The sequence below is a fragment of the Numida meleagris genome, chromosome 4, assembly GCF_002078875.1.
Source record: "Numida meleagris isolate 19003 breed g44 Domestic line chromosome 4, NumMel1.0, whole genome shotgun sequence".
NCBI classification, from domain to species: domain Eukaryota; kingdom Metazoa; phylum Chordata; class Aves; order Galliformes; family Numididae; genus Numida; species Numida meleagris.
Genome location: NC_034412.1, coordinates 26,249,340 through 26,393,518, shown reverse-complemented (window position 1 = coordinate 26,393,518; position 144,179 = coordinate 26,249,340). Strand labels below are relative to the sequence as shown.

Here is a 144,179-nt window from a genome sequence, read left to right as displayed (position 1 = left end):
TAATTTCTTCTCGCTTATCCACATGACTAACAATGGCTTAAGTACATTTTCTCACTTGGGTCCGTGACAGAACTCGAGATTACATATCAGAATAGAGTCTACACATTATTACTTATTACCCAATTACTTTTACTATATTCTAGCCAAGATTTGGCCATTTTATTTAGATTATTACATGTTTATAAAATCCCGAAATGTCATTTAACATTTGCCAAGCATTCTACATCATTGTGGCACGGCAGATACTATAATGTAGAATCACATTCATCCACAGATACTATGTAGATGCCAGTGAGAATACAGGAAAACACTGCTCCTTTATTTCAGAGAATAAAGCCAGAATAATAATACCTCTAAGAACTCCATATTTTTTAGCATGAAATGTCCTTTTCAGCAAAGGTCCAACCCAGTATGTGACACATGCAGAACTGCAAGTTTCATAATGTAATTTGCGAAAATTTAGTCCAGTCCACATAACAGCTTAGTGGATATTGCTATCAATAGTTCAATAGAGATGTCAATTAAAAGTGTGAAGAAGAAACAGAGAAAGATAGGTGCATCTTAAGGTGTCAATGTGCAATTTATTTGGAGCCAGCAGGCAAAGCTGGCATAAAAATAGAACAAACAACATTAATCAAGTCAATACGTCTATTGAAAGTTTGCATAGAAGCAGAACTTACCATGTTAGGAACTCTGAAGATCCCAACTTACTAACTAACAGGAAGTCTATTTTCCCTTGTATAAGTCTTAAGTATAAACCTTTTGGTATGACATTACAGTGAAAGTATTATATGAATAAGTGTTTGCTAAGTTAGAGCTTGGGACTTCAAAGGAGTGGTTCCTCTCCCTGGAATCAGTCAGCAGACCTGTTTTGTTTTTTAACAGGAAAGCTCAGGAGTGTAGCAGTTGTTCCAAAGATGAATTAGTAGCAATGTTCAGACCAGTTCATTTTTCTCTTTCCTCTTCTGAAATTGTTCTCAAGACTGAAGGAAGTCCAAGCAATTGAGTGGTACTTATTTCAGTGGCTGTATGAGTTTTTTAAAAATTTTGTTTTGTTTTTCCTCCCCATTTTGGGAGATGCTATTTGCAGAGTAGTTAGTTGCTTATTAAACTGGCAAGGCAATTTTTAGTTGAACACTGCACTAATAATGGGCAACCGGTTTGAAAAACTTCTATACAGATAAAAGAGCTATTTTATTTACATTTCTGCACATATTTTATAAATGCTTAGTGAATGTAGAGGATATTGTGGGCTCCCATTCTCCTGTTCTCTTGGTGCACTACTGTTAACTCAGTTCAGAATCAGTGGTATTTCCTTGGGACACAGAAATATAAAGCACCTCATATTGAAGAAACAAGTAACACTTTTCTGTTGTGCGTTCATTTTTTAGGTTCCAATGCATTTATAGCTTAAAGGTCAGAAAATTTCAGAGTATATAAATGCACTTTTTTATACTTCCATATATTGGGAAGTGGAAAAGTTGGATAGAATTCTGTTAGTAATTACCTTTCTTTCTATTTCATAGAATCACAGAATGGCCTGGGTTGAAATGATCATCTAGTTTCAAACCCCCTGCCATGGGCAGGGTCGCCAACCACCAGACCAGGCTGCCCAGAGCCACATCCAGCCTTGGATTTATTGAAAGGAGGCAGAAATCTACTACTTTGTCAAAACACTGTATTAAACGAATAAGCAGTTTCAAATGATCAATGCAAGCCAATTAAATGTGACTCCATGCTTCTAAACTAACAACCAGAGTGTTAGATTTATAGTGGGATTTTATTCTCCAAAGACATAAGCTGCTTTTCAGTGTAGTCTATAAATTTAAGCAGTTATAATATATCCTGCTCAGATTAGCAGGTCCCTCCCTGTAGGAGCATCGCAAAGACATTCAGCAGACACTTTAAAGCTCTGAAGGATATTAGTACAATGTTCAAAATCAGCAAAATGACATGTGACATAGTAGCTGATCATTCCGAAACTCCCTGCATGGCACGGACAGCTGCATCTCTCATTTCCTTTGCCACCCTGAGACATTAAAGCCTGTGTTATTATATCAGATGCAGGTTTCCCAGGCTCACGTACTATGAGGAGATGAACACTGTGAAAGATGCAGCATGCCACAGATACTGAAGACATTTGCCACTACTCATATGCTAGTTTTCCTCAGTCTCTGCTGTCATATACTGTTCAGTGACTTTCATGAGAGTGAAGAGAATATTCCAGATGGCTGGAGAGTGTTGTCCAAATGCTGCTTGAACTCCACCAGCTTGGGGTCATGCCCATTGCACTGGGGAGCCTGTTCCATGCCCACAGCCCTCTGCTGAGGAACCTTTTCCTCACACCCCACTTGACCCTCCCCTGACACAACTTTGTGCTGCTGCTCCCTGGGGTCCTATCGCTTTCTACATTCTAACACCCCTATACCCAAGTAAAGTAAAAAACAGAAGCCAATTTTTTTTTGCTGACATATCAGTAGCTCCTTCTGTCAAAAGATAATGCAAATTAATGCAACCAAGAATGGCGATTCACATCTAATTTAGACCTAATATAGCTGTTTGTAAAGGAAATCTCATGAACCTGTGTATCCAGTGGCACTGACAGGGACTATTCAAAGATTCTTGGACTCCTTAACTGTCTATGGGGAGCTGTAAGAGCTTACTTAAAGGTCAGCTTCTATATATGCCCTCCCTGAAGCCTTAGCCATTACAAAGTGCCAGAAACTGCTGAACAGTGTGAAGTAAAATTCAACAGTGTTTACATTTTTACTCATACTAACCAAATACTGCTGGTAACATTGCACATCCAAGTCTGCCAGGCTGCTTTCAGCGTGGCTCAAGTTAATCTTCTTGATGAAAACAACCACCTTGGCACTCCTATGATTATGATTCTCCCTTTTTGATTCTCTCCACCTATGGCCTCTGTTCTCACTCACCAGATGTATTTTCCTGAAAAGAAATTGTCCTTAGGAAATAGGATACATTACAGTCTCCTTCTGTTGGAAACAATACAAGCTCTTGCCTAAAACTACCTTTAAATTAAGCATATTGCTTAAAAAAATAATCAACTGAGTTATTTTTAAAGTTCAAATGGTACAAACAGTATAACATTCAAATTGGAGTGTTAAAATATCTGGGTAGGTGCAGTTATTTTAACAGCAAGTAATAACAATGTAAGAATAACAATGCTTTCTTTTATATTTTGTCTTTAAGAATAATTGGCTGCTGGGGTATACAACTTTCTCTGCTTTTGTGCTTTCATCCCTCAACGAGATGGCCTTCAGTCAGTACAATTAAAAAAAAGCACAATAAATAATATTCAGGCTTATATACTTCATTTAATTCTATACACTTTGATAAAAGAAGCATGTACTTTTTATTTAATGCTGTTCCTCAAATGTTTGTATTTAAAATATTACTTTGACTCAATTAGATTCAGAGAGAAGGTAGCATTAAAGAGTTAGCAAAACACATGCTTGGTTACCCTGAAGTCTGCAGCTTTAGAGGAGACTGTAAGCAATCATACTTTAATGTTGTATAGGCACTTTTCATACTGTTTCTAGCTGTCTCTCACAGTAGCTACACTGCAAGTCAAAAATGATAGTTGAATTCTCACACGCATGCAATATAACTCACAGAGGCAAAAAGCTATCCTCAGAATACAGGTGAACATAAAGTTTAGTTCAATACCAAGCTATCACTTGCCAATGAAGGTATGGTAGTATCACATGTATATTACCCTGGGGGATGTCAAGATGAATTTTTGAAGTGATTGCGTTGTGCTCCAATTTATTTCTTAGGCATGTTATGTGCACAAATATTTATTGGCACTGTTGATGACTGATTACACATACACTTTAAGGGTGAAAATTTGTGTTTTTTTTTTTTTTTTTGCGGGGGGGGGAAGCCCACAAAGGAAGAAGAAAATAAAAAGGAAAACTGTCCCCATTGTCTTCTGGGAAGAGAAGCAGCAGAGTCTCCCAGTCCCTTTTCGGATGTCCTCTGCAGTCCAACATGTGTTCCCCCATGACACTTATCCCACAGTATCCATATAGTCTCTACCATACCCATTCAAACACCACTTCCACCTGGTGCAGGTATTTTATTCTTTGCTGTTCAGCTCCTCATTGGTTCCCCCAATGTAAATTAGGGATTGGAAAAAGCAGAAGGGAGGTAAGTGTGACTCTCACATTAGTGTCAATTGCATCCCATGAGAATGTGCCATGGCAACATTATTACATTCTGTTAAAACAGTATTGGGGTCTGCAGGTGACAAAGGCCATGAGACACTGACTTAAATAAGGAATTTTTTAGCTTAAAAAGCTGCAGCAAGTTCTCTGGAGATTCTGGAAATCTTAAACCTAAGGGACAGCAGAATGAAGAAGATTACATCTTGTGCGGTGCTTTTCCTGTGAAGAAAGTTAAACAATTGTGACTTTGATCCTGCAATCAGATTTGGCAGCATGAAATTCTAGCTAGCACATAGATGGGCAATAATACGAAACTGTAGAACAGGAAAATAGATTTTTTTTTCCTCTTCTTTAAAAAGCCCAGCACTCCCCCGGGTAGACATTTTCCTCAGTCAATTGATTAGAAAACTGAAGAAAAGCTATCAAGAAAAATCGTTATGTTGTCTCTCTTTAGGTATGCTGGCTAGTGAGCACCAAGAGAGGCAATCAGTGTCTATGGATTTCTTCGTCACTTTTCCAGGCTTCATGTACTAAGACTTTAATAGCTAAATTTCCTCTGGTTCTGGCAGAAATTTGAAATAAAGTTTGATTTGGTTTTGCTGCCTTTCTGGAATTATAATATTATAGTATTACAACAAGGAATTTATGAATTTCTTTTAAGCTTAACTTTTCAGATGTAAAAAAAAGATTATTCCCATCGTTCTGTTACCATCTCAAGAAATAGATGTTGCTGGTATTTTTTTCCTTTACTGTTACAGACGTCTGTGTTTTCTACAGAGTCTTCTTCTTAGCACACTCTACTCTTGCCTCTGCACATACTATGGAATTTCTGTTGGATCCAAAATCAGCTTATTGTGATTCTGTCCTGAGGCCTGTCATTAAAATCCTTATGTGTTAACCAGCTGGAGAGGGCAGTGGAAGCAGCTCCAGCTGGTCTACCTGATTTCACTGTTCATTCTGCAGAAAGTGAGTTAAAAAAAAGATACATACAGATTGTTTCAGAACTTTAGCATTGACTGCTTTTAAAAATTCTCCATGAACTTGTGCTGTATTTTTAATAGGGAATGACAGAATATTTAGTTGTTTCATAAATACAGAATACCACTTGTCTGAGCATGTTAGTACAACAATAACACTGAAAATATTGTTTATGAAAAATTTTACTGAGCCTCAAATAAAATATTAACTGTAGGAGTACAAAAAATTCAGCATCTGATATTACCTACCAGTCACTTAAAAATGTTAGCAAATTAAATTTCACATGATCACTGATATAAACATCTACCTCTTACCAATTAAAAATATTCAGAAAAATATTATTTTAATGCAATTTACCTTCTGAATTAATGTAAAAGTTTCCTTTTTTTAAGCTTTAGCTGCATTTCTCAGATCATCCTATTCTTTCTCCATGTCTACATTTTTTTATATAGTTGTTGTAAAGTCAGATTAAAGCTTCTGTTTCTTCTTTTTATTATAGTTTTAAGTAACAGTCTGTCATTAAGCTAACTGAGCATTTCTTTAGTCTGGACAGCAAGGTCAGTGTCTAGAAAGAGGAAACCTGCACTAAGACTTATTTACATATTTTTAGTATTACAGAGATCTAAAATAAATAAAGAATTCTTGTGCTTAGTTAAAACTGTGTGTTAAATAACAGTAAGATATGCTTGATATATAAGTAACAAAATTATCTCAGACCGCAGAGAAAGCATGAAGCAGGATGTGAAATGCTAAACCCATGAAAGACATGAATGCAAAATTAGAGCATTCATTTGCATAATTAATTTTTAAAACCAAGGCACTTTTTCTGTGTACACTGACATGTAAACAGACCCACTGGGGAAGAATAATTACACTGGTAATTCTTGGACAGGAAAAGGACATGGTTTCCTGATCAGTATTTCTTTCAGTGCATTTCTTTCCAGCATTCCTTGCAATAAAATTTATTGGAGTATCTCCTATTGTATTGTCTGGATGACTGCTACTTAATGCAATGAACAAAGCCCATATATATGTTTTAGTGACTATCTTCCACTTTCAGACCTCTAATACCTGTTTAATGCACAATGCCTGACCACTAAACAGAATATCTTCTGGTAACAGAAACAAATTATAATGTAAGATTCATAATGGGGAATTTTGAGCATCTGAAAACTGCACTTTTCTTCTTTGTCTTAATATTAAATCAAAAATCATTATGTTTCCTTAAAGCACTATCTGAATGAAAGTTGTTGCTTTGGAAAGTGCAACTGATTCCTCCCCATACTTCACTGGAGAATAGCATTGCCGACTGCTTTTTTCAGAAGATGTCATCTTGACTCACTGAAGCCATGGCCACAATTTGTATTATTTATTTGTACAGCAACAATATGTGTGTTCTTCGAAGACATTTCAATTTATTTTGCTTGCAGCTGATAGGGCTTTGCAGAATAGGAAGAACTGGTCATGAGAAAGGGCTAGTAACCCACTGCCTAATACTGACATAGATCCCAGCTGAAGATTGGGCCAGGTTGCATATAGGCCTCACACGATCAAAGCCTGTTATAACAGATGAACAGGAAGAATTCTGGATTGAATTTCAAACCACTCACCTACAAGTTAGCCCTTGGTTTTGCCAGATTTCAAAGTATATTCTGTTTATGTGATAACTTACCTTATATAAAGGCAAAGGAGATGAGGGTCATTGATTTATGCAGTAATGTTCATTTCAGATATTCCCCAAAATCATTCCCTGAGGTAGCATACAAAAATTATACAGATCTCACAGCACTATAGAATGTTTTAATATATCATTGAAAGCAAAGAGAACAAAAATAAAAATGATTTGAGCAGTCAGGCTTGCAGACCCTTCTTGAATGGGTGGTTTTCTTTCCATCGTAACCTTTTCATTAAATCATTCATTGATTTTCAGTCCCCAAAGTTTTACTTATAATTACCATGAAGTTTGGCCAGTAACAGTAAAGCTCCTTCCACCTGCTCTTCCAAGAAATTGTGTTTAATGCCTTTGAGCCTTTTCTGACTAAGTAAGGGTACTGAAATCAGGTGAGATGAGAAACCTGTCATTTCCGTTTCTGAATTTCTAACCACCTGCTTGCAGTTTCTGGCACTCAAGAGCCTCATTTTATATTGCTCATATGTCTTGCCATTTTTCACTTCTGGACACAGCATCCCTTTCAGTGCATATTAACATCTTTCAATTAGTGCAAACTTCCCTTCAAACAACAAAAACTCTAACTTACTAACCATCATGCTTGGTAGAATTAACCTAAACTCATTGCTTTTATATTTTTTACAGCTTGTTCCACCTTTAACTTTCCATATTATTTCCACTGTTAACAGATTTGTTATCTGTTTTCCCTGTCACGTACACAGACCCTAGAAGCTTGCCAGTCTTTAGCCGAACAGGATTCATCTTTGTTTCAGTGACAACTCTCTACTCCACCAGCCGTATAAAAGGATATTTTTCCATTCATAATAAGCCTTAATTTTTTTTTAAATTTTCAAACCTTATTTCCCCTTCATTGTTTGTACACCCAGAAGAAAAATAGTATATATATATATATATAGTATCAATTTCTTGCATATCACCCAAGCACCTGAACCTTGTAGTGAACGAAGTGTCTTCTTCTGCACTAAAATGACAGTCTCCATTACCGTAATTGATTATAATGACAGTCAGATGTCTGTGTGAGCCTGTGATGTGATCCAAGAAATCCTAGTGTGAGCTTCATGCTACTGGCACTGTCAGATGTACTGATAATAATCTGAATGTCCTTTAGCACTTTCACCTATTTCATTTTTCAGTGGAATAGAGACAGTTGTTATAGGTGATGAAGACTTCTGATTTATGCAGGCTTTATGATTATGTTACTTTCGTGTGACAGCGAACAGAATACCAAGAACCCCAGTCAAAAATATTCAGGCACTTTAAAGGCATCTGTGGAAAGAAACGCTCATCTGAATGAACTTAACAGACTCCAGAGAAATGGCATAATCATATTTCGAACAATTATATTATTACCTTACTGATTGCTATATTATAGCAATATTAATAAATAAAACTTTTTTCTCTCTCTCAGCATTCACTTTCATACAGCTTCTGAATATAGCCAGCCTGCACTCCATAGCATGTCTCTGCTATGAAAAATGGAGGGCCTCAACAAATACTTACCTGAAAACACTTTTGCATAATGCATATTCTAAAGCTTATTTTGTTCATTACATCTTGAATTCTTCAAATATTATAGCACTATCTACATGCTTATATTTAGGCATATGCTCAAACCCTTTTCCTGCTGGGGCTCTACATAATGAACACTACAATTTCAGGTCATAAAACTACTGCTATGACTACACATATATTACGCCATTTGTCCACATACCATACACTCACATTATATTTATTTGCATATATTTCCTTATGTATTTTTTTTCTAATTTAAGAAACAGATACTAAGCAATTTATGTTATTTGTATTCAGCAGCTCACCCCGGGTAGGTTGCAGGTCACATATCGGCTCAGTGCAAGGTGTACTTTGAAGATAACTTTTTAATTTGCTCTTTCTTTTCTCTTAGTTCCACTGAAAATATGGAATAACTTAGCATTAAAAAAAATGTGTACACCAGCAACTGCATTTCACACAACTTGAAGTATGAGGTAACGGCAATGCAAAAAGTACAAAGTATTTAAATTTGTTGTCCCCCACTAGTACAGAATTTCAGAAGTTGGTCATGTGTGTGTAAAAGAAAAATAAACGATATTAACTCAAAAATTCACTCTAGTTCCCAAGGTAAATTATAAAGCCCAGCCTAACTGACTCTCTTGATCTCTGTTAGATGACTGGCAGTGGGTCCACAATAGTACTGAACTATTACAAGGTATTGAATTTCTGCAGGACCCCCCCGGACCCTCTCAGGAGTGAAAACCAATTAGGTGGTACAAAAAAAATTGTGGCCTCTGTAATCAAACCCTTCTGCTGCGTCTGTTTGCCGTGTGGTTGCTAACCTTAAGAAGAAGGGGAGAGGGGAGGGAGGAAGTAAAAAGACAAGGCACAGCTGCTGTTTGGCCAGCTTGCAATATATAATGTCAGCAAGCAAGCTTTAAACAGACTATTGGCACCAGCATGGTGGACAAGTTATCTCCTATTCCCTTTTAATAATACTTCTCAGTATCTAACAGAGTCACAAGTTAATAACTGGCTAACAAAATGGTTTATAGATATGGAGGATGTGAGACATGTACAAGATATCTAGTGAGCTATAATTAATTAAACCATTACAATTCTGTGCTTTGAATTAAAAAAAAAAAGTTTATTTCATGAGTTTCCCTTTTTTCAGCTCCCTCTCACTCCCCTACAGCAGGGCACAGAGGGTTCTTGTAGCTCTCCTACAGTTCTCAGGTCATTTATAGAAATACTACTCTACCATAGAAATCTGTATTTCCTCTTTTTCTCATTCTATTCCCTTCCTTTTTAAGCCATTTTGCTACTTCACATAACTCTCTTCCACATTTTTACCACTAACTATTCTCTGCTGCTTCCCCTTCCTTCTTTCCTACCAGCTTGTCCTTCAAAACGACATTCTGTTGTAACAACTGTTGGTGATAGGTTTACTCTATCTTTGAAACCTTTGGCTAAATTCCTCCTTGGTTGCATTTTCATCTGTTGTGTTTAAACCTTGAATACCCTAAATGATTTGTCTGTGACTTATGTCTACCATATCTAACTCTCACTACCTGCTCTTAGTCCATTACCTCACTACTCCTCTGTCTCCCTAGATCCTACATTCCATGACTTTACTGACAGTAATTCACACTTTGAACAATTCCGCATTTTCTGTTAAGCTTTCTTTTACCCAGAGGGTGGTGACGCACTGGAACAGATTGCCCGAGGAGGTTGTGGATGCCCCATCCCTGGAGGCATTCAAGGCCAGGCTGGATGTGGCTCTGGGCAGCCTGGTCTAGTTGTTGGCAACCCTGCACTCATCTTTGAGGTCCTTTTCAACCCAGGTCATTCTATGATTCTATAATTCTACACCTTCTGCCAAAAATACCCCCCAGCATCATCGATGCTACGTCCAACTACACCAAGGTTCAGCTGTCTGCTAAGATCTCCAGCGAGGAGTTGTCACAGACTGCAAAGCCCTGCTGAGGGACAGCAAGCCCTGAGGTACTACTTCAGTAATTATTGATTTACTCACAGTCATCCACTTGGCCAGGCATTAGTCAAGCTAAAAGAGAATGCCCATACAGGGGAGTAACCAGTTTCACTTAATTTTGTTTTAGAGACAATGTGTTCTGCTACACCATGCTACATCTAGTACAGAAAACAGAATAACTCTGTGTCTCTGGAGTTGCTTGTGAGGCCACTGGGCAATTTATAGGTGGATAAAATCTGCATTTGAAAAGTATGAAGAAGATAGTAAATAAAAAGAAGACTATCTGGAAGTTTCCAAAGCAACTTAGATTTTAAGAGAAAGTGAACTGCACTTTCAGGAGTGAACAAAACAGATTTTTTTTCTTATTCTTTTTATTTTCTTAAATACGACTGCTAACTTCTGTAGTACCAAGACTTTAGATGACAAAAGTCACATTAGACTGCCACTCTCATCAGCTTCCCTGCTCTGCCATCTTTTCTGCCAACAATTTCAGCATTCTCATACAAATTAATTAGTTCCTTTGACCATTCTTGGAATTAACCTGCGACCATTTTCAGGCATGCTATAAGCTACAGCTGCTAAAATCATATTCAACTTAGCTGACATGAAGGTCATCCTACCCAAAAACAATACAATGAAGTTCTTTGGTTGGTAGATTGAAATGAAGGATTTTGGTAATGAAGTATCTTTTTTTGCCCAAACTTTAGCAGCATGGCTTTAGAGAATGTTTAAAATCTGTTCAAAAAGGTGATCAGAAAAATATAATTGCTGTTAAGTTTAGTTTGTGTATGCTTTGAGCATTTTAAATCAAAATGGGAACATGGTTTTCCTATTACCATTGAACAGTGCAGCCTCGACAAAATGAATTAAATTATCTCTTTTTTCTTCATTTCTTTTAAAAACAAACAAACAAACAGAAAACAAACAAACAAACACTTTCAGAGATATTCAGATTCAGGTTCACAGAAAAGAAACTGCTAGGACGATCAGGAAAAAGGCAAGAGGAGCCTACTTATTAGCCTAATAAATGAAAGGAAGAACTTGTGGTTGCCTTCTGAAAATACTTGGCAGATGAGCAGAGGATGGAAGTCCCCATAAAAGATTGAGAAGAACAGATCCTGCCAGCACGAAAATACATGTCTTACAAGAAGTACAGAAAGACACAAAACGAAATAACGCAGTGTGATTCTTTGGAGGGTACCAAACCATTACCACAAGGAGTTGGGGGTGGGGGATGTGACTAATAAGTAGGAATATGGGAACTGATTCGTATGGAATGGATTTTGCTGAGTTGGTTTTTGCATCAAAAGAAACAGTGGCCAGATAACCAAAAAGCTTCCTTCCAGATCTTTGAGAAATCAGTAGGAGATAATGAAGACTTAAGAAACATTTAGTGAATATTTTTTTTCAGGGCTTTCGTCTAAGTTTTCTTTTGAGCTCTAGTATTTTATCAGTATTTCAAAATAAAATGAATAATAAAAAACTACACACACATAAGGCTTGAGACTTAAGGGGACACAGAGATTTTGGCAGTCTCTCTTTTGGATATTACTACTTAATAATAAACCCTTTGGATTGTTCATTTAGTATGACAATTTATTATTGAGAATTTAATGGAGGGAAATGGTATGCAAATAGTCTTACTATAATATAAATTATAAAAAGTGATGCAGGAACAGTTGATAATAGCTACATTCAAACATTAAGGACTATAAGCTATTTTTATTATTGTCAGAAGGAACACAATAGTACAGTATTTAAAACAGTAGAAAAGTAAAGGTTTTTTTTTAATATTTAATGAGGTTTTCAGCTATGAAACATGATTCTTTATTTTCCTTAAAAAGTCCTATTTACTTTGGTGACTGTTTAAGACTGTGAACAGAGACTGACTGAAGTTAACTTACTTATGGAATTCCCTACTTCTGAATTTTAAAAATTTCCCTGTCTTAAGAAATTTCATGAAAATCTGAAAGCGAAGGGGAGGCTGCCCTTCCTACTCATTGTCCTAACCAGCTGTGATGTTCCAGGCACTACTGAAATAGGCACGTACTCATAATTCTGTAGACGTGTACTGTTAGGGAGCTTCCTCATCCAGAGTAGGAAAATACTTCTCTGACTCAAATACATGACACACCATTTTGCCTCAGACTACAAAATGAAAAGGATTTATAGCAGAACAAAAGACGACCTTGGCAACAGCAAAAAAATTAAGCTATTAGTTCCCTATTATACCAAAGCTCTTAAAAGGCACCTGTGCTAAGCAGATGAATTTATTACTCTCAGGTTTTCTATAGCATGTACCTCAGGTGCCTATGATCTCATTCTTCAAACAGCATTTAGTTGCAAGGAAAGATTGTTCGTGTTACTGCAATGCAGATGTACCTATAGAACTATTAGGGTATCACAGGGTCTTGTATAGGAAGGTGTTCTGATCAAATCAAGTCAGCTACATCTTCGTAATGCCTGAGAATAAAACTCATTTGAAAAGTCACGATGTGTGTGGCAGAGGATTCTTTTATGTGTATTTTCCATGTATAACTTGAATAATCAGATGTAATTGTGACCAGAAGTAATCTATTGCATAAAGTTCCAAGAAGAATATTCCAAACACGCTTTCCTGGATAAATAAATGGAAATAAAATGTTTAATTTTCTCTTTCTGAAGCCCAGTATTCGCCCATGTGTTGTAAAAGTACCTCAAGCCAGAAAAAAAAAGAAAACAAGTCCCTTAACATCCACTGTCTGTGCTGCGAACACTGCTAAGCATGTTGCATTAAAATTGACTTACTGGGTTACTGACATTAGATAAATAGATACTGAAATTACTTCCTATTAATATATGTTCCATGATGTTTCATGATAATAGGACAGAGCTGAATCTATTTTCCTTGCACATATCTAAGCTTATTTAAGAATGTAAATTTATTTACGTAGACCATAGGAAAGGGATTTTTATCTAGGCCTTATGAACTTCACTTGATGAGCGTTTCCTTTGATGGTTCCTGGAACTAGAGTGATTACTGCATTTATATCTACCCATTAAAAGGCTGTAGACATGATTTTAATACCTTTTTCATCTTCTTTGGCAGGGACTTAGAACTGCTGTTTAACTCGTCTAAGAAAATTCACAGTTAAATCAAGTTAAACATAGAATAAAATCAAATTACACTTTTTCCTCAAGGTAACAGAATATAATTAAAAAGTGCCTGAGGAGTTAACATACAGAATGCGCCATTTAAAAAGAACACCTGTGTGCAGTTTATCACTTATAGTTGAGGCTATTAAACAGTTTTGTTAGGAAATGCATTATTTATTAATACCTTATTACCTTTATTAACCCCTTGTTGTCACATCTCTTTCCGACTGGAGAAAGAGAAAGGTCACTGAAGCTCTGGCATTTGTCGGGAGGATTAATGTGAACAAAAGAATGGCTGGGTTTAGGGAAACTGTCCAGCCTCATCTGTCTATAGAAAACTGTGGCAAAACCTTGGAAACAGGACAAATTGAGAATTTCAAGGCCTACCTTTTCAGATACTTGCAAAAGTGCTACTTTCCAGTGCTTAGGGATAGAAGGAAAACGTGACATGATTTTCACAACAGACAGCTGTTTTAACCAGAAAACCAAGCAAGACGCTGAGACGCAAGTGTGGGAAGTGTAGGAAGTTTCATTGGGCTCAGATGGGAGAGGAGGCTCCCTGTAACTAACCTGTCTCAACACATCAGAACACTATTGTTTTGGGTATGTTGTGGCAGAAGGAGGAGAAGTGGAAGAGAGACCAAGATTTGAACAACAATATCCCCAAAACTAGTTGTCCTACAGTTATCTCTTCCATTGCTTTTAATTTGCCAATAACTAGGTGATCTGCAGCAGCAAATGAAAATAACAATATGCCCCACAAAAATTTCAGATAGATCTCCAGTAAATCTATATCTTTACTGTGAACTGGTATTAGTCTTTGAGTACTCATTTGAGGATGTCCCATGAAACAGAAGACAAACAGCTAAACACTAGATTAGCCAACGCATTTAAAGAGGCTCCAGGGCAGAGAGTGAGCCCATCAGCAGCTGGCTTTGGATCTGTAGGTGGGGAGCAGCTGCCTCTCCTTCTTGCTATAGAAACCACCAGACTATTACAACAAAGACACATGCTTGCCTAACTATGATTCTGTCATATGCCTATCCCCACAATCTTTAGCTATTTGCTATTTTTACTAATTCTATTGGAGAGAACACTCCTATCCTGCTTGGGATCCCAGCTTGGGATCAATCTGTCTTCTTGAGCCACACCATTTGCTGAGTAATTGCTTCAGAAGATTTTTGTCTTTGTACAATATACTAATTTGGTTCTTACCAGCGCCAGGCCAAAACATGCTGGAAGGAGTATGATATGCTAGGAATAGTAAATCCTTCTGGAGCTGCCTTTTTTTTTTCTTCCCTTCAGTGAACTTTTTCAGATCCTCGCGTAGTTGAAGTAAACTAAAAATAGCATTGCATTTCCTCCATTTCAAGAGAGTGGGGGAACTATACAAAAGGAATCACGCACTATGTTGCTTTTGGAGCAGCTATGGTGATGCCTGTAATGAGAGCACGTTGTCATCTCACAGCGCATAATATTCTGTAGCAATTCTATTGCCACCAGTCAATCACAGTAAAAGAGCCCCTTATTTTCCAGTAGAAGGAAATTCCTTATCTTATTTCATGACATAGAATAGGCAATGGAAATGACTACATTCTCAGTGATAAACAAATAGGTTTTGTGATATGTAAGATCCTGACCATGATTCACAAAAGTGGGACAATAGGTCCTTATATATACCCATGACTCTTCTCTCTGGGGCAAGAGTAGAGGGGAGTGAGATCAGATCCAGTTCCTGTCAAAAGTAGCAGAAAACTATCCCCATTAACTATCATGGAGTTCAAACTAGACTTTAATAGAGTAGAGCATGCTAAGGCTACACATTCATTTTTCCAGGAAACTGTCCTCTGTGCTAAAACCTATAAAAAGATTTTGAAATAAAGCAGATGATGGTGCTTTCATAGTTTAAGATTTGTGAAAAATTCGGTGGTGTTGGTCTGATGTTTGACAAAGTACAAGAAAACATGCTGTTTTCTTCAATCCATTAAAGAATGGTAAATTTTCAAGCTGGAACATTAAAGGAAAGAATTTGAATGGGGTTATTTTAGCTATTAAATCATCAGCCACACAAAACTGTTAAAGAGAACATTAAATTGCCTGGAGTTCAGCATCAGATTCAGTACATTGAGTGTGAAACTTTATGACTGATTATTAGCAAACAAGTTGAACTAATAAGGCTTCAACTCTTGCTTTTTAATTTCAAGATGGGAGAAATACAATCCACAGAAAAGGGGAAATCTTATTAAATTTTCACTTACTTACAACAAAAATGGAAGTGAAGGATAAAGTATTTAAGTTTTTCTATTTTTCTTTTTTTAAAAAAAGCTGAGCTAGGTAGAAAAAATTACACTTTGATATGAGGAATTTTGAGCACTTGTGAATGAATATTTTGAATTAATTTAATAACTGCAGTTTTGCAAGTCAGTAAAATTAAGCGTGTTCTTCATTAGTCAAACAGAAGCTTGAACTGTTTAACTTCGGCCATAATCATGCAAGAATGGTAGAATCCATGAAGGCCCAACAATTTTCTTTCAGCTAAGATTTCAAGAATTACAGCTGATTTGGTAAAAATTCCAGTAGAAAAATAGATGTGAGACTCCCAGATGGTCACCCTAATTCTGTTCATCACTACACTGAAGATTGTATCAATTACTGGGAGACCCAGTACAAAAGAAAAGAGCTTTCAATGTATATCTGATATTCTGGACTATAAGCTCATAAAACTCTAATAGCATCACTTCTTTGAAGGCTTCACAGTGACCTCAGGAACAAAGATATATCGCACAAGAGTGTGCTGTATGAGAACTGGATTAATCTTTATGACCCAGCTGAGAATACAAATGGTTGAAACAGACTTTGATTAGAGCAGGAGGAGTTTTTCCTCTCAATTCTCTTATGCTTTACATCAATCTCAGCTCCAACATAAACTCAGTTAGGTTATGCCAATTACTGACACCTTCAGAGCAGTAGCGTTAGCTTAGGTAAAAGCTTTCATTTAAGCGCTGTAGAATTGCCTTTTGTATCTTTAACCACAAAACAAATGAACTGACCAAGAGAAATTCCTAATAAAGTGATTCCTGCACACAAAAGAGCAATATATTACTTGTCACAACCTCTCTGCTGTAAGCATGTCCTTATGTGTTATCATTGTTCAAGGATTTTATTGGCAAAAACAGAGGACAACAGGAGATATTAAATACTGAAATGCTATCAAGTTTAATAAGTAAGTTAACAATGACATTGAGTGTTTCTTCCATGAATTCTTAATTATTTGAGGTATCACATAGAAGAAAAAAAAGTTTCTGAGACAAAGCACTCTACTTCTCTGGTTAAATGCTATCTTTGAATTTATTTCCCTTTCTCTCTTTTATGTCTTAATGATTCTCATGCCTCCTACTTCCTGGGAAGGAAAGGGGAACAAGCAAAATGTTCTACCTCAAACTAGACCGCTCATCATGACCAATGCAGCTCTTTGCTGCACTGGTAAAGATTGTGGTAAAGATTTGTACAAGTCTCTCTGACATTCTTACAACCTGGAAGAAAGTCTTGGAGAAATTCATTGTATATGCCTCATCCTAAACCAAATCAAGCATGAGTAGCTGTCCTATGGAATAAAGGGAAGAGATGCGCGTGTACAGAACAAGCAGGCAGATGTTTTGAAAAACTTTGCAGAAGCTCTAAAGAAGAGGATCAACATGGTATTGGTATGTCAGACAGATGGCCCAGAAATAAAAAGTGGAAGCCGAAAGAGGAACCAAAACTATACTTTTAGGAGACAGAAGCACAGATGAAGCATCATGGCAGAAAATAATTTTGCCGTCACTGGGAGCCAAAAAGTTCAATTAATCAGCTAGCTAACATTGTTGCAGAGAAGACAACATGACACTATAGGATATTTTAGTAAGTACATGAGAAAGGGGTTATTCTTTTAGTTATAATGGTGGAATCTCAGTTGGCAAGATGACATTCAGTTTGAAATGTGTTCTTAAAGAAGAGACAAATAGAAACTCAAGGAGAATGATCAGAATGATGAGAGGTTTACAAGGCAAGAAGACAGTTCATTTTCTTTTGGAAAAAAAAATGGAAGAGAGTCTTGGAAAAGAATTATTTAGATTACAGAAGTATTTGTTTTTGGCTCTTCAGATATGAGCTTTCTCTTCAGAAAAAAAAAAAGGTCAAAATGTTGGCGGACTGTTAGTGCTCTCAGACCACAAACTGTGGCGTGGGCAGGGAGCATCAACCAGAGAAAAGAACAGGCAACACTATCTGAAGAGGCAAACATCAGAAAAATGTCTGGTGCCACCTGCTAGTCCACAGAGACACTCAGCTTGAACAGGATTCCCTCACAGATATATGTACACACTCACACACTCACACACATTTTTTTATCTCATTGCTGCAGCAATCTGAAGACTTGCTAGTGAGGTGTGGGAGTGGGTGGAAGGATTAGCCACTGATAAGCCTATCTCCTGCTGTTTGCCACGTTTGTATATTACCTCTTATTATCTCCAAGAATTTGTCTCTATTAATTCCTTGCAGCTCAGTTCGTTTTTGCTCCACAGAGCAAAATTCCCATAGAGCAACTTAGAAGAACTAAGACAAGATGAAGGCCCAGCTGTGACAGTTTCATTAGAAGAGAACAAGAAAGTAACCACTTTTTGTAAACGAAGCGTCAGTAATCACATTATTTCTTCAGCATTAGCAGACATTTTACACCCACTTTTTGCCATTTACATGGTGTTTTCTATTTGAATGTTGTCTCCTACCAAAGCTATCCTGAATACTGAGAACAAACAGGTACACAGAACTGGTTGATTTGTTTTTCTTTATTTGGTGGAGTTGCAGATCTTACTTAAAGCAATCAAAACAACACAGCCGTGGCAATGAAGAAAACTAGGCACTTCTACTACAAAAATCTGTGACATTTTCTTTAAAGAAATATAAACAAGAGAGATGATAGAAATACAAACAGCCTCTGAAACTTCAGCCTAAGTCTAGAACATGATCAAATTTACCACATGCTAATGACTAAAGGATACATTTCTCAATTGAAAATATATAAATACTGCATTTTTTTTTTTACTCCAAAAACAAGAAAAGACCATTTTACATTTTATGTAATGCTTACAGAAATGCCTTCCAAAGAGCTGCTTCCCTATCAGAAGGCAGCATGCAATAGTTACACCAGCCATTCTTCAGGGGTGCCTCTTTGGCATGTTACATAGCAGATTTCAGCAGGACCCACAAAGTCTTTAAGATGAATAAGGAAGTTTGTTGCTTCTACTGCAAGTTATGGGGAAAGTGTTAATGCTAATACTGCGAGTTAGAATCTGACTGGGACACTGTAGTCTAAGACTAAAATCATTCAATCAGATAGAATCATAGAATAACTATGACACATTGTGACTTACTAATAGAAGAGACTGAACAACTATTCACATTCAATTTCTATTTCAACTCTCCTTCCCACAAGTGATCCCCTATGATACGTTAGTTTAATTGTACTTAAAAAAGTAAAAGTATGTTAAACATCAAAAAGCCATGTTGTCCTTTTATGTATGTTTCCTGCATATTAATCATCCTTTCTGAGTTACTCTTTCACTTCAGACACTAAGAGCTTCACCTTATCTGGTGCCACAGCTCAGCTCCAGAAAATCCTCAAACCATGAAATTACTTTGCTTCAGCTTTCAGACTTTGCTTTGTATTACTCAGCTTAGTCCTCCTCAGACTGTCCCTAGCTAGGGCAGCTTATTTCAGTGGTCATATTTTAGCAGAAGCTCCCCTGCCCCTGTCAGGTTGCGGTCTTAGAAGGGTGAAACATCTGAAGCATTGCAAGTCTGTTTTTTTACCAGCTCAGCTTCTAGAGAGCTCCTCTATCCCCTTCTTAACTTCTTTCAGCTCTGTTAAGTTTAATGAGCCCAGTTTAGGACATGAAGCAGCCTGTTAATCCTTAGCTGTCCACTTTTCAGTTCACAGACCCCATGAAGAGTTCACTTCTGTTGTAAAAACAAAACTAAAAATGTTAACCTGAAACTCCATCTATCTTTCTGGGCAATCATTTTTAAACATTGGTGTAAGTAGGGGAGCACTAAAAGGACAATTAGAAGAAGGGATACAAAGTCTGTTTGTATAGTAAGACAGAAAAGAAGTTCAGATAATTTTGCATAAGAAAAAAATGAAGCCTAAAGGGGAATAAATTTAACCCCTGTAGATACGTCCCCTGGGTTGAAAACTAAAGAAAAGAAAGAGCTGTAAAACAGTACTGGCATGAGAAGAAATGATCTTATGGTGGTTGTTGTATTAGGCGAATAACGGAGCACTCGGGTTGTAATGCAGAAGGCCCTTCCCCATTTTGCTTTCTATTGGTTGTCCTACTTGCTTGAACCCGTGTCGTAAGACAGGGAGGCTGTACTTCTTTGTTTTCATAACAAGGTGTATAACTACCCCGTATATGGCTTTTCGGAAGTGAGTGGACAGAGCGGGATATTCAATACGATTGGCCAGGAGCCTGCGTGAGCTTCTGGAACAGTCTAGTAAAAGGTAAGAAATACTATATAGTTCTATAACTTTTACCAATAAACGCCATTTTGCTGTACATCATATTGATATCTATATGCAGTATTTGGCCCAGACCAGACTTTGGTCTCAGCGCACGAGGACGAAATACAGAGGGTTGCCTGCGTTTGGCTACAGGTGGTCATATGCATTTCTGGAACAGATGAGAGGAGAAAGTTTCTAACTATGAAACAAAAAAAGTTGTGGAACATTATCTGTTAGAAATGGCAGAGATGAGAAACTTAATTATAGTCAAGATGTACTTGTTACATCTTTGGACGAGACAGTATGACATAACTGCATGTGATAATAGGACTGTGGAAAACACCAGTCTAAAGACAGTGTTTTATTACTAACAGTGCTTGAAAGAGAATTGAAGAAGTCTGTTATGAAATCTGTCCCACATGCAATGATTGGAGTGTCCAACATTATAAAAAATGTGTGCACAGTATATAGCTGCCCATTTTAACTGTTACTTATTTGTAATCGTGAAAGACACAATGAACAAGCACCTAGCCAGTTTTGGCTTAGGAAAAACGTAGTATCTAACCATAAGACCAGTGTACTGCATTCTCCTAAACAAGCAGTTTGGTAACCCAAATCCAGTTTCTTTCAGTAGTCATAATTCTCAGGAGAAGACTGAGAGGGGATCTTATCAATGCTTAGAAATATCTAAAGTGCAGATGTGAAGAGGATGGGGCAGACAACAGGACAAGTGGCAATGGGTGCAAAATGAAACACAGGAAATTCTGTGTGAACATGAAGACAAACTTTACTTTGAGGGTGTCACAGCACTGGAACAAGCAGCCCAGAGAGGCTGTGGAACCTCCTTCTCTGGAGACATTAAAAACTTGCTTAGACGCTTCCCTGCGCAACCCACCGTAAGGAACCTGCTTTAGTAGTGGGGTTAGACTAGGTGATCTCCAGAGGCCTCTTCCATCCCCCTATGATTCTTTGTGACTCCACAGTATGAGTTCTGTCGACAAAAATATTGCGTCCTTTGGCCTGGAGAAATGGGTAACTTCTGTGTTTATATCCAGATGCTTGTAACATCATCAAAACAACAACAAATCTAGAAATGCATATCTACAAAGCAAAAGTTATTTGTTGATTTTAAGACAAAGACTATGTTTGTGTTTTTCATCATATAGACTTAAAATTCAAGAGTTTGGATTTTTTAAATCAGGCCTTAGTTCTTATCATTAAAGTAATCTTAGGACTCTATTCACACTGCTTCCAAATTTCTCTTGGCCCTCACTGCAGAATGACTACCTCCAAGAACTACATCACATTTCTTTGCCAAGTCTTTTCAGAATCAGTTCCCTACCACCCCTTCCATCATGCTTCCCTGTGGGAGAAAGAAAGGAATCATCCTCCAAGACCTCACCCAAACTAAACTCAAGATGAACTTCCACAGCCATAATAGGTATAAGGATATTCAATGCAACACGTCATTAAAACCAGTGGAAACAGAAGAGGATGCTGGTCAAGACTCTGTATGAAGAGGATGCAGGAAGAACGAGTGTAACAAATGGACCACCATCTCACTTTAACAGGTGCAGGCTCAGGGTAAGAAAAAGGAGCTGAGTACTACTGCTTCTGCAAATTTTGTTCTGTGGATAAAGTTCACAGAAGACTATCATTTCCTAGTCTGTCCATTTAACCCATTTTAAATGCACTTAATTTTAAACCGGAATAAATTACTGAGTAGTGCCAGTATTTGCTCTGAAACAAAAACATGTTTCTTACATGGATGAATAATGTCTGATGAAAAGATCAGCTAAAAAGCTGCAAAACATCAAAGGTGAAAATGGCTTTAATAAGTTTAATAAAAGTAACAGTTACATAGTGTGGAAGGAAAATAACTTTTGGTTAGCACTGATAATTTCCTTGGGATCCAGGATTGGCCTCATTTCTATTGTTTCCTTACACAGAATATATGCATTTCAATTAATGCTGCTCCGATGTATCTTAAAAATAGGACAGATCATTTACTATATCACAGGACATGCTGCCCTAGGATGTATAATACTTCAAAAAATTAACCAAAGTGGGCCCAACTGTGAGGGTCAGGTCATATAAGCAATAAATCTGGTTTCCATCACTAAATGCACTACGTGGAAAACACTGTTTCTGTATAAATGGTTTCATTGTCAGCCATGCAGTGGCCAACAGCCAAAAAAAAAAAAAAATTCTCAGTCTGATTATCTGGGCACTGGCTTGGATTCCAGGAACACTAACTGGTCTGAAGGAATCAAGTGAACGGAAAGCAGAGTACAATATATAACAGAAACAAGGCTTACAAAGCAGATCAAAGTCCGTAATCAGAACATGATTTAGATTTAATTTCACTAAATTTGTATTTGCCAGTAAAACAGTCTGTTCCAATCATTTAATTGTAGATTAGAAAGCGATTAAAAAAAATAGCAGGAGAACATAAGACATCAACCTTATGCTTCTGCAATCCAGCTTCTCCAAACTGTCATATTTTTTGGAATTATGAACACTGTAAGGAACACAGAAGAATAGTGGAAACAAATTAGATCAAAAGTAAACAGAAATAGCTTCTTACAAAAAAAAATAATTAAAAATAAATCAAGGTATCCCCAGACTTATTACCAACAGCCAGAGCATGCTGGAAATCAGAATGTTGCAACACTAAGCATCTTTTGATACAGAAACTCGAAAATCAACTTTCTGGAATTACCATCCAGATTTTTAATATACTATTTTGTTCTTGGGACTGTATCAAAAATGTGTGAAATACATACTGACTTTCTGTGTCAAGCATTATGGAAAACTTAAGCACTCATTAATCCATTGAAAAATGAAATTTGAGACTCAGGAATTTTAAGTTTAACGTTGAAAAACTAATAATTCCTCCTTTCGTTCTATGTAATGTGTGAAATATTACATCTTCAAAGTCTCCAGCTGATATCATAGGAAGGCTTGGGTTGGAAAGGACCTTAAGGATCACCTAATTCCAAATCCCCCTAGGTCAGGTTGTACACAGCCCCATCTAACCCCGTCCTGAAATGTTGAGTCGTCAATCCGCCCTAAGGATTTCCCAGCAAGTTTTGAAAGTCACTCTTTTTAATGTCTCAGGAAAGACCTAGGCAAGGCTACTTGAGGAAATAAAGGATATTTCTGAAAATGAATTTTGACCTATAATGACCTAGATATTGTTCCTAGTCTAGTGAGATGGTGAGGAGAGGATTGATATAACCACCCTTAAATACACTCTAGCATTAATCTGCTGAGTGTCCTCTTATGCAGAAATTACTCTCATGGCTTGTCGACTCAGAAAATAATTTGCCTGTCTCTGTGCATAGACAGGAGCATGCTTTCAATAGGAGAGGAGATTACTGCCTGTTGTACTTCACTGGCTCACTAAAAACCTGGCTGCCAATCATATTCATTCACAACTTCAGAGGTGATTTTTTCCTTTGCATATAGTGACAATTCCCTTTCTGCAAAAGGTGATGCATTATTTAAACTAATACAATTATTTCTCTGTACAAAGACACAATATCCAGTAATTTGAAAAACACAAAATCTTTTGCTTTGTTATTTTACCACATCCCCAGGCACTTGACATTTTTAGCCCTTTTTGCTTAGCTATTCTTCACATGTTTATTTTCTTGCTAATGACTAACCTTTCAGACCTCAGGAGAATAAGTAACTTGCTTCTGCTTAGAAAGGAGCGAATAAATAAAAATAATCTTAAGAAAAATATATTGCTTATTGCTCTGATATTTTATTTCTCAAGAGAGAGGATATTTGCAATATTCTCAATCTTTTAGGTTATTTTTTTGAAACTGTCCTGCCATACTTCAAAACAGTTCACCTGTTCATGTATCTACATTCCAAATCACATGCCAGCAACGGGGATGAACTGCAGAGTGAGCTGTCTTTTGATCTAGGATGAAGATATTTCCTTCACATTGACCCTTCCCTGCATCAGAAAATCACTTCAGGAAGCATTCAACCATTTTTGATTCATGGAGTCCTAATGAAGATATAAATAATTTATAGCAAATTTAAGTTCACTATCAAGTAGTTATCTTTCAAAGATGCCTCTCAAATGGGCCGGAGAATGAAAAGCGTTTCTCCACAGCATGTATTTCAGATCACAAACCAACATTTTTCCTCCAACAATTGATTATTTATCTGTATACTGGCAGATGGAAAACAGAAGATTGTTTATTCTGTTTGTTGAGCTCTCTCATAGTTAAGAAGCCTCCCAGGGAAGTAGGCAGCCAGCATAGTCAGCATTATGCTGTGGCCTTCCATCTCTGGCATGTGGAGGAGAGTCTTTGATGCGACAGTGTCACTGAGCTACAGCTGCCCTTGACTTCTGAACGGGCCCACTGAAGCCAGCCATCAAATGAAGTGAACAGGGCTGGGATCAGGGCAGCCTGGAGCCAGCCCACAGATCAAAGAAAGGAAAATTAGACTGGTAATTTCTCTCCTACGTGGATCTGACTGGTAGTCAGTTATTTATCTACCAGAAAAGAAAATTCACTTGCAAATAGTAATTTCACATAGTTCCAGGGAAAAAAAAAAAGTCAAGCTAGTTTTTAGGTACTGCAAGGCCTCCTTCAGAAGATTAATATTTTACTGTTGCTGTGTATGCAAAAAATAATTTATCCTCTGAAGCCAAAACCTCAAAACCAATAACGCTGCATATTTCCTTTTTATTAACATTCACAATACCCAGAGGAATCAAGGTCTAGTACATATATTTTACCTTTCTCATCAGATTAACAAATAGTAATGAAGCCTTGCAGAAGACAAACTTTCCAATATTTTGGGCGCCTTCTCCTTTTATTTAGTTTTTTTTTTTTTTTTTTTTTTTTTAAGTGTAATAGCTCCTAGAAATCTCAGTCTAAGATAATGTTGTGTTTCCTTTTCACTGAAGGGTATGCATCAACATTTGTTTAAAGCAGTCTTACTCTCTTCTTACATTAGAATACACATTCTGGAAAACCTTGACCCTATATGAGCCAAAGTTTACTCAACCTAGATCTTAGATCTCACATTATGGAGTGAGCTGGATTGATGCATCACTTGTACAAATAATGAATTTATGCTGATATATATTGGGAATTTGATGATGATGCGTAGTTTATTGCCCTTCTTAGTGCATCTTACGACATACGTATGTTCTTGAGAAATTCCTCTTCTATTTTACATTCACAGCTAAAATTGTCTAATCACTGCTGACACGTGGCTGTGACTATATAGGTAAAGATATTGCTATTTCAGTGTAAAAATACGGAAACCAACCATACTTCTCCATTGCCAAGAGTGGGCAAAAAGGAATATACTTTACTCCCCACATTCTCATCTTCCTGAGAAAAGATTTTAGCACAATGGTGCCAAGAACTGGAGTTGTTATCCTGAAAGAGTATCTGTGAAGTGAAAAGCAAATATCCAGACCAACTAGAGCTCAGGTTCTACAAGATTAAGACTATATCTGCATTAACAAACACCACAGCCATGGGCAAACACAGACTTGCAATGCAGAACAGGTTGTGTAATAGACCCAAAATACACTGTACTTCAGAGGTGAAGTTTTCTTCAGATCAGCTCAAGTCTGGTCCTACAGATGGACACGCATGAAGCGTACTGCAGAAGGAATCCAGTTTGTACAGTTAAAGACTAACCTGTGTTGTCAGCTTGAACAACAGGAAGATTTACTTTCCTCCTGACTAGAACTAAACTCTTACTGTAGACACATCCCAAGAGAACAGTACAGAAAGATAAGAGATTATTTTAGCAAATTAAAACCAAAGAACTTGGGAATTCAAGGCCTACTCATTTCAGTGAAATTTTGGAGCAGAAATCTTCAGCTTCTTCCATGCCTGCATTGCACTGTGCCACACAGAGAACATCACAAGCAGGCTCCAGCTGCTGACCCAATGATTCTCTGACCAAGTTGCAAATAAGTTCCACTTGTTACTGTAATTCTTAGCTTATCTTGATGTTTGATGTCAGAGGAAAACATCATGAGGTACTTCTGCACTTGCAGATCAAAGCTCCTTGACCAGCAATTCCTCACTCTTTCTTTGAAGTCCTTCTGGGCTATCTCTTAAAAGACTTCCTTCCAGGGAGGCCTCTTGGACAAAAGAATTTGAAGTACTTGTTTATGTTTCAAGTGGAGCTCTGGACAGCTACAGATCCGTTATATTCTCATAATAGCACCAAGAAATCATCACCCAGATTCTTCTAACACACACAATAGTAGAGTAGGGCTCATCAAAGAAAAAGCTAGATGTATTTTAGTCAATCTACTATCCCACTTTTCCACAGCCTTGCCCTATTACCTGTAGACTATGCTTTCCCGACTTCACTCACAAGAATGAAAGTTGCATGTCCAACCTTTGCTAGAGTAAGTGTGGAATGTTACAAAAAATAAAATAAAGGGGTGGCCAGAGAATGATGGTGGAGGAAAGTCTTGTTCTCCTAAAAAGACAAAGCTACTACTACAGGAAACAAAAACATTGACGACAATCAAGCACTGAAGCAAACATCCAAACAAAATCTCCAAAGCACAATTCATTAAATTGCATGTTGTTCTTTCCCCAGGGAAAAAGATGTGTGAGTATTCACATAAGGGACAAAATGTATTCTAATTCAGGGAAACACTAAAATGCTTAGATGACGCACTCAGCATAGAAAAGTATGTGGATCAGAATACACCCCAAGACAGACAACAGATTGGTATTCATTTCACTCATATCCTCTATTAACCTAAGATATGAAATAAGAAATATTTAAAATTCAAGCATTTCACATTGTTCTCTTCGGTATAAAGTTAGACAAATCCTGTTCATCTCTTGGAGAAATCTAATTTATCTCCCTTGAAGGTACAGCCTGGTCTCAAGCAGCATTTTGCCCAGGTTACTCTATTCACTAATACTTCAAGCCTTACAGATTGTACATGAAATAGACAGATGAACCCTCACAACACCCAACATACTCTGAAATTAACATCTCCAAAATAAAAAGCTGCTTTATCTTAGCTAAACTTTCCTCGCTTTGATGGGTCTTACAGCTGAGCCCTCGTATTGCCGATATTCTCTTCTCTGTGATAACAGTGGTATTTATATTTTCTTGAAGCAGAAGAATCTAATTAAAATGTGACAGAAGAAAGATTTAAACTAATATATTTGTTAGTTAAATCACCCTGGACATGCTTTTGCTAAATAAGGATTTTATTTTTTACTTTCTCGTTTTCACATCCTTGCTATTTTCTCAGACAATTTTTTTTTAGCCCTGAAAAAAGGAAGGCAATCAAGAATCTAACTGCAGCAAAACCAAGACCTGTGTCCATTGCATCTTGAAACAAATGCCTTTGTTGGTATCACACAAAGGAGGAACAGAAGATGAGATCATATAGTACTTTTCCAGAATCTGAATAATGCATTTTTAGGCTACATTACTGATGACATTTTTTGGCAGCAAGGAAGATATCTTTTCCCTGGAAATGATCTTCTAAAACACCTATTCCCTTATAGAGTCCATATACTTCTAATTCAAAAGCAGTGTAAACAGTGGTGGGTTAGTTCTGGCATTAGATAAGACACAGGGCCTAGCAACCTAGCTCAGAAGTGAATCTGCTAATTATAGTTTTCTGGCAAGTTCAGTTAGGTTTCTTGAAAACAAGAAATTCTCCTAATGTCTTAAATTAATATTTATATATCAATTAAAGATTACGTTCCTGAATAATGCTTTCATTTAGTACCTTTGAGGGTTGCTCTGAAAGTAATACCTCCTATTTTATTATGTTGACCCATGACATCAGAGGCAGATGGTGGTGGTACAGCAGTAAGGGTTGAACCTTCCCACCAATATTCCATTACATGTTGTTGCAGTGTGACAGATGGCTGTAAAGAGGTAGCCTGACAAATGGTGTCTGACATGGAAACATGTATAGAGCAAAAGTATGTCACTGAATTCCTCCACGTGGAAAAAAAAATGGCACCCACTGACTTTCACTGATGCTTACTGAATGTTTATGGAGATCAAGCAGTGGATGTGAACACAGCGAGATGGTGAGTGGTGCATTTCAGCAGTGGCAACAGAAATGTGAAAGACAAGCAGCCATGCATTTTTTTTTTTTTTTTTTTTTTTTTTTTACAAGCACAGCACGCAAGCTCTTGTTCATCACTGGTGAAAATGCATAGTGAATGGGGGTGACTATATTGCAAAATAGTATTTTGTAGCTGAGAATTTGCTCTATCAGATAGAAAGAGCACAATAACACTATCTGTTGTATTTTCCATGGAAATCAATAAGGGGCATTACTTTCAGAGAAACCTATGTCATTATGCTAAGGTATGAAACAATGCTTTTGTTCCATACCTGCACGACCTAACACAACTTGTGCTGATGTTCAGCAGAGCAAACATTTCGTTGATGTACTAAACTGCTGATTAAGAATTCATTTTCTCATTTGCATCGTTCTAATATTCCTTAAGGAAGGCCAGAACTTGTCAGAACGTGTAACTGAACTACAAAGTTTTTCTCAAAGGTGTTCCATAGTGCACTGAAAGCTTACAGATAAAAGTAAGCAAAAGCAAATGTAAAAAAAAAATGGACAAATCTTGCTCAGCTATCTGTAGCAGTACTCGTACAATATAAGGGAATACAAAGTAGGACTGTAATAGTCTGATATATGAAACATTTAGCAGAAATTTAACTGGAGTTTCAGAAATCTCTCAGCTTTGTTTCTATTTTGTTTTTGCATGGCTATCTGGATTTTTCCTGTTTTTCAATAGTGAATGAGGATCAGGAAACCTGAATTCAACCTCGAGAGACATGGGCTAATTTTACTTGTGAGAGTTGAAGAATAATTTTGCACAGCTGAACTAGAATAAATTAAAGTTGGGGTCAAGAAGAGTACTGAAAGTCTGACTTTGGTTTTCACATACAAAGGTAGCTATACATCTTCATCCATCACTAAAAGATAGAGTTCAAGGTGCACGATTACCTTAAGTCAGAACAACTCAGTTCTTACCTTACTGAAAGCATGGGAATTTCTCTATTGGCTACAGCAAAAGCAAGATCTGTCACAGAGAACCCCAACAGACCTCCAAGCTTCTACAAATGCTGTAGAATATCCATCAGACTTGGGGAAGAGCACAGTTCTGATTTACTTCTGTGCTGAGCACAAAACTCTGGGAGCAAAGTTCTCAGTGATTTTTCTTTCTCTCCTTGCTCTGCTGAGAGAGAGACCCTTTTGCTGACTGCAGTACAAGGAGAGCAAACTGTTGGTGATGACAAGGGCAACACATGCTTCAACTAGAGGCAACCTAGATGCGAGAAAGAGTATACACCAAGTAATATTTTGTTAGCAACTGACTATTTTATTACATATGCTGCGAGAAAGGGAAATGCAGCCTTGCAAGAAACACTTGTATAAAACCTACAGCCTGGACTACACCCTTCGCGTAGTCTCTCGTGTTTACTCTAAAAAGAAGCAATCTGAACCTCTTAAGACTGATTAGAAAAACTGTGATTAGAGATTAAAAAAAATGAAAATGTAACCTTATATGCCCTAAGTAATGCAGAGCTCTTAAATAATGATAGAATCATAGAATCACCCAGATTGGAAAAGACCTCCAAGATCATCCAGTACAACTCTCGACCTATCACCAATATTTCCCACTAAACCATGTTCCTCAGTACAACATCTAAAGTCTCTTGAACACCTCCAGGGACTGTGATACCTTTATGTCTCTGTGCGTATTCCAGCCAGTATGCAGGGGTTGAAGCACTGATGTTTCTTCCCCTTAGTCATTCAGAACGCGGTCTTTATATCTGTTGGTGGGAACTGTGACTTAGTTTTTAAGTACCATAGAGGCCCGAGATCTGATAGTGCTCTTGAGTATGAGTTTTCACATTCCTGGGCTTTCATCCAAACAGGGGATGCTTTGAGGGATTCTTCTGCACTGTGTTTGTCTTGGTAACCAACAGAACAGAATGCACCTTCATTCTATATAAACATGATAAACTTGTTTACTCAACAGTGGGAGGAACAGAATGAAAATGCATTTGTAGAGAAAAGTGTTTGTCTGTCTGGGTAACACCAGCTTTGCTGAAAATTAGAGCGTTGTGCTAGAAACTAAGGAATACAAGAGGGGGACTGTGGTTACCTTTACAGTCAATGTTTAGACGGCTGTATTGGCACCAGTATTTCACTTGTAACTGTTTAAAAATCTTGAGAAATGTTCTACTCCAACTGCTAAGACTAGGTTATTTTAGCTGATTTAACAGCCATAAATCCAATGCATTGGTGAGAACAAATGGTTTTATAAATATGCAAATACAACTCCCAGTTTTTCATGTTTTCTCTTTATTTATTTCCTTAAATTCCCTATTAATTTTTTGTAGTCTGTGCCAGCTTCCATTTTGGTAAAATTGCGTAGATGAAGCTAGGTGGTCTCTCAGTTTAAACACAGCAATTGACTGTTCTCTAAGTTATTCTGCATTGTACAACAAAAGCTGAAGTAATGCATGAAAACTGTCTAAACACTATGCAGTGTTAATCTCTTCTCCCACAAGAGACTCTCCTATGCCAAAATCATTCCTTTATCCTAATTCAAAACTTACTAAAAGTTTGCTATTTTCTTCACCGTGATCAAACATTTCCCCTAAACCAAAGATGAACAACAGCTAGAACACCTTCCAGTCAAGGACTGTGGGATGGTACTGTAAGGTTAATAGAAGTAAAATTAAAGTGCAGAAGAAACGTTTCTTCTCACATTCAATTCCTAGAAAAACTCATTTGTTGTGTGAACCCTGTGAGTTGCCAAAGTGGACCATACTGGCTTTTGAAGTCAAATTTAACGGCTTTAGAAGCATTCCATTTTTTATTTTTAAATAAATACCCAATTACTGTCTACAAAAGAAGAGGTCGTAACCTAAGGTGTAATTCTGCTAAATTTGGAGAACCTCTGTGCTATGCATTCCTAATGGATCCCCTAACAGAGAGCTTCACTGTCACTGCAGTAAAAATCCCCTCGTAAATTTAGAGGTCACCTTCAAACTGCTCCCCACACACTGTTCCTGAGTTCCTTCTGTATCTCGGAGATTTCATCCCTGTGCCATGAAAGGATTCACAGAGAAGGAATTCATACACACGATGTAAAGCAGTCTGAGAAAAGTGCAAAGGTTTGAGTGCTTTGTGACTCACCCTCAGCTCAACTTTCAAAAGCCGGACGCATGCACAAGAAGAGATTTTCAAGCAATTAGAGAACAATATTTACCAAGCAGGATAAGTTCCTTTGAAGAAGAAACTGTGACCATATTATACGATCATACAAATTGATATCAAACTAAGTTATACCATTATCTTGTCAAGTTCTTACTTGTTCCTCTGGAGACAGCACCAGATATTTCAGAAAGAAGAGGAAAAAATCTTCCCATAATCAGTTAAATAACCTGATTCCCAAAGAGCTTCCAAGACACATCCAAGATTTTTCTATATATACAATCTTGCGCATCTGCTCAAATTACACAGTAATTTTAATCTTACTATTCACAAAAGCTGCAGGATTTTAAAATCCAGATTTTCTACTACTTATGCTTGAAAATACCTGATTAGACAGAAGCCAAAGAAATGAAAATGAAAGCTCTATCTTCAAAAATTACTGTGACAACTAATACAGTGACAATGCCTATTAGCTGTCACATAGGATTAGTCTTCCCTAGATCTTCTGAACTGTTTAGAAGTGAAAGAGCATTCAGCAAAAATTACATTGCATGACAAGCATATCACATTACATAAGTGGCACAAATTGACACTGAAAACTTTTTGATGACTCTTGTTTAACTCATCCTTCACAAAGGCTGTGTCCTCTTAGAGTCAAATTTTTCTTCCATTGTATCTTTCTAACGAAAGATACTTTAAAATCAGCACAATCACCGTGTTTTGTAATGACTGATTCCCAACTAAATCCTATTCTGCAAAGAGATATGCGTATGCTACATTTCATTTCCATATTTCTCTTTATTTCTAAAGAAACATAATACCTGTGTAATAATGGTTCCCTTTCAGACTTAAGATAACATTAATACTACAAGCATTCTCAATTCGTATCCCGGTAGACCTGATTTCTCTTTATGATAATTGCGAGATTCAGTACTTAAAAATTATTTATTGTAGGTTTGCATCAAACAGTTTTCAGGCTGCTTGTAATACATAAGTAAAACATAGGAAGTTACTAATAACTTTAAAAATGATATTATGACTGAAAAAGCTCAGTCTTACAACTAAGCAGAAGAAAGAGCACAATGTAACTTACAATTGTTAACAATATCTTTGAAACAACACCTACCAATTATCAGAAGACATGTAAAACACCCAACAGATGAGGCCATGCAACCTGTTTTAATAGGTACCAGCAAATAACAACCTTCCTAAACACAGCAACACATTGTAAAGGCTGGAGAAGAAGCAAGACTTTTAATTTGTCAGGTGTAATAACTAAGAGCTTTATTAGCTCTACAGGTGGATAAGAATCTAATTAACTCTTTTATAATTGCCAATGGAGAAAGCTAATTTCTTTCCTATGTTAAAGGAATGGCTGCATTAATAGTCAATTCAGATAACGTCACAGCTCTCAGAACACACACACCTTCCACCATCAATGTCAAACATTTGCAGCAGAATGTTTGTTAAAGAAAGAGTTGCACATAGAAAAAATTATGAAACGGAGTACATTTGTAAAAAAAAAAAACAACCCAAACTGCTTAGCATTGTTTCATTTTGTCTGTGAGGCAAAGTGATCATAATTCAACAGCAGTAACGTCATGGCACACTGCTATGGAAAATTCTATGACGCTGTTTCACTAAAATATGTACTAGTTGCAATCTGCCTTTCTAGAAAGGAGTCTCTCAAAGCTAAGAGTGAAAAAATCCTGTTATCTAGTTAAAACTGTCATAGAAAACTGCTACACTTTAGAAAAAGATGGTAGAGAAAAAAAAACACTTTGTAATCGACTTCTTAACACAGACACCTGCTTTTTAAGGGATGATCTACCCAAATGCAGAGCTTATAAATCAGTCTTCTAAAAAAAATAAATGGATGGTATCTCTTTAAAACAGTAAAAAGATTATAACAAGCAACAAAAGAGCAAGCGTTAGTAGAAATGTCCCTGTTTAGGGCAAATGGATATTTATCTAATGGACACTGAACTTAATGTACTTAGCTAAAGTGAAAGGAAGAGAGATAGATATCTCAGAGTTCTCTGACAAATTTTCTGTGTTTTTAAGCTCCAAAACTAAAGAAATGCATCATAGGGAGGGCAGTACACATTGTCCTGCCTGTGTGTCTCACCCCACTGCTCTTAGTTTGATCTTTGGCCTGCAGACTGAATTACCCAAGTAAATTAGAAATGTCTGCCACGCAGTGGTAATTACTGTATAGAAACCTGCCAGCTGGGTTTGAACTGTGCCCATTCACATCAGGCACAGAGCAGCTGCTGTCTGCAGCCCTGTTACACTGCCATGAAGTTGGTCATCTGGTGGCTCACCTTTCAGATCCCCAAGTGATACACTTTGAAAGCACTTTTCATACTTCTCAAATATTCATGTCATTCGTTTTGCCTTTTACTGAACAGTAATGACTAATGTACTTAATGCTTGAACTATACTGAGATTCTCAGGATGTGAGAATATGCATTTGAAGATTAATTAACGTGCTTTGACTTATCAGATTGTGACTTAGTCTGCACCATTATCTTTAGTATAATGATAAGACTATTTCAAAGCCAACTTTGTTTCAAAGCATGAAGGAAAATATTCCTTCAGCAGATACAATCTCTTTGACAGAAGTCCCCTTTTGACTAATTTTCCTTTAAAGTATGAGCATGAACATAAATAGTTATTACGACAACTATAGTGTTATTAGGGAACTACCACAAATAAAAATTCTGTAAGCTAAGCAAACAGCATGAAAACAAAATTAGAAGAAATGGAGAAACATCTCTTGCTTCACTTGCCCATGATGGAGCCAATTGTTCTACCCACACAGATACTTTCAAGGTTGTAAAATAGTACACATTTGTATTCCTAATGTCTTGAGTTTTAATAATGCTTTATGACAGCTCTTAGCTACAGAGGTTAAAAAATTAAAACCTGTGTTACTGCAGAAAATAAAGGCCTGGAAAAAGGATTAAAAAAGAAAAGAGGGAAAGATGCAGTGGGAGAAGAGAATAAAAGTTTTGTTCATCCTTGAGATGCCTCACTAACATAAACAGCACAAACCTATACTTTGCATAATACAAGTCTGAAAATTAACTGCTGTGAAGGAAGCCATTAAAATTCTCATTTGTGAATTTGCCTTGCGTTTTTAAAAACCAACCTGAAGATGTAACCTGAGATGCATTTGGGGGGTTCTTCTTTTTCTGTTTTCCCTTGCAAGACTGAATTAAAATATTCTTGAAACACTTATTTCTTCAATTTAATTTCAAACAGCTTTCAAATCATGAAAGGAAAGAGAAGATGTTGACACAGAAAAGAATAGAAGGTGGATGGCTGGGATTTGCTGAGAGCAAATAATTTATTTCCCTAGTGAACCACAACAAAACAGTTATGTCACTGTGGTAACCACCAGCCTCGAGAAACACTGAAACTGCTGGGAGACATGGGGCCCTCTGAAGCTTGACCTCCTCTAAATGGATGCTCTGAGAAATGTTCACATCTGCCCATTCCCAGCACAGTGTCCATTTCTGTCTCCATCTACGGAAATACTGCTGTTCTAATTAAATAATATAAAAACCGCTAGGACTGCAAAGATGTTTCTTTTTCACATCATTTCTATGTAGGTTTTTTTCCTTTTTGTTTCACCCACATTGTGAAATACTCATGCACACGTGCACTGCTCTACAGCATTATGCCCAAAGTGAGCACCCCACCACTGCTTCCAAATGTTCCTGCACAGCTCCCTCATCCTTTCCACTTCTGCTGATTATCTTTCCTTGTCTCCTCCTTTCTGTTCTTCTCCCTCTTCTTCCTCTTTATAACACTCTTCCCCCTATCACCTGACAACTTTTGCTTAATTTTCATTCCTAATTTTGTTCTTTGTACTCTAACTTTTGTTCTGTCATCTCTTTGTTGGCTACAGTTATTCTTGCTCCCCACTTCTATGCTTACACTTTCATCCATGACTTTTGTTCTTTCCACTCTGACTTCCTCACCCAATCTTACGTCTGTTCTTTCCAGTTGTACAGCTACTGTTCCTTCTCTTCAGCTCTCTTACTTTTCTCTCTTTTGTTTGGTGTTCTCCTTTCTCTTGCCTCTCACAAATTGCTCCACCCTTCCTCTCCACACACATTCTGGACTCTCCAACAAAAAAATCTTCAAATTACCTCATGCAGACATTACACTGCTTCTTGAATTTTTTTTTTTTTGACCCATGTGTACTGCTCTTCAGTGAAGAAAAGGTAAAAGGTGCTGATTGCAGACAGTCATGAGCTCACACCATCAGTAAAGAGGCCTTCATATTTCTCACTTCCCTTTGGCTGCTCAGCTCAGTATGGATCTCTAATGTTTGTCAGTGTTTCAACTCAGCTTTGGAGAAGAAAATATAAGTCTTCCATAACTCTAACAATACTAATCTTTATTAGATTGACTGAGTTGCTATTGATCAATTGAGGTCAACAATTGCAGAAGTGGCTACTAGTACACTATTTTTTTTTTTTTTTAATTTCCCTGCAAAACTGTTGATGGTTTTGTAAACTTCTGTCAAGAAACAAAACACACAGGGTATCCATTGCTAGTTCTAAGTAGTATGCACATTTATACACTGTGTTGAGGGACATGGTTTAGTGAGAACTATTGGTGATAGGTGGATGGTTGGACAGGATGACCTTGGAGGTCTTTTCCAACCTTGGTGATCCTATGATTCTATGATGTGAAACTTTACAGAAGTTGTCAATATGGAAAAAAGTATTATAGAAGTAGTATGGGGAATCTCTCACTTCTCTCTGATCTATTTTTGCTCACAATTTTTCTATACAAACAAATATTCTTCTTATGTCTTTCAGTTTTGTTTTGCTTTAGGTGAACTACATTGTTCAATACTGTTTTGAACACTACATTGTTGAGACTTCAGCATAGCCTTTATCCAGATCATACTCTTAAAGTGAAGACATAGGCTGTGTAGATTGTTAATTTGAACATGAAGTTGGATTGAGGAGCCAACAGTTGAACTGACGAAATTAATTAATTCAGAAAGATAATTCCATTGTATAGGAATGCATAAGCAAATGGATGTTATGGGTGAATGCCAGCATTTTTACAGGTATCTGAAGCAATGAATCCAAGCCAGTTTTGTACTTAATAAAAGTCTTACCTTGGTTAACACAGAAACCTGGCGAGTCAGCTTACAAAGTTGCAGACAGCTTGCTGTATAATGTATTCCCTGTTTGGAAATGCGCATGAAATAACAGAAAATATTAATAAAAGGCAGGTTTTTAAGGAATAGACAAGTGTTCCACAGCACTCTGGGAATTTGTCTCATGAGATTTACCTTATGAAACAAGTCTACTCCGCATTTACAATAGCTTTATGTTCTCAGTTTCCTGATGACTGCAGCAGAAAGCCAGAAGATCAAATCTGGAGGGAATTAAGTATAACCTAGGTTGGATCTAAACAGTTAAAAAGGCAAGGTAACAAAAAGAAAATTTCATAATGAATTTAGATTTCAAGAGGAAAAGCAGGAGGGAAGGTTCAAGAAGGTTTTAGGCTTTCTAAAGACAAGACAGGAACTGAAAACGATGGTGAAGTTGCCAAAATCTGCCCTTTTTAGCTTTGAGAAGAAAAAAATATCCATAAGCATGCAGCTTTTCCTTATCTGCCAAAATGCAGCACTATTCTGCTAATGTAATTTCCCTTTTCTGACCTTGATTGAATTTTTTTTTATTATATCTTTTAACAACTGAAGAGAATATATCACAAATAACAGAATCCTCTGTTCCATAGACATTGATGGTCATATTCCTCTTTGTCTCTAAGGAAGCTTTAGTTTTCAAGATTTTTCCAGATTTGCAAATCTGATGTTTGCAAAATGTTGGAGTATAAATTCAAGTGAAATTACCAATTTGCGATTGTACGTTCTCATCAGCCCCTTGGTATATTTAGATTTCTTCAGCATGATATTGAGCACGATTAGTACTTTGTGTCCATTATTCAAGCTCTGCGGAGCGTCTCTTTTTTTGTCATTGTTCTTCTTTCCCTGTATGATCCCAATGTGCCTGTCAGATAACACACCATAGAAGAAAAGTTACATTCTGGTTACATTCTGCTTTTCCATAATGCATTATATTGTATTATAAATGAGTGAGTAATATGTCAGTGAAAGTTGCCATGTTTGACATAGAGAAACTGCACAAAATTTTCTTTCCTCTGAAAATCTACAGTCTGTATCCGTAGACCCAAGCACTACACATGTGCCTAAATATAGGAAAGAGTGCAATATTCTCTTGCAGTTTTACCTGCCTAGAATAATTCCCAGTGCAATGATTACACAAATTATTTTTCCCTGTCACACGGAGTAAAATTGAACACCAAGATCTTTAGCGTAGTAAGTAGCACAAGCAGTTGATTAAGTGGCCATTCTACAAGCAACATTTGAAACCAAAGAAATTATAACAGTGGTGGGAGACATCTTTTGTTTCTAGTCTTCAGCCTTCTATGTAGAAAGGGTCTAGCTAGTCTCTTGGAACAGTCATGTACGATGTATCTATAGAGCAGAAGAAGGATTCCAACAGCAGAAATTTAAGAATCACTATGCCATTTTAAGCTCAGTTCCACACCATTCCAGTACAAGATGCTATACAGAAAGATGCACCAAACTGGGCGAGGAATTGCTTTGAAAGGACTCATTACTGCTTCCTAAATAGAAAATTCTAGGTGATGTACACGGAAGAACTTTTAGGGTAAATGATATCCACTGACTGACTGAAATAACATTTGCAGGCGCAGATTTTGCCATTAGAAATGATCAAGCCAGTAACCCGTGTGAAAAAGAAGCTTCTTCCCGAAGGGCCACATGGCCTGCTTGGCACCTTGTCGATACACCACAGGTCCCACTTACAAACCTGCTACTTGAGAGATCAAAGGGTTGACAGCATATCATACTGTTATTTGCATGCTCCAATTACAGCATCATAAATAATACTGGACACTAATCTTTTTGTGTGACACTGTGGAATTTAAACAGATAGTGATCAGCCTTTTAGATAAACACTTAGAATGGTATGGTTGAATTATTTCCACATTAATTTTGTAAGGAATTTACTTTCATTTGTTACGTGGGAGAAACTGCCCTACTACTTCATTACAAATGTTTTTAGAGCAAAAGCAGACCTGCAAAAACATTTGTACAACTCTAATTTATGAGCTTCTTAATATAACTTCAGTTTAGCATCAGACTTAATTTTGTCTGACTATTTCATAACAGAAGTCTGAAATCTAAGAAATCACATCTCTTCACAAAAGAGATTTCTAAAACTCTCGAAAACAATTGAGGAAATTCCACTGTCTTTATGAAGTGTCGGGGAATTTTTATTGTACCTGTTGAAGCAAATTAGATACAAGCATGTGCTCAAATAAAAGGAGAATTAATGAACAATCTGCTGGGCAGAGTCCTGCTGCCATAAGCAGTTCTACAAGGAGCCTGTCTGTAAAGAGGTGTCATGAGCGACTCCTTGGTCACTGTAAGATAGCTCTAGCAAATTTCTGCTGGTGTTATTCACCTTCCTGTCCCATGAAAATCAAGCATCCATCTGTTTCAGCTTATTATATTAAAGGCAAATTAATTTACCAAGGTATAAGGCTCCCCCGTCTGGAAGCTGCTGTTATGGTTGTTTTGCTGGGGGGAAAGTGGGACACATTGCCTGTCACTACTTTTACTCTCCAGTTTTGCAATTTAATTGTGGCATATGGGTCCTAAGCAGGAGAAAGCCTGACCCATTTTCCTAGTTTGTTTTTGATTTTTCTTGGTGAGAGAGCACAAACCTGACGTCTATGAACTGCAAGAGAGTCTGAGGAGTTCAGGTATCACCCGCAAGAGAGTTTTGCCTCAGCCCCCTTGAAGTGAAAAGCATTTGGAGCCTATCCATTTGGCTTCTGGGCCCACACAAATGGAGGAAGCATGAGCTAAGGCTTGTACACAGTGAAGGTACATAAGTTGCTCCGGAAGTAATGCCTCCTATTTATTTCCATGGAAACTACAACAGACATAAAAAAGCACAATAATACTGTCTGATAGAGTAAACTCTCAACTACAAAAAGCTGTTTTTCAACACAGCCACCACCTTTAGCTATGCCACCACCATTAGCTGTGCATTTTTGTCAGTGATGAACAGGAGATACAGGAGATACAGAGTCTGCAGATCATGCTTCTGAAAATCCACACCAGCAGAGATAACCCACTGTCACACAGCTGCCATGAAGGTATCATTGCTGAAACGCACCACCCACTGCCTCAGTGTGCTCACATTCACTGTTTGGTCTCCATCAACATTCAGAAAACATCAGTGGGTGCCATTTTATCCACATGGAGGAACTCAATGACACACCTTTGCTCCATACGCTCTTCCATGTCAGCTGCCATTCTGCCAGACTGTTCCTCTGCTGCCATCTGTCACACAGCAACAACATGTAATGGAATACTGGCAGGTAGGTTCAACATACACTGCCATACCACCAACATTTGCCTCTGATGTCATGGGCCAACAGAATAAAAAAGGCATTGCTTTTGGAGCAGCCTTTGAAGTTAAGGAGAGGTTTAGCTGTCATCAAGAAAACAGAACTTTGACTTTATCTCCATCAAAAGCTAGGTCCGTACATGAGATAACTCACTGTTACCTATGGAAGTAAGTTTGGAGTTCAACTGGAGCTTTCAGCTGCATCAAATCAAGCTCACTCTCACTTGACAAAACAAGGGCCTTTTAGTGCAGTTTCCAGCATTCCCTTTATCCTTCCCAATCCTTATGTTGTAAGCATAAATTAAAACAACAGAAGCTTTGCTCACCACTGATGTGATGGCCAGTCAGGAGATACAGTCAGGTAGATTTGGTGATGAGGATCCCTCACTTCTGGCTGTGGTGGAGCTGCCTGAGGTCTCTGTTCCAGTCCCAGTCCTCACACCACATAACTGGGAATTTTTATTGTATTCTCTGAGATTAACACAAGTTTGTACCTAAATATAAAAAGAATTAACAAAGTAATGCTTCCAAAAGTAGGCCTACAAGGAACTTGCAAAGCTGCACCCCCAGCTATTCCTTATCTATACCTGCACCAGCACTAATCTTGGGAGTGCCAGCATCAGGTGCCTTAATGAACACTTTTCTCATCCCCAAGGCCAGCTTTGTTTACCGAATGTGTCCTCTGATCACTACAGTTATAAGCCAAAGCAGTGGTGTTTTCCACTTTAATAAATTACAGCCTTTTCCCCTCACATGGGGCCAGTCTATTCCAACCTGTGTGCCCCTCCTAACAACATGGCACCTTCCCAACAGTAACTAACTGATGCTGGAGCTGGTAGTAAATTACTCTGTAGATCTACAACTGAACATTGTTCAGATATTCATTTACCAAAGTACAATATTTAAGAGAACCCCAGCCAATAAGACGAACTCAAAACACTGCAAAGTGTGGGGCTGAAATTCCATGGTTGAAACTCAAAAAATCTTCAGAATTTGCTCACTTGATGGAGAACTCACACTTCATATAATTATACCAATTCACTGACCAAATAGAGAAGGAATTGAGTTCAGCAGAGAACCATATATTCAATGCCACAGAAGCAGTCTACTTAGGAACGTGGAACAAAGCATTTATCTGATTATACTAATGCATGCTTATAACCATCAACTAGCAAATAGAAACAGACTGAAAAAAGAAACGCTATGAATGCTACTGGAGAAGGACAAAATTGTGTTTCGTTTTGCTTTTCACTAAGCAAAACCATCCAAATTATCAGTGCGATGTTTCCTTGGCAAAAAACTGCAAACAGTTGTCTACTTTTAAGAGTCCTAATGGCCATGGTAGGGCCTGAGTTGTTTCTGCTTGTTTGATATTCCTCAGGTTGATGGTCGTGTTTCAAAATATATGATGTGTACATAAGAAAAGTTGTTGCTCTTAATACAAAACTCACTGACTGTAGAGTTCATGGGTAGATACACTCCCCTACTTGTTTGGAACTGGAGGCAGAAAGAAAGAAACAATATGAAAATTCACTTTAAATTGCTGTCTTAGAAATTCCAGGAAAATGCTTTTGAAACAAAGGTCTAAATAAAGTTCAGCTTTGAGAGACCGTGACATGTACAAAGGTAAAAAGCTTCAGGATTATTCAGCTGGAAGACCTTAGAGTATTTTCATCAAAGGACCATGTGGTGATGGTGTCAGTGAATTAAGCTTTAAATACAAAGCCAAAGACAATAATAATCTCTATAAATAACTTTGGCAAAGCAAGCCTTCTATACAATTTAAGCTACAGCAAACAAACACTGTTTTATGTCATGTTAGAAAATAATGTAGCGTTCCAGGAATTTTCTTCTTTGTGTTTGGTTTAAATAATACTCCCTCCTGACATTTTGCCTCAATGAAAAGGCTGTACAACATATTTTGGAATTATTCATCCTTCAAAATAAACATTTTTGAGGTGAAAAACTGTGTAAAGGCAATAAAATACTTGGCTTTCCATGTCACTTCAGTATTGCTAGCCAACGTGGGAGGGATCTGGTCTGGGATCTTGATGGTAGGTGCACAAATTGAAACAGAACAACAGCTCTGTGAGGTACCAAATTCTCCCCCTCTTTTCATAGTTCATGCTTGAACTCCTATGTTACTTACCTGGTTATAAGTTTTTTCAGTAGACAGAAAGCATCTTGCAGTGCATTTTTTAAACACAGAACAGAATACTGTCCTAAGCCTTCACTTAAAGACCTTTTTCCCTTTTTAATATAGACCTTTATCTGGCAGAGACTGCGCTGTGGTAAAGAATTTCGTTGAACTCCAACATCATTATTTCAGTGTAATAACAACAAATAAAAAATGTACATAAAATAGTTTGTTTTACTTTGCTTCTTAAATGCTATAGTTAAGATATATTAATCTCAAAGTTTTAAAGCAGCAATAATGATTACACATATCTAGCATTATTAATCTTTGAAGTAGATCTTAATTACTGAAAAATATGAGAGTTCTATTGACTTCAAAGGAGCTATAACAGCCTACTTTTTAGGAGATAATTTTACAAAGGAGATTGTATTAGAACATGAATCAGACTAAGAAAGTGCATAAAAAGCATGCTTTTTTTTGTCTTATATTGCAGATAATCTCTCATTTTATTTTTATTGGTATCTTTTGCAATCCAATCAGTTAATCAATGACTATGCTCTAGTGTGCTGTTATTATTTTTAAAAAAATATGATGTTCAGACATCAACAGAGAAGATATTTGCATATTTTGCAATAAAAGCATTTTTAATGTGAGAAATCTGAAAAGTACACAGCAATAAACAGCTTTTAAATTTTGAATGTCTATACAAGGGAGTCTTCTACAATACTAAAAAGAAAAAAAAATAGAAGTCTAGCACTGTAAATTAGAAAATAAGATATTGCCTCAGATAAAATCCTAAAAGTGTATCACCTAAAAGGGAAGATCCTTCTGAAGATAAGGTAAGATTAAGATACGAAGATGTGCATCTCAAAAGACAGGAGGAAAATATAAATTATGCTACTTTATTTTATATCCCTTCCATTAAATGATTCAAACCATGGGAGTAGAGGAAAGTCGTCTTTCCTCAAAGATTACAGTGTCACTTAAAATTTTGCCTTGGCCACTTAACCTGCATCTGTTTACATTTCCTCAGGAATTTCTTCCTCTTCCCCCAAAGAGATTAGAACACACTCTTTCGTCTTTGTCAGGACTTGCATCATGAGATTTTGGCTTTAAAATGCAGTTTCCATAGCAGACGATTCTACGGTGCTTCCCTATTAAATCTTCAGTTAGTAGCTCAACAAAAAAAGATGCGAGCCCTACTTGTATCTAAATTACAAAAAGACCCTCCACAATTTTCCAGTGCATTTTCTGGTGCCTAAACTCTCCTACCTTTTTTTCAAATGGTCTTAAAGCAATCCCATGCTTGCAAACAAAAACAAACAAACAGATTAGCTCATGATACACCTGATGTGGAGTGAAGATCAATGGAGGTGAAAAGCAGACACAGATTTTTAAGGCAGACAGTCAGCAGAATGCAGTGTTTTTGTTAAGCGCTCATGTTCCATTCATGAGAATCTCCTGAAGCAACTGTTTTTCACTGTAAGAGCACTCATAATTTATACATACTTGGAAATTCATGCTTTGAATGGAACTAGATACTTTGAAAAGTTATTGACTTGGAAAATCGTGCATCAGAATATGTCTGGGAATCTATGACTTGTGAAAGTTTGGAAGCAAGAGCCATCAGCTTAATGTTTTCTCTTCTTGAGATGAAGCTTTTGAATGGGAAAGGACATATCAAAACTGAGTATTTAGATATCTTTCCATCATTCGGTTTTCGCCTTTTTTTTTTTTTACCCATGAATGCTCCTTCTTTCAGTTCTTTGTTTTTAAAAGAATGCCCACAAGTCAGTTAAAGGAAACACAGCATTCAGATTGACAAGCAACTTTACATCTGAAATTTCAGCATTCTCAGTGCATGCCTCTGACTTAGCATTTGAGAACAATCATTGCACTGATAAAAATATTGGAGCTATCAATTGCTTAAGACAACAGCCAGATTTGGATATCATCATAGTCCAAAATCCAGTCCTGGTCTCCTCATCACAGCTATGCTCCTGTTACCTACCACAATTCCTTAGAAACAGAGCAATGGCATGCAACCGCACTGCAAATATCCCCAGATATTTAACTAATTCAAGCCAGTAGGCTGTACAGTACACAGTCTAAACCTTTGCTTCTAGATACTGCTTGATTGTTTTCATGACAGTTCACTTTGACTTCTTGAAACTCTTTGTAGACAGTACATACTGTCCACACCACAAAACACAACCTCATCTCTACTTATTTCATTTTGTTCATGGATATTTCAGGGAAGAAAATACTTATATTTCATGGAGAATTATGGATGTGGTAGTTTAATATTAGAAAGGTAAAAGAGGGTTGAAATGAAGGATCTTCATAGCTTCATGCTGCCTAGGAGCAATCAGAAATGTAGGACTTGTTATGGGCTGTCTGAAGAAGACAGTAAGATGAAAGGGGACATAAAACCTCCATCAAGAGAAGGCAACAAAATTATAGTAATTGGTGTAGTAAGAAGGACTAACTCACAAGATTAATTTTTGATAGCCATCTTCTTAACTTTTCTTTCTCCCTTAATATGAACTAAAAACAAAACCACATTTTCTTAAACAGGACAAGCTAAACAGACTTGCTCATAGCTGTGGTGTTACAGGTTTAAATTTTCATAGTTTTGTATTAAAATTCAACTTGCTCCAGATTTGCTAAACAGTATAACAAAGTCATTTGTTCAAAAAAATCTCATGCTGTTTTCACTTTAATCACTGATATTTCACCATAAACACTCCAGTGATTGTTCCTTTGTGCATATATGCATGCCTCTTCATTACTACAGAATGCTCAAGCATGTCTGATGTAACTCTCTAAATGAACACTGACAGCAATATCAGAGGCTGCCCATATATATGTACGAGTATTCCAATGCCATTCAAATAAATAATACACATCAATAATTCTATTGTTTAGTTCTAGTGATAATGCGACAGTTGAAAACTATTGGTCTTGTTTCAATATGAAGCTGGGGGGGTGAGGGCAGAAAACACATGCGGTTTGTAAAACAGCTCTGGCAGAAGATGGGTGTACATCTCACGATGAAGATATTTCATGGAGAATAATCAAAATAATTCTCCTGAGAGGGCATAACTGACTAATAATTGACAATATGCAAGTTATATTACTGGATAACCAGACTTCTAGCTGTAAGAAATAAACACTTGGGCCACAGCCAAATTGATTTTTAACTCATGTTATTCAGTAATTGTTTCCAATAGAGTTTAACCTCCAGTTATGTAAACATATTGGAGTTACTAGTAATTCTTTGCTTCTTAACCCAATTTCACTGAGAATTTACTTGACTAAAGCATGGGAGGCCAAGCTACCCTGGGATGGGGAAGGGTTAGCTCTTCTCACACAGCCCCAGGAGCACCTTTCCCTTGCTGAAGATTCTTCCTGCTGAACTATTTTGGAGGTAAGCGGAGTGAGAATAGAGTAGCAAGATCAGCAGAGCATGCAAGAGGTTAGAGAGAGTTGCAAGTGACAGGGGCATCACGAAGAGTATGGAGACAACATTAAGATGCTTACAAGCACACGTTATGTAAATATACAGCACATCACTCAGAGGGTCTTACTGCTCTCTCATCTGATTAACAAATACTGTTAAGATTCAGCTCAGAAACAGCCAGTAATCCTACAAGCCACTCCAGTTTCTTCACAACATGGGAGTTCTGTCACCAGTGGGATCGGGGCATGGCTACAGGAACACGCCAGCCTTGACAGTAAGTGCTGGCAGCATAAAAATATTTGACTGAAAAGCTTAAGGCATCTCTGCTACTAGGAGAGAGATTTTATCATTTCCTGACCAAAGCACACTGCTGCTATTTAAAATCACCCAGCTCTCACTTCTGCCTGTCAAGTTGCTTTGAGAGCATCCTTAAGGCTCAGGGAATTATGTTCTCCTCCTCCCACACTCCTGTCCACCATGCAGGAATTGCTTAGGTACACACATTTTGTCCACCTAAGCCTCCTGTTAGAACTGTCCCATCTCAGCCCCATTGTTAGTGGCTGGGTGGGCACGCTGTTGTGGCTGCAGCTTCGCATGCCTTTCATGCTGCTCATCCAGACCAGGCCACCTCCATCTGAAGGATGTGCTTCTAAATCCTATTTTAAAATGGAAGAAAAGATCCTGGAAACACAGTAATCCCTCTATACTGCCATCATTATGGTACGTACAGACATATGGTGGCAGATGCCTCATCCCTGGAGACAATCAAGGTCAGGCTGGCCAGGGCTCTGAGCACCTGATGGAGCTGTAGGTGTTCCTGTCCATTGCAGGGGAGTTGGACCAGATGGCTTTTAGGGGTCCCTCCCAACTCAAATGATTCTTTGATATTTGCTGTTTCTAGGAACTGTTCATGGGCTGAGACACATTTAAAAATCTGCCAGACAGCTTCCCCAGGATACTGAGGTACAGAATTCATGCAGAAGATGAGGAGCCTGAATTAGAAGAAATGGCAGGGTGGCAAATAAATGGTTAATTATGCATAGCTGTATTTCTAAAAAGCAGCATTTTGGATCACAGCACCAGAAGCAGAATTATTTTCTCCTCAGATAGTGCTTTGTTTCTGATGTTACAGGAACTACATGAAGCACTGCCTAATGAATAGACTGGAGGTAAATAGATCAGCTCAGCAATCTTTGTTAAGGAATATACTTAATTTAACTGGAATGATTCTTTTCTGGGTAAAGAAAGTAGAACATTTAATTCCATTATGAAACTGACAGAAATATTACTAAAATTTGAATTAATGTTTTCAGTTGCATTGAAGAATATTTTTTCTAAACAAATTAAATTTGCTTCCGATCGTCATTCAAGTAGTCATATGAGGACTATAACACTGTTTTGCTTTTCTTCTTTGTTCTTCCCTTAATAGGTTTAAAAATTATTAGCCAGCCTGAGTGCCTACAGATATTTAAAGGAAGTCTCTACAAAGCAATGGGAATTTGTGCCAGGTCCTGTTTTTGAGAACAGACACGAGGAGAAATAATGGAATGATTATCTGAGTAACTAGGAAAATAATATGCTGATGACACACTGCAGCCGTAGGGGGAACACTGCACTGTTCTCAGACAGCAGCAAGCAGAGACTGTGCCTCCTTTGGCACACGGTGCCTGGCCGTGTGGGCCTGCAAAGGGCAGGTTTTGAGGTGCTATTCCATCCCATTACCCTCCAGCGTGACGCAGTCCCTACAAGAGAAGTCTAATTGGTTCAATAAGCCTGATTCTGATCAACTTGCTGAAAGTTCTCTCAACCCAGATAATGAGAAACTCTCACTCCAGCTTCATTGCTTTTTTGATTTTATTACTGCTTCCTCTTGGCTTGATTTGTCATCCGTACTTATTGAATTCCTGCTTGTTTTCCATATCCTAATTAAAAGCTTGTTTCTTCTGCTTTTCTCAGTAATCTTCTTCATGCTTTCTGGAGTTTTGTCCTGTAACTTAGGCTCTTCCTTGTGCTTGCCATCACAAGAGAACATGAGCTTCCATTCAGACCACGTTCCCAAAGTACAGAAAAAAGCCACTAACAATAATCTATAGAGCTCCCCACCTGCCCCAAGAAATGTCCATTGCCAGCCTTCCACATGTGAAGCTTCTCAACTCTTCAGTAAGAAACAGAGGAGAGGCCACAGCAGATGCTATAGGAACAAGCAGTAAAATCATTCACAGGCACAGTTTGTTTGAAATATTTATTATAAAATCAACCAGAGGCTGTTTCCGAATTTCCAGTAAAATTTGGATTGACTTTAACATTCTAGATCAACGTGAACAGACTCTAAGTGATAGACTAGCAGTCTAGGCATCACACGTCAGTTCCACTGGAAAGGTGCAGATAGATTTGATCCAGCCACAAAATTTACATTATCATCTTAATAAAATGAATATTGAACATTCTATACACAGAATAGAATAGTAGAAGTCAGCAAAAGATCTGTCTCGGAGCGGTTATTTATAATACTCATCTTTACAACATCTGCTGAGAAGTTTAAATTTGAAACTATGCTGTCTTTGAAAAATCACTTTATCTTTTAAATCTTTGCTCTGATAACTTTGCTAAATGCTCAGTTGTTCTTGCATTACAATGCAGTGACTAGCCATTCCTTATTCACATTAACTTACTGGCACATTTTTCCATTTTGGTTCTCTAATTCAGGGTGAGGAGTTCTACAGTATAAGTCAAGGTTACAGTATTTATGACTTCTAAAAATGCCACTGTACATTTATTTTTGAGATGAGTAGGCTGAAGTTGTACACTGGCATGCTGCTGTTGCAAGATACCCTTGCAGGGGAGTTCGACTAGACAACCATAAAGGTTCCTTCCAACTCTAAGGATTCCATCATTTACTGTTTAATAATTTCAGACATGCTGATCACACAGTTGACATCTTCAGGCAGCTACTTGTAATGACTACCAGCTCTTTTTCAGTTAAGTATCTAAATCAGAGTGTATCCTACATGCCTATATAGATGCATACTGGTATTTGCATAGTTAGGGTCACGGTACTTTGCAGACACATCAGTCACTTGGACAGATGACATCCTTTGCAGTGCTTCAATGGCAGCCCTAAAATTTGATATTCTGAATATTTTTTCCATTAGCAAATTGTCACTAAACAAAAAGCTGCAGCTTCTGAGATGTTTTCCACCTTTAATGTTTTCAGAAGTGATTTCATGGTGCAACAGCTCATTATCCATCTGCTGGAGTCCAATCTTGCTGTTTCCCTGATGAAAGAAACGTAAGAGATGTCCAAATCTTGGACAGGGCAGATCTCATAGAAGCCCAGAAGCAAACATTTTCTTGTCCTTTCAGCTCCAATTATCATACTGACTTTTTAAGAAGACTTAAAAATGATAGAGAGCAGTAAACTTTACACAACTAGCCATGAACACAAATTCTCTACAGCAGACAGTGCTTAATATGCAATATTTAATATTAAGATATGATAAAAATCATATGCAAAACTATGTTTAAAGCATCTAAATGTTTACCTGTAAAGGCAAGGAAATTAGATTAAACAAGACAAACAGCAAACAGATTTCCAAACTTAGCACAACGCTAAAATTTTACTATGTTTGCAGAGCATCTAACTTCAATTAAAAATTAAAGCTAATTTTCTCATGAAAGGAAAGCAACAAGAAAAACAGGTTAAGATTTAGGAAAGACTTAGTTCTGTAACTACAATCAGATGCAAAGTAGGAAGGATACAGTCTTCTTGACATGCTACACCAAGGTGACAGAAGTTTCTCAGATGACATTTTAACAGTGACATAAGTTAAGCAGCTGAATTTTTTGCCCATAACGACATAAAAACTCACAAACCTTGATGTATGAAGTATCTGTTAGTAGCGAACAGCTGGGTTGTGGCAGAATCTAAAACTGACATGACCCACATTGTGAGAAACACAAGTGGAAACCCAATTAAATGGTGAAAATCTATTAACTGGAACAGGTCTTTCTTGATGCTAAAACTTACTGCACTGAAGTAGCTACAGTGGATATGGAGAAACTGCCAAGTGCCAATTAAAAGTAATTTAATATAAAAGGGAAAACAGAAGGCAATCACTTCACTTCAATGCCTACGAAGTTGGAAGAACAGAATAAATGTTCAGGTTGGCTAGCCTCCCAACAGGCAAGAAAATGCCGCATATGCTGCTAGAACCACAAGTTGCAAGTGCTTAATTTAGAATTTTTAAATGTTTTTGCTCATATTGTAAACATAATATGAAATGCTGCCAACCTCTAAAAATACCCAAGCAAACATTTTTTATTCCATGGAGCTTTGCTTATCTATAAATAGTAGCTTTCTGTATGGATTTAAGAACTAAATTTCAACTACTTCACTTAAAAATGCTAGACACAAACATCTGAAACAGAAGTTGAAGATGAGGGCACACATGCTCTCTGCAAGTATATCTCTGGGACTCACCACAAGCCAACGGCCTAAACTGTTCCTTTGAGCTTGATGGCACAGTACGCTTCGAGGATACAACCTCTGATTGGGTTTTACACAACAAATTCCAGCCTTGCACACAAAAGCAATTGGAAACCACAGTCAAAGTGTCCTGGAGCCTGTGGCCCTTGCATTTCTGGGGCTCTTCCTTGTCCAGGATCAAAGCTCAGATGTGCCAGGACTGCTGGGAGCAGCTTTTGCTCTGCAATTCCTGAACAAGTGTACCCCTCCCCTCTGTAAATAAGGAAAAATGACTCATCTGTTGGAGGCCACGATTTTTCCCTGGTCCATGAATGCAAAATATCGCATTGCTCTTGCAAATAGGCCCTTAGGTACAGCAGCACAAATCTTCAGCGTTTCAAGAGAATATATCTTTTAAGATATGTTTTGTGATAAGCATCAAGTATGTGAGAAACATATCCTCAGCTAAAATACAGCACTTCACAGCCACTTGCTACCAAGATTACATATTTAGCTAGAGTAGAATCCACCTGTCACTGCATAATCCTGGAATACTACATTAAACTTCAACCTTCTATTTGAAAGCAAGGGGTCAAAATAAAAAAATTGCTAGCATGCATCATCTTAACCATCATTTTGTTTTCATACCAGACGCAAAACGCTCAGGGATCAAGTCAGACTGTTGAACTGGTATTTAATCAACCTTGAATTGTGACTGAAAAAGAAAATTCTAGCACAGATAAAATACAGAAACGTATATGGAGATAATAAATGGGCTACATTTCACTAGCTGCTTTTAAGGACATAGGAGTGAATGTATGTAAATTATTTTTTCCAGATAATAATTTTTACTAGGAATATGAAAGAATAAAAGATATTGAGGAAGAGAAGTAGTGAGCCTAGGAAGGGAAACTGATAATAAACATAGGAAAGGAATAATCAGGTGTGGGAACTCTGAACAGGTGATGCTGAGTACCCAACACCACACTCACACAAAAATCTAATTTGGAAACTCCCAGTCAACCTTTATTTGAAATATTAGTTTGCTTTTAAGGATTTACCAGATAAAAATTCTTCGAACAAGCTCAAATACATTCTTAGAAATTATTAAACAGACCCAGACATATACATGACATAATGATTTTCTTCAAGAAGTGTCATTTTTCCATCTTGGTCCTACTTTTGTTTTTCTTTCAATTACATATACAAAGAAAAACAACAAGAAGAAATATTCCACGTCAGTTGTTTGACTGGTATAAAAACTCAGGGCTTTGCTGATATAAGCAGAGCCACGATCACTTAGGTCAGCTGAGAATTTTCTCTCATTAAACATTTGCTGTCAGACTGTTGTGTATAAACAGCTCTATAAACAGATCTTTGTGAGTTCAGCATTTTAACATTAAAACTGTACTTCAAACTAAAAACTTCAGGAACATCTCAGAAATCAGTGGAATACTTATCCAACATATTCCTAGTGACCATCATGAGAACATAGTTGGAATAAATACATATTTAAACCATACATTCTGACACATTACCATAATGGATTTTTAATAGATAAGAGCTGCAAAGAGATCATGGTTTGTTCATTTTTTAAATTTTCCTACTGGCAAGGCAAAAAGACAAATCCAATATGGAATGTGCTAAAAAGCATTTAACAAAGCCAATATTTGAGTCTTCCCAAACAAGAATCATAATGAACGCCCTAACAATACGCAATTAAGTTGTCACATCTCATAGCTTTACAACACAGACTGAAGGACCATATAAAATTGCATGTATTTATAAGCAATTGCTGTGAGTTTGTTCCAGAAAACCAAATAATGCTTTGCAGAAATGAGGAAGCGTAAAGGTGCACCTCCCCTGGTAGATTCAAATGTTTCCTACAACCCGATCCAGCAGAAAAATGCTGGGCCCATAACAGACATGAACTTACAAGCATCCCTCAAGAGAGAGTAAAAATTGGAAGAACCCAAGACACCTGCACTCAGGATACTCACAGCACCAAACAAAAGAGGATACTGCAGGAATGGACAAGGCCTACAGAACTTCATGGAGTGACAGATGGGAAACAGCTGGTCAAGGTTAGAGGTAAACTAGGTCCCCCAGTTCAAGTAATGCTGCTTGTTTATTCCTAGCACAGCTGGGAATAGATTACACAGCAGTGGGAACTAGATAATCTTTAAGATTCCTTCCAATCCAAGCCATTCTATGATTTTTCCAGACTAAAATTTAAAATGAAATTACAGTTTAATCTCAACATGCTAAAAATTTCAAGCTGTGGTTATCAAAGTACGTCATGTGTGTCCATGAATAGAGCTTGTAAATTAGATGAAAAACCATAATTAAACTGCTGCTCTTCTTGTTTTTTGTACGACTGCAGTCTGAGCGTAGCACTTTTCTAGACAGATTTAGTCCACTCAACAAGAGTGCAGGAAAAACCTCAACGATTCACATCATGGTCATGAATACTGACTCCCTTTCTCCACCATCACAGCAGCAAACTGCAATTTATGATAATGCAAGTTTCATACCTATCCAGCAAAACCAGTAACTCTAAAATCATCTGGCTTTTTTAAATAAGATCCTTTGATATCATTGAAATGCAGAAATAAAAATTTCCAGATTTTCTTCCATTCTGAACATTTTCTTTTTTTTACGTCCCTGAAAAATGTTATGATAAATGTTGGACATGCAATGCGCAAATAACCATCGGTATATACCACCACTGTGCTTTTGATTATACGAGACAGTAGCACCATCTACTGGTAAGATGATCCTTTTTAAACTTTCGAAAAAGCTGTGGAGAGTGATCCAGCCAAAATGATGCAAAACGCTACTGAGAGTAATACGTAGTTTTTCAGGCCCTGCGCAGACGAAAGGAGAGAAAAATAAAAATATGCCATAATCTATATCTCTTCACACACAAAAAAAAGTAAAATAAAAGAACAGGGTTTCATTCAATTTTACGATAAAATGAATCTATCCATTATATGAAAAGGTAATTTGATCTGTAATAGCAAATTACATAGCTATGAATCTTGGACAGAATAGCAAAGGCAATCTTAGGGCTACAGTGCTATGCTTCAAATTCCACTAGAAAAATAATTTCAGCCATGTTATGTTAACATCTAGTAAATTAGCCTGTCCTGTGCGTATCAGTTTAAAAATCTCTGTATTGTCCAGTAATCAGAAGGGCAAACTGACTCACTGTTTGGTTCTTTAGAGAATCTGATCCTGGTCTACTAGCCCATGTGATTTTTGGGACAACTGCTAACTCCCCTGCCCCCACTGAAAGAATTAGCTCAAATAAAGGCTATGCTTGGCATCCTGCTTCTTGACCCTGCTACAGCCTTTGTTTACTCCCACTGCTGCTCATAGCTATGGAATTCCAATCTTCATTCCTGTAAGACTTGTTCAAAGTTCTTAATTTTTCTTGGAAAACTTATTACTGCATGACATGGCTTTCAGCTTCATAATGCAATACTTGTAAGGGGGAAAAATTAAAGAGAGACAGCTCTTTAACAAGTAATGCTGTTCTAGAAGCTAGAGACAAGCAGGAGAGAGACTAGGTAAAAGTCCTAGAATGATTACCTTGATTTCTTTAAATACGAGGACTCCCCACATTGCAGCAATAAAGCCAGGACCCTACAGAATAAGATTCATTTGTACATTACAGCATTTCCTTAAAGTGTGCCACATTCCAGTTATTGTTTTCAGGATGGTTGTATTTCGACTGGATAGCAAGTTTAGGTCTTTCCATCCTATATAATTACAGCACTCATGGAAAAAGCATTACCATCACCAAAGTCTTTAGAAGATAAGATACAAAAAATAATCAAGAAGGGCCAAAAAAGTAAAAGACCGTTTTTACAGAGGGCAGAATTTCTTTCTAAATTACACTGCGGAGTCTATACTAGTTATCACACATTCTTTTAGAGACCTCAAATAATACGCCTCACCTTAGCCCAAACTATAGACTTTCCTCTATCACCACATTTCAGAGGACTATTCAGGTTTTTTTGGCAGCCATCATTGGATATTCCTAACATTTCCTCTATTTCTATGACTAATCTGTTCAAGAAAGTTTGATTTTGTCATTTGGTATGATATGAAGAGACTGGAACATAAACGTTATTTCCTGTATTTCAGGGATCTGGACAAAGCACAAAGCCAGCCAGTTAAGACAGGTCAGGAAAACTACTGTTTTATCTGTGATGTTGTCTTACAGGTTTCCTAGCTAACAGCAAACAGAGGTTTAAGTTGATAATTTCCAGACACTTCCAGTATGGTTTTTCAAGGAGAATCTCCATTCTCGACTGGACGCAGCTGGGAATGTGGCCACTGAGGACAACGAAAAGGCTGACGTTCTCAATGCCTTCTTTACGTCTGTCTTTAAAAGTCAGGCCAACCTGGAATGGAATTAAATCCAGCTGGAGACCAGTCACAAGTGGTGTTCCCCAGGGGTCAGTGCTGGGGCCTGTCCTCTTCAGTATCCTTATTGATGACCTGGATGAGGGCATTGAGAGCACCCTCAGTAAGTTTGCAGACAACACCAAGCTGGCAGGAAGTGTCCATCTGCCTGGGGGTAGAGAGGCCCTACAGAGAGATCTGAACAGGCTGGATCTCTGGGATGAAGCCAATGGGATGAGGTTCAACAAGACCAAGTGCCGGGTCCTGCACTTTGGACACAACAACCCTAGGCAACACTACAGGCTCGGGGCAGAGTGGCTGGAAGACTGTGTAGAGGAAATGGACCTGGGGGTGCTGGTCGACGCTCGATTGAGCATGAGCCAGCAGTGTGCCCAGGTGGCCAAGAAGGCCAATGGCATCCTGGCTTGTATCAGAAATAGTGTTGCCAGTAGGAGTAGGGAAGTCATTGTCCCTCTGTACTCAGCCCTGGTGAGGCTGCACCTCGAGTACTGTGTCCAGTTTTGGGCCCCTCACTGCAAGAAAGACATTGAGGCCCTGGAGCGTGTTCAGAGGAGGGCGACGAAGCTGGTGAGGGGTCTGGAGCACAGGCCTTATGAGGAGCGGCTGAGGGAGCTGGGATTGTTCAGTCTGGAGAAGAGGAGGCTCAGGGGAGACCTTATCACTCTCTATAACTACCTGAAGGGAGGTTGTAGTGAGCTGGGGGTCAGCCTCTTCTCTCTTGTAACTAGTGACAGGACGAGGGGGAATGGCCTCAAGTTGCGCCAGGGGAGATTTAAGCTGGACATTAGGAAATACTACTTTTCTGAAAGAGTGGTCAGGTGCTGGAATGGACTGCCCAGGGAGGTGGTGGAGTCACTGTTCCTGAAGGTGTTCAAGAAACTGTTAGATATAGTGTTGAGAGACATGGTTTAGTGGGGTTACTGGTGGTAGGTGGATGGTTGGACTGGATGATTTTGTAGTTCTTTTCCAACCTAGCTAATTCTATGATTCTCCTGTGGGTGCAACAATCTGAATTCACATGTCTGATAAGAAAATGTCTGAAACTCTCTGAAAATGCTTCCCATTACAGCTGCTCCCCGAAACACTTGACAGATGTTTGGACAAGCATCTTCCTCTCTCCATCTCCAGTACACTCAATGGGACAAAAATTTATGCCAGCAGGAAACAGTATCTTGTGCTGAACGTTTTTATGCATGCTATTTCTTACCGAAATTGCAAAGTATTACTTACATAATAATTAAGGCGCTATTTCACATTCTAGATAACTCACATTGCCAGAGGACTGCGTTTTTTAAAAGAAACAAATTGTTAAAGGGACACGATGAATAGCTGAAATTCTCTCTAGGGCGAAGTAAAGGAGCAATTCCAAAACTGCAGTGAAAGACAGGCAGTTTCTCATCAGTGCTGTCTTCAGAACTTTTCATTTAACGATTTTATAGCCTTGCCCCGTAAGTATGCTGATAACCAAAGTTACCAAAGCTGCTTTCCATTAATCCTTCAGTTTCTAATTAGAATGATGCCAAGACTTTTTTTCCATTGCATACTGCAGAGTTCATTCTGATTAACTGCATCTTGAAGCAAACTTTAATCTCTGTTGTTTCATTAGTTTTCTTCCAAAATAGAGCTGTTCAGCAGAACTTTGGTTTTGATACTTACAAACTTCAATTTGCCGGAAGTTATCCAGCTTTGCTCCACCTTTCAGTAGAGTCTTGAGAGAGTCAAAGCAATTTTTATTTTGAGACAGTGATGGAATTTATACAACTTCTGGATGTTAACTGTTTGAAAGATCCAGTATCATAAGCAGGAATCAAACAGTTATTTTCCCTGCCTATGTGTAAGAAAATTATTTTCAACAATACATGTGTTCACAAACTATAGTAAAAAATACTTGGCTTAATTAAGAAAAATAACTCATCCAGTATAAAAATAACAACTGAAAAAATCCAGAGCAATATATACTTGGTGAGATGAAAGCATGTAACTTTTCTTCCTTCAATCACCTCAGTTCACTATTTAATATTAATACAGTTAAGTTTCCAGAGCATTGGCTTTTAGACAATTTGAAGTCTCTTAATTTCAACTCTTCCTCTTTTCACTGGCCAAAACGGTGCTTATCACAGTCATAAAGGTTTCTAAAAAAACAAAGGCTAGCACAGACAAGCAAAAGAGGCAATGCATATTCTTGGGAAAAAAAGAAAAAAAAGCTCTAGGCATGTCAAAATTTCAACTTAATTCCACAAATGGGAGAAAAAGAACCTTCACTTTAATTCTAGTCAGAAATTTTCTTGTTATATACTTACTGCAGTAATTATTGGAAAGCTGACTACAGCACTGAGATAGTGATTGGCGATGAACCAGCAGCAATTGGCTATTGCCCAAAGCACACCAGAAACAAACCCTAGAAAAATAAATTCTAATCAAAAACATGTTCAGCAAAGTATAGACAGCCACTTGTGAAACATCTGTATTTATAGCATGAGAGCAAAACTGAATATTTTAGTACAGTAACTACTCTAACAAGCTAGCTCTGATAATCTAAACCAAAGCTCAAGGGATAAAATCAGCTACTTCAACTGAAGTAGCAAATGGTCATTAAAGTTGACAATTTCCTGGGCAATGTGTTCTCTCCTCTGGGGGAGTTAGTTTTTGAAAATCCACCGCATGCAATGTCACTTTTCAGATTAGAGCAAAACTAAGGTTGTTTCCTAACCTTAATTAGCCTAATAGGAGTATCTTTCAAAACAAAGTCAAATGAAGAGACTTCAAAGGCTAACTACAGCTCCAGCACACAGACTGAATTAATCACTGCAGTAAGGTATGAAGAACTAACAGTGATTAGCTACTAGTTTAACAGTCATACCTGGTAGTATGGCTTGGGGATAAACATTAGGTTTATTTTTCCTGACTGCACAGTAGATCAAAAAGTAGATGGTACTTGTAAGAAATATTCCACTGAAGTGTGCAAAAACATAATCTAAATCTGAAAGAGAAATTGCAAAACTGAATTAGCCTAAAATATCAGCTATTAATTTTAACTAAATTTATTTCACTGATCATATTCATATAGACAAACATGCATAAAATGCTACTGCTAACAATTCAAATTCAATTGTGGTTATGATTAACATATCTAACAGACTGACTGTGGATGGATTTGGTCAGTCATACATATCACATTAAACATGAATTAAATGTTGCACTGACTCTAGCATTCATCACAAGCCTTTATGCATTTCTGTGACTTGTTACTTTTGTAACTCTATGAGTCAAGCTACTGAATTAATTTATAAAAATCTTGAGAAAATCCTTAAATGAGGCTACAAAAGTGATGGGGACTTATTTTTCCTTTATGTTATACATTTAAAAGTAAGATAACTGCACACACTATGGAAGATAAACACAGCACTTTTTTCTTTCTTTCTTATCTTGAAGAATGCATCGCAATTTTGACCACTATAATCACTAACAAAACCAAATCCTTTACAGATTGGGTAGGTGCTAAATAGAACATTCCCAAGGTGGGAAAGCTGAAGCACGTAGCAAGGTGATATCTATCTCCTGGGACCTGTGAGCCCTCATCAGGAAAGGCAGCTACAATAATAATACATTGTGTCCAGTTTGAGAATATGAGTTGCTGCATTCAAGAGAAATTGTACATGATGTAGTAAACACTGTTAATGGCAACATTGTTCTGTCCTAGTGGTGTGTTGCTCTTAAGCTGCTGCTGGTGTTAATTGCTAAATTATATGAAATCTTTAAGAAAATGTTTCTTGAGAAGCATTGAAGTTGGCTATTACACTTCAACAAAAGGCTTCCATTTAAAAAACAATACGGTGCTAATTACTTAAACTTTTGTATATCTCTTCTGCTCACCAATTATGTTCTGCCTTCTTCTTTTCCTTTACTAGCATACTAATTTGGCAACTGAATGAGCTCTTGCCCCTTGTGCTCCTGGCATATGAATCTGCTACTTTGAAAGTGTTAACTGCATTTCACAAGATGTGAAGTAAGTGAGGTAAGTATGGGATCTTCTGGGTTGTTTCCCATTGTTCTTCTAATGGTGTAAGTCACCTCTGGGAAGAAGGGAGTGCTAGTATTAAAACAGTAACAAACTCGATTACACATAACATAGTGCAGAACTTGTATTTTGTCACCGTATTTCCAGCAATAAGAACAGTTTCACCCTGTGCCTTTATGAAAGCAGAAGACCACTATGTAATAATGGCATAAAGTAGAAGGGTCCTTTACCAAACTGACTTGCTCCTGCATATATAGTTTCATTTCTTCTTCCGTGGTCCTTGATGTAAAGTACTGGTACAAAACTGGAACCGTAGAGTATTCCAGCTACTACAGCTAGGCTACATCCTCTTTAAAAAGAGCAAAAATCAGAAAAAAGAGCCTAGTGTTAATTAGGGAACTAAGTAATACACTTAAAATGTCCAAGAAAATTGCTAGCAATGCCATAAAAACGATGTGTTAGCACATTTTTATTTTTTAGTGCAGAAATTGTTCAAAACAGTAACTTAGTTTTCCTGCACTTCATAGCCAAGTCATACAGACAATTGTTGTCTCAAGAACCTGCAATCTGTATTAACCACATCAACCAAGCAATATTTTTTAAAAAGTGAAGCTAGGAGAAAACTAACAAAAAATACAGTTAAAATGCTCCCACTCTCAGCTTCACTTTGCAGTCAGTTTTCTATACAAAGATTTCCAGGATCATTGCCTCCTTGCTCCCCTCCTGCACCCCCAGATAACCAAGGCATTAGCAGCCAGCAGTCCCCTTACTAGCTACCACTTCCACCTTGGTCCACTTCTGCTGTTTACTTACCACGTTGCCATGCCTTCTCCAGGTGTCTTCACCTGGAAGCTACACCTGGAAGCTTTGATTCCTTCTACGCTGGGGTGCCAATCAACCACATACAAACCAGCTCTGTACTTACTTAATTACTATTGATATTTACTCTGCAAATGTTGTTCTTTGGTAGGGTAAAGCACACTGAACACAAAAGAAAATTATTCCACTAGCTTGGCAGCTATTCATATACAGATACATGTATTATTCATTATTGCATGACTATGCCAGGAAACTAGAAAACAAATTATGTTCTTATTGTGTGTTCAGTTGCGTTCTCTAGCCATGTGGTGTGCACCAGTAAAAGAACTGTTTATGACTTACACAAATCTTTTTTTTACTGGAGAAAGTCTGTTCACCCATGAGTCATCAGAGGTATCTTCAGAAGCATTAACGGACTGCAGAAAAATTAGAGTTTTTACTCAGTCCTGTTTTTTCCCCTTTTAAAAGAAAACAGCATCTCAAACATCGTACTAATATAGCAGTTTTGCTCTAAGAAAATGGTAATGGAAGGAAAATCAAGAGGAATTTAGACAAATACTCTGGAATTAAAAAAAAGAGAAAAAATTTCAGAAATAAACCTACCAGTAATAAATGGATCTATCTCTAAGTCTGTGAGTGATTGGCTATGGGTTTTGGCTTTACTGTGTAACAGAGCACTCACTAGCATTTTTAAAATTTGCATGCAGGTCTGCCTTTCAAAACTTGTCCTGTGCTGTGAATCAGGGACTGGTTCTGTAATGTGGCAACAATCTGGTGGATAACTCTTAAACGCTCAGTTCCCCTCCCCCTAAGCATTCTCCTGCTGTTATAATTAAGTTTTAATTAAAATTGCTTCCTCTCATAGGGAAGAAATACATGCTGTCTATAATACAACCTCTGCGATAAGGACTTGTAAGTTGAAAGCTGAGAAAGAACACCTGGAAAAGCCTTTTCTGTTGCTCACATTTGTCTGAATATACAAATACAATACAATCAATGCATATTTATGTAGTTTCACGTAGTTCGCCATGAATTTTAACAAAATATGTTAACATTAAGCAGTTTTTTGTTGTTTTTAAATGGTTACACATTTTCACTGCTTTTAAGTAACAATTATAGAGTACTTACACATTCTCTCAGCAATGGCGTGCTTTCTAATGAAGCTGAAGAAGTTTGGACTTCAGTTTTTATAAAAAGAAATATGACAGCACTCAGAAGAGAAAAACATACCAATGAATACCGCAAGTGAGATCACAAGGATATAACATTTATTGTCCAGAGACAAAAGGTGTATTTGGAAGCATATTATTGTCATTACTATCCTAGATTCAGTTCAACACATTTTTAAAATGCAATTGCTTTGAATAGTTTCAACAAACCACTTAAGCAGAAGTAAACAAACAGACTGATCTTATTTTAGTCTTTATAGTTCTCTCTTCTATATAATGGTATTGAAATGTCTCCTACTACACACCACATGCTAACAATAGTTGTGCTAGTTAACAGCGCTCTTTTGTACACCACTACATATAGTCAAAACATCTACATGAAAATTCTATATGGAACGACTTAAACCTGCACAAAATTGGATTTGTGCTCAAGGGAAATTAGTCATTCTGAGTCTTCTATCACGTGCACATTGGAGAACACTGCTGCTACAGAGCCACATACAGACGGAGAGGGAGTACTGTTTAGTGGTGCTCCAATGCACTGACTCATAAAAATAAAGAAAGGGGAACATTTCTACTTTTACCCCAGCTCTCAGAAATCAGGTAAGTGTACGTAATCAGAACTGTCAGGTTCTGGACTGTTTTTTTAAATTATTTTTCAGAAAGATAATTTAATGTTCAACCAATTCTTTCTCATAGCCATAAACAGAATGTCTCCATTTGAAGAGTGATTTATCTCCTGCTGAAGGCATAGGGACAAATACAAAAAGATGCCAGCTTCCTCCAGAGGGACTAGCTAAATATGCGCAGGTCCCACCCATGAGGCTAAAATGAAACACATGCTTCTGAGCTCTACAGAACAACATACATATGCTTTGTGCAGCTTGCCAGGAAAACAAGTCTGGTAAGGATCTTTTCCCATGTTGATCACTTTTTTGTGGTATCTCAGGAACAGGCAGGAAGCAGCTGGTGAGCTGAATGAATTCATCAGGCAGGAATAGTAGCACTGCTGCCGTTTAGTAAATGCCTCTCAAAATCATGCACTGGTAATGGGTAAAAAGCTACAGATTCTTAGAAAAAAGCGGAAGCAAAATTCACGAAAGTAAGGCAGCAACTCTCTCCTAGCAATCAAGGATGGATTCCACCTTCTCCAAGTTCTTAACTCTCTTCTTTTGTGCATTTTTTTGTGCATCTATTGCTAAGCATGCTTATGGCAAGCCCACCGCTCCTGCATTTAGAGACGCCATTCTGTTCCTGGAAAGACCTCCTTGTCCAACCAGCTGGAAAGCACAGACACTGCTAGCTGAAAGACCACCTTTACTCTACGTTTGGCTCAAAACGTGAACTCATACAAATAATAAACTAATAATAAAATGAGAAGTCCTTCCAAAGATCCCAAAGGAAGCCATCGTTTGGCAGCTGTTGGAGGTAAGGTAGACAGGGTACTAAGATTACTGCACCACAGATTTGTCTTGACCATGTCTACCAGCATAAAAATATGTTTCTGTACTGAAATCTAGGTATGGAAACAAAAGGACAGGTATGGACACCTCACGAATTTTGTGGTAAATCAATTTGCAAAAAATATTTCAATACATTTGCCTGCTGGTTAAGATTTTTCCTGTGGTTATAAAATATGTTTTATGTTACAAAAATTAATCATAACTTTTTACCTTAACAGTGAAAGTCCAGCTCCAATATAATTTAAGACTGGTCTTGCTACCTCTTCTGGGTCAATTCCAAACCATCCAAGTCTGGAATATTTAAGTAGTTTCTCTTAGCTGCACTGATTGCATACCAAATATTATAACCTAGTCTTGAAACTCTTTATTCACAGAAATAATTCTGCTTAAGCTTATACAAGAAATACTGGATTGATGCTTCAGTTGGCATGCAAAAATTCATATTTATTTTAAAAAAAATCTTTAACTTAATTGAAATTGATTGTTTTGAATCTGGGTATTTAAAAATCAAAGTTAATTTAAATTATTTTATCAACCCATGCTGCAGAAGACTGTTCTAGTTTTATGTAAAAAACCTATATTCTTTATTTACTCAACTATGCTAATGAAGATGAGTGGGCATTTTTCTTCCTATTGAGGCAAAGGAAACAAAAAAAGATAAAATAATTAAACCGACTACTTTCCACAGGGAAAGAAAAAGATTGCGTATGATAAATCCTCTTTACTGGTGATACTGCTTACACTCTAACTGTTAACAAAGAAAGATTAACATTAGTAATGTATGATTTAAAATGCTCACCTGGAACTTGCCCAGCCTGTCAGCAAATTAAAAGAAGCCCATATCAAAAGACCAAGAGCTAAGCCTATGGTTTTAACAACAGGGACAACTGTGACATTGCCTGAAAAACAACAAAATAAAATAAAATAAACAACCTACAACACCATCATTAAAATCAGTTATAAACTAGACTGTGGTCTTCCATATTTTAGCTATCAGTTTAGCCTGAGAATGTTCAGAAGGGGATACAATTTAGGCAATTGCAGGTTGGTAGCAACAGCATTTTTTAAAAATAAATACATTAAGACACTGACTTTTCCTCTACATCATTTTAAAAGTTATTTTCTGTGTGAATTTGCTTTTTATAAAATAAAAAGCTGGAAGCATTAAGTGCGGCCATCCAGCATATGCAGCATTACTATTCACAATAATATTTGCTCTAAAAGTAAAGCTCCATCGATACTAGAACCAGAAAAGCCAAATAACTACTTCATATAGGGAAATACTTCTGTTGCTGTTTTTGTGATGAGTTAGGATTACTTCGTTTTTCAAGCATTAGAACACTTACCTGTAGCCCACACAAAACCTCCTACCATAGCCAGAGGCCAAAACTGGGGGCAATTCTGGATTAAATTGACCACCAAAGAAACTATCCATATGGAAGCACAGAGAATCCACTGGAAGAACATTCCTATGGAAAAAGCAAATGCACACAAGAGAAAAATGGCAGAACATTGCAAGTGTGAGTCTCTTACCTCTAAACATACTGTTTTACCTTAAACAGTACAGAAGAAAAAGAAACTTGGTTACCTCCTGTCAATCTATTCCCTGTTATGCACTCTCTATCAAAAAAAATTTGCTGGGCAATGTTTACACAGGCCCAATTCTCAAATGCATGAAAATTCGGATCAATTTCTGACAAAGAGGATATGAAATTACTGCTAGTTTCTCCCACCACCCCAGCAGCACGTAGTGCAAATGACTGAACAAGACAAAACTCCTTCAGGGCCCAGTTCATTAGTACAGAACACTGAGGATGACAAAGTTTGGACAAATCACTCCTACCTTCGTAGAATCTCTAAAGGTCAACTATGCAGATCATTTAACTTTATGCCAGCTGAGCTAAGACTTTTACTTTAAACTATCCTTGACCTGTTAGGACTGCATTTGATACAAAAAAAGAGAGAGTCTATAATGCACATAATAGTATTAAAATAACATGGTAATAGATGTATTCCTCTGCGGATTTGGTTATTGACTATGCTTCACATAAACATGCAAATACAACATGAAACTACTATCATAAAGTGATAAAGTTCTAAGGAAATTGTAAGAAAATAGAAGTGATGTTTCCTCTCACTGTGTTACTAGTTAGAAGTATAAAAATGTCCTTTTCTTATTGGTCTCATATTATCTTAGGTTCACAACTAAAGGGTAATACTCCGAAGTCCAACAACTTCTACAGTGTTATAAATAACACTGTATGTATTCGAGAATCCCCATGATGCCAAAAGAAAGGACATTTCACTTTCTATTGGGAAATGCTCATGAAATCATCATTATTGTTAAACTGCACAACAAAAACAGATTTACCATACCCTGAACTATTGCAATACTGTTTTATACTCTAACAGTAGAAAGTTCAAGCACAGATCAAGAATATATTGATACTAATAAATCTATCCATAGAAACATTCACATTTGTTGGTGAAATATTATTCCAACTAGCAAAAATAATAAAAGCAAAAATGTAAATAAGTTTACCGTCACCAGTATCATATTTTTTAACAGGCACAAAATTTGTCCCAAATAGAAGAACGGCTACTGTGGAAGAAGTAAATCCAACAGCTAGATCTGTTCCATTGCTGATGTTAAAGGTATTGTAAGCTCCTCCAATGCTCATTTTTGCTTTGAAGGTGTCTCTTTTTGTAGAGTTGTTTTGCTGCAGGTCTTGAGAGATTCTGAAATCAGAGAGCAGAATTAAACATACAGAGTATTAAATAATACCAATCTAGTTCAGAAACTTAAAGGACCCTACATTTCTGCCTCAGAAGTCTGAAAGAACTGGGAAGTATACCATAGAATCCCATGCTATAAAACTGTAATCACGTGCCACTTAAGAACAGATGCACAAAACAATTTATGCATTTCATAATCAACTTCACAGAAAGCGTGTTTGAAAACACAACTCCATGAATGCAGATGATTCAAATCTGTGAGACTTATGGGAAACGTTGCTGCCTAGGGAGACACTCGATCATGACATTCCTGTACAGAAACTAGTCACACAAGTGTGCAAAAAAACAGGGATTAGAAAATTAGATAAAACCATTACTGGAGGAAGCTACAGTAAATTGCAACCTCGCTGCCTAGAATTCATGCATGGGCACAGAGATTCAACAGATGCCATAGTGAGCTCCACAAAGGATCATAAGCAAACCACAGTAATTGCTCTAGCTGGTACAAAGCAGGCATAAAGGTTCATCTTTCCCTCTGGGTAGCAGAAGGAGAAGCTGCCTCAACAGTTTCTTCTTTCATTCCATAGAATTACATGTGAAAGGCAAAGATTTTTTTTTCATCTCATAATAACCTCTTTTGTTCTTTTAGTGGGAGATTCATCTTAAGATTATACTCAACAGAAGTGTCCCATACAGTTCTGATAGGAATTTGACAGAAAAAGTGGCTCTGAAGACAACTATAATAACACAATCCTTCCAATATAATCTCAAAACATACAAGAGAAGCACTTGGAATTGTAACCTGCAATAAGATATTTGACTTGCAATAAGTAATTTAGTGGATGTTTATCCTATACTCTAGGACTTTCTCTTTTCTGTGAAAGATTTTCACTGTTAAAATCAACCAATTACTCTGTGAGTATAAAGATACATATTTATAGAGGTACACAATCCTGTTGTTGATATAACACTGCCTACACTGATTATAATGACATCCCAATGCAGTTTGAGATTCCCCAGTATGGTGGACTAAGTGCTGTCTGGAGGAAAGAAGCCGAAAAAGGATGGAGGAAATTTTGCCAAGTCAGCTAAGGGGTGCTGCAACTGCACTCTGTGAAAAAGGAAGAGCTGAGCCACAGTATGTACTTTCATCTTGCTTAACCCTCCAGCCTCAGCTTCTCTGGAGTCCTTAGGACACTGAGAACCACATCTGCTGAGGCTGAGCTTTTATCCAAGCTTCAGCAGAGTCATCAGTGCTGGCTGAATTTATTCAGTTGTATTAGCAAGTGAAAAGTTCAGTCCCATAAGAACTGTTACCATTTAGTTTCCATATTTTCTCTCCTTGAAAGATCATTTTTTTCTTTAAATACTTAGGAACAAACATAGATGACATCTAGAAGACACACCACAAAGGTACAATGGCACAGGTATTTCAGTTCTCTTTTTCTCCTTTACACTTCACCTTCCTTACCGATTTAGAAGATAACCTCCTCCAGGTGATTTTCACTGTATTTAAGACTTCTGTAAAGTACGTTTTACCTGGGACCAGAAGACACTGTGCAGTGGAAGTAATAATGCTGAGATTTCTTCCAAGGCTGAATTCACAGGCTAAGAAACACTGTGACATCACAAGAATATATCAGAATAGATAAAAGCTTACATCAGCTAGCTTCGTGCCATCAAGCTTGACTCATAGTACATTAAATGCCTTTCATGTACAAGTAAGGCACAAGAGCTGGCTTTTGCACAGGAAAAGGCTTTATTTTATTAAAGGCATAGAAATAAAGCTGATCACATTGCACCTCTATGAATGGAGGATTCAGTTTTTTAGCTTTCAAATAAATAAGAAAAAATAAGTCACTATTCAGGTAAAATATTAAGAACCTTTCAAATTCAAAGTGGTTTATCATCCTTTTTAATTTTGTTAATCTACAGATAAATGATACATAAAAAATACTTCATTTTTGTATCCACTAAGAGAAAATCTGTGTGATGCAGGGCAAGATAGTATCTATTAGATATAAAAAACTGCACATTGAAGACAATAGCACAAATGTAAAACTATATGACACAAAACTCACAACATTCAGTTAATTGAGGAGTATGCTCCATTAAGGTTAATGAAAACTCTGCAACTCTCCAAGTTTTTGGACACTTACACTCCAAATTTAGCTAAGTGTCAGAGCCAACTTCCAACTCCATTTTAATGACTTCAAGAGCAAGCTCAGCTGGACAAGACCTGGAGCAACTGGAAGTGCTTCAGTGATAGCACTGCTTTAAGTGTGGAGTTGATGACTGCCAGAGGTCCCTTCCAAACTAAAGTTAATCTATGATTATATGATCCAATGTCAAGAGCAAATAATGAACTGGAATACAGCATTAAGCCAACTGCACTTTTTTTGCACATACTGGGACCATAACCTTTGTCTTGTTTGAGAGTTTCAGAGGACTCCTGAAAAGCCTCTTTTGTCATCTACAGTCCTGTAACTGCCAGATGAATAGCTTATGCATCTCCAATGGCTTACAGCTAACAAATGCCAAAGCAGGGCCATTGCTGAAGTTGCCAGCAAGTCAGAACACAGTGTTTGTATCTGCAAGTCAGAGACAGCTGTTGACATTACTGAAGAAGTTCTTCTGCAAGTAGCCCTTACTGAAGGGTATTTCTGGGTTTCTTAGCCACAGAGGTAACAGTTTTGTTGGAATACATTGGCTTTATTCCACTAACTTCAATGGTTTACCTCATTGGAAGTTTGGGTTCTGTATTTTCACTGTTTCCTCAGAAATACACCAGCATGTTCCTTTATGAATTCTTCGCTCAGAGGGCGGTGAGGCCCTGGCACTGCTGCCAAGAGAAGCTGTGGGTGCCCCATCTCTGCAGGTGCTGAAGGCCAGCGCGGATGGGGCCCTGGACAGCCTGAGCTGGCCTGGTGGGGGGCAACCAGCCCATGGCAGGGGGTTGGAACTGGGTGGGCACTGAGGTCCCTTCCAACCCAAGACATTCTGTGATTGTTATGTTCACTTACTGCAACAGTAACACAACGCTGCAGTCTTTGCAAACAGCTGTGAATGCAAGAAGCGAGCTCCCATCACAAGGTGGGTCCACAGTACTGCCAAAATCTGAAATTGCTCACGCCCATTTAATTGGTTTGTTTAGAAGCTGTATCTCACATTGCTAATTTGCACATTTTTCCTATTTGCCATGAAGGATGGATATTTTCATCCTCATTCTAATGGATGCTCCTGTCGGTTCCTTGGTGACACAGCGACTTGCTGAGGTGACACCAGGCCCACTGGCGAGCTGCTGGACCAGCGTTTCTGCTCTTCCCTAACACAAATGCTTTTGAAAGACGTTCGTCAGGCAGCACTTTAACTAAGCGGCAGCAAGCAGCACAGAAAAATGGGCAGTCTGCAATGCCAGACTTTGCTCCTCTTATTCACACCAACACGCATGGAAGGGAGCCACGATCCACAGCAGGCTGCCATTGCCTCACTGCCGCCATTAGGCGGAACACGAGTGAGCAGAGTGCGGCTGAGCTTCTCCGGGCTCCCGGAAGCCAAGCACTCGGCCACCGCTTGGGGAAAAGCCGATAGCAACTGCCCCTCCCAAGCGCCCGCTCCCCCATCCCCGGCCCAGTCCAGCCCCGCCACGCTGCCTCACCCGCCGCCGCGCCGCTCCGGCCTCCCGCCCGGCCTGCCCCGCCCCTCGCGTCGGCCCGCCTCCGCCCTCCGCCCCTTACACCGCTGCCCTGACTGCGAGCAGGCTAGGGGAGGTCCTACCGTCCGCTTTCGGCAGCGAGGCCCTGAGGCAGGCCCCCGGGCTGAGGTGACTAGCCACCGTAGCCGCTACGTTGTTCAGTAATCAAACCCAAGTCGTAAAAAAGAAATATTTCACGCATATGTCAAGGAACTTCTCGCTGTTTGCCCTGTAAGGATTTGACCCGTAGCAATTAAAGCATAGACTATTAGTCAGCGTGTTAGTAATGAAGCAAACATCTCTCTCTGTTCTCTTGAAGCACAGTTCCCAGATGTCAGCTTGCATCGACCGCCTTAAAAACACAGCACAGGCCTTCTAAAGCAATGCTCTGTAAAATCAAGTCTGCATTAACCATAATTACAACAGTTAATTTTGTTCCTGTACCCTTACTTCTCAGGCCCTGTACAGCCAGCACTGCACCATTCCTCAGCTGTTTCAACGTGAACGTCTGCCCTTACGACAAATACAGGCTGATCTGGTTTCTTCTACAAATGAAGACACTGATGGTGGTGTGTTTCAGAAGTTAAAACAAAAAAAGGTTCAAAATATGTAATTCAGCTGTTCTGTGCCTAGGAATGAAAAGAACTAGAAACTATTTCCTAAATTCCCCTTTTCCATCCATTGCCCTTCTCCATTCCATCCCATTGAATAATTTGATATTCTTGTGCTTAGGAAGCTTAGGAAGGAACACTGGCTATGGAATATGGGTATATAAAAAGGTGACATGAGAAGAAGTTGATTTTACTGGACACTGATGGCAATACTCCAAAAATAGTTTGCAGCAAGAAATAAATACTGACTTGCAGGCTAAGTATAGGTAGGCAAAGTGTGATAACAGGTCAGTGTTTGATGAGACAGCTCTCATAGTTCAGTCTATTCTTTCAAAAGAATACTCTAGATTTTTTGTGAATGCAGAGGAATTACCCTTTCAGCTCAGTTTTGTGCCCTGCTGTGTCTTTGTGTTACTAGTGATACAAGAAAGAAGAATACTACCAAAGAACAAACATATCTTTCCTGAAATACAAAGAAAAGTTTGTTTTCCAAACAAGTCCATAGCCATTCGTTGGTTATTTTGTGAAATCTAGTACGGCACTGGAGCTGTACACAAGCACTGAAAAAAATCATGTCTTAATGTGCTATCTTTTAAAGATCCAGAGGCAAATATCTCTGCAGTTAACAAGATATTGGATCCTATGCAGTTGAACTCATGCAACTGTCCATACCCATAAATTTAACAAGATGACATTAAAGAAAGAGTTCTATTTCCTGAACATGAAAAATTAAGGAAATACTATGGCTATAATCACAGAAATCATAAAAAAAACTTCAGTGGTCAACACTGTACATTAGTGGGTACACCACATTTTAGCTTCTAGGCTACAAAGGACATCAGGAAAGAAAAGAATACCCTGTATCTTTTTATAATTTCCACGAGATTATCTTTAAGGCATTGATGTAGGAAGATTATATAGGTTACAAAATTTAAAAGAAATGCCATGCCAAAGGAAAGTTATTAATAACTGGAATAGCTTACCTTTAAAGTGTAAACAATTTTAAGCAACATTAGCCATATCTATGCTGATATTACTGATAGACTTGTCTGGATCTTTTTGAATTAAGAAAAGTGGTAGTCAGTGAAAAAAAATCCACTCGCTAAGTTGTATAACTCAAATTAGACCCACCTGAAACATAAGTGTATTCCTTAAATAATCTGTTCCCCCTAGGGTGTTAATTATGGAACAGGCAATGTCCATATTAGTTTAAATTGCATCAAACATATACATTTTATTATGTTGTGCTTATACCAGGCGAGGAGACAGAAGTCATAGCTTCACCATTGTCTCTCTGCTCAGCTCTGCACAAGCTCTTAACTTCTTACTGCCTCGACTTTTCCATCTGTAGAGTGACTGTGCTGTTCTCTTTTTGGAAAGCACATATAGAAAACCCTCCTGTTTAGTAGCATAATACCAGCATTTTAAAAGCCACTATTTGTTCTTCATTTCTCATCACAAGAACATTGATTCTCAAATGTTTCAAAGTGCAGAGGGCCTTCTTAAGAAAAGACAACCCTGGAAAAACGGGAATTTTTTCTATTCATTTGCGTGCAGTGCACTAGAGGGCCCTCAGGAGTTAGAAATGGATGGAATGTACTTTTGGAAGGCACTTACTTCACAGAACTTTTCATTACAGAATGTAAAATAGCAGAGGGTGGTTTTTTTTTTTTTTTAATAACGTGAGGTTCATGTAAGTTTATAGCAGTTCATATGCAAACAACCTCTCAGTACAGTTAGGTTCCAAACAGTATTTAGCTTGTAGTGAAATACATAAATGTGAACTATACTTAAAACTGAAATATGGGCTAGAATACTTTGAGAACGTCAGTTTTACTAAGTTATTTTTATTAACCTAAGGAATTTACCAGAACAAAGGATAAGTCAAGCTGAATAGGTAAGAGGTTTTATACTTCTATAGGAATAAGAATACACTGTGCACTTATTCTTTGTTTCTTTGAAAGGATGTATAAGGCACTGTCATTTTATTTGAAAAACTATTGCTAGGTCCTATTTTGTGGCTTCACAAGAGTGTAAAGAATTAACTGTCTTTCATTTTTAATGTGGGTTTATGAGTTATGTGAACTGTATTTACATTAAACTAGGGAAAGTTGTTACTGCTACTTTATTTTTGTATTAGTGAATATGTGCATATTTATCTGCTACAGTTATTTGTTGTTAATAGTGTATAATTTACAGCATTTTCATAACATGAGCTTTAGTAAAGACTGTCTCGTAAGAAAAAGATAATGATTTGGATTTGGCAGTCTTTTCTTCTAATGCTGGAAGACAGCTAGCTGAGATTACAATTTGAGCCTGTATTTCACAATTTTGGTGTTTAACTTACACTGTAATTAGAAAGTGATAGATGTATTCTGGAACATTTCTAGATGCATATTGTCTCATTTAGAACTTCTGTCTCTTTAAATATAGAACCATAGATGCTGAATGTGAGTAATGAAATGAGATGGTACTATTAACCATTTTCTTTTTGCAGTTTGCAAGGGAGAACTTCAGATATTTTAGGCTACAAGTATGTAAACTTTGCTTACGTAGCTGGCTCCATTCATTCTCTGAAACCAATCACTTGCCCTGTGGTGGCTGATAAGAATTGAACAGCTTGTAGAGGTGGAGTGTCAGCATCCTTAGTACTTAACACATTCCCAGGCATATCCATAGCCTCTGTCCCATCACCCATGCAGGAAGCTTTTTGGAAAAGAAGAAATAGAAAACAGAGAAGGGAAATCATGCATCATCATCCTGGCTGGAACGTACAGAAGACTGTATGCTGTTTTCATCATGTGGATTCACTAGAGAAATGACCTTCTTTGATCAGCCAGGTAAAATAAAAAACTTGCTTATTTGCTGCCTGTGCTCCCCACGGACACTGAGGCTGTGGACTTGCAGGCGCCTGAGAACAAGGAGGAATCTGCTGTTGGGCACTGCATGTGTGATCTACCTGGGATTCCTCGTCAGTCAAGTGGGCCACATTTTACCCCAGCATAAAGGAGGATATGAAACGATCAGTTCCAAAAGTCTCCAAGATGCAGCCCAAACTTCTTTTCTGGGCATCCCACTGGACAGCACCCTGTTACCACCTACCTTCCAGGAACCCCAGCTGGGTGTCAATGGGACCTCTGTGCCACCTAATGTGGTTTATATCACCCTACGGTCCAAGCGCAGCAAGCCTGCCAATATCAGAGGCACAGTGAAGCCAAAGCGCAGGAAGAAACATGCAGTCTCATTGTCGTACGGGCACCACTTTCCAAAAGCCGCTTTCACTGGCCAGGAAGAGATCTTTGTTCAGCAGCCAGGGAGGGACATGCACGCTGTGGGTGCAATTGGAGCAGCAACAGCTCTGGAGGCAAAAAAACACCAACTGGATGTACATCAGCATAAAGAAATGGCAGTCAGGGAGAGGGGGCACCAGAGACCTGGAGGGATTTCTGGAAGGATTAAGGCGCAGCCTCAGGCTGAGGAAAGTAACATCAGGATTTACAGCGAGAGCTCTCCCTCATGGCTGAGCAAAGAAGACATTCTAAGCATGCGTATATTGGCAGATTCTCGGATAGAGAGCATCCAAGAACTACCTTCTCAGAAAGCTGTCCTGGTAGTGTTCGAGAGAGATCCCAGCACCACAGAAACTGCCTGTATTCAGGGGCACTGTGGCATCATCAAAAGACCCCTTGACATGAATGAAGTGTTTGCCTTTCATTTGGATAGGATCTTGGGGCTAAACAGGAGCTTACCTTCTGTAAGCAGGAAATCAGATATCTTCCAAGGTAATGCATTCCTATGATTTTCTGCTCCCCCATCCCACATTAACCACAGGACAGCAGCAGCTGTAACTCCTGCTAGTCTGAGAACTAATTTCATTGTTAGAAGGATGTAAAGCTGGTGTGTCTGTAATTTCTGTCAGGTAACTGTACTGTCCAAAGGATGTCACACCCTAAAATTTAGAATAAATACAACAGTTGAGATGCTGAGAGCAGTAATGATTCACTGTCCATGAGAATTTGTAATGAGAAAAAAGGGAGTCATCTGTATGTCTCATGACATTGTACAGACTGACTAAAGAAATTCCAGAAGGTTACCTTCTGATTCAGTGGATATTTTCCATTTATTTAAGTTTTCTTATCTCTTAGATTTGATTTTAATAAAATATTATTGGAAGGGAACTCAAGAATTCATCTCTCAAACAGGTGGTAGGCAAAGGGCTTTGTAATTTGTCAGATAACAACCTAATTGAAAAGGTGGGAGGACTTCCTGAAGAAGCTTGCTGTTACTTGCATGTTACTAACACCTCTGGGAACTATATTTTTTTATTTAATATTCTGCCCTCTCTCCCCTCATACTTCAAAAAATTAGTGCATCTCATTGAATCCTGCTTGATATTTTGAGGCTCATTACATATTATATATAACATAGACAGAGAAATACTTGCAGGAAATCTTGCAATATGCCTGTTAACATGATTGATTTAAACAGTTTTCAATGAAAACTTTGGCTTTCTATCCCACAGAGAAATTAAAGATAAATTTCAGACATGTAATGCAAGTTTGAAGTCTACATCTAAGATAGCTACTTATTAAATGTCTGCAGTCTAACTGCTATTTTTGTTCGGTTGCAAATCACAGCCCAAAAGGTCTACGCTGCATTTTAGTGAATCATTGCTAAAGTGGCTGGCTATTTGTTTTTGCTGTTCATTTCTTACTGCTGAAATTAGCTTAAAGGAAATATTTGTATTTCAATCTGTCTTAAAAAAGAAAAAAGAAACAACAAACAAGTAACAGGAATGGCTTTCTCAAATCTGATAGCAGGAAGAGGACCTAGTGATCTTTGATTTGTTTCTGCTTTGTAAATGTTCCTTTTGGCAGCCTGTACAACAATGTGAATGAATCTCTAGGAATAACAGTTCAGTGGCTTCTGAATATTATTCATACTTGCAGGGCATGGAAGATACATTATGCTTAGTTTATTTTTAGGCACAAGATTTATTGCTACAGAGCTGTCATGAGGAATTAAGGTAGTTCGTTGGAGGAATTCTGCACAGCATGGCTGCAGAGATGACAGACTGCAAGCCTCTGTGAACGACCATTAGGCTAATTGTGCATTGTGTTGCACAGTGTCTGTCACCTTACAGTATGTTTTGGACTGTCTGGGACAGACAGAGTCATTCTGCTGTCTTTAATTTTCGTTTCCACATAACTGGCTATGTTCCTATAGCAAGAAGAGTGTTGCTAGGTGATGAGAAGAGAAATAACATTATTTTGGTCCCACTTCATTTTTTCCAGCTAAAGAGTGAACAGAGGATTTGGAACAGTTACTGTACCTTGCTTCTCTCCATTTCTTTAGCCTCAAAATATTCTGGAGCTCAAATGCCTCATATCTACTTGAGCTCACTACTATTTGCATGCTTGTATTTGTCATAATCTTGAAACCGTCTTTGTGTTGACAAAATTAATGAAAAGGAATTCTTAAAAACAATGCGAACAATTAGTGAGCTCACTTCTGTAACTTGCATGCATTTAAGATGAGGTGGGCACTCCAAAGATTTTTACAGGGTAGCTTATGTTATTCATGGTTATTCATATGGCAAAGAGAGCACTACATGATTAGAGACTGTGAACAAATGTACACAATTTCTGAACTAACATTTCTCTCTCCATGACATCCCTTTAGCTTGCCTCACTTGTGATGTGATGCAACTGGACATGTTTGATGTAGCATTAAAATCTTAAAAAACGGGCTTTTGAAAACCGTCATTCATTTTGTCAAAAGTAGTTTCAAAGAATCACTTACTAAACCCCTATACAGGTTTTGTTTCCTTTATTCCCACAATTCCCTCACTGATGTGTTTTCATTAAAAGCCTAGCAAAAGACTGTATGCAAGCTCTCTGTTCACAGCCCTGCCTTTTCTTCATTAATTGTAAGCCCTCATAAGTGTTAACTAAAATTTTTTGGGGAGGAGATTATATTATTTTTCCATCATGTATGGACAAATCAGGTATGATAACTCTCTCATTTTTGCAATTAATGTAAATAGCCCGGGGAGTACAAGTGGGCAAAGCCCCTTCAAGTTCAGTCTTACAGGCAGTGAGCATGATTCTGGGTATACACAAGTAGATGCTCATTACTCCTATTGCTATCTACATAGCATGAACACATTGTGAACTCCAAAACACCTATAAGCAAATGATTTGTTGATAAAGCAGCAAGAACTATAAAACTCAAGGTACTGGGGAGAAAGCAGAGAATGGCCCTTGTGTGTCTTAGGATGGAGAATCCTTATTATTTGATGATCCTAACCTAGAGAACAGAAGAGCCTTAAGCATCCTTGCTATGTAGCACATCTTAGTCTTAGCCCAAGCTTAATCCATACAAGCCAAGTATGGATGTAAGCACAGATTGCCTCTAGCTCAGCAGCTTCCAGGGTCTGCACCAGGGTTTGCTATGCCTCAAGCCACAGATGAAGTGATATGGGCTGGAGGGGTTTGCTCCTTTCCTGCAGCTGATTGCCAAAGGGAGAGAATTGGGTCCCTTTGGACCTTACCATAATGCTGAGCTCTTATTCAGCCTTCAGTACATAACACACAGCAACTGCTGCAGAGTTTTGTTACTTCTCTTGCCTGAGGCCTGAGCTACTACATGCCGACAACCACTTTTCTAACCCACAGTTTTCTATGGTAAATTTGGCTAAATAGAATCATAGAATCATAGAATCATAGAATCATAGAATCATAGAATCATAGAATCATAGAATCATAGAATCATAGAATCATAGAATGGCCTGGNCATAGAATCATAGAATCATAGAATCATAGAATCATAGAATCATAGAATCATAGAATGGCCTGGGTTGAAAAGGACCTCAAAGATCATCGAGTCTCAACCCCCCTGCTAAGTGCAGGGTCACCAACCACTAGACCAGGCTGCCCAGAGCCACGTCCAGTCTGGCATTGAATGCCTCCAGGGACAGGGCATCCACAACTTCCCTGGGCAACCTGTTCCAGTGCGTCACCACCCTCTGAGTGAAAAACTTCCTTCTAATATCTAACCTGCATCTCCCCTGTCTCAGTTTAAAACCATTCCCCCTTGTCTTATCGCTATCTACCCTCACAATCGATCCCCCTCCTGTTTATACACTCCCTCCAAGTATTGGAAGGCCACAGTGAGGTCTCCCTGGAGCCTTCTCTTCTCCAAACTAAACAAACCCAGTTCCCTCAACCTTTCCTCATAGAAGAGGTGCTCCAGCCCTTTGATTATCTTGGTCGCCCTCCTCTGCACTCGTTCCAAGAGCTCCACGTCCTTCTTGTGCTGGGGGCCCCAGGCCCGGACACTGTATTCCAGATGGGGCCGCACAAGAGCCAAGTAGAGGGGGACCACCACCTCCCTCTCCCTGCTGACCACTCCTCTTTTAATGCAGCCCAGAACATAGTTGGCCTTCCAGGCTGCCAGTGCACAAATACATTTGATCCTGTGAGAAGAGTAAGCATGGGTGTATTCAGATTCAGTGGGGCCTCTGTTAGCTGATGACTGAGCCAACTATTTGCCCAGAACTGCTTTTTGTTCCTGAAATGTGCCAGAAGATCTTCCTTTGAGTAACACTTTTTATGGTTAGTTGAGTGCAAATAGGTGAATGACACATGATAGATAGCTCATTGGGAATACTTGATATTTTGCTTTGCTGGCCTCTACAAGATGATAAATAGAAACACAGGTTTTTCACCACTGTACCTTACACTATCAGCCTGCGTTCGCCATTCCACCAAAAGCTGCACAAAAGCACGTAAAGGTGTTATGAACGTCATTAATTTTAAGGCAAAGAACAAGGAAAACCTAGCATTGCCTTATGCATTTAGAATGCTTTCAAGTGCTTTAATTTATCCGTGCTACTTCTGTCAACCTGAACAACTTACACTATCATGTCATACCTCTGCAAGAGGTACCAGAGGGTGTATTTCCAATATCTTGTTGGGTAGAGATGTTTGTGTGTAAGCAATAATGCAGTCCGTATTCTAGAGGTCAACTAATACACATTTCATATGTTCCATGAATGTCCACTTGCACACAGGACAAATATCACAAATAAGGTGTAGAGGGAGGACAAATAAATGGCCTAAATCCTGTCCTTTCTGCTTCTGTGCTTTATATGAACAGAACTTAATCTGCTAGTTAATCTAGCTTGTTGTCTAGTTTGTTAATCTAAAACAAGCTCTCAAGTCCAAATGCTGCTGTCAGTCTCCCTCAGCTTTCCACACTAAGTTAATCCCTCATACTAGTATGTGGGCAACTAAGCCGTCCCTCTTAAATGTGACAGTGGTAAACCATACTGCATTGCAGCAAACAAAGATGAGTTTGAAAGGGGCTCCAAGTACCTCCTGCAATAATTGCTTTCTTATTGAAGGCCTCTTTGGCACATTTGAAAGTTAGAGAAAACGCTACTGCTGTAAGCACGCAAGGTGGCAGAATAATATTACCAAGAGCACCTATGTGGTTAAAAAGCATGCAGTCCAATTTTAAAGCAACATGGCATGTGGATCTCTAAGATAATGCTGATGTAGAATCAGCCAAGCAGTGGTACATTGCCTAACTCTGAATGAAGTGGTTTGAGTACCTCAGGGCAGCCAAACTTGGCAACCTGCCGTTTCTGTGTTTTCTTACTCAGCTTCGGATTCCCTGATGCAGGACCTTCTAAGGGCCAAATAAATTTTCAGAAATATTTTGATGCTGAAAAATCTACAGAAATTACTAGGAAGCCAATTCCACTACAAATCCTGAAAGTCTTTTTCATGCAATTTTCCAGATCATTCCATCTTTAGGTAGCGAAGTAGCTAAATGGATCTAAAGCAGCAGGTGAAAATTAAGTTAGTCTCCTTTGTGTAAGCTTCCCTGACTCCCTCTTAGTATTTCCTTCTCTCACTGTGAATTTATCAGGAGTTATTTCAGTCCTTAGGTCCTTCAGTAACAGGCAACCATAGCATCTTTGGGCATTAGAGCCACAATGCAGCTACAGCAACAGAAAAGCAGGAACTCTTTGTGTTACCAGATAAAACTGATCAGGAAAGAGGCCCACCCAAACACTTGGACTTATTCTGAAATCTGCTGTTACCTCCTCAGTTCTGCCTGTATCAGACTGAGTGCTCTTGGTTGGGCTTCGCCTTCCATTGCTCAGTTATCTCTAGCCCCATCCTCAAGAGGTTTGAATCAGAAATTCCTAATTCCGTGGGGTCATGTCAATTCATGCAGCTATGAATCATCCCCTTATCTGCTTTAATTCAGCAGATTTGTGTTTTTCCTGCTGGCGTCAAAAATTTAAGTCACTGCTCCTTACTGAAGTTGCTGTTTTGGATTCCCATAATTCAACTGAAATTACAGACTTGAAAGATTTTATTTTGGCTCATCTTTTCTGCTCCCATTTCCTATGAAATGCAAACATCTCCTGTATTTAACCTTGCTCTTTTAAGAAGTGGGTATTTTTAATCTTATTGGAAACTGGCAAGTTATTATTCATATTTTTCAACTATTTACATTACTATTGTTTATCATGTCCCTGTTGAGTAGACAGGAGATTTTTATTTTGTTAGAAGGCAGTTTACATATCTGATCTGTTGCAAAAGTTATGAGTTGCTTATATAAACTATTACCAGAGGTCCAAAAACAGAAGATCAGATTTGATCCTGAAGGAAGCTGATTTTTGTTTGTATGGCAGTTCCCAGTACTTTTGTAGACCTTCTCCAGATGGCTTGGAAAGAAGCTCAGCTGATAGCTGACCTGACATGGCTAAAGACATCTACAATATCAGTGATGGAGACAGAGTGAGGGCGATTGGGAAATGGCTAGGGTTTATGAAATTAAACTCCTAAATGCTCATTCAGGCATCTCAGTAGAAAAGCAGCCTGATTTTACAGGAGTGCTCGGCACTTTCCCCCTCCTATCAGAAGAAATATGCTGATGCATGATGCTGATCATAGTGAAAGGACACTTTTTGGGTTCCCAAGGACAAATCAAAGGATGGGGAGGGGAGCTAAAGAGGCACAGGAATTAAAGAAACACACTTCAGCTTGATTTGAGGACTACCTTGTGTGCATATGCCATGGCAGAGACAAGATCAAGTACATTCTGGTGTTGGAAAAGAGTTTACTTTTCTCTTCTTAATGGAGCAGACACTGGGACATGATCGCATATGGGGCCTAACATATTTAGGTCACTCTGAAAGTAATGCCTCCTATTTATTTCCATGGAAACTACAACAGATACAAAGAGTACAATAACATTATTTGATAGAGCAAATTCTCAGCTACAAAACTCTCTTTTTTCAGCAGTCACCACCATTAGCTATGCATTTTCACCAGTGATGAACAGGAGCCTGCAGGCCACACATCAAAATCTTTACCAGCAGAGGTGACCCACTGTCACCATTATACATACACCACCAGTATTGGTGGGAACATTCTACTGCTGTACTGCCAGCATCCACCTCTGACATTGTGGACCAACATAGTAAAATAGGAGGCATTACTTTTGAGGCAGTCCTATTTTGTTGGCAGTATAGTGATGGATCTTTAAATATAATTCACCGCTAATTATGGGCAAAGATCATTTCCTACCTATTATCGATCAGTCAGAAGAAGGTGCTGTGTGGAGATCCATCAACCATCCTCACTACTTACAGATGGAGCAATCACATTAGCAGCTTTTACCTCACTGTTCATCACTGACACCAGTCTTCTATGTTCTGACATCTATCCAGGCTGCCTCTGGAGAAAGTGCCATGGAGCTTGCTGCTTTCATGAAAAAAGGAGAGCTTCTTTTCAAATACATCTTTATGTTCAAGTGCATATGGAAGACAGATAGTTTAGGCTGCATATAACTATGCCACAAATTGCACATGGGTGGCATGTAGCTTTACAGACCGTCAAGTTGGATATAAATAAATTTTAGAGCTCTGCACACATTCCAACACCTGTTATTTAGTAAGTAACTGATTTGCAATTAAATGATTTCCACTGTCCATACCAAGACATCACATTTTGGTCTTCTATCTGAAAAACAAGATTTTATTTCAAGTTTTTAGAAGCCACAGGCAGTCCTTGGTCCTTGACTGCTTAAGGCAGGAACAGAAGCATTGCATTAGCAGTGAAAGTGTCCGACTTTCCTAAGAGGACACACATGCCTGTTATTAGATACTGAGTGAAAAATCTAGCTTATTTTAATTTTTTTTCAGTAGTTTCTTCCCACTGAATGCTACAAGCACTGGATTCACCAAAGCTAATACACTCGACTTAGTGATTTCAAGGAAAAGTGGAATACTCTCTACACAGAAAAAAAAAAAATTTGACCAAAATAACTGCTATACAGAACAGCCCTCATGTTCTATCTGTATCTGAAAAAAAAAATAGTTGTCAAGGTGTTTATTCATGCTAAGCTAACACTACAGTATTCTCATGCATCATTTCAGGGCTGTGAAATCATACATTATAAGCCTACAATACTAAAAATAACAAAATAAATCCACTTTGAGTATAGGATTTATAATCTTTTTATGCCTGTTATACAGGAAAATGCACTTTGAGAGAAGTTTCCAGCTCTTGTAAATCATCATCAGTTCACTGCAGAAACCTCACCATTGGTTCACGGCAGCATTAGGCTATTAATCAACCTTTGCACTTTGTAATACTTTGGCTTTGTATATGGCTTGATATGTTAATCTCCTTCAAGTGGAAAAAACAGCCTTCTGTATACTGAAGGCATTTATGTCTGTGCTTCTTCCATTCTTTTGGTGGCTGGTTTTAGATGTGGAATAAGACCACATAAACCAAAGATTGTTATTAGTCTTAGGCAACTTGTTTTCTGCCACATCTGTAAAACACTATAATTATGGAAGCTTAGGCAATGTCTAAAGTCAGTCTGACAGTATCCTAGTATAACTATAACCCATTTCTCCTTTTGCAGCTGGTCAAGCCTGTCCTGTTATTCTCTGGGATTCCTCACTGAGTCCAACTGATGACAATACTCATTCTTCAGTGAGATTAACCTGGGGGAAATATCAGCAACTATTGAAGCAGAAATGTTGGCAGAATGGTAAAGTTCCCAAAGCTGAGTGGGGATGTACTGAAATCCATCATCATGAGTGGTCCAAGATGGCAGTCTTTGATTTTCTTCTGCAGGTACAACATTTAGTGAACACATATCTGCCTCAAAAGTCACATAAACACACGTGGGATCTTAGAAAAGTTTCTTTTTTTTTTTTTTAATGCACTATTTGAACTTGTTCCTGGTTATTTATGATTAAATTGTTCAAAACAACTTGTAGTCAGAGAAAGATCAGAAACTAGACTGACCCATTTTGCAGAGGAAGCAAAGGCTTTTATGTAAAGATATTTTGTATTACTTCATTTTTGAGGCAGGCATAGTGTTTCTCTGCACTGGTTCTTGCTAGTGTTCACAGCTGTAAAACACTTATGATAAGAAAGGGTTCAGCTGCTTGGCTTTGGTCAGGTGAAATCAGGATCAAGACAATAGCTGTAGAAGTAAATTTTCTGACTTTTTAAAAGTTTACCATTGATTTAATATTTAGACTTAGACTAGACCATAGCTGCTGTCCTTCAGTTAGGTATTGCATATCAGCATTAGCTTTCCAAGCAGCACCACACTAGGACTTTGTCCTGTGCTACCATGACGTGACCACAATTACACAGCACAACATTAATATACTCTCTGTATTAATAAGCACTGAACGGAACTACCTCCATATGGCTGCAGCTGATTTTACACCTCTCTCAGCATTGCTTCCAATTGTCTCTGCCTGCCCAGCAGGTGTGAGTAACAGCCTCTTGCAGCAATTACTGATGTCTATAAAGCTATTGCTATTTAAAATTGCAGTCAGCACTAGTTTTATGCACTGTGATTGAGCATTCATATAATTCAACTTTTTAATAGAGTTTCATTTCTTGAAATATAAGAATCATTCTGCCTTATGCATAGCCTGTCCCTGCCCTTCTCAGGTCTGTTATAGGATTAAGGAATGCTTCCTACGCTTGCATTTCTGCAGTCTTGTTAAACAGAGCATGAAATTTTTCTCTGAAAATATATTGTCTCTTGTTTAATGACTCCATCTTTAGTTCCACCATAAGCAAGTTACTCTTGCTTATAGTCACACGTGGGTTGTTTTGGTTCTAAGCATAATACAATATACCCCAACAGAAATAATGCAGTATGTGTCAGTTAATTTTTTCATGCCATTGTTTTCTTGTCTAACACTTCAGAAATTCTTAACGGTTCTGTGCTGTTTTTTAATTTTAAGGTCTTCCAAGACAAGCTTTTAAACTTCTTAAAGGAATTCCTGTTTTCTAGGAGAGGTCAGTTAAAGTATATTTCTAAGATGGAATTTTTATCCTCTGTGCACATGAGATTGAATCAGAATGAATAATGCAGAACATATGAAGGGAATTTGAAGAACAAAGGTACCCATGTAATGTCCTTACAGTGGCTGTGTAGTGGAGATAATCTAACAGCTCAGAATTTGAGGAGCATACGCACCATGATGGCCTGAGTCTGTTCAAGATCATTAAAGAGGCCGTCAGTTGTAACAGTCTGAAGTTGATTCAAGAAAAAAATTGGACTTAACATCAAGAAAAAAAATATCTTAATAGTGTAAAGCCTAGTCTGGCAAACTACAGAACAGTGCTGTAAAAAATTGCTTCATAAGTCATTCAGTGTAACAGTGAAAGGTTAAACATACTTCCATCAAAGAAATGCCTTCAGTGCTCTTAAAGAGGTACCTAATGTCCAGATTCAAATACTGTAAACCATAGGAGCAGGCTGACAAATGCTTGTTTTTGACCTTTACTTGCCTTCTTCAAGAACTCAGGTGAAGTAAGGACATGAAAAGTAAAAATGACTTCTTTAATTTTGGAGTTCTCATGTGCATACATAAATACATATTAAAAATCAGTACTAAACTGTTAAGGTTACAATATCAGTTCCAGAGTATCACCTTGTTCTGTTTTAACACTGCAATACTGCAATGCAAACAAAGAGGCTATCTGTAAGAACACAATCTACTCATCTATTTAATGCATGTAATGAAGTGTGGTGAGGATGAATTAGGGCTACATACAAGAGGAGTATTAAAGCTGCTCCTTCACTTTTTGGCAATGAATTCAATGGGAAATGAGCTAGGACACTGCAAGCAACAGTCTCTTGTGCCTAAAGATGCTCAATGCTGCTCAGCAGAAAAGAGAGAAAGAAATCTACTTCTTTCCCCACAATTTTCTCAGCTGAAAATAAACACTGCCACCAAGACCAGTGGCAACAGTGCTACATGCTTCAGAAGAAAAAAGAGCTCTTAGGCTTTCATTTGATGAACAGTAACAGGACAACTTTTAAACATGCATCAGAGTCCTACATCAGAAGTCATAATACTTCTTTTCACTGAAGTGCCAAAAAAAAGACTAATTTTAGAAGGCTTTGTGTTTACATGAGCGGTATTTTTTTTATCCCTAGAGCTGTTTTAAGGGTTAGCACTATATAGTGAGCAAGAAGAACAGAAAAAAAGATTTACTACTGACTAGCTATTCATTAAACCTAAATGCATCTTACCTCACTTCTGCTCCAAAAACACCTATGAGCAAGAATAGGACTGATCCCCAGGGGAAGCCAAACCTGGAACTGAGGGCAGCCACAAAGCAGGCCTGGCAGTGCCTAGCCCACAGCACAAGACCAGAACCCCCAGGCTCCAGTGGCACCAAGTAACAGGACAAGGAGAGCATACACCCACAGTAGGGCCTAAAAGAGGACTGAAGAGCTGAGCCTGAGCTTAAAGAGGGCTCCTGAGCCCATGGGCAACGTGTGAAGATTCCAGGTAAGACTGTTTAAGGCAATTAAGGCCCACTCGAGCACTCAGGGTTCTGGCAATACTGTTATCTAGTAAACAGGAGATAGGAGTACCCGTGAAGTGTGGTGTATCTTTCCATGCTCAACAGTTAGCCTAAAATGGCATCCTTTCCTCAGGGAGTGCTTAGTTCTTGTCATTGTTTACGTAAGGACCAGAAATGACTAGGTCAGGAGCGATGTTTAGCATTTACACTGCTAAAGTTAGACCAGATGTATTCCTTCTCAGCTAAGTGCTGTGTGATGACTGAGTGAGTGTTCCCAAGGGAAACAATAGCCTAGACCTCGATGTCATTAAAGCATGCATCACGGGGCAGCTTGGAGAGGCTTCTCTGTGGTTACAAATCTACTCTTCATTCCTGCATTTGGTAGCTTCTGGTTGTTTAATGTGACCCTTACCCATCTTTAAGAAAAACAAAAATTTGCATGTCTGATAGAAAATTGAGGCCTTTGTGTATGTCAGGCTATGCTATTTCTAATGTGCTCCCACAGACAACATGTAAAAAAAAACCTACATCCTTTGGTAAAAACTTGATTTGTATTCCCCAATTGTTATTCCAGTTACAAAGTGGCATTGTTCCATTATTTTCAAAGAATTTCTACTGACATAACAAATCATGGCTATAAAATGGATACAATACACAGTCTAGCAAATTGCTTTTAACAGTATGAGAAAGCTGTGGACCAGGTCTTTAATGCCATTTCACTGCTGCCTTTAATTACGCTTGTTCTGGGCTTGTTCTCTTGCCAGCTGTGCTAGTGAGCAATGTCTGACAGTGGCACCATGCCCCAAATACTTTGATGCTGTTCTCACTCGGCACTCTGCTGTGCTTGGTTTCAGATCTATAACCGGCTAGACAGACACTGCTGTGGATTCAAACCTCTGAAGGAGGATTCCTGCGTGCAGCAAGGACTGGCGCTGAGATGCACTGATCAGGATGCCATTGACTTGACGCACATAGTGCAGAGAAGGCATGATCAAAGGCACTTGGCCTTTATAGACAATAAGGGTTTCTTTGACAGAAGTGAGGACAATCTCGACTTCAAAATACTGCAAGGAATCAATGAGTAAGCTTTACATTAATAATTTTGTAAAATGAGTTATGATACTGTAATCATAAAACAAGGGACACTAAGTTACTGGAATAAATATCATCAGCCCAAGAGGCATGTTAGGAATTACAGGATGTGTCTAAAAATGTGTGAGGTAATCTTACTTGTGTAAAAGATACAATTAACTCGTATGTGATTAGGCATGCATGGACTTCATTTGCTGAGTCACAGTCTATATTCATAGAACTGATTGCTAAACCACAACATGAATATTGCAATTCAGAGTGATGGCAAAACCAATGATTTTCTTTGTGCATTTCCAGATTCCCTGAGTCTGCAGTTTCAGTGCTGAGGAGCCAGCATTTACGGGAGAAGTTGCTTCAGTCTTTGTTCCTTGACAAAGTATACTGGGAGAGCCAAGGAGGCAGAAAAGGAATTGAAAAGCTTATTGATGTAATAGAAAGGAGGTCCAAAATTCTTCTTACTTACATAAATGCACATGGAGCCAAAGTACTGCCCATGAACGAATGAGCTTCTGAGAGACAGTCTTTAAAATAGTTTGTGTGGGGCAAAAATTGAGAGTAAAATTGATTTATTTCATAGGCTTATTAAGTTTTTATTTTTCCAAACTTTCAAGCATATTTTTGAATAAGAAGCCTTACATGGTTTAAAAACATCATTTAAACATCAGCTGCAGCTCAACACAATGCACTCCTATGTCACCAGTGAGATAAAAACATGTCAAATAATACAATACATGATACATAAATAAGTATGCACCATGAACTCTCCTACTAAACCATTTGAGAATTACCAACAGGATTTTCAGTACATTAGTCTGTATTCCCTCATTCAAGTTATTAATGATTTTATTGCAAATTTAAACGGGAAGAGAGATTTTAGGAACTTCATACATCAGTGAAAATTGCAATCACATCTACATGCCGAAACATACAGGAATTCATCTGTTTGATTAAGAACACTACAATTCCAACATTTCAAACGCATTATTTTGTTTTATTTCGGACTTTTGAAATCTGAGGACTAAATTTAACTCTTTTAAGTGAAGATATATTTCCTTTGGACATGAGGACAATTTAGAATCAGAATGAGGAGAACACAGCTTTAACAATAATAATTCATTTAACAAATACAGTTTTCACCTATCAGGTATAGAGCACACTTTGTCATTAGTAATTTTTTACAATGTACTATTTCCAGTACAGATTGGTGTGTTGTGTGGATGGATCATCTGATATTTCTGTCTATTGATTAACTGAGTTTTACTTACAGAATCATCCTTCAGTATTACCATTTATTTGTTAGGAATTTAGCTCTAGCTTTATGTAAATATGCTGCTAAATTAAGTATACATGTTTGTTTTTGCAACGTTCTTGACACAGTTTTTTAGAACATTAAGGCAGATGTAATAATCATGCAAACATTGTTAAAATCAGAACAGAAGATGTTTCTGCTGCTTGCTTAGCTCTTGCCAGCAATCCAAGCTCTGGTTTTACATTAATACTGACCACTGTGAGGTGATGATTCCAGCTGATGATTTGGCCCCAGTATTCCCATAAGTAAGGTTGTTAGAGAAGCTTGGACAAGCACTTTAGATTCTCAGCCTGGATCTGTTCCAGAAAATACTCTGTTCTAGAAGCAAAATATCAACTGATATAGTCTGTCCCAAAATATACCTTCTACCTATCTGTTTGGAAAGGTTCTTACTGTTTTTCTAAATAAATATCTATCATATTTTTGCCATGAGATAATGGCAGAAGTTGAATGCTTTTGTCTATTCTATATATATATTAAAAAACAACAACATAGGGTATATAACATTTAAAAATATTTTTGGAAATGCTTGTGTAATATTATTGGTCACTATTAGAAACTGTTAATGCGGACGGGTGAATTTAATCTCTTAAATAACTGCAGTTCCACTGCAGCTAAAACAGATTTTCTTTCTTAGTATCAGAACACCTATTAACAACAGAAGAAATAGATCTAATTATAGGCAGAGTTAAATAAAATTCGAAGAGCTTGGCCATCTAAATAATATCTAATTTTGTTCTGTTTATAACGGGTAGATACATTCATAAAAACTTCCTAGAACTTAACAACTGCCTTGAGAGGACATGTTTTTAAGTGCCTTGGACTTATTAATAACACCAACGTATAATTTTTTAGGATTTTCATATTATCCCTTTCTTGAATTGTAATAACATGTTAGCCAGAAAATTTCTATCACAGAAACAAAAATATTAGCGTAGCTTGCATTTTGACTGAGAGAGAGAAATAATCCTCTGGATCCATTTCACATGGTACTCCTGTTGCATTTATCATAGATTTCACTCTGATGACCGTTATAATCAATTTGTCCCATTTTCTAGCCTATTTCAGTTTTCTTCCTGCTAGATACTTTTCAGTTGGATTATCACACACTGATGGGAGTGAAAGATGTTTATGAGTACATACAAGCCCAGTTCTCTTTTTTTTTTCTTTAAAAAATGAAGAATTCTGTAATTTTTGAGTGTTATTTGGGTAAATGCTCCAGTCAAAAATACAAAGTAAGTGCTTTGTATAGCTTGTTTATTCACTGCCACTACATTCAAGATATCTAGTCTCACTAGCAGGACTAATATGTATTGAGAAATCTGTCCATTTCCTTATAAAACAGCATGAACTTGGACTGACATTCCTGCACAGAAGCCCAAGTGACATTGATAGACAGAAAGAAAAAGAAGAAGCCTTGATCTACCTATGGTAGGGATCAACTGAAAGCCAAGAAACTAGGTTTTAGTCATCTCTGCTGGGCTGCCTTCCATTTAAAGGCATATGGGATCAGACAAGTATTCCTGTTGCACAGTACTCGGAAGGGTGTAACCAACGGCAACAGTCCAAAATTTGGGGGTGGGAAAAGAAGATTATGTCATTCTTGAATCTCCCTGAAAGCCAGAACCACATAAAATGGAATTACTAAGAAAGTCAGGAGGGTTTGCTGATTTCATAACATTGGAAGACAGAGCTTAAAATAAGTAGCACAGGCACAGATGCCTTGAAATTCCTCGTGAGCTTGCCAGCAAGCTTATAATCTTAGACATTTCAGAAGCTGAGGACATGAAAACTTTTGTGGAGCACTGTGAGAGAAATTTCTCTCTTTTTTTTCTCATACATTCTATAATGCACTATGTTAAAGAAAGATAAATTCCACAGTTTCAAAAATGCAAATACATGCTTAGGGTACATTAAGGGACAAGCTTCCAGTAGCAATTCTGGGAACGCTTTAATGCATGTTTGTGTATGGGACTAAGAATGTACATGTATATGAATATATATACCTTAGCTTTTTTATATAAAAGGCTCAGTTCTACTTACAGAGTGAGTTGTGTATGCAATCTGTTGTTTACATGTAGAATTGTATTGTTTGAGAGTGGAAGTTCAGTGCTGGGTATACACAAGTCGAAGTTTAAACAAAGCATTATTATGGATGCAACTTTTGTTCTCAAAGCATTAACTCTTCCCATGCTAATGCATCTAAGCAATGTAAAATTTTTCTATTTACAATTGTAAAGAAAAAAAGCAGTATGTTTGTATTTGAGTTAAACTGCTGGACAACAGTGCTATCAAATCTGAGATGTTTTTACATTACATGTTGAGGTTCCATTTGAAACTTGTGCATTTTAAATTTGTGCATTTTACATTGAACTTGTTTGTCTTTTTGTAGTGACCAGTAAAGGCATTATCATCAGTCATGAACTGTTTCACTCTGCTGCTATTGTCATGGGATGTCCATAAATATATAAAATAAAATGGTGTATTCATCACATTTTATTTTCAGATCTCTAAATTGCAGTAACAAAACTATAATGCGTATTAAAGAAATATGTGGATCATTAGATACTTTTAAAAAAGAACTGTGGCCTTGAAACCGTGTCTTCAGAGAAACAATCCAAGATGAAACAATCCAAGATGTGTTATGAAGTTCTTCCTGTGGAAAATTTTTCTAGCCCTTTCCTCATGAGACTTGTAACTAACTAAGCTGACTCACTGTGGATGCGGAGCGTCTGGATCCTGCAACCGTTGCTGTTACTGTACTCTTTAGCCACACTGACAACGTCTATTCACACAGGCACTGAGCAGAAAAGGCCATGCCCTTTTAGGATGCCAGAAGAAAAGCATTTGTCAATGAGTGGTAACCTTTATAATAGACAGTGAGAAAGTACAGGAGTAGCAGAAGGACACTGGAACCTCTGTGGCATGGAGACTCACACAGAGTTAAAGTAGCCTAGGAACTTTCAGTCTCTGAAGTTTACATTTTTTCTCATGATCCAAGAGAGACTAATGAGAAACACAAAGATGCAGAAACATTTTTAAACATTCACTTTCCCACACAAAGTGATTTGATTTGTTTTATGAAAACATCATTTATTTGTGCACATTATTGTATACTTCAGGCTAACTAATCTCAGATCATTTGTGTAAATTCACTGTGATTTTGTTGAGCTGCTCCATTTCCAGATAAAACAGTTCAGGTCACTTAGGCTAATCAATGTTCTTAGAGGTTGGAGTACTGAAACCAAAGGTCAAAAGGAGACCTATGGAGAGTGACAAACAAATAAGATGGAGAATTGCCTTAAACATAGCACAGGCATAGGACTGGCATGTAAAATCTAATATCTGTGGGCTCTGAGCAGGATCTGCAGGATTTAGCTAGAGTCTATCCACCTGTTCCACCTGTATATCTATAGGAAGCCCTAACCTAGCCAAATACAAACATTTGAGATCAATAATTAAAATAAACAGTGCAGAAGTTTCTTCTCTTGGTCTGTCACAAAATACCTGAACTGTATTTCACAAGGACACTATTAATGAAATGAGTTTTCCATAGTATATGAACAACAACAAATTATGAAGAACTCTAGAGGAACCTCATGAAATGGAGTGGGTCAAACCTGGCAGATGAGCTTCAGTATAGGTTATATAAAGACTTAGTCACTATTTAAACCTTGGAGAGGCCACAACTTGGATTGTGTGTGCAGCCTGTTCTCCACTTCTCCAGAAGTTAAAGTCAGTAGAGAGAAGAGCAAGTGAAATGATAAGGGACCAAAATAGCTGTCTTGTAAGGAGTGGGATGGATTTCTTCAGTTTGGAGAAGAAAAGGCTGGAGGTATTAGTAATTCAGGTTTACAAAATCATGAAGATGATCAACTGGGTGAGTGTGGAAAGTGTTCTTCAGTTATTCTTTTCCCAGTGAAACCACTTTCTCTTTTAAAGAGAGAAAATAAAGCTATTTACACATCAAGAACTGGGCTTCTTGACCTTGCTGCCACGAGAGACTGTGGAAATAGCCAAGTCTATATATATATATGGGCTTTATAAAGACTAGGCAAGCCTGAATCCTGTAACATTCCTAATACAACAATTCTGGATGCTGGGTAATCTAAAGGAAAGAGTCTCCTGGCTCATGTGCTTGTCTCACTTTGCCACAGCCTAAGATGTACTGATGGGTGATCCATGGGTGGGACACAGAAGGGAATCCCACATATTCCTATAGATGAAGGTGATTCAGCAAAGCAGTCTTCAGTGAAAGAAAAGAATTAAAACAGATGGCTATCTTCTAGAGCCTAATGATGGTTTTCCAAAACCAGTTCCATTAATTTTATTATTCCGGAAGAGATGAAATGCACACGAAAGTCAGAATTTTTTGTCCCCACTGTGCTGCATTGTACTACCTGTATTCAGCACTAGCTGTACAGATCCAATTACTTAACTAAATCACATCTTGAAATAGGTGGCTGAATTCCTCAAAAAAAATTAGTTCTATTTTAATATTTATTTCCTTTTTGGCCTTCTACAGTACATTCGCTTATTTAATCATACGATTTCAGAATTCACTGCTAAGAAACATTATCTGCATTTCCTTCAATTGAAAAGCTGTCATGGCATTCCTTGGATGTCTATTAAGCTACACAAGAATGCCTTATCACAGATATTCTTCAGCTAGCTATGTGAAACACTTAGGGATTTGGATAGAATTTATTAACTGTTAAGAAAAATAGCGCCAGTGCAAAAGCCAGCCTCATGAAGTGTGAGAACTATGCCTGACAGATGGCAAAAGCTGGCAGCCTAGCGAGCTACTCTGCCCCGGGAATTCCGAAACAAAAGCAACTCATACATCTTAATTTTCAGATGGATGTGTATATATCACATTCCTAAGACAGGGTCATTTCTGGTCACATAATTTTTTTTCATGTCTCAAGACTTCTGGAAAAGAGAAACATTCAGTCAAAAAGTTAAAATGAGAACTGACTGAAGCGTACTCTGAAGACAGCTGTGGCATAGCTGCAGTAAACATGGGAACTGGTGGTACTCAAAGGGGAGCTAGAGCTGCCTTATAAAAGCACCATGCTGAAGAAGAATAAAAGAATTTGTCCTGCTACATATGACAAGATCTGGCCTTAAGAATTTCACCTTGTGAGGAAAGCATCTGAAGCATTTTATCATCAACAAGATGCTCAGGCCCACATGGCAGTAGCAGATCTCTCCCCAAACTCCCAGTCACTCATTCTGCTCCCCCTTTTCACGATGACATTGGCAACTCTACTGCACAGCTCTCAGCCTATAACATGAATACTACTGAACTCAGGCAGCTCTCTAGGTTTCTACACCCAGGACACTCCTGAATCTTGCGATTCTTTCCATGCAATAGGTTTGACCTTTCCTTTCTCTGGATCTGAGCCACTTAAATGAAAAACTCCCACGAGGACACACCTGTAGCTTTTATTTTGCACCTGAAGCTTACAAGCTGCGGATCTTTTTTATAGCCTGTAATTACTCTCCTACTTTTCACTTGGTGATCTCCAATGACGTGAAGCATTGGTACCATCTCTTCGCTTCCTAATACAAAAATAATCTCTTTGTATCTTACCAGATCTTTTTCTTCCATATAATATTCCTGTTACAGCAGATATGTCTGCTGCTATCCAGAATAGCAATTGCAGCTTGGATATGCAAATGCCTGGAGAAAATCTTCTCATTTATTTCAGTGTATCATTAAGTCGGAGCTCAATTTTTGAGAGGAGCACGTGAGTGGGAGACAGGCTGTGATGAGAAATCCCAGAAGCCCGGTTCTTTTGAAGAGTCTGACCTTAGAGAATGTAAGACCTGTCCTCACACAGCAAACCACACATTGCTGCTGCCTCCAGCTTGCCTGATCCCCATTACGGAGGGCCTCAGCTAGCTCATTCCTTCTGTGCTGGGTTCCTTTCCTAGCGACTTGTTTTTTTCTGCACTTTTATTTAGGAGACTTCCACTGTAGGGCTGTTAGCTGAACAGGCTTTGGAGCATAAAAGGGAAAGGGAAATGAAATACGCCTATTAAGAAGTAAAAAAATGCCTTTTACATGCACTAAAAATGCAGTGTGTTATTTTCTTATAAATCAGACTTGAAAAGGTTTTATTCTGAGATGCTACTTGTGCACTTGAGCTCAAGTGCTATACTGCCTTTGGCCTTCTACAGAGAAGATGCTCAGTAGGCTTGGTGTTCCCCTAGAATCAGTGCACTGAGCAGCTACTTCCTAAAGGAGCTTTCCAACTGAGGCATGAGGCTCTTTCCATCCAGCTGCAGGGATCACAGTGTGTGCAATCTCAGCTGAGGCCTGTGCCAATACACAGGATTTATACCGCACAAGACAGTGCATGCAGTACTTACTGCTAGAAAGAGTGCAAAATGCCATAAAAACTTAAAACTTCTCATTGCACTTGAATGCCTGCTTGGCTGCATCAGCATGTTCTATGCCAATACAACAATTCATGCGACAGAAGTGTTGATGTATTCCGAGAGCCACAAAAGGTCAAAGAACAAAAGAGATTAAATCCCCATTAAAATCATAGCTTTCCACTTCATTTTGCTTTGTGTGCTTGTATGTCTAAACTTGAACTTGAAATGCTAGTTTGGAAGTGGACATAATGTGCAAACACAGCTTTTGTCAACTTGTTAGTGTTTGTGTTCTGAAGCAAGAGATCCAAAAAGCCAAAGAACAACAGATTAAAGCTTTGCAGTAGCAACACTGTACTGGGAGAGAATTCTTAACCTCTATCACAGTCGTATCTGAGCGATAATCTGCATGGGCATGGAGAGCGGACATCTATTTTTTGTACACTGTTGCCTTAGTGTTAAGATTTCTTTGATTTTCTGCTGTCAGCTTTACCACCTAGTGGAGATGTCCTCCAATTACTTCCTTTCTTGCTAAGAAAACAGAACTTGCATGTGTTTCAATACTTCCTGCCATCCTGCTTCCCATATATAGTTTAGGGTCAGTTTTTCAGCCTGCTCCCTTTCCTTGATTTTAAGTATAGTTAATACTGTAATTAGCAAGGAAAAATAAATCATCTTTCCCTTTCGGTTGGGGAGAAATCATGCCAAAAGCTATGTAAATGTGCCTTGTCAGGAGTGACTGCAGATCACCAGAGAAAAGTGTATTCCATCAGAGTAAATCTGAAAATGTGATCTGATATTCATTCAATTTTGCCAAAACAACTCGTGGAGCTCGGTGTCAAGGTTACTGTACTTTCTAAGAACAGGATGAATATTTCAGAAAACCAAGATAATTTCCTCAATCAAAAGTTTAAATGAGTTGTCCTGCCACTATATGAATGACAAAAGCCTGGAAGAGTCCTGTCCTTTAGATGACTTTCACTGGTGGATCCAGTTTTGCACATGGTCAGCTCTAATCTCCTCTCCCCTACCCTTCTTCTCTGGGGGCCACTGTAGCAGCCTCAAGTCTTGGAGCTACGACATGATTGTATTGCAGCTATTTATCTAGTTTTGCTAGACTTTGCTCTATTCTTGAGAACATTTTAAGTTCATAACAAAGTTGCTATTGGTATTAATGGGAACAAAATTTTCCTGTAAGTCTCAAACCAGGGAAACTTCTGCAGTTATTCATTGCATTCCCAAACTTTGCTTCTCATTCCTCAAATGTCACAGAAATATCACTAAGACCTGTTCAAGCCTTCTGGTCTGAAATGTAGCAAGTATTATGCAACTTTGATATTTTTCTGTGGAGAAAAAGCTTTTTCTGTTCACAGAAATTTCTATAAACTTTAGCCTTCAGTCTTCCTATTGAGATGTGCTTGTTTCATTGTAGATCCACATATGTCTTTTTATTAGGGACAATGATCATAGTAGAGACAAGAATTTGACTTCTCTGCATCTCAAAGACTTAGTTTAACATTTTTTCCACTGAATGCTGGTTTTTTGAGAATGGGTTGGAGTGAGTTCATCAGAAGAAATTGCAGTGGTTTCTTCCCTTGAAAAGAAGATTCGGTCTATTGAATTCAACCCTATTTGAATCTAGGATGCCTAGATCTAGGTTACGTAGATTCAAATACTATTTAATGGAGGATAACATCAGTCCACATGCTCTTTCAACCCACAGTTGTGCTCTAACCATTTGTCATGGTTTTATGATTTTCGGTTATTGGTATTCCACATCATAACATCATGTAGTGAATGTACCTGGTTCTGAGAAGGACTACTACATTCCCCAAGGTACTTTGCTCCTCTGTTACCATTTTCCAGCCGGAGGGAAAAGATAAAAGCTCGCAGTATAAAAACTTGCAGATCACGAGACCTCGTCCCTTTTTTCCGCCGTCTCTCGTCTTGGCAGCACCTCGCTCTCCAGCCGTCTTATCGTCGGTAGTAGAGTAAGGCCTATCTTGATTTTGGGACATTCTCTCTCTCTGTATTTGATTTATCAGCTTAAATTGTAATTATATTGTATTATAGTGTGTTGTTTTGCATTCCGATATCTTATTTATATTGTATTATAGTGTGTTGTTTTGCATTCCGATATCTTATTTAGTAAATTAGTTTGTTTCTCCTCAGATTGTTGCCGCTGTTCTTTGCTCTTAGGGCCATCTCCTTACCCTTTTCCCCTTTTCCCTTTTCCCGGGGCATGGGCCCGTGGGTCCCCCATCCCATTCGTCACGGAACCAGGCCAAACGCCTGTAAACCGTTGACACCATTAGAATTATCTGGAAAAGGACCACTTTGGCAAAGCTTGCAGCTCTCAGTTCCCAGTTGGAATGGAATTCCTCCAGCTTGCATATAGATGTTCAGCTTTCAGCATTTCCTTCTGGCTAAATTAGGAGATAGCCTAGTCAGCATGCTGTGTTTTATGACACAGCTCTCAAATCATGAATGACGAGGAAAGAAGGAGCCAGAGGAAGATTAGGTAATGTGAGGCTGTATCTAGGTTCTCTCAATTTTCCCAGCTTCTCCCTAAATACTAACATAGTTTTAATACATCCCTGGGGATGAATTCACAAAAATGGAAACTCTGAAATAACCTACATTAGCTTTTTATGTATTCCTAATGGGGCTCTGATTCTCATTCACACCAGTGTTTTTTTAATAGCAAATTCTTTACAGGAACATTAACATAAGATTCTTCAGCATGTTTAATAATCCCCAAATATATTCTATACTTGCTAAATTAAGCAATAATTCCCCAGAAGCACAGTAGATAATGGTGAATTTCTAGTCTGGACATGGTGTGACACATCTTTCCATTAATGCCAGATATAAAATCTACTCCTCGGGGACATTCTGTGAATGCTGTCCAAGGGTCTTGCAAGAGTACAGACAAGTGAACACACTATACTCTTATCCACACATGAAATGTCCACCTGTGGTTCATGTTACATTAACAATACTTTTCATTTAACAAACATTCCAAGTATTATTCCACACACTTTGCAAATACAATTCAGAGTTGTTTTTCATTTAAGTCAATTTAACAACATCCTATGTGGAACAATATGGAATTGTTAATATGATTCGTGAGAAAAGACATTAGGGCTTTCATTCATCTCTGAATTAATACAAATAAGTGATATAACGATTTTTTTTTGCCTGAGGAAAGCTCTGTAGTTTTCGTAATCAGTTCAAAAACTCCTAAACTGAACATGCTACATATTACATACAGCTGCAATTTTGAGCTGCAAAGTAATACGCATCAAGTAGAACAAAATATTTTTCAGAAGAAAATAAAAAGATCTCCAAATCATTTTGGCTTAGAATGCATTTCCAGCTAAAACTGGATATCTAATCTGTTTGGATGTCTTATCGAAAGGCCATTTCTCATTTAGAATCTGGTAGAACCCTCCCTGTAGACCTCATGGCAGCAATCCTGGGGAGTATGGTAACCATTGGCTGAAGCATGCAGTAGTGCTTGCTGGAGAGTCAGGATACTCTTATGTTTCCCAGCATTGTGAGTTAGATTTCTGATTTCCACACTGAGTAAGTTAATTAAGAAATTCATTCCAAGTAGACAATCAAAGCAGAAAAAAAACCAACAGTGACAAAAAAAAAAAAAAAAAAAAAAGAGGTTGAAAGTAATGCAGCAAACTGAGTCTAAATGTAATTATGATGAAGACGAAAGAGTGAAACATATTTGGAAACTAGGCAACTTTCTTGAGGAAGGCTCAGCTTTCTGTGGGTCACATTTCTTACAACACACAGATGTTGGAAAACATTGAGCAATTAATTTTTTTTTCAGAGTGGTCAAAAGGAATATGAAAAGTGAAAACTTTCTTCCTGTCTGTTACGAAATAAATACAGAAAGTGTGTACGTAAGCATTGTGAAGAATCCTGACAGCAAAACTTATTAAAGTTCTAAAATGCACAAGAGGGGAACAAAGAAATAAAGGGTAGAAGTGAGAATCAGCTCTGATGCTGCCTTTTCATAAAATCTTCCCTGTAGTTCATTTTACTTCTGTTTTACTGAAGACAGAATCTTAGATGTCACATCAAAAAAAAGTTAGAAAATGATGTAAACAATAAAGTAAAACGTACATTGCTTACTTTGTCACTTAGATTCATTTTAGTAGATGTATGATGCACAGAAACTGTTGGATTCCATTTGATTTCTTCCTTTGTGAGAGTGGCACAAACTCTAATCAGAAGATGTTTCAGACATCTAATGTTATTACTGCTAAATATTTCTAAAATTCTGTGGCTTACACCTGGCTGACTTAGCTCACAACAGCTTTGAAAGACAATCAGTTGTGAATTACAATATGGCTCCAAATCAGCCTTCATCACGGGATGTTCAGGTGGATACTTGCAACTCCCGAAGCTGCAACCCAATTAGACAGCTTTAATTTACTTGTAAAAATACAAGATGATTTCAATTCATTCTCTGATAGATGTGAAGCAGTTGCTAATTTTCAGCAGGGAGCATTAATCTTTAACTACACCACTCTAATTCAGAGCCAAATTCTGGAACTGGTGACACCTGCCAGCTTGTTGTCTTGGGGATGCTGGATTGCAAAACAAAGCCCCCTGAGGACCAGAGGGTTGTTAACAAAGCCCTGTGTACTTCCCCTGGCTCTTGGCAACAAAAATGTCCTTTCATCTACTTTTCTTTGGGTTTCTTCTCCTACATCTCTATGGACAGCAGCTTTCTTATACCAACTATACGTTATTGCAGCTCTGAGAACAGACATAAGTACCAATGCTCATGCTCAACATCAGAGGTGCAGACATCTTATCTGTCAGGTGGTTTATCTACAGCTGCAGAGAGCTGTCTCCTTTCCAGCATGCCTGTTTCCTGAGGCTTTGATACAGCCCTGAACATCAAATACACAACATTTCTCATACCCCTAAACATTTTACTTACATAAAAAAAAAAAACATTTATGAAATGTGATGGAATAAAAAACTAAAGCACTTTAAATATTACATTTCATTAGATGTTTGTTATTAGAATTTTGGAAACAATCCATAACACAGAAGTATTCAAATTTGGATTCAGTTCGAGCGCAGCATTTCTCTTAGAGCTAGCTTTGTTTGCAGTCTGTTATTTTTCCATAACATTTTCCTCCTGCCCAAAAGAGGGATGTAAGTAGTTAAAAAGATAAATGCATATTTATACAAAATCTTAGCAGAAAGACATGGCTATGCTGTGGGATTGTGGGGATGGGTTTCAGCTCCAGTAGAAGTGCTTGTGTCTCTCTTCCACTTCAGGTGCCCTGAATGTCTCTATGTGAATATCTAAAGAACAGATAAGTATGTGTAACTGCATGTGTTTAATTCTTATGAATATCATTTGGATTCTTTGATTCACAGTCAGTAAAATGGTGACTATTTCCTATTGTACTGACCTGCACTGACCTACAATGCTGGAAATTGCAAGAGACAACCTTGTTGTTGTGACTAGAATTTTCTGCCTGAATACTTATTTTTTTCTCTTTTTTCCAAACATTATCAAACATTATCAAACATTTTCTTAATAACTACCACCTATTTCTGTAAACAGCTTTGCTCAAGAATCAAGATGCTTGGTACAATAAGGGGAGCCATATGTCAGATATATATCCTTTCTTCATTGTGATTATGTTTCCTTAGCCTCTTCTTCTCAATTCCTTAATCCCAATTGATCACGCTTTCCATCAGATAAAGATAGAACTAGTAGAGGCTTACAATACATATAATATCGAGGATGAAATTAGTGATGTTCTCATATATAATTTTGCTGATATTGTTAAAAATAGGTTATAAAAACAAACAAGAGGACAGATAGTAGATTGTGTCTATTGTAGCATACATTAGTTTTGTTTGTTTTTCCATAATTCAGCCATGCAGAAATCAGTGTTTGAGCTTTCTAGGCTAGCTTTATAAACATTTTCAAGTTGACCTCGGTGAAAAAACAAATAAACAAAAAAAAAAAACCCCAAAAACTACAGCATTAACTGAAAATTGAATAAACCTTTACCTCTTAAAGTCTTTTGACTACTCAACACAAGCAGATTTTTTTTTTTCTAAAATAAGCTTTGATGCAGAATACATTTCTAGTGCAGATGAGCATCTCTGTTTAGGACAGAGGGCAGCCTGGCTTTTGTTCTGGCATTTGCAAAAGTAACGTGATGATGCTACAAGTCTAGCCTTGCATCCCAGAAAACCACACTAATAGTTCTTTTAGTTGTTCACTGGCATGAAACTAGAGAATATTAGCAAATTCTCTGTTTTGTGTGTTCTTGTACAACTGTTGCACATAGAAAACTTGTGGAGTACTCCCAGTGAATCCTAATAGGTGATAACCACGCAGTGGATGGTAAGTAACTGCATCTAGCAGCCTCCTTTGCTTTCCCAAATACTTTTCAACAAAGTTTTTGTGATGATCTTTGAGAGTCTAAATTCTTAAAAAATTTCTTTAAAAAAATGATCTATTTTTATGTTTCCTCCAGATCAGATCAGGGAAGGCTCAACTTTTATTTCCAGGGCAATACTTGCAATTTCTGTAGAGAGGAACAAAACTTGGCCAGAACCTATGAAATAAACAAAAGGCCACTTTATGCAAGCCCAGCTGCCTGGAACTGTGCCAGCACATATCCTATAGGAATTAATCTTATTTTTGGGGTCTAAATTACCATAAGACACAATTTTCCATTTCTGAGGCTTGCTTAGTACACTAGACTGTCCCAATGGAGCATGGCAAGTCAAGTCAGCAACTGGAAAATAAGCACCATGAAGTGTCTCCTTGAAAACTGTCGCTCGCTTAGGCAGAAGTGATCAGCAATGCCTCTGAGCCTCTTGCTCTTCTGGAAAAGGAAGGAGATACAGAAGGCCTGACTTTGTAATTCCAGTGAACAGTTTTACGTAAATGAAGCAGACGCAGTGGGACAGACGCATTCAGTTGTATGACAAACAGTGCCACAGTCTAAGATGGGAAAAGACAGGGAAAACAAGAAAAATGCTGGAAACAGCTGCAATCAAAAGGCTTCTAAGGTGAAGTCGTGCTTCTGCTATAAAAGGATCTTCAGTCATGACAGTGAGTAAGTGGTAAAAAGCAGGATTTAGATATGCTACATGTCTGAAGGAGTCCAACAGCAAACTAAGGGAAATGAGAATGTGTGTTTAATATAACTCCCAGAAATGGGTCATCCTTGCTTAGAAGTTAGCACCAAATAGATACGAATTCATTTCCCATTTCCATTCTTTGAACATGTATGCATTTTTCATTGTTGCGTGCCACTCTTCACGCCAAGTTATCATGGTGCTCTTCTGGGAAAAATACAAGACAAACTATAAAAAGAATTTGAAAGTTCACAATTGTTTCAAACAGTTCCTCACTGTCTACATTTTCTAAACTGGCTTGAAACACCAGGCCTCTGGTTTGTTTTGACTGGCCTCTCTCTGATACCATCTCATGGATTTCTTGCCAGCACCTAAAGTTCAATGAAGATCTTTATCTTTTTCCTCAAGTCCTTGCAGATAGTTCCTCTGCCACTGAGGACAGCATCAGTAGGCAGCTTGCCACCCAGGCTTGTCACTTCACTGTCAAATTCACCTTTGAAATTCTTCTGCACAGCATCTTGAGGGTACAGCTTTCTCTCCTCCACCATCAGCTAAGTGTTTTGTACAAGCCTCAGATCAGGTCTTAAGTCCTGAAACACTCAAAACATCCTTTTCTCTGGGGTGTGCTGGCTAATTCCAATGTTGCCTCCATTCATAATACTGCTAGTAAAGCTTATGAACATAAAAGCCCTCTCTCCAGATCTCACTGGTAGCCTTCAACACTCTAACATATCAAATGCAAACACTGGCTCCACTTTCAAGACATCTTATGTCTGTCTTATTTTCAGCTAGGATGGGACTGTCTTCTTAAGAGTGCCTGGTTGATGCTATGGTTTGGTTCTAGGAGAAAAAATATGTTGATAACACACTGATATTTATAGTTGCTGCGAAGCAGTGTTGTACAGAGCCAAGGCCATTCTCAGCAAAGGGCCCAAGGAGCTGGGAGGGAACGGAAGTCTAACTACATAAATGGAATGAGTGAAAGCAGAAAAGACCTGTGAAGTATGTGGAATCCAGTCTATAATACTCATTAACACGTGGATGGAATGCAAAAAGAGAAATTAAGCCATTTCCTGCAGCATCTGAGGCATGGACTCAGATGCGAACCATGCTACAGGTACTAACATCCCTTATATACATGCACAAGTTTTCTCTTTTAACTTTCCCACCCGCCTTTACAGGTCAACAAAACATTCCACAAATACTCCTCAGCCGTGCTAGGTGCTTATCCAATCAGAGCCATGAGGTGTTCCTAGCCACGCGTTCTTCCTCCAATCAGGGTCATTATCACGTGGCCATCACGCAGCTTACTTGACTTTTGCTTTTCTCTTCTTCTGGAGATATCCTTGGTTCTCTGCCTTGCCTTCTCATGTTGTTTACCTTGTTCTGCAGCTTCTGCTCTGAATAGTCTTGTATTCCCACAATTTCCATGTTTAATGACTGCTAATTATAGCTCACTAGAATATTCCCACAGTTCAAGATAAATGTGTAGCTAATTATCTATTATACAGTTTTCAATATTTTGCTCTGGACTGAAGGTGAGATGACTACTGACAGAACTTTCTCTTTGCACTGTATAAATTACCTCCAAGACACAAGATTTCTGAGACAAAACAACAACAACAACAACAACAACAACAACAACCATTTTTAGAAGTAACTTGCAAACCTAATTGCTACAGGCACATTAATTTTGCATACAAACTGAAAATGTTAAGATCTCTGTGGCACCACAGCGGTATGCTGGGACTAAACTTCACTATAAACCAAGGGGAATGTTGCAAATAGGACAACAGGAGTCTTGTTTCAAGAAAAGGGAAAGGTGATGAGATTTACAAAGTTAACTTGTTCTTGAGTTGCCTTGGTATTTTGCTGCATGTGTAGGAGGATTTGCAAATTCAGTCAACAACAGCCCATAAGGCAGAGCCTTGACCAGAGCTGAATGAACCATTGAGAACATTCCTTTGAATAACAGCTTTCTAATACTTCATGAAATTCAGTAAACATATTATTTGCTGAACTCATTTGACAGACTGTCTGGTTTTAGAGGGAGTAAAATCTGAAACAGCTACCATGCAACCAGTAATTTTAAATAAGTGTGCCAGAAAGGTTATTCTACACATATTAATCAACAAGCTCTCAGCCTGATGTCAGATGGTGGCCGAGTACCTTGGCAAGCACCAATGGAGCATTATTTTCTATGGTAAAAAATGTAATTGTTACATACTGCAGGTACTGCTTCATACCCAGCTTCTTCGTGTCCTTGTACGTGCCAATATTTGAATGCACCCATACGCATCTCATTTTTTTTCCTGATGTGTTTTACGCACCGTCGCATCTAATGGCAATGAGTTTCACAGATTATCAGTTCGTGGCAATTTTTTTAAGTGTGCAGCCTTTTAAAGAACACGTTGTTTCCCATTCTTCTGTGAGCTCTGAGTAGGAACTCGTACCTGACACGCACGACTCACTGCAATTGCCTTTGCCACAACCATTTCCTCTCTTAGAGCAAGCATTGCTCATCTTTCAGTCATTCCTACTACCCTGTCTTAATGTCTTGTTTTGAGGCATGGCAAGGTGAGAGCGGTTACACTGCTCCTGTCAAGCAAGCCTGGAGACTGGGAGCCAGGCAGCACGGATGTGTCAGTGCTGTGTGCCGCAGGACTGCAAGGGGCATTTGCTGCTTTCTAAAAATCTCAACTTTGCCCATGGAAGTCATGCGTTCAGTTGAAAAACAGCAAATTGAAAACCATGGCAGGTAAACATTAGCTTCTTTCCCATAGTCTCCTGTTCTTTGTGCTCCAAATGTTTATTTCTACCAATCTCTTTTCTTCCTAGCCAAAAGACCAAGAATATGCTTAAAAACTGAAAAAACAAAAACAAAAAACTAAAACCAACTAAAAAGAGAAATCTCCATTCCCTGAGTCTATCTGTGGTCAATGAGTTGGGAAATACACAGAAAATGACAAAACTGATACGAACACCATCACCTTCAGCAATATCATTGCTGTATCAACTGGTAAACTTGCATTTTATTCTGAAAAGTGATGTTCTGAGACTCTGATGTTGTCATGGCACTTGTTCTGGAGCCAGAGGGAGGGCTGAGCTGACCGAGGGATTGTAATGACAGTACGACAGTACTGAGAGGGTCAGTGCAGCTGTTGTGCAGCTCAGAGCAGAGAAGAAATTCCATCAAATTTCTGTTGTGCAGGGTGCAAGTGGGAACATTCAAACCTTGTGTTTAGTTCCCAGATGCACAAACCACATGTCTGAGCTGACACACAGGGAAGTATTGTTCACCGGTTAAAAACTGGCATCAATTACTTCCTCCCTTTGGGCCAAACTGGGAACAATATCATGGCTCCTGAGCTGCTGGGGCAACAGAACTACATACTGCCTCACACTGAAGAATTCATTCCAAGTCTAAATGGGAGATCTATGTGATGCAACACAAAATTGGGAGTGCAAAGTATGACAGGATGAAGCAGGAGACAGACAGACGTGTGACCACAAACTGTATCAGATTAAGAGATTTAGTGCACAGGCCACAGCCTGTGCCAGTGCCACGCCTGTTTGTCTCTGCTCTCTTTTTTTTTTGTTGTTTTCCATTTTTTCCCCCTAATTTTTAATAAATATGCTCAGAAATCCAGAAGAAAATGAAAAACTAAAAGCAGAGAACTGTTGATGCCTACGAGATCACAGCTGGGCTGCGGTTGGAGCAGTCGTTTTGCTTTGGCTGTTGTTATTTCCCAGGCTGACTCCCCCATGTAAACTTCAGCTGCGAGCAGGTGGCAGTGCACATCCACGTGTGCTCTGTGCAGCGGCGTGACCTCTCTTAGCATCTTGTGCAGTTCTTCATGTTCAGCTGAAAACTTAATGTACGTGGCAGGCAGATGTAAACAAGGATTTCACAAGATGAAAGCAAGATACCTAGTCCAAAACTCCTAGTGTTTTGGCTTCCTTTCACTGATATACTTGATATTTAAATATACTTTATAATCAAAATCATCTTCAGAAAGAGGTCAGTGTGGGTGAATATATAAGATGATTTCCTCTTCAGATGAAAATGGTTTTCTTTCTTTTTTTTTTTAATTGGAAAAAGGTCAAGCCTCTTCCCTGTTGCTACATCTTTTTTTTTCCATGGAGAATTGACTTGATTGTTCTCCAAACATTGTTTCCTGTTCTTCACAGAGGGGAAATGTTTGTTCCTTGTTTCTAATAATCAGACATACTGTAATGACTTGCTCATAGGGAAGAAAAAAAATCAGGAAAGTTAAGGCTGACAACTGATGCTTTCTTTATGCTGTGATGTTAACAATAGGAGAGCAGAGGCTGGCCTACTGAAATAGGCATAATACACTGGAAAGCCTGGATAAGCTGGACAGCAAATGTGTAGCAGAGTATACTGTGGCATTTATTTACTAAAGGATAGGGAGAGATTCTTTCCTCCTTTTGATTCACGGGACCTTATGAATGTCCAGCTATCACCTTCTCAAGCAGAAGGTCACTGCTCATCCACAGGCACAGATCTCTGGATACACACAGCAAGGATACATCTGCAGCATTGGAAGGGCATACACCAATGATATTCACCTAATTAATTTATTTTGATTGGAGCGGTCACAACATTGCATTCAAGTGATACTTTAACATGTCCCTGCAGGCAGTTCAAAACACCATTTAGGCAAGATCTACTGGGATGACTGTTTCAGCACGAAGCCATAGCTATTCCTTATGAATCAGATCTAGGAAAACCCAGGTTTTGCCCACAAGAGTTTGTCAGTTATCCTCGCATCATTACCACTGAAGCCAAGGTAGACAGCTGTGCATACCAAAACCACTCTGAAAATAACATAGGAGAAGCCAAAACAAGTTATGGCAGTTAAAGCCACAAGCATGTGATTTTTCTGCCTTCATTATTGACATAAAGTCATATCAGACTGTATGCTGAAAAAACTTTTCCATGCAGTCAAGACCAGACTTTATGTTCTAACTTTTTCTTTTCCACCTCTATGCATAGATTTAAGACATGCCATATTCTGCTGGAGTAAACGGGTTATCTGTTGTTCTCTAAATAGCAGAAATGTGTCAATGCATGTAAATGCTTTCAGTGACTAACAGTTGTTCACAACGTGATCATTTTAGCATAGATTAATTTTCATATTGTAAATGACTGGATGCTGAGCTGGTAAGACATTTTAGCTTTGCAATGTTGCCTCCACGTATTTTCATCCACCTCAGCATCACTTCTCAATCTTTGAGCGCTACTTGGAGCCATGGGAAACAATAAATATGAATCTCTACCATTCCTCTTCTATTCTACTCTGTACTTCCTGCTGATACTTACATGGAACAATGCTGCTCCCAAGGATTAAAAAAACACTTATTTTTCTGAATCTAATCTTCCTACTAACTGCTCACCTTAAACATTCACTTCACTTTTGTGCAATGTGTTTACAATAAGAGCTGTTATTATCCCAGAAAACAGCTAACTCATTACTGTTACGGCAATCTCTTGGGATTTTTTCCCCCACTAATTCTAATGATCTCAAGAATAAATCTAGTGCTGATATTTCTAAAGTGAGGAGTAATCCTGCTGTTTAAAGTCCTTGCTTGGAGTATTCCTTCTGCAGTTTCACTCTTTTGAAAACTGGAAGACAAACAAGGAGATAATTTATATGTTCTTTATATTCTTCCCAGATGTTCCTATTCACTAACTTGAAGTTAATTCTCAAATGTAATAGATTTTGTAATGGTTGATCTAAATTAAAATATCAAAAAAATCCTAATTAATTAAAATGCAAACGATGATTGGAGGCAATGAAAACAGCACTGAAGGAAAATGCACAAAAATTCTAAGACTAACAAGCATCAACAGAAAATAATGTCAACAAGTGCAAAAGAAGTAGACCAGTATATTTATAAAAATTACTAATTTATTATATCAACTCTCTGGAGAAAAAATGAGGTTTTTTTAGGATTGTATCTCTATCTGTTGTAATTATGAATTATGTTTATAAGAAGAGGACAAAAAAGCCTAAGTCCGAGAGAACAGCAAAGTCAAGCTGCATTTGAAGAAGACTATGGCTGCTACATAAGTATTTGCATGTCTTTTCTAAGGTGCTTATGTCTGAATTCCAGCTGATAAAAGAAGACAGGGTCTCTGTCTCTCCTTATTAATCTATTAAATTTAAGGAATCACACTGAGATCTATGCACTACATTTGGTGGAAGACATTGATAGGCTGGAAGGATGTCAGGAAATAGCATCAAAACTGAGAAGAGATGGAAATAGGTGGCACCCCCGCAGTGCCCTTGCCCAGTGTCACCCTCTGCATTCTTCCAATGGGCAGAAAGCTTAGGTTTGGAAAGAGAATGTAGGCAGAAAAGAACACAGGGCAACAATACTAATTGGCAAACATTTTACAGTATTAGAACTTACCTCTAGATTGCACAGTAGAGGAGGGAAAAACAGATACCATTTTGCTTCTACCTGCACAAGAATGTGGTCAAGTATAGAGTCAGGAAGGGCTATAGTTGTTGCTGATACTGTGCACACCATTTCTGCAACTGATGTGTAATATAGGAGCAAACAGTAAGCTCTAACTTCTCATAAAGTAGAACTAGATCTGTCATCATGACCATGGATAGACTGCGTATATCAGAGCATCATAGAATCACATACTCATCAAGGTTGGAAAAGATCTCAAGATCACCATGTCCAACCATCAGCTTGACCGATCAAGTCCTATCACTGAACCATATCCACACTCTCTTAAATATCTCCAGGGAGGGGGTCTCCACCACTTCCCTGGGCAGCCTATTGCATTGCTTGACCAATTCTTCCTAATATCCCATCTAAGCCTCCCCTGGCACAATTTATATATTTGAAATATGTATCATCATCATCTCTCATTGCCATGACTGCATAAAAAGAACATAGAGGACTTTTACACCTCAATATTTACTATTATTTCAAGTTACAGGATTACTTCAAGGTATGTGAACATCTAAAAGAACTAATTGTTCTAACTAACACCAGAGACATCCCATTTTTTTCCCATAATAAAAAGGTGATGACTTGTGTAAGTAGTTGTGGATGTCTAAACTTCCTATCAAGCCATAAGAAATAATTAGATCAGTTGACTCAGGTACAACACTGATATTATTTATGGACTGGGCTTACTTGCAGCAGGTTTAATTTTTACACTTAAAGGGAGCTGAAAAATGAGATTGTCTCGCAAGATGCCACAGCACTAAAAAATGATAAGTAATGGGTCAGAATACAACGATAAATAAGGATTTTGCTTCCTGTGTGTTTCCATCTGGCTCATGCACACCTCAGCAGGGAGCCCTAAATCCTGCCTTTTGCGTTTGTTGCAGTACAACCCTGGATTAAGTGGCCTTTGGTATCTCCTCTCTGGCTGCCACCCACCCTGTGTTTGCAGGAGACACATCAGCTATGAAATCAAGCTGGCAGAGAGCAGAGAGCATCTGGTGCAGCTGTGGGATTACATTAGGAGGATGTGTTTTTTACACCTGTGGACCATGGCTGGGGCATGTTTCTTCACTCTGTTGTAAATTACCTACGTTAGTTTGAAAGAACAGGCTTAAAAGAAAAGGGCAATTTCCACTTTTTTTTCTACACGCTCATTTGTTTACTTGTTGCACTTATCTTTTGAATTAAAGAAAATATTAGTGTAGAAACTTCAAATTTATCCAGTGAAAGAACTTTTCTGTGATTCACTGAAAAGTGCTCTGAGATGCTAGAATACTAACTTTTCCTTGTCAGTAACGATGGCCAAAAGAATACTGTTTAGACCTTAATACACTGCACAATTCATACAGAACTATAAATTTCAATCTACAGATGCAAGTGGTTGTTGATGATAACTGTGGATCTGCTGATGGCTCATTTTATATCCATGCAGAGCAAATAAGACTTTTCCCCAAAATCTATAAGGGATTGAAGAACAGAAAATAATGAAAGGTCTATCGTGCATGCCAAAGAAAACTATGGGAAAATTAGTGGCTGGAGGAAGAGGTGCAAGGGGCAAAAGTGATACACAAGAGTTAAGTAGTGTCACTGTTGAAATTTGCTTCAGATTAAAGGGCTTCTTGTCAAGACGGATCATTCCTTAGAGATTCAAAACAATGACTACTAGACAATGCTCGACTAGAACTGCAGTGATGAGGTTTTTGAGACAAATGTGCATTTTATCTGTTCTACAACAGCTGCCAGAAAATTAATATCAATGCTAATGAAGGAAACGTCTCTTGGGATATCAGGAAGCTGTAGAGCTAGAAATGTGTGTGTGTGGGGGGGCTTGTTTATTCTTTAAGGAGGAAAGACATTTCCGTGCTTTCTCTATCATTACAGTGTTAAGATATTCGGATTTACAAGTCCCTAGGTTCAGAATAACGCATATATAAAATAATTCCTACCCACACAAAGAAAATTTATTATGGGAAACAGAGCTGGAATCTATTTGCTTGAGGTTTATCATACTACATGCACAAGTACCTTGGTCCATTTCAGTCTTCTTGGTAGGTAGATTTATCTAATACTGTGTGATGGTTCTTTAAGAAGATTATAGTCCACTGCCTTAGAAGCGCAGTGGTTAGTGGATCACAAAATGTCACTTAAAGCAACAACTCAAAGCTCAAGAAACTCAGTAATTATTATTCATCAACACTGAATGAAGGTTAGGAAGAAAATACATTTGTGAAGTAGGATTTTCTTAATGAAATATATTCCTGGGTGTTCAGGCAACATGTTATATGACTGTTTTTTGTCACGGTTGTGGATACAAACCTTTTACAGAAGAAGGAGTCTAAAATAAAAACTTAGAAGGGCTCTAAATTAGTCTAAATTCTTTTTAGAAACCTAGCTGCATGGCTTTTTTCTCTCCTTTCATCTAAGCACTCCCAGTGATCTCTCATTAGTCCCCTGGAATTTAAAAGCTTCTATATTTTTCAATGTTTCAAAAATATGACTTCTTAAAGTAGAACACTAAATATAGATTATGAGTTCAGTTATAACTGGCCATTAAAAAGTAACAAAAAAGGAAAGCTGATTCAACTTCATTTCTACACAAAAGAAAATATTAAATACTAATTACTAAAAAATTTTGAGATTATATTAAGAGGTACTCAAATTTTTTGAGAGTACATGTTCAAATAGTGTTAACAACTGTAAGGACACAAGATTTCTTAGTAAATTCTGTGAATATACAGAAATCAAAAGGAATCTTTATAACACTTTCAAAAATCCTGACATCAGTTTTTCAGAACTAAAATGTCTCCTGCTCAAAATCTGAGCTGAGTGGCTGCACAGAAGACACAAAGCTTTGTTAGATGCTATCACTCAAATAGCTGTAGTATTACAATAGAAGCATTTGTGTTTAGCATGGGTTTGCTAGGACATTAGCTAAGAGTTTCCAGCAGTCTTCTGTGATACACAGCAGCAGGCGCCTATTAGGTCAATATGCCAATTTCCCTTCTAATTAATGATTCCTTCATAGAAAAACCATCAGCTGACTGCAAATTAAAATTCCATTTTCTAAGTACTTTTTTAAAGAAATTTATTGCCATCTAGATTGGACAAAAGACAACATTGAACTAAACTAAGTGATTTATGTTATAAAAGGCATTTAGGAATTCAGCTGCATTAAACAATGAAATCCCATATTTGATCAAGAAAAGATATAAAGCTATTCATTTGTGGATCAATACTGACCTCTTACTGCACTGTATCGTTTCTTAATAGGTAGAATAGTCTGTTGTAACATTCTAAAGTGTCTTGTGGTTTACTCTGTGGGCTGCTGGATCAGACTAACTAGTCTGAATTAGTATGAAAGTCAACATTTTCAACTGTTGTGTTTTTTTTTTCTGATGAAAAAGGATTTGGAAATTCTATCCAAATGTAGAAAGGGGAAGCTATAAGATGATAAGCTTCTATTACGCAAAATGCTTATTACTCTGTGAAAGACTGGAATGATAGGGGGGAAATGGAGCTATGGACTTGCTTCCCCATCGGGCATGTAACTGAACAAAGTAGCTACTTCCCTGGCTATGCTCCTATGAATAGCAAGTTGTTGGTTTTTTTTTTTTTTTTTTTGTTACACTGAGCTCTTCTTTTGCATAAGTGGAAAGATCTTTTAATAGCAGTACATATTTTTGGAGGAGGTCAAGTGAGGATCCAGTGACTTTCCAGATATTTACTTACGGCTTCTTATCTAGATCCACTCTTGCTATATGCTTTTCTTATTTACTTTATGAAAAGCACTCAGCTATTTCCATTATCATTCTGAAGTAACAGTCAATCTGCAGGAAGAAAAACAAAATGACAGCATTTTTCAGGAATGACAAGGGAGGGCTAATTTCAAATTAGGAAGAAACTGCGTCTTCTAGGCTTTGATCTGACTGTACAAAATGGACTGTATGAGATAAAAATTAATGATCCTTTCAGAGGGAGATTGGATGTCACTCTTCGTTGCTCTTTATCAAGATAAATCACAAGAATACTATTTATATAAACATTGCACTATTTGCAGTATGTGAAAGTAATGACTTGTGTGCAAACTATGCTGTAGTTTGTACCTGTTAAATCCATATTGAATTCAGTAAGGCAGTTTTAGAGTTATGTCAGTTCAAGAGAGCCTGGAAGCTGGCACAATCTCACACTTCGTCTTTTCTCTTTTTCTCTTGCAAAATACTGTACCCAGATGCAGATAACTCCCTAAAATCAAACTTTTTTTTTTTTAAATCTTCCTGCCTGGTCATTTCACTTGCTACATGTGATACTTTATTTGATTTATTATAGCATAACAATTTGTAAAACTACTTCCACCTAGACAAAGAGGATCTAGAATTACGTGACATGCAGGACATGTACCAAGGTAGGACTACTTTCATTTTGCTTGGGTTTCTGTAACTAAAGATAGGTTACTTCAGGAAAGAGACTCTGAACAAAACATTGGCATATATAAATTAGAAATCTGTTTGCTAAATTAACTGCAGTTATTTCATTTATATCAAGGTTCAGTAGTGGAAAATTTGGCACACGATATCTGGCAAAGCAGATACACGTCTGCTCATGAAGGTTAAAACAGTCTGTTTTTGAAATGGTAAAGATAAGGAATGGACACTTCTTGATATTTAAATAAGGAAGTGCCACAAAAAGAGGCTAGAAGAGACAATCCCAACAAAGACAAAAGAAATAAACATCTTAAATATGATTTGCACTTTAATATTAGTGTCATTTTCAGACTTGTGTTAGGTGAAAATGAATGTTTTTCATCTTCTATCAAAGGTTCACCTTGAAAATACAGATGAAAGATAAACATCATTAGTCCACTCTGATCTCACTTTAGTTCTCTTTTTTTCCTGTGAATACGCCCATCAGATTGTCTCATTGTTTTTGAATTTTCTTTAAATCAGATTTTCTGTTCATCTGAATAGCTGCTAAATTCTTGGACTTGCAAGAACTTCAGAACTTCTGTGAAGGAGACACAGAGAGAAGCAATGTGTTTCACCTCTACTTTTTGTTGCTTCCATTTGGATATCAGGAACCCTTTGAGTAGAGAATAAATGATATAAGGTATAGGACAACGTAATCTCATTTAAACTAAAGTGACCAGGCTCTCATTTCAAATAAAGTGGCCTCAGTTAACAATCATAAAGAAAGTAGCACTGGAGATCTGCCATTATGGAGCATGCACAAGTCATTAATGTTACTGAACATCTAAGAATTCTGCCCAGGGAATAGCTTTCAAAATGGATAGGCTAGAAGCAACAGAAAGTAAGGAACGTATGACTACAAGAAAGATCCTACTCAAAAACTTTCATGGCAGTACCAGATTAAACAGTTTTAAGAGCAGGATGCATTGTGGACTATGACTAAAGTAGTAGGTAGGGTTTTTACATTGCACAACTAAAAAACTCTGTGCTAAATCTAACACTGAAAGTGATCTGAGTGTTGGAGATCTATGGACTTGCCTGATGTTACGCTCTCGCTTTGTGGAGGTCTCAATGAAAATGGCGAGATTTCTAAAGAAAAGTTCATGGAGCATATTATTACTTATCATGAATTTGCTGAAAACCCTGGACTCATAGACAATCCTAATTTGGTAATAAGGATTTATAACAGGTATTATAACTGGGCGTTGGCTGATCCAATGATTCTGAGTTTGCAAGTATTTCAGAAAAGTTTGCCTAAGGCTACCGTTGAATCTTGGGTCAAAGAAAAGATGCCAAAGAAGTCTGGAAGGTGGTGGTTCTGGCGCAGGCGGGAAAGGATGACTAAACAGATACCAGAGCCAAAAGAGGGGAAGTCTGAGACACAAAGAGCAAATGAACTGCCAGCAGCTATAAAAGAGCAAGTTAATAGTAGACCCCCAGAAGATGATTCATCTAGTGATGAAGCATCACAAGAATTGAAGGAATCCTTGAAAATAGTGACTGAGGCTTAAAATGACATCTTAGGCAGTCACGGTATACATTCTCTTCCCTTCTTGTGTCCTGGGAAAATACATCAAGCTGCAATAAATGCAGTAAACTAATGTGCATGATCTTCTGTAATGTTTATATCTCATGTCAGACACAGCATTGTATTCATGTTCTGGCTCAGTTTCAGTTAATTCTTTATGACTTACATGCACAGCCTAAAACAGCCCCCCAGGTTGTATAATATCTGTATGCACAGTGTGCAAGTTTGCTTGTATTGCTTCTGGGTCTTTAGCAAGCCTGTGCAGTTGGCCTCTGGGTTTGAGTGAACTGTCCCAAAGCAACACATATACACTATAAACGGGTCTTGGATGGCAATAAAATGGTGCTGCACTTCACTGCCTTACTTCATTAGCTGAATTTTGAGTTAGTATTTGACTGACAAAGCCAGACTGCTATATCCCTAGAAAGAGAAATTTTGGCACATTAGGAAATGTAATCATAGAGGAGAGATGATTAAAAATACATTTCTGTGGAGACTGGAGGCACAGACTTCTGAAAAAATCACTTATAGATTTGGAAAATTTCTTGGGACAAAAGCACAGTTGCTTAAAATTTCTAACACAGACAGCTATTGCTAATAGTAGTGAAGATATCTTTTTGTCTTGGGAAGTTCATATGATTACCCTAAGCAGAAACAGTGCCTCAGTAGCACACAGCCAAAGGCTTAGCAAGACAGTTTGTTTAAATTAGAAAAGAAGAGCTATTCTTAAATCTGAAAAAAGACATGCATAGGGAACATTGCCTTCAACTCCCTGTTGATACTATCAGAAAGCTCTTGAGTTCTCATACATAATTACTGTCTTCCCAACTCTTGCCTAATAAAGTCACGCACAAACCATATTTCCTAGAGTGTATTTACTGTCCATAAAAATGGAGATGCCACGTAAAAAAGTTTATCTGTGGAATACACGAAAAAGGATAATCCTGTGTTTTTGTCTCAAGATTAACAGTACTTTTAGGTTTTGTACCTGTTAGGGGTTAGGTCTGACTTGTCACATGTTCCTTTCAATCACTATGCCAACTCCTTGCTACTAGCTTTACAGTTTTCTCTATGGATCTCCTATTCTCCTCCCCCAAGAAAACTGATGAGTACGGGAGATTCTTTTCTAATGGTGTCTAGATGAGTGTACAATTGAAGGGATTTCTGCCTGTGTAAAATGCCCTGGGGTCTAGCTCTCATTCAGGACTGGACTCCAGTCTAATCTGTGCTGTGTGTTGCTAAAGGTACTCACTATAAGACGAAGGCTTTTGTGACTTCAAGATTTGCTTCTCCTTCAACATTTAATAGAATCTAGCATCTGCTTTTTGCTCTTTGTATGTATACTTTCAAACAACAGATTACAAGAAAAACACAGAAATGAAATTTACTGAATTTAACAATAACTGTTAGCTATCCATGATGTTAATTATGCTGACTGAGGTCAGATATAAGTACTCATTAGAAGGAGACAAATCATCTATGCAAGTACGTTGAGTAGTTGTGAAAATACGGCTTCATATTAAATACATGCATTTCTCTGCTCCTGCAGCAGTTACTGCAGATAAGCTTTTGTGCCTGAAGAGTCATTACAGTCCTGCTGATTATATTTACTAGAGGGCTGCCTTAGGCAATTTCCATCTCAGTCCTTTTTGATGCGTGAACACACTGAACTCAGTATTTCTTACAGTGCCATGGGTTATTTGTCAGCATTCTGCACAGACATACCAACAGTTAAGATAGCTAATTTCTTAATTTAAGGGTTAAATTAAGTATATAAAATGTAAGGCTCTTTGCATGAGCAAGCAGAACACTGAACCTTATTAGTTTCCTGCTCTGAGACGCTTAAAGTTCTAATTAGTTAATAAGTTCAACTTTGAGTAATGCTCCCCAAAGTGTATCTTTATCATTTGTATCAGTGATGATCTTCCAGAGATGTCCAACTGGAAATCTTCTAGCTCTTTGGGTGAAGGCTGCAACTGGGTCAGCAGGGCAGACAGCTGACATGTCAGAACACTAAAATGACGTAATATTTGTAACTTTACCCCTGAGTCCCCTCTCTGAATAGAGATTTTTCTTTCTGAAGTCTACATCAAATCCAGTAATTTCTTTGCTATTCTTGCATTCTACCAAAATGTATAGTGGTCTGTGGCGGTGACAACTCCAGTCCAAAACCGTGTTTAAAATAAAATTTGAGCAACTTTTCATACAGAGGTCACATTCTGCATGCAAATATATGAAGCATTAAAAAAAGTTCAACATAGAAATGCTTTTTGCAAGTCAAACTTTTCCTGTGTGTAATCTGGGCACATCTGTTAAGAATAAGACGGTTCATAAATCATAGCAACAGGAAAAAATGAGCATTCTCAGATCTCTCAGAAAGGGCCTATAATCTCCTTTCATCCTCTGAAAGATGTGAATTTTCAAAATTCAGGTTCAGTACTTCTGCACTGATCCATGCTGGAAAAGGACAAAATCCTAAAGCAGTGTCATATGTATGTTGCTTTCTAATCTCTCCTTAGCTACTTGCACTTTTGAGCTAGATAACTTGGTAGAAAAAAATTAAACAAGAGGGAAGGATAAGAATGGAACAATACTTCAGAACTGACATAGTGGAGTCTTTCTGATATTGGTAATGTGCTGTGATCTGCTTCTAACTTTTATTAAGTGGAAAACAACTCCATCAACAATATGAGATGCACATGAGTTTATAGAAGTTATACAGATTGAAAATTTGGTTGTTTTAGTGTGCAACTTAAGAGATCAGTTCTGGGAGCATCTTGACTGTAAAGGTAGCTCTGCAAAAACGCCCCACTCATTTCAGTTCACCGGTTACTTATGAGTCCTTTATATCTTAGCAGAGTTATTGTGGCTATCTTTCCCAGGAACTAGCTACACATACTGAAGAGAAGCAGACATTATTAATCCAGGCTGAAATTTCCAAAGGTAAATGCTAGTTGTTCCTGAAATCCAATTCTGTCTTACTATAACATTTGAGCTGTGTTGCAAGTGATGTGCGCAAGATATATTGCTGTAGCAGCAGACTTTCACATTGAGGAACCATGATTTCTAAGGCATTAAGACCAGTATGGTCAGGAGGAGAAATTAAATTGTTTATCTGAAACTAATCCTAAGGGCTACTGCACGTTGTTCCATGAAGACCTGCTTGAAACTCTGTCAAGGCTGACAGAGATGGGCATTCGGCAAGTATGGAAGAGGACCACTGAGGAGAACAGAAAATAATCCCTTCTTGCTTTTGCTTTGAGCCATTCTGGAGGATGCATTCTAGCCTGTGAAAAAACTGTTCTTTCTGCAGGATATCAAGTGGGATATCTACTCATACTATTGTTAGCACTACAGGGGTTCCACAGGTGGTATCCACAGGCAGCATTGTTAATGTTCTGAGATCACTTTGTCTAAGCAAACATCTAAAAATAGATTTTTTTTCTCCCCACTGCATTCATCTATCCATTCAACAAGCATTAAAGAAAACATATATTTCTTTGTAAAAGAACTGTATTTCATTCATTTGGCCCATATTTGAGCAGAAGGATAAAGCCACAATTTCTTATTTAAATTATGAGTTGGTGTAGGGATCGCTACTTCACAACATTCTGTATTTATCATGAGATGGTACAGACTGACTGATAGGAAATAAAAATCCTGTATATGACTTCATGCTTGAGGCTGGCTTCTAAAAACACATTTACTTCTCTTCCTAAGGAAATGACAAACAAAGAGGGAAACTCCTGGAGAAGTTCATTATGTCTGGGTTAACAGTGAATTCTGTCTTGGCAGAAATACTGGTATGTTTTATTACAACAGTTCTGAGAGTAGGATTGTTCCTCTCCCAAATATGGCAACAGTCACAGGTTTCTGGGGCATGGAAAGCTCCAGACAGAGGTATTGCCTGAACACAGTCATCCAGGGTCAGCAGCCTATATGCTGTGCAGACCTCCTGTCCCATAGGAGGTTAATGGAACATATACTTGGTTCAACCAGTGTAGTCAAGAGACTTGTACAAGGAAAGCCTCAGCCTACTGACAAAAACTTAGTGCAAGAATGTGATAAGAATGGTGGAAGAAAAATCAGGAGGAACTTCATATATTTAAGTCAGCAATCAGAACTGAAACAATTCCTTTCTGAATACCTTCAGTCTACCTATAAATAGGTAGACTAATATTTAGAGTGAATTTACTCTCAATGTTTAGTATCTTTTTGTATCTGAAGATGATTTTTAAAATCATATACTGATCACAAATGAAATATTTTTAGAAAACATAATACCTCGGAATAAGCTCTTACCTGCACTGAGCATGTCATCCACCAGTCCAAGTACAACCTCTGACAAGAAGGTAGATGTGTTCCAGGAGTGAACTTATTTTTCACTGACCAATGAATAATAATTACTGCTGATATCTCTGTGATTTATCTGAAATTCCTTTGGTTGCTGACTGCAAACCGTCTCCACAAAACACCACTCAAGAGAGACAGATATTAGAAATTATTCCAGAACTGCTTTAAAAATAAAACTTTAAGGTGTTTAGAGAAATGTGAAAATATAGAAACTGACAAGGTGGCCTCTGCATACCAGCACTATCTACAGGTAATTTATCTTGCTATGACAGTGAAGAATGTGTTTTTATTTCCCAAGATTCAATAACTAACTTTGATGTATCTTGGTTGAGACTGAGATTTATGCAATGCCAATAATATATTATCTTATCTTTCACCTGAAGAAGCAAAAATTGGCACATAACGATCTATTTCTTTGCGGCCACTGATGTTAAAATCAAAGACACATAAAAATGTTTCTGTCAGTTTCCCAACTGCAGCAACAACCTATTAGCTTGCAGACATTTGTGTAGCTACCACAGGAACATATAAACAATATAGCAAGAGTACCACATTACATCATTTTACGTCATTTTACATTACATCATTCTTGAATGTTAGCTCTTGGACACCAGTTTGTTTACAAATTCATGGAAAATGAAAATGTCTACCTGTCCATACTGATGTCTTCCATTATGAATTGCCTACGTTGAATAATACACCAAAAAGTCTTCAGAGCAGTTATTATAGACTATGAAATTAGATAGTTCGACTCCTTTTCAAAGAGTTTCAGAATGCAAAGGATGCTTCTATTAAAACATACTGCATGTATTTGTAGACTTCTTTTAATTACACCTTCATACAACAGTGATCAGTGCAGTGAAAACAGTTAATGCTTTAAGAGGTCTGACTTGTTTTTAACATTTTGATGATAGATACAATGGTTCCTGAATCTTGAACAGAAGAATACACAGATGATTATCAACTTTAATAAAAAAGTCATGTGCTTTAGGTTATTAGAGTGAAAGAACCATTAATCTGACATATATATTCTGAAATGTTTGCATAGTAGATAGGAAGGAAGTTTATCATATATCTTCATAGGACACTGTTGAGGCTAGATTCCCAGCAACATGCCAGAGGAAACTGGCAGAAATTAGGCAAGCAGCCCATGTCGGGTTTGTGTTTGATCAAAGTGATGTTACTGCAGAATAGTGCTTTATCGGCAGATCAGCAATTCTAGGCTGGAAAATTATTGGCAGGATGATGTTGTGAAATGTATAACTAAATACATCTTGCAGGGATATTTTTGACATAGTTGGTCAGCCAGGAAACTAGTTGAGACTTCTTGTGGTACACAAACTACTGCCCTAAAATGGACACTGGTTTCCAACACTGGTGTGGCTGGCAAGACTACGAGGAGGCAGGAAATGTGTTCATATATTAATACTGATGTAGAAATCGTGGTCAAGTATACACAAAGGATAGAAGTCCTGGCTTTTCTATTTCATGATCACTGTTCATTTAATCAGACACTGGAAAAATACTCTAAAGAGGTTCAGACTCTAGAAATGGACATCTGTGAAAGAAAGGAAAGAAAAGTAGTTTGAAAATTTACTAGCTTTACTCACTTCTTTGTCTCCATCCCTTTCAGCCTCAAAACAGAGTCTTTTGCTTAGAAGTCTCAGTATTATTTTTCAGTGCACATGATAGGACCATTTCAAGTAATATCACCTTTTTCCTCCCTTCAGCTAACATGTAAGAGCCTCAAGACATATTCTTCATGCAGCATTGTCAGGCCCAGCAGGGGGCTGAGTTGCTGAGCAACCATTTTCCCTGTTACAAGTAATTTATCCTTTAACTATCAGAGAGAACTAGTGATGGATTGACCAGAGAAGAGAAAGCAAAAGAGCAGGAGCTATTAAATAGCGAGTTCAGAGCCTATAAGTATGAACTAATTTTGACAGATAAAGAGAAATAACCCTTCTTTACGAATTGAGTCTTAAAAGCTCACCTGCCTATGCAAATGATGTATTTTTTCATCATATTTATGAAGCTCTCATTTTACTCCTTTGTCAGGTCAGAACACTGCCTGAGGGGAAAAAAAAAAAAAAAGATAACAATATAAATTCTGTAGGGATCTGAATACATCTCACTTGCACGCAAGCTGTTAGTGGATGTAGGGCAGCACTGATACTAATTATATTACAGTTGCTTTAGAGGCTGCCTCCGAGCTTGCAAAGGCACCTGTGATGCTGTCTGAGAACTGGTGCACAGCTACCTGAAGTACAAAACAAGCACTTGCCTAAGGCAATAAGTTACTGTCATCCTTCCTGACTACTCTGCTTTCCCGAAGCAATAAAAAGCTATGAATGTGGCGAACCCTGGAATTGCGAGCACTTGAATTTTGATGGATAATCTACCTGTCCAAGGAAATCACAAAAGCAAAACAAAACAAAAATCTATCAGGATAGAATCCTGCTATAGATAAAACTCAACCAAGATTGTAGGATAGAAGGAACAGAGAAAGGAAATGAAGAGTGAAAACATTTTATATGAATATGAATAGCATCAGCATCTCCTCAGCTCAAACATCACCTAAAGGAAGCCTTTCCTAGATCCTGCAATAATAGTTGCAGACTTATCATCCACAACCATGTATAATTAATCAGTAACAGCACTGCTACTGGTTGAAATGCTAAAAATGAAAGGACTAAGTATTTTTTGTATTTGCCATATGAACCTTGTCAAGCAGTCTGTGACCCTGTGTCCTGGAGACACATACATCTAGATGGCTGCCAACAGCTTGCTATTTTTATCAAACACTTCCCAGGGTGTGGCACAACCTTAATATAGGGCCCAGCTTTAGGATGGAAGCAACATGGGCTGATTTAGCCCATTAAGATATGCCTAAGGAAGAGAACACTTAGTTATGCAAGGTCCCAAGACTATGTTTGGTCACAGAATGACTATTGTTGTCTCACAAGTTATTCGCTGGCTGAGTTATGACTGAGAGGACTGGTTTAAAAATATTTATTTATTCAGAATGAACAAAGAATGCCCTTCTAAAAAAGGTATCCTGATGTGGCTTTGACATTTTAAGCCTTTATTGTACTCAGTAGTGGCTACACTGACAAGGGACACAAAACCTAACACACTGAAGGCAGTTTTCAAGCTTAATGTGGTCATTTTTCAACTGAAAATAAATTTTCAATTTAGCAGTTCAATAAATATTTCTGTTCTTTATTCTTCGTAAGTGTGTGGACAGTAAAGAAATTGTTAAGCAGTCACTGAACAGCCATCAGAAAACATACTCTGGATCTATAAATATGATTATTATTCAATTCAGATTGATTTCATTTGTATGTCTTGTTGTAATTAATTTCCATTAATTTCCTTTCCTGTGAGACCAAGGAAGTTTTCAATCAAATGCATCTTTTGCTGTTCATTGCTTTCCAGCACAAATAAGAATTTCAGTTAATTTTTTTTTCTTAAACTAAACTTCAGACAAGCCATTTTGGATTAAAATTCGCTTACCTTGTAAGTAGTAGTTGATATTGAGTGTACAAGTTACCAGAATAAATGACTATTATTTCTCTTAGAAAAGCTTACCTAGAAGGCCTGTTCTGTGAGCTGTCTTACCTAAGTTCTTTCAATGGTACCAGAAGGTGGAGAAGAATCAGTGATCTTAAAATACTTTTTTCTCTGAAAAAAATGGATTAACATCTTCAATCACCTTTGATTAGTTTGATATCTGTGATTATCTGAATAGGTGAATTTGGATATCAGAAGGCAGGATGCAGATCTTATATTAATAGTGCCAACAATGATGAAAATGTTTTTCCTATGAACACTGCTAGGTGTTTTTAGCAATTGTCTCTTGAATAACTTCTGCAAAGTCATAGCTGCTTTATCAGAGAGGACCTAATCCGAAAACTTCTATCTGAAATCAGAGCAGAATGAATTGAACGGGATTTTTAATTTGCCAAGACAATAAGTAGTAGTGAGAATTAGCTTGTCGTATGAAAAAAAAAATGTTGGGTAAAAAACACTTATCCAGCAAACAGTAATTATTAAAACAGTGAAAACCTGTCTTCTGTGGTGACAATTAGGGTCATTTCTCATAGAATTGAAACTTGTGGGGGTGAACATAAGAAAAACATCTGAATGTCTCAAACAGTTAAAAATATTGTCCTTAGCATATACAAAAATATCATGATGTTGAAGAGAATAAGCTGAAGGAAAAGGAAACATCACATTCACTCACATCCCTCCTAAGGAAGCTGCATTATAATTGCAGGTCATACAAGAGTTAAGCCCAAAATAGTACTGACAATTGATGTGTCCACCCATGTCACTTTTTCCGTTGAAGATGCAAAGACTCTGAATGCCACATAAAGCAGGGCACAGAAAATACAAACTTTAAGCTTGGGATTTTGTGAGCTTTCATCTATTCTTATTCTGCTCTTGGCAAAACTTTAAAGAATTGGCTAGGTCATATCTACATTTAAACATGGATTAATAGGAAAAATGTGCAGGGACTTTGATAGTATAATTACGAAATAAATTAACATGCATCTTATCAGTGAAATATTGTTTGTGCACATTTTGAAGTGGAGAAAGTACAGGGACTTCCTCCTGGTGCTTTTATCTTTTCCAGTAGCTAGTATGAAGTCTTGTTTTAGAAGAGTCAAATACTTGCTAAAGGTTTGTACTTGTATATGAACATTTACATCACCATGCATTCTATTGTTGATTTACCATACAGACCCCATAGATAATAAAGTTCAGCTTAATGCAACATGTGATCCACTGACATGTAATATTTAAAAGCACTTCAGAGATCATCCTTTTTATTAGGCAAAAACCCATACACTTCTGCGTGTTCTTTAACACACTGTTCAAAGCTCTTTCATTTGATGCATTCTTACAGCTGTGCTGTGAACAAACTCTATGGCATAAAAGTCCCCAAAATTATCCTCCTCATTCACTCAGCAAATGTTTTCAAGTACTCTTGAAAAAGAATTTCTTCCTGATATATGGTTTCATGCCTTGGAAAACGTGAATGCTGCCACTGAAGGCAGCACAAGCAACTGAGTGTTATGGGTGGTATCTGTGAGCCAATACAGGTTTTCATTTATCCTTTGACCTTATCTCAAATACATCTAATTGTTAGCAAGATGGTAGAGAGGATGCTGAAATTCAGAATCACTTATGTGGAAATTTGTTTTCCAAATAGAAAAGCAAATGCTGAGAAGTAATAGGAATTAGGTCTGAAAAAAGGATTTTTAAGATCTAAACTTGAAATAACCTTCTCTGCTGCTTGCTAAAAATTAGAGGACTATAAAAAAGAACTGCGTTGCCTGGGAAAATCATGGATTGCCAGAATGCTCATGTGGATTTGAAACCATATGTCTACTGGCTGCTACCACAGAACAAGAAAAAGTCTCCAAGCAGAAATCACACTTCCTAAAGTAACTATTTTTTCTAAGAAAGATTCATCTAAGAACAATAATAACTGTAAAACAATCTTCTAATTACAGACATTCCTCACTAATAATAATTACAAGTTAGAAACAGTGAGCAGCTGCTATTAGTTTTCTCAAGTATATTTTTAAAGCTAGTGTAAAATCAGGGAGAGTTAAAGAAGTAATCTTTGCAATTCTTGCTAGAAATAATATTTTCATTAAATAATAAAAAAGTTTTGTTTTTAATTTGGAAGGAGTACCTTGCTCATACTTGAAAGCTCAGCTATGATAAATGTGGGAGTCAGCTACAGAAGTAGCTGCTTAGAGTCCTCTCAGCAATATTAAAATATTTCAGTGAGAACACATTTTGCATTTATCATCTGTTTCAGAAAGTTCAGATTGCTTTTCATATCAAGTCAATTGAACAGAAAATCACGTAATTCACAAGCCTCAGCTTGTCTGCATTTCTGTTGTTGAATAAGAGGAGACAGTAGCTTTTAAGTAGTAGAAAATATGACTAGGCAATGCATTTCTTAGCTGTCTCAGGCCTTCTTGCACATTTCCATGACACAGTGTCTGTAAGTACAATGGCATAATGCCCACTGGGGAAAAGACTGGAATGCTATTTGTTCCCAAAACTGCATTTCCTTGTAAGGGAACAAGCTTTACTTGGCAAACAGTTTCCAACCTTTCACTATGTTCAGATAAAATCGAGGTTGCCTTTTTATTATTGCTACTTTTTTTTCTTTCCTTACTAGAGAAATAAACATCTTTCTTTGGTTGATCATGCTGAACACAAAAAGGATTCTTCCTTTCACAGACCCTGCGAAGTTCATTCTTATGGTTCAAAACAAGCCATGTCAAGAGTTATTTATCTATATAAATAGTTACATATTTAAACCTGGCCATGACTGTGATGTCTCCTAATATTTATTGAAGTTACATTGGTGCAATGATGAGAAAGCACAGTCTACTGATATTTACAGGAGAAAAGCAACACTTAATTGCATAGCCTTACAAAATGTTTTATTTGCTGCAGCTGACTAGCATTTCATCCAGAACAACAGCAATTCCAGAAATGGCCTTGTAGCTGATAAGTTAGATACTACATTGATTGATATTGCCTCTCAATTTAGGCCCTAAGTAACTATTCAAACATTTGTTAAATGTTTGACATTTAGCTCCTGAGCCTCCTGGCTCAGGTCTTATTCTTGCTATATTCTCTTTCCACCCACTTCGTAAGCTAAAGAGTCTCCATTTTTACCTGGAGAGAATAAATTACTGAGTAACTCATGAGATAAGAATCAAGACACAAGAGCCTGGCAAAAATTGATATTTCCTTCATTTGTTCACACTGGTGAAAGCGGAGCCTGTACACTTTCTTGCATACACCTTGAGCAGTATAGTAATGCAGCAGGTAGTTTGCAGGTCTGCATTCCATGTCTGAAGTGATTATGCACAGATTTAAAAGCTTTCTGTGGAACTGAGCTTGCATTATCTTTCAGTGCTGTTTCAATATCTGCCACTCTAATGCACAAAATCTATACTTAGGAAGCAAGCAAAGTCTTCAAATGTTTCAAGGTCTGCAAACATTCACTGCTATACCTCCTTAGTTCACAGCTGCATGTATACAAAAATATCCCTGAAGTTCACCTAATGAATCAGTCCATTGAAAGAATACTTTACAAAGGCACATACAAAACCTATATTATCCATTTTTTCCCTAATGAAGGAAAAACAAATCTTTCGGAAACATCTGGCTTCCCAGAATCTGTAGGAAGTCTATGGTTAACTCCCTCTTCAGTAGCTTGTTACCTTGAAATAGCAGTGTTTTAATAAAGCAGTAGACATCATCTTGACCAGGGAAATGGCAGCGACAGATAAGGTATTTGTGGAAAAATGCATATATGCCTAAAGCTGTGGCAGTAGAGAAAATAGAGTGCTGTATAAGTTGGATGATACTGAACAGCATGAGCTGTTATTCATGATACTGAATGCAAGACTGAAACTTTAACTGGAAAATAGCACAAGTCATCACATCTGTTTACAACTAATTTTATCAAAAGATAACGCTTTCTCTCAGTCCTACTTAATTATATATAATTAACACAAAATTAAGTGTAAGTATATGAGGGAGAGGAAATAATGTGGAGAGTGGAAAAGAATGGTTTCTTATTTTTATTCAGAAAGCAGTACCAGCAAATCTCCCACTTTGAATGGTATTTTGATCTTGAGAGAACACCAGCGTTTTGGTTAGACAGTCCTTTAGCAGCTAAACCTAGGGAACTCCAGGTTGGTGAGCCTCATGTCTGTGCCTGGGAAGATTATGGAACAAACCCTCCTGGAAGATATGTTAAGACACATGCAAGAAAAGGAGGTGATGAGAGACAGCACAGTTTCACCAAAGGCAGATAGTGCCTGACCAATCTGTTGGCCTCCTATGAAGGAGTGATGGGATTGGTGGACAAAGTAAGGGCAACTGATGTTGTCTACCTGGACTTGTGCAAGACCATTGACGTGGTGTCACGCTAAATCCTTATCTCTAAATTGGAGAGAGATGGATTTGAAGGCTGGACCATTCAATGGATAAAAGTTGGTTGGATGGTGGTAGCCAGAGGGTTGTGGGCAACTGCTCTATGTCCAGTTGTCTCGCTCCAATTTATAGGAGGGAGAGGGAGTTCTTTTAATATACGTATACCCGACGGCGAGATTAAGACACAATGGGTCAAATGTTAGCCTGACCAGTTTATTGCAAATCCTAGTTGCTTAGGGAGAAGGGGAAGGGAAGGCAGGTGATAGAAAAGGGGTAGGAAAAAGCAAGGAGTCCTTGTAGAAAGCAAGAGGGAGACAGTTACCACCATGGATCCAACATTGTTTGTAGTACCTCCGTTGATCTCAGGAACTCATGCAATCACCACAGGGGATGGGAGAAAGCCAGGAAGCTTTGCAGCAAGCAGGCTCCGGGGGAGTTCTCCTCCAAAGTTCTGAGTTTAGTGGGAACCCTTTTATCCTCCATTTCACAGTCTTTTTCCTTCTTCTTCTTTTTCTCTCTGTTAGTGTGACACTCCTGGCTCAACATATAAGCCAGCAGGGAGTGGTGCCTTCGTTGCCATGCACAAGCATTGTCACCTTTCGCAGTTGTCAGCTCCTTCAAGCTGCACCCCTGAAAAAGACAGCTTCTGCTTATCTTTACAATCACAAGCAGAAGCACCCTGGCACAGTGACACCCGCTGCTCACCCCCCCCAGATAATTCGCAGTTGTCAGTTAGAGTCTTATTACCATAAAGGCCTTATGAAGCAAGCTTTGAGGCAAAAGAAAGAAACCGTTCTTGTCTTCCACACCAGTGGAGGCCAATCATGAGTGGTGTCACCCAGGGGTTCATTGGCGCCCAAACAGGGACACGAGAGCGGCATGAACGCGAAGTGCAAGCGAGCGGGGCATCCAGCGATCCTGCAATAAGACGTGCCTAGCTCGGAAACCACTGCGGCATCTACCAAAAGGAGCTCCGGAGCACAGTAGTTGTGGGCGCTTGCGACGGCGGTGGGACGCGAAGTTGCAGTGCACCATGGATAGGGAAGTAGCGCAGGGTTTTCTTATTTGTTTCTTACAAAAACGTGGCTTGGATAATGGTATGCTGAAAGCGATACCGGGACTTGTTTCCTTTGGGGAAACCTGCAGTTTTTTCTCGCATTCTAACTCGTATTTTGACGAGCGGGAGTGGCATCGGTACGGCGAGTGCCTATGGGATAGGGTTATTGATGACGATTGGTCGGCAAAGAAACTTATGAAACCGTGGCGGGAGGTGATCCATAGTATTAAGTAACACAAACTGGAGCAGGAGGTGGCGGCTACAGCAATGCGGCAGTTGGGGGGAAAGTCGGGATCGGATAGGCTCTTTTCCCCAGGGACTGATTATATCCCGGTGCCTTCCCCTGGAGGGCCCGTCCCTGTCCGAGCGGGCTCCCCCTCGGGAGTATCGGCAGTTTCGCCACTGCCGTCCCCACGCCCTGTGCCATCGGCGCCCCCTCCTCCTCCCGACTCGGAGCCCTCCATCGGAGGGGGGAAGGAGGACGAAGATGGCGCAGCAGAAACCCCCCATAAAGTTGCTACAGTTCCTGAAAAAACCTCCTTTCTGCCGCCAGTAACACCGGCGTGAGCAGGAACTGTTCCCCGCCCGGAACCCCTAGCTGAGATCGGTAGGGGGGGGGAAGCGCCGCAGTAACATGGCGTGGTTCGTTAGGAGACGATGGGAGAATTCCCCGTGTGTCGTCAGTACGAGGTGTTAATTGGTCGGCGATTGCGCGAGATGCCGTTGCTGGCCAAGACCTCGAGGCGCTGGGGTTAATAGGGCAAGCTTTCCCAGTTCGGTTTGAACAAGGTCCGGGAGGCTTGCAGGGCGAGCATTTTCCCTTAGATTGGAAATTATTAGCACAATTACGGGCAACAGTAAATGAGACCGGGCTGCATGGGGAGCCATCAAAGCAAATGCTAGCCTACTTTCGGGGGAGTTGAGTGCTGGTGCCAGAAGACATAAAGACTATTGTCCGTATGATAATGTCCCAGTCAGAGCAGTTATTGTGGCAAGCTCATTCGCAGCACCTTTGTGATATGAGTGCTAATGCGCCACGTCCCCAGGGAGATCCATTGTTCGGGGTAACCACGCAACAACTAATGGGGACAGGGTTGTTTGCCACCCCAGCCGTTCAAGTTCAAATGGGGCCGGAGGTGTGCGTTGAAAGTATGCAATTAGCAATACGGGCAATAGGAATGGTTAAGACAAGTGCCCCCACTCCATCATATATGTCACTGAAACAAGGAAGAGAGGAATCTTTTGTCAGCTTTATAGACAAGGTAACGGAGGCAATTAACCAAGGTGACGTCCCTGATTGGATGAAAGGGGCATTGCTCCGCCAGTGTGCCATGCAAAATTGTAATGCCACCACAAAAGCCATATTGGTCACCTTGCCTATGGATGCCACTATTGAAATGATGTTAGAGCGTATGAGTCGTGTGCCAGTGGGACCGCAAGCATTCTTAGTAGAAGCTGTGCAACAGCTGGGCGAAAAGTTGCTGCAGGTGTTTGCTGCCTTGGCCCCGCTGTCCCCGGCCAGGGATTCCAGAGGGGAGGGCCGTCCAAGGGGTCAGGGATTTAAGTGTTTTAGATGCGGAAGGGAGGGTCGTGTTAGAAAAGGCTAGGGTTACTGTATGGTGCCAGCGCTGCAACTCCGTGACCCATGACACGTCCATTTGCTGAACGACGGGAAACGGGAGTTCGAGCGCGAAGGGTTGTCGCGCGATGACAACAGTAGTGGCCCCTGCACTGAGCCTGCAGCCGCTGCGCTTGGATCAGATGGGACTATCAACCTCTCTTGTGACACCCCAACCTGCTCCGGTCCCAATGATGGAGCCTCAGCCAACTGTTCCCTCTGCCCCGCCACCAAAGGAAGTATCGGCCTGGACCTGGCAACCGCAGTAGATATAACGCTTATCGATACCAAACCCACGGCTGTCTCCTCGACAACAGAAGGGCCGTTACGTATCGCTGATTCAGCAGTGGGTGCAATCTTACTTGGTCGCTCTTCCAGTGGACTACGGGGCTTGAATGTCTTACAGGGGGTAACTGACACAGACTGCAAGGGACCAATACAGATGGTATTGCAAACGGACTTCCTGCCCATATATATACCTGCTGGATCGAAGGTTGCCCAGCTCATGCCTCTCTCAACCCTAGCGCACGAACTTGTTACAGCAGAAACTCCAGAGCGAGGGTCCGTCGGTTTTGGGTCTATGGGAAATTTGATATTGTTAACTGTACCCATGAAGAGGCGCCCTGTGGTTACCATTGCACTGTCCCTCCGGGGGCAACAGGTTAGTTTCCCTGCCTTGCTAGACACTGGTGCAGACATTACAATTGTTAATACCAAGACATGGCCACAGCAATGGCCTCTCACCACTACGGACCGTGGAGTTGAAGGAGTGGGAGGCGCGGTCCCCGTCCAACGTTGTACACAACCTCTACAGTTAATGATTGCAGGGTGTACGGCGCAGGCGCAAGTGACTGTGATGCCGCTTCCATCCGGCATTTGCGCCCTTGTTGGTCGGGACGTGCTCGATCAGCTCGGTATGGTGCTAACTACAGAAGGGCTGCCTTTTCCCTGACGGCCCCTGTTTGGGCTTTTCCGATCCATCTGACGTGGCTTGTCGACACGCCAGTATGGATTGAGCAGTGGCCGTTAAAGAGGGAAAGCCTGCAACAAGCGTCCATGTTGGTCCAGGAACAGTTGGAAAAAGGACATATAAAGCCATCTACTAGCCCATGGAATACGCCGATATTCATCATCAAGAAAAAATCCGGAAAATACTGGCTGCTTCACGACCTACGAGCAATAAATAATCAGATGCAAGCGATGGGGGCCTTACAGCCAGGCCTTCTGACTCCAGCAATGATACCACAGGACTGGCATCTTTTAATAGTGGACCTTAAGGATTGTTTCTTTACTATACACATTCATCCTGATGATACGCAACGGTTCGCCTTTACGTTACCCTCCATAAATAGGGGAGCCCTGGCACGTCGGTATGAGTGGCTGGTGCTGCCCCAGGGGATGAAGAATAGTCCAACGCTCTGCCAACTCTTTGTTGATGCTGCACTTATACCTGTCCGTGAGGCCTGGCCACAAACAATCATTTATCACTATATGGATGATATTCTCATCGCGCAGGCCCACCCCTTCTCTAGAGTGCAAGAGCAATTCCTCGAAGCCACCTTGAAAGACAAGGGATTGAATATTGCCCCGGAGAAAGTGCAGCGGCAGGCTCCATGGAAATACCTGGGTTGGAGCATCACCGAGGCCTGCGTGCGACCACAAAAGCTGGTCCTCCACACGGACCTTCGAACTCTAACCGACGTTCAACGACTCATGGGGGATCTGCAGTGGTTACGCCCCGTTATAGGGTTGTCAAATGACGACTTGGATATCCTGCAGCCACTGCTGAAGGGTACTGATCCTGCTGCTCGTGTTTCGGTATCAGTGGAACAAGAAGAAGTTATACAGCGCATCAGTACACAGATTGCTTGTTGGTTCGTGGACCGTTTAGATGCCACCCTTCCGATTGACCTTACAATCCTATATGGCTTACGCCAGCTGCTGGGTGCACTGACGCAGTGCAAAAAGAAAAAGGGGGAGGGTGGTGTTCATGTACTCGAATGGTTAAGCACGACATTGCAACCAAAGACATCGGTGCAACAAGCCATTGAGAATGTAGCAGAACTCATTCAGAAGGGGCGCCGACGGGTGATCAGTATCGCCGGGCGGGAGCCAGGGACCATTTTCCTTCTGATTTGACGGCAGGACTTGGAATGGTATCTTCAAAATTCAGAGGCTCTCGCTCAAGCCCTTCTGACCTCCGGGTGCCCCATAGAAGTCCAAGCCCTTGGCTCCCCCACGTTAAAAAGGATGTCTCGGCAGCGCTGGCTCGCCATCCCCAAACGCAGCCCCACACCATTACCAAATGCCCTCACGGTATTTACCGATGCAGGGAAGAAATCCCAGAAGGCGGCTATTACCTGGTTACAAGACAGTCAATGGCAATACTGTGTTTTTGGGGCGGAAAAGGAAGATTCTCTACAGACTCTGGAACTAGCAGCAGCGGTGTGGGCCTTTCAATGATGGCTGCGTGTCCCACTTAACGTAGTCACAGATTCTGTGTATGTCGCTGGACTAGTGGAGAGAATTGAGAATGCCAGAATAAAGGACATAACTAACCAGAGGCTGTACACACTCTTATGCACCCTGCAGCGTGCGATTACACAACGAGAATCCCCCTATGCTGTCATACATATACGGAGCCACAAATGGCAACAGGGGCTGGGTGAGGGTAACCAAAGAGCGGACGACTTGGTGGCTGCGGCTACGCCCATTGATAAGTTTGCAGCCGCATGAGAGGCGCATGCGACTTTCCATCAGAACGCAGGGGGACTTCACAAACTTTATGGTATTAGCCTCTCAGATGCTAGGGGTATACTCAAAGCATGCCCACTGTGCAGCCACCATGGCCCGGGTCTAGGCCTGGGGGTGAATCCAAGAGGGACAGGACCCCTAGAGTTGTGGCAGATTGATGTCATGCATATACAGTCACTTGGCCGACTGAAATATGTTCATGTTACCATTGACACCTACAGTAAATTCATGTGGGCCACAGCCCAAGCAGGAGAGAAAGCGCTACATGTTCTCCGCAATCTCACTGTTAGCTTCGCGATTATGGGTCTGCCTCAAGTTATAAAGACAGATAATGGCCCTGCCTATGTTAGCAATAAGACCTGGAAATTTTTACAGAAGTGGGGAGTCAAACACGTTACAGGCATCCCACATTCTCCTACTGGTCAGGCGATAGTCGAGAGATCACATCAGACCTTGAAGAATTATCTGCATAAATTGAGGGACATTCCTGATATACAGCAGAGATTGGCCATAGCATTGTTTACTCTTAACCACTTGTGTGTTTTTGGAGACGGCACAGAGACCCCCTCTCAGGTTCACGGCCGCGTGCCATCTCCAAGAGGGGAGAATTTCCGGGTTAAATATAGAGACCCGAGGACGGGTGTCTGGGGAGGGCCAGCCGACGTGCTATATATGGGGCGGGGATACATGTGTGTGCTTACTCCAGCAGGGTCACTATGGGCGCCATCGAAGTGGACTAAGGCGGTGCCTGTGGATAATGCTGGCTCATACCACATCTGAATCGCTATGGAACCACAATTCTGCTAAGGCTCTGCTGTCAGGCATTTTTCTGATCTGCGGTGACCGGGCATGGCACGGAATCCCCGCTAACCGATCAGGGGCCCCCGCTATTCGGGCTGCCTTACTGTTCTTGCCCCCCACTTTCGAGACTGGTTTAATGTTAATAAAACACGGGGATCATCCTCCGAAAAGTGCCGAGCAGCAGTTACACAGTCGACCTTGCTCGTACAAAAAGAAAAAGGGGGAATTGTTGAGGGATCAGGGTGGCCATGACTCGAGTGACTGTACAAGCAAGGAAGTATTGCAGAGCGTGTGTATGGAGTAGTTTTGGGTGGACGGTCGGCAGGGCCTAGGGGTCCTTGGGTGGGGCGGAGCCCAAGGACAGAAGTATCAGGAGGTTAACTGTTGGGCACAGGGGGGTGGTTGCTGTTTGGCTTTGTTTGTTCAACAAGTTGTAATCACCAATCAGAGGATGGGGCTGGGGTAGCCCCACCAATGGCAGTTTGCCAGGTGTAACTCAGTTTCTATATAAGTTGTAAAGTACTCCATTAAAGTTGAAGCTTGCGTACTCATATTGATTGTCATGCTTCCCACACCGCGTAGCATTCAGCTCTAAATCCTTGGAAAATCTGTGGCAGTTCATCATGGAACCAGTGCTTTTCAACATCTTTATCAAAGTCATAGACAGTGGGATTGAGTGTACCCTCAGCAAGTTTGCTTATGACACCAAGCTGAGTGGTGCAGTTGACACAACAGAAGGAAGGGATACCATCCAGAGGGACCGGGACAGGCTTGAAAAGTGGGCCCGTGTAAACCTAATGATGTTCAACAAAGCCAAGTGCAAGGTGCTGTGCTTGGGTTGGGGCAATCACAGATCTATGTACAGACTGGGAGAAGAACTCACTGAGAGCGGCTCTGTGGAGAAGGACATGGAAGTTCTGGTGGATGAGAAGATGGACATGAGAAAGCAGTGTTTGCTTTCAACACAGAAGGCCAACTATATCCTGGGCTGCATCAAAAGAGTGGTGGCCAGCAGGGCAAGGGAGGGGATTGTCACACTCTATTCTGCCCTCATGAAGACCCATCTGGAGTACTGCATCCCGGTCTCTAGGACCCAACACTAGAAAGATGTGGAACCGTTGGAGTAGGTCCAGAGGAGTGTTAGAGCACCTCTGCTATGAAGACAGGCTGAGGGAGTTGGGATTGTTCAAACTTGGAGAAGAGAGGGCTCTCGGGAAACCTCACCATGGCTTTCCAGTACTTGAAGGGAGCTTACAATCAGGAGAAGGACCAACTTTTTACATGACATGATAGTGACAGGATAAGGAGGAATGGCTTTAAATTAAAAGAGGGACAATTTAGATCAGATGTTTACAGCAAATTCTTTCCTCAGAGGGCAGTGAGGCCCTGGCACAGCTGCCCAGAATGCTGTGAGTGCCCCACCCCTGGAGGCACTCAAGGCCAAGCTGGATAGGGCCCTGGGCAGCAAAGCCGAATAGGTGCAGCCCTGCTCATGGCAGAGGGCTCGGGCTAGGTGGACTTTGAGGTCCCTTCCAATCCAATCCATTCTCTGATTTGATGATCTGTCAGAATCGAGACAGACTACAGACAAAACTCATTTTTAAGATGTTTGCTGCCACCTAGTGTCTGAATTCCCATTTCCCGTCTTTTAAAATGGCCATCTTAACTGTCAAATTACTTTGGAAGACAAGGTAGGGACATATCAGTATGCTATTCTCCAGCTGACACTGCAGAGGAAGATTAACTTCTTGTTTCTTGTTGTGCTATCATGATGCAGGGTCTTTTGAAAGTGGTTATTGCAGGACCCTGATGAATTTTTGTTTATTTCAGTGCGTTAACAAGAAACATCATTTAATGTAAGCTGGAAAAGGATGTTAGAATGGTTGCTTAGTTTGTTTTGAAATGTATTATTTTATCCTCCCTCCCCATTCTATGCAATTATTGGAAAAAATAAGTTGCAGCATTTGGCAGTATCTCAAGATTTGGGATATGCAAATAACAGACACCAGAAGTCTACTAGTTAAACTAAAATGAAACTTGTTACAAAATATTTTTAATTTTCAAGTTCGCCTCCTCAAGTGATTGTTTTTGGTCAAAAAACTTGAGGTACATTCTGCTCATTCTGCACTGCAATTGGTTGTCACTGCCTGTTGACTGACCATGAGCCACTCAGTCATACCGAAGAGCTTTTAGGCTTAGACCCTAAAAAAAACCAACCTTACTCTAATAGTGAAACAAAAAAAATGAAAAGGAATATCTATCCTAATTTTTAGCAGTATTTCACTATCTTTGCACAAGAGCCCAGTGAGAATGAATTTTCAGTTGCTGTGAAAGTAACGAAATAGTAGATGCTTCCCTGCTACAGTCCAAGGCCCGACTATATGAACTGGAATTCTAAAGGCTGGAATTCCAAGTCCTACATCCTTCCAGACTCAGATTTAAAGATATAAAGCAGATATAAAGCATTCCTGCTATGGCAATTGTTAAGTCTAATCAAGACAATAAATGTAATACAGATAATCCATTTCAACAGTGCAAAACTAAAATATCTGGACTAAGAATCTTTCCATAAGGTACTTTGGTACACCAGAAAATTATTGAAAATTTCATATTATTATGGCAGGATTGTTACAACAGGAAAATGAAAAATGAGAGAACTGACGAACCCTGGAGGGCTACTGTTAAAATGCGAGACTACCTCAGATCAGCATAGCTCTTCAACAGAGGCCAGTCATCAAACAAATACGCTATAAAACAACTTCTCTTTAATGGGATAATCTGTATAGTAAGATGTGTACTCAATATTTTATATAGAAACATGACCAGAGGCATGAAAACCATGCTGTCTACAATGTTAAAGTGATGTCGCTAGGACAGACTGAGCAATAAAAGTGGTCTTGCTGAATAAAAGTAATTTGTCGTAAACCCAATGATCATTATTACATTTCATCATTAATGCAGTAAATGTCTGTTCTTAGAGCATGTTAATGTAGGTTTAAAATAGAGATTAATTGTTCATATTATAAATTTCTATTTTTGCAAATCAAAGCTGTTCTAGACTAATGACATGCAAAAATACAAATGTCATTAATTTGTATTCATTTGCAAATAAGCTTTTTTAAAAAGAGAACAAAAGGAACATGTATTTTAACTACTTCAAATGATCAGCTAACAATATACATATTGATTTTTATGGCTTGGTGAAGTTGGTTAATTATTGAAAGCTATATTCGCAAATACTGTTGTAGCCTAATCTCTGTTTAAGAAATACTTGTAAGGTTGGCACATGCTTCATGTATACTTCTGAAGCATTACTACTGAACTATTCCATGTTTGCGTCTCACCAGTCACACTGAGCCAGGTCTTGGACTGCTTTATAACTAACGTTCTTGCAAGTTTGGATCAGAACAGGCTTGCCTCTAAGCTGGTCAGGAACCTTACTGCTTTGCAGATTTGGTACAGTCGAAGTCACACAAATAATACTTTAAAACTGCAGCCATAGTGAGTTCTCCTGCAAACTCCCATCAGTTCTGTTAAAATTAGGTATGTAGAGTCATAATAACCCAACCCTGATGCAAGTTCCCAGCACAAAAGGTGAGGCTGCTTACAGGAAAGGGTTTTTTGGAGACAGTGGGCTGACCCAGGTGCTAACACAAGTTAGAGGTCAGATTCTGCTTTTTTTTCCTGATTTATAGGAAAAAGATGAGGCACAGGTTTTGACAGCCTGCTTAGCATAACTGCTTGCTAAATATAGTTCATTACAATTCTCAAGCATCTGCTCCTAATCAGCTGTGAACATCAACATGCCCCTTTATGTTAGGCTCTCTTTAGGGTATTTAAGCCTACAGAAAATAAAAACAAAAAAGGCCTTCAAATCACAGATAGTTCTTCTTACAATGAGAAACACTCAAATGCTAGAGAAAATCCCAAAATTCCAATTCCAAAACTTGCCACTACCAGTTATCAATACTGAACTTCACATTTTTGCTCTGATAGAATCACAGAATCACCAAGGTTGGAAAAGACCTACAAGATTATCCAGTCCAACTGTCCACCTATCACCAACAATTCTGACTAAACCATGTCCCTCAACACAACGTCTAAACATCCCTTAAATGTTCAATCCCTTTAGTAGATTTTCAGAGAGAAAAGTATTTTTTAACTAATTCCCTGCAAGATTACGCTGTTACATTATTTGCTCCTAAGATTACAAAATACTAAAATGAATACAAAATGCAGAGGAAAACTGAAGATTCACAATGCAAGGCATTTAATCGGTTCTCTCATCCTTTCTTTATCCCTTGAGTATAGGTACTTATTTTCTTCTCTGATCTCCTTTTTTTAGTAATATTCTTGTGTATACTTCTTTCTCTGCCATCCTCTCTCTTCTCCTGTTTGTTATTTGACGCATCTCACTTACCAGAAGGCTGTACATTTAAATGGGGAGTGGCTGGACTGATCAGAAGTTCCATGATTTTGTGGTGGGCAGTCAGATACTCCACATCTGGAAGAGGATGAAAAAGATGTGAGTGACATTCTTGACCAACAAAAAAAATAATGCAGTTGATTCTTCCTGTTAATTTCTTGTAATATACCGCTTTATGTAACCAACTCTTAGCAACATTTGATGGAAGCCTGAATTGAAATCCTTTAGCGTATTGAACTCCTCTCCCCCCAAGATTATTTAACCTAGTCAGGTATTTGTTTTGAGCTGCTCTGGACTTAGAGTCTCTCACTTGTTTCTAGGAAAGTATCTGTGCTGGTTTAGGTGGAATTTATTAAATCTCTACACTAGAAACAGATAATAAGCATATAACTCATGGGAAGTGGACTTACTCTCTAACTTCCTCACTCAATCAAGATCTTCCATTAAAATAGCATGCAACCACATGTGTTCAGGAAAAACCTTTACTACACAATTCTTGAACAATGATGTGTATCCCACTGTTAGTACTTTTGGTAGAGGAGCATTTTGTCATCTTTTGGAATATCTGTCACTGACACGATAACAGTTCACCTCAGTTAGCTTGTTTATGATGGAAAGCATTGCAAGCATCAAAAGTGATGCCCTGGAAAAGAAAACCCATTGCAAGCTGGGGGGCATGGCCCCGCAGCAAGGCATCGAGACAGCCACATCCATTAGGCAGAGACAAAGCCACAGAATTATCTTGTGTCTAATGCAGGTGGATTGAGAACTAGTGTCTTGCAGCCTCTGGTGCAGGTTTCCAACAAGGAGGAAGTTTTCACAGAACCATCGAGGCTGGAAAAGAACACTCTCTCCATGAAGAAATTCTTCCTAGCATACAATCTAAACTCCCCACGGCACAACCTGAGGCTGTTGCCTCAAATCTTCAGAGAAAACAGACTAGCGCCCTCCTCACTGCAGCCTCCTGTCAGGTAACTGCAGAACACAAGGAGGTCTCAGCCTCCTTTTCTCCAGACTAAACAGCCCCAGTTCCCTCAGTCTCTCCTCGTTTTTTAGCCCCTCCACCAGCTTTGTTCCTCTTCTCTGCGCACACTAGAGCAACATCACGTACTTCTTGCTGTGAGGGACCCAAAACTAAACCGTATTTCTGAGAGTAGTTTCTCTTGCTGTACCAAATTGATAGCAACACAGGGAAACGGTAGCTGGATATAGCTCCTGTATTTCCTTCATTCTTTGAAACCCAAGTTAGAATTTCACTGAAGCATCATGAAGAATTCTGTTTCATTACAAGATATAAAATGGTGTCTGTATTTTGGATTCCTGGTAATGGCAGCCACAGCATTTTCTCTGAGCACTGGAGGGCACTGCAGCATCAGGAAGGAGTGTGCTTCCAACGGACTTCCCAGAAAATAATGAATGTTTGCAAATACGAGGCGGGGCTGGGGGATCTGGAGGCAGCAGAGCACTGATCATTCATTACTGTGCTGCTCAGTCCACCTTCAGCTGGAAGGGTTACAGCTTTATACAGTCCTGTGAATGTCTCAGCAAATCTCTACACAGGCAGGCTCTGTAGCACCAGATCTGTGCTCAGTGCTTCCTTGTAAAGTATACACACTTCGCTTGAATAGATTTTTTTTTTTTTAAATGGTTGAGTTGTTAGTGAATGAAACACACCAGTAGTCCTGCATACCCAAAATACTGCATCCAGGAAGGCTGGGGAAGAGGTCTCCATTTTCAGTCTGTCCACAATAAAAACTTCAATTAAGTCATTTTTTGCTTAGCTCAATAATGGTTTCCTTAAACCAAACCAACCAAACAGAAAACCCATGCAATCACGCTACTTTTTCTTCCCTCCTCCAGCCAGGTCTTTCAGCTCTTTATGAGCAGCACCATCTCTCTACAGTGGAGGGGGAGGAGAGACTCCCACTAGGGGGTGATGGCTTTTCCACTTTTAAGAAACCAGAAAAGAAACAGAAACCAAGAAAAGCTTATCTGTAGTGAAAATGGAATAACATAAAATCATCTTAAATATCTCCTTTTAAGAGAGATCTTTGCTGTGATTCTCACAAATCACAAATCAGAGACAGCGTAGTAGATGAGATGGTATTCCTACATTTGCAGTCAGAACATATATCAAAATAGCTTTTTTTTTCCCTTCTTCTTTTGATTTTCTTCCCACTCACAGCATTTACCCTTTCTTGCATCAACAGTTTCTGACTGTCTTCTGCTCAGGCACTTTAATATATTGCTATTCTGTCATTTTCCATGTTACTGCACTAAGTCTTGTTATATCTTTTCCCCCTTGCATTACATTTCTGTTCCTTCATCCTCCATTTTGCTGGGGGTGTTTAAAGCCGCCATCCTTTTGCTGGCTATTATCTTTCATGTCTCACCTATCGTTCCTAATCCTACAACTACATCAAGACATTTCTTTTGATTTCATCTTTATGCCTTCCACCACCTCTTTTTTCCAAGGTCAGAGGCATCTTCCTCTGTTTAGGAGATGCTTAGCTGTAGCCCTCCCAGGTAACTCACTGCTAAGATCTCTCACCAGTTAATAGGGAAAGGATGGCTGAGAGCGAGAGAAGTGATAATCACTGAGAGGTGCTTGGGACCGTGGGGCAAAGCAGGATGCAATGCTAATAGGACAAGCAGGCACACAGACCTCCCAGAGTGTCTGTGAAATTGCTTCCAAATGTCCATTTTACTCAAGGATCAGCAATATAAGCTATTTAGGCAGAACTGATCAGGTAAAAAAATCAAAATTGTTATTTTGATTCAGTAGTATTTATGTCAGTATGAACTAAAATTTTGTATTCAGAGCCTCAAGAAATTATTTATCAGGATAAGTAAAGCTTTCAAAATACCAGAATGAATTCCCTATTTGAACCTTATCCTAGAGGGGTTTAGTTTCTCCAGTTCTTACATTTGCTTTCTTTCATCATAGTTAGGTATCTTTCCTACCACTGACAAAAATGTACTCAAGCTTGTAAAATCTAAATAAAGATAGAATTCTTGCTGTCTATCTACTAATGTCTGAGCTAATCAGTGATGGGAGGGGAGAAGAGAGGAAAAAAGCCAGAACTATTTCTGTACTTGGAATCACAAACTCTGTCTTGTGATAACATGATGCAGGAGCCATTCACTCATTGCCCAATCAAACTTGTTTGGGCTAAAGAAGTCAACTAAAGATGCAGAAGAAAGATTTCCTCATTCTGAAGGGATGTAGCAGCAGGAAAATGTAAAGTTCTGCTCACATAAAATAGTCTTCAAGAAGATGGCATATCTGCATTGAAGACTAGAAAATGAAAAACTTGTTCTGACAGAATTTTGATATGAAATTCAGAAGCTTTTCACGCTCTAACCTGATTGTGCAGGGGCCAAAGATGACCTATGCCATCCCTCTTCATGCTAGACTGAATAACACTGCACGGCATAGAATGAGCAAGAGATAACACCCTTCAGAATCAGTAGTACTCCTCGCATGTAAACATGAAAGGATAGGCAGAAGGCATGCCTTGCTTCCACCCCTGAAATGCATCGCAGTAAATGCAGCTTGACAGTGCAAGTTTTCCCTTTAGAGCAAAGCAATCCTATGAGCTAGAGACCATTCTGTGGACTGTTTCTGTAGATACTTGCTCAATTACTATGACACGGACCCATTTTCTGCCTAGGGAATAACATAACATCCATGTGCTATAAGGCACTTCTCTGTATGCCAAGTTTCTAAGGTAATGAAAAATTATCTGGTTGTCTGTGCTGCTGAGTAAAGTACTCCAAGATGGTGTCTTCAGTCTCCTTGAAGGGTCACATTATTCAACCAACTCATTCTGACTCTCTGGTTCTGGAGCTGGTTTATTTTGTTTGTCTAGAGACATTTGGCAGATCCAAAACAAGTTTCCAGTTTGAAATGAATGCCTGTATATGTGAAATATTTCTAATTGTTCCCAACTTGAAGCGTTAATACTGCAGATAGCATAACAAGCTGATCTGATTATGCCTAGCATTATTCAGCAAGAGAAATGCATTCACTCAACGTTGCTAGGCTACAAGCCTTATTTACAGATAGTGAGAAGCTTTCAGGGCAGAGAGATCCAAAAAGCTTCAAGAGCAGATGTAGGAAGGGGAAATCATAAATGCCACTAACGATGCATTAGAATTAACTTCAATTTGTTTTGTACTTTGGAATCCCAGTGAGAGCGTGGTTAAGCAGTATATACCTCAGCATTTAAATGACTTATTGTACTGCAAGCAGTTCTGAGTTTAAGAAAGCAGAGAGCAAGAGGGACAGTAACCACTGGAATTTCACAGAAGTTAAGTCTGTCAACAGATACAGTTTTCTTCTCTCCAATTTTAGAAGACAGCAGTTGTTAATATAGATCACCAATAACATATAAAAGAGCAGAAACAGACATCTATGGAAGATACTACTAAGATGAAGACCTGCTTTAAATAGATACTCAGTTGTGCTAACTTAATGAAAATCATCCATTTTACTTGAATTTTGTTGTCATTTTTTCAGTTGAACACAGAACTTGGGCACTCTGGGATACCCTTTGTTTAGCTATGTAGCTGCCTAGAAGGAAGAACCTCTCCTCCAACAAGCTTCATACAGCTCATTTTGGAAGCCAGACAAACAAAGCAAACCTACCTGCAGTAGCTACAGCCTTTCCCTAGAGTCATTGGCCAGCTTTGCTGTTGCAAGGGTACAGCAAGGGCCAGCTGCTTCCAAAGGAACCAGGAACCAATGGCCTTCACCATGGCGCTGCTCCACCTATCTAGAGGCAGCACTAGAGGTCTCTGACAAGCATGAAGGTTAGACCACACCCAGGCTCCAGCCAGGAGCAGCAGAAAACAGAGCAGCTGCAACAGAGCTAGAAACAAAACCACCTACACTGTAACTCAGACAGGAGAAGTACTCAAGGCCTGAGCTCATATCGTGTCTGGGGCCTATGGGCAGAGGGTGTGTGTGTGGGTGGGGACCACAAGTGAAGCTGCTCAGAGCAATCAAGGCCTCTTGCTGATCTCTGTGTGTTGAGTTCATGGGTTCCCTAACAAATTAAACAACCATACGTGGGAGAGAACAAATGGACCCAGGCCTAAGACTAGGTGACTATGTGTTGTAGGTGCCATTTAAGTGCACAGTTGGAACCTGAAACAAGGAAGCTTCTCTGTACTTCTGATTTAAGAGCACCTAATGTGTTTTCTTACAGAGGGAGCAATTTATGTAGACAGAAATCAGTCAAATTTCTAGAATACAATCTCATCAAATACAGAGTGGAAAATAATCTTTTTGCTAAGACAGCTCAAGTTGTTTCCTGTGAGGAAGCAGGTACTTGAATTTCCAAAACAAACTACTTCCACAAATATGACTGCTTCAGATCGAACTGTTTTGGAAACGTTTCTCTTGCCATTGTTACTGAAAGATATGTAAACGTACAAGTGTTCACACAGAAGGGGTCTTAATGAAAAAATCCTGCAGGTACACAAGAGTGGCTTGTTCCAGCTGAAGGAATAGCTGAGAACATTTGCAGCGGATTAAATGGTGCAGTCTGGGTACTCACCATAGCTGCATCATAAGCCTGATGATTAAAACATGCTGAACATTGTGAGTCATATTAGGCTGTACCTCTGTACCCTGCCTGGCTGGGCCTGTTTATGTCAGTGTGATACAATGCCGGGGAGGCAGCAGGTGCTCAGCTGAGAAAAAGCACATTAAAAAACAAAGAGAGAAACAAGTGAAATGTGTTTACAGCCTGCTCTGTTGGCTTGCAACTGGCACACACTAACATCTATCACTTAAATGTTTATAGCTCTTTCACTCAAGCACATGAGTGGCAGTAGCTGCAGGCACAGAAGCAAGTTTTACTCTGTTAACACTCCAAGACCACCTGGAGTAACTTCTCATTGTCTCTGCAGTTCCTTTGTTTTAGCCTAGCATACCAAAGGACAGAGCTTGACTCACCTAATTCAGGCACACTGGGTGAGAGGAAAAGAGGCAAAATATATAGATGGTGTCAAGTGCATGGAGGCTCCTTCTCACAATGCTCCTTCTCACAATGAGGGAGCCATGGGGCTGTGCTTCCTTGACAAACTCACACAAGCATGTCCATGAATAGCAAACCCAGCAGACTCAGCTGTGGCTAGTCATGGCCCTTGACCCAGGACTGAGCCCAGCAGCCTGGCCTCTCGGGTGATTGCTTTGGAGATGTGCAGCCTCTCCCAGCCAATGGTGCCCAGGCTGGCACCCAGCCTCTCTGCCAGCATTGGTCGGAGTAGGCCAGCCGTATGTCTGCTGGAGCATCTTGCCATGCTGCCCGTGCAGCAGCAGGCACAGTGATTGTCTCGGGTCACTCACTGCAAGGAGTCCCAAGGGCAATGGCACCTGAGTGAGATGGGAGCTGAATTAAAGGGCTGTGTTTTCAGCACTGGGTCCTCACGCTACACATCCACATGGAAGGAAAATCCAGTAAATTTGAAAGAACCTGATGTCTCATAATCTCAATCAGAATCAGGGCTTAAATTCTTGGGAGAAGCGAGACTTAAACTACACATCTCCCATCAGCATTAGCTTAGGCAGCTCTCTTGTGAAGATCGGTTTGCTCTACACAACTAGTGATACTTTGTGGGACCTCATCCTTTCCATGCACAGCAGTGGCAAAACAGCTGCCGACTCAGGGTTGTAGATGGTGCAAGGTCCTGCAAAATTGCTGAGGAAAGCTGAAAGGTACAGGGTACCTCCAGACTCATGCCGATTATGGATTTTTCTGTTTAGAAAAAAGCCCACACTAATCACCACAGGCCCTTCTAATATCTGATCTGAAGAGTTTGAATGAGTGACTTTTGGAGGTTTTTTACAGGTTATCTGTGCAAATACAGACTTTAATTTGTCTGTTTGTTTTTAGTGTGGTGACTAATAGGACATTCTGGCAGTGCTTCTTTCTATTAGATATGCATTCTCCTTACACAAGTCTAATGCTTGATATCATATGCTTGAGGAAAAAATGTTATTTTCTGGATACTTATGTGGAATCGTTGTTGTATCATATTTATTATGACGTTAAAATTTAGTCAATGATGAAAAATATGGGAAGGAAATGAATGTTTCAACCTTTATTTTCTGCACATATGCTGTAAATTTCTCCAAAGAAACTACATTTACATGGCGAGACCTAGAGGTGTTTTCGTCTTTTTTGCTCTCTGAAGAACAACTCCGGAAGGAAGACTTTTTTCTTTACTCAACTATGATAGAAACATCTAGAAAAACTTCAGGATTTCTGAATTTACTTAGAAGAAACAAGTTGTAAATTAATCTGCTGAGTTTGGCCAAGTATATTTGATTAGAAATTTATTACTTCCTAGGCCGTTTATTACAGAAAGTGCTGAAAATTTTACATCATAAACTATTTGACTTACAGTTTTTTAATTTCTTTTATGAAACTGCTTTAAAATAAATCTCATTTTTAAGTGACAAAGTAGAAAAAAAGCAAAGAACGCGAACATTTACATTCTTTATTGGCTGTGATTGAACTGTTAACGGGGATCTGACTTACTGATTCACAAGTATCAATTGATCAATTTCATCTATTTTTTAATCAAAACATTAGCAATCCATACTATTAGTTTTCATGGGTGGAAATATCTAGCTTGGCTTTGATTCATCACTTGAATAAAGAAGGCAAATGCCTTGAACTGTCAGTGGATGTGATCTGTCAGCTATCTGAAGCACTGAAAGATTTGGATAATGTACCCATAATAAACTAGTCCCCTCTCCACTGGTGCTGCTCATCAGTAATCTTAGTGATAACAGAGCAGTGAGACTTTTTGGTACAATACAAAATGTTTATCTCTTAGGTGACTTTTCAATAATTATGAGTCTATGTTTTGAAGAAGACAAATGTGGTTATTTCTATGGCCTTCTTGAAGAAAAACTAGCATGACAGGATAAATCCTATTTGTAGTAGATTTTCAATGTAATTTTGGATAATTTTAAGACTATCAGCTTTCATGTAATTCTGATGTGCAGTTATCATTTCTGAAGTTTCTGGTTTTAACAATATTTTCTCTGGAATTTCTTGCATTTATTTCCCTAGACCTGACACAGATAAAATTGTTGGACTGAGAAAAGAAATGGAAGACCTGCAGAAATTCTAGAATCCAGGTAGATCTTCTGTATTTCAGGCTTATGTTCTTTTGTGTTATTATTATTATTATTATTTTGCTGTCTGCATCTGGACAAATTTTCCAGGAAAGAGATTCCCTTCTCTTGCTTGGTCCTTTTTCTTTTTTTGCTTTGCTTTGTGCTATTTTAGAAAAGTAATAAGATGCAACTAGGCTACCCTTATCTGAAGTGTCTTTATAAGTAGGACAAAGTTGGAATGAATCTCTTAGCACAAACTTGCACAAATACAGATATTATTTTCTTTTTGTGAAGTCTTACTTGTATTGGTATTATACAATATAGAGCTAAATTTAAACAACTTCAAAAAGGAAAGGTAGCAATTCTTGTTTTGTACCTCATTTGATTTCAAAATAAACAGTTATCATGTTTGATTCTTTTTTTTTTTTCCTGATGTTTGTTCTGAACCCTGTGGCTTTGTAATACACTTGGAAATATCATTGGAACAAACTTTCTTGTTTTGATAATGGGAATGTCTTATTAAAAGCAGACTGAAAAGGGAGGTGTCTATTTCTACTTTTCTTCTGTTCAGAAACAGCAGGTACACAGCTGTATAGGTACGAAGGAGTGGGAAGAGCAAGAAGTGAACAGAAATTTTAACTCCAGAGAAAGTTTAGACTGTATTTTCTAGGTGCAGTCAATGTCATCAGGCTAGGTGTCTTCCCTGTTTTCCTTAAACAGCTTGTTCAGTCTGGTATCTCACTAAAGCTATCACCCTATTTGTAGGAGAAAGACCCTCTTATTTTCGTAATGTGTTTGTTCTATCTCTAGGCTACAACAAAGTAGAGCACTGGGCTTACCTTGTCCCATTTTTTTCCCCCACAACCTTGTGTTAGTGATTCACATCATCTTATCTGTCAAAAAAAAGAAGACAGTTTAGTGGAAAAATGTGATGCAGCTGGGTCAAAAGGAAGGGAGGTGATTTAAACAGGGCACTATGAT

At 38.7% G+C, this 144,179-nt stretch overlaps 3 protein-coding genes across 7 annotated transcripts in view; 1 reads left to right on the top strand and 2 right to left on the bottom strand.

Annotated features, from left to right (window-relative positions):
• Nucleotides 1-32,503, bottom strand: part of RXFP1 (relaxin/insulin like family peptide receptor 1) — a 93,728-nt gene extending 61,225 nt beyond the window's left edge. Inside the window, exon 1 of the mRNA XM_021396704.1 lies at nucleotides 32,381-32,503. Within this exon, the coding sequence (XP_021252379.1) occupies nucleotides 32,381-32,423 (43 nt within the window). The 5' untranslated portion in view covers nucleotides 32,424-32,503. The remainder of the gene's footprint in view (nucleotides 1-32,380) is intronic.
• On the bottom strand, nucleotides 47,587-68,366 carry TMEM144 (transmembrane protein 144). 5 transcript variants are annotated; one of them, XM_021396722.1, is made up of 12 exons: nucleotides 68,121-68,188; nucleotides 64,269-64,465; nucleotides 63,073-63,195; nucleotides 62,526-62,625; nucleotides 61,937-62,017; nucleotides 60,223-60,304; nucleotides 59,437-59,510; nucleotides 58,506-58,624; nucleotides 57,118-57,237; nucleotides 56,558-56,655; nucleotides 53,418-53,471; nucleotides 50,501-52,690 (listed from the first exon to the last, which is right to left on the bottom strand). In XM_021396722.1, the coding sequence occupies exons 2-12, from the start codon at nucleotides 64,405-64,407 to the stop codon at nucleotides 52,607-52,609; spliced, it is 1,074 nt and encodes a 357-aa protein (XP_021252397.1). In that variant the 5' UTR covers nucleotides 64,408-64,465; nucleotides 68,121-68,188; the 3' UTR covers nucleotides 50,501-52,606. The 5 variants fall into 5 exon arrangements, with proteins under 5 accessions (XP_021252396.1, XP_021252392.1, XP_021252394.1 ...); XM_021396721.1 differs by lacking the exons at nucleotides 50,501-52,690; nucleotides 53,418-53,471; nucleotides 68,121-68,188 and adding exons at nucleotides 47,587-48,633; nucleotides 68,240-68,366; XM_021396717.1 differs by lacking the exons at nucleotides 50,501-52,690; nucleotides 53,418-53,471 and adding an exon at nucleotides 47,587-48,633.
• FAM198B (family with sequence similarity 198 member B) lies at nucleotides 68,848-88,544 on the top strand. The gene is made up of 5 exons (XM_021396715.1): nucleotides 68,848-70,664; nucleotides 71,265-72,549; nucleotides 80,723-80,937; nucleotides 84,504-84,730; nucleotides 85,039-88,544. The coding sequence occupies exons 2-5, from the start codon at nucleotides 71,553-71,555 to the stop codon at nucleotides 85,244-85,246; spliced, it is 1,647 nt and encodes a 548-aa protein (XP_021252390.1). The 5' UTR covers nucleotides 68,848-70,664; nucleotides 71,265-71,552; the 3' UTR covers nucleotides 85,247-88,544.

What these genes read in the sequence shown, in the direction of transcription:
- TMEM144 (XM_021396721.1), bottom strand. Translation starts at nt 64,407, where the DNA reads ATGAGCATTGGAGGAGCTTACAATACCTTTAACATCAGCAATGGAACA. An exon ending in CGCCATTGCTGAGAGAATGT is followed by an intron (nt 59,511 to 60,222) that starts GTAAGTACTCTA and finishes ATTTTTCTGCAG; the next exon opens with TCCGTTAATGCTTCTGAAGA. An exon ending in GCTTTCCAATAATTACTGCA is followed by an intron (nt 48,634 to 56,557) that starts GTAAGTATATAA and finishes TTCTTTCATCAG; the next exon opens with GGAAACAGCAAGATTGGACT.
- FAM198B (XM_021396715.1), top strand. Translation starts at nt 71,553, where the DNA reads ATGCTGTTTTCATCATGTGGATTCACTAGAGAAATGACCTTCTTTGAT. An exon ending in GAAATCAGATATCTTCCAAG is followed by an intron (nt 72,550 to 80,722) that starts GTAATGCATTCC and finishes CTCCTTTTGCAG; the next exon opens with CTGGTCAAGCCTGTCCTGTT. An exon ending in TCTTTGATTTTCTTCTGCAG is followed by an intron (nt 80,938 to 84,503) that starts GTACAACATTTA and finishes GCTTGGTTTCAG; the next exon opens with ATCTATAACCGGCTAGACAG.